At 57.1% G+C, this 135,755-nt stretch overlaps 33 protein-coding genes across 33 annotated transcripts in view; 3 read left to right on the top strand and 30 right to left on the bottom strand.

The window, feature by feature from the left end:
* Positions 1 to 541: 541 nt before the first annotated feature.
* On the bottom strand, positions 542 to 3,847 carry LMJF_29_2060 (conserved hypothetical protein; the record flags this gene model as incomplete). Its single annotated transcript, XM_003722241.1, has 1 exon — positions 542 to 3,847. The coding sequence occupies one exon, from the start codon at positions 3,845 to 3,847 to the stop codon at positions 542 to 544; it is 3,306 nt and encodes a 1,101-aa protein (XP_003722289.1).
* A 963-nt stretch (positions 3,848 to 4,810) lies between these two features.
* Positions 4,811 to 6,130, bottom strand: LMJF_29_2070 (hypothetical protein; the record flags this gene model as incomplete). The annotated part of the gene is made up of 1 exon (XM_003722242.1): positions 4,811 to 6,130. One exon carries the CDS (start codon positions 6,128 to 6,130, stop codon positions 4,811 to 4,813), a length of 1,320 nt encoding a protein of 439 aa, XP_003722290.1.
* Positions 6,131 to 7,027: 897 nt separating this feature from the next.
* On the bottom strand, positions 7,028 to 8,383 carry LMJF_29_2080 (conserved hypothetical protein; the record flags this gene model as incomplete). The annotated part of the gene is made up of 1 exon (XM_003722243.1): positions 7,028 to 8,383. The coding sequence occupies one exon, from the start codon at positions 8,381 to 8,383 to the stop codon at positions 7,028 to 7,030; it is 1,356 nt and encodes a 451-aa protein (XP_003722291.1).
* A 2,085-nt stretch (positions 8,384 to 10,468) lies between these two features.
* Positions 10,469 to 15,277, bottom strand: LMJF_29_2090 (conserved hypothetical protein; the record flags this gene model as incomplete). Its single annotated transcript, XM_003722244.1, has 1 exon — positions 10,469 to 15,277. One exon carries the CDS (start codon positions 15,275 to 15,277, stop codon positions 10,469 to 10,471), a length of 4,809 nt encoding a protein of 1,602 aa, XP_003722292.1.
* Positions 15,278 to 18,594: 3,317 nt separating this feature from the next.
* LMJF_29_2100 (conserved hypothetical protein) lies at positions 18,595 to 20,517 on the bottom strand (the record flags this gene model as incomplete). Its single annotated transcript, XM_003722245.1, has 1 exon — positions 18,595 to 20,517. One exon carries the CDS (start codon positions 20,515 to 20,517, stop codon positions 18,595 to 18,597), a length of 1,923 nt encoding a protein of 640 aa, XP_003722293.1.
* A 1,974-nt stretch (positions 20,518 to 22,491) lies between these two features.
* On the bottom strand, positions 22,492 to 27,765 carry LMJF_29_2110 (conserved hypothetical protein; the record flags this gene model as incomplete). Its single annotated transcript, XM_003722246.1, has 1 exon — positions 22,492 to 27,765. One exon carries the CDS (start codon positions 27,763 to 27,765, stop codon positions 22,492 to 22,494), a length of 5,274 nt encoding a protein of 1,757 aa, XP_003722294.1.
* Positions 27,766 to 31,165: 3,400 nt separating this feature from the next.
* LMJF_29_2120 (conserved hypothetical protein) lies at positions 31,166 to 32,059 on the bottom strand (the record flags this gene model as incomplete). The annotated part of the gene is made up of 1 exon (XM_003722247.1): positions 31,166 to 32,059. The coding sequence occupies one exon, from the start codon at positions 32,057 to 32,059 to the stop codon at positions 31,166 to 31,168; it is 894 nt and encodes a 297-aa protein (XP_003722295.1).
* A 2,182-nt stretch (positions 32,060 to 34,241) lies between these two features.
* LMJF_29_2130 (conserved hypothetical protein) lies at positions 34,242 to 35,672 on the bottom strand (the record flags this gene model as incomplete). Its single annotated transcript, XM_003722248.1, has 1 exon — positions 34,242 to 35,672. One exon carries the CDS (start codon positions 35,670 to 35,672, stop codon positions 34,242 to 34,244), a length of 1,431 nt encoding a protein of 476 aa, XP_003722296.1.
* A 2,938-nt stretch (positions 35,673 to 38,610) lies between these two features.
* On the bottom strand, positions 38,611 to 39,282 carry LMJF_29_2140 (C-8 sterol isomerase-like protein; the record flags this gene model as incomplete). The annotated part of the gene is made up of 1 exon (XM_003722249.1): positions 38,611 to 39,282. The coding sequence occupies one exon, from the start codon at positions 39,280 to 39,282 to the stop codon at positions 38,611 to 38,613; it is 672 nt and encodes a 223-aa protein (XP_003722297.1).
* Positions 39,283 to 47,205: 7,923 nt separating this feature from the next.
* On the bottom strand, positions 47,206 to 48,492 carry LMJF_29_2150 (putative protein kinase; the record flags this gene model as incomplete). The annotated part of the gene is made up of 1 exon (XM_003722250.1): positions 47,206 to 48,492. One exon carries the CDS (start codon positions 48,490 to 48,492, stop codon positions 47,206 to 47,208), a length of 1,287 nt encoding a protein of 428 aa, XP_003722298.1.
* Positions 48,493 to 53,628: 5,136 nt separating this feature from the next.
* LMJF_29_2160 (putative rab-GDP dissociation inhibitor) lies at positions 53,629 to 54,966 on the bottom strand (the record flags this gene model as incomplete). Its single annotated transcript, XM_003722251.1, has 1 exon — positions 53,629 to 54,966. The coding sequence occupies one exon, from the start codon at positions 54,964 to 54,966 to the stop codon at positions 53,629 to 53,631; it is 1,338 nt and encodes a 445-aa protein (XP_003722299.1).
* Positions 54,967 to 55,748: 782 nt separating this feature from the next.
* Positions 55,749 to 57,590, bottom strand: LMJF_29_2170 (conserved hypothetical protein; the record flags this gene model as incomplete). Its single annotated transcript, XM_003722252.1, has 1 exon — positions 55,749 to 57,590. One exon carries the CDS (start codon positions 57,588 to 57,590, stop codon positions 55,749 to 55,751), a length of 1,842 nt encoding a protein of 613 aa, XP_003722300.1.
* Positions 57,591 to 58,709: 1,119 nt separating this feature from the next.
* On the bottom strand, positions 58,710 to 60,104 carry LMJF_29_2180 (conserved hypothetical protein; the record flags this gene model as incomplete). The annotated part of the gene is made up of 1 exon (XM_003722253.1): positions 58,710 to 60,104. One exon carries the CDS (start codon positions 60,102 to 60,104, stop codon positions 58,710 to 58,712), a length of 1,395 nt encoding a protein of 464 aa, XP_003722301.1.
* Positions 60,105 to 63,972: 3,868 nt separating this feature from the next.
* Positions 63,973 to 68,283, bottom strand: LMJF_29_2190 (conserved hypothetical protein; the record flags this gene model as incomplete). The annotated part of the gene is made up of 1 exon (XM_003722254.1): positions 63,973 to 68,283. The coding sequence occupies one exon, from the start codon at positions 68,281 to 68,283 to the stop codon at positions 63,973 to 63,975; it is 4,311 nt and encodes a 1,436-aa protein (XP_003722302.1).
* A 4,007-nt stretch (positions 68,284 to 72,290) lies between these two features.
* Positions 72,291 to 74,381, bottom strand: LMJF_29_2200 (putative GTP-binding protein; the record flags this gene model as incomplete). The annotated part of the gene is made up of 1 exon (XM_003722255.1): positions 72,291 to 74,381. The coding sequence occupies one exon, from the start codon at positions 74,379 to 74,381 to the stop codon at positions 72,291 to 72,293; it is 2,091 nt and encodes a 696-aa protein (XP_003722303.1).
* Positions 74,382 to 76,177: 1,796 nt separating this feature from the next.
* Positions 76,178 to 77,644, bottom strand: LMJF_29_2210 (conserved hypothetical protein; the record flags this gene model as incomplete). Its single annotated transcript, XM_003722256.1, has 1 exon — positions 76,178 to 77,644. The coding sequence occupies one exon, from the start codon at positions 77,642 to 77,644 to the stop codon at positions 76,178 to 76,180; it is 1,467 nt and encodes a 488-aa protein (XP_003722304.1).
* Positions 77,645 to 80,533: 2,889 nt separating this feature from the next.
* On the bottom strand, positions 80,534 to 81,541 carry LMJF_29_2220 (hypothetical protein; the record flags this gene model as incomplete). The annotated part of the gene is made up of 1 exon (XM_003722257.1): positions 80,534 to 81,541. The coding sequence occupies one exon, from the start codon at positions 81,539 to 81,541 to the stop codon at positions 80,534 to 80,536; it is 1,008 nt and encodes a 335-aa protein (XP_003722305.1).
* Positions 81,542 to 82,833: 1,292 nt separating this feature from the next.
* On the bottom strand, positions 82,834 to 84,456 carry LMJF_29_2230 (conserved hypothetical protein; the record flags this gene model as incomplete). The annotated part of the gene is made up of 1 exon (XM_003722258.1): positions 82,834 to 84,456. One exon carries the CDS (start codon positions 84,454 to 84,456, stop codon positions 82,834 to 82,836), a length of 1,623 nt encoding a protein of 540 aa, XP_003722306.1.
* Positions 84,457 to 86,617: 2,161 nt separating this feature from the next.
* Positions 86,618 to 89,224, bottom strand: LMJF_29_2240 (putative aminopeptidase; the record flags this gene model as incomplete). Its single annotated transcript, XM_003722259.1, has 1 exon — positions 86,618 to 89,224. The coding sequence occupies one exon, from the start codon at positions 89,222 to 89,224 to the stop codon at positions 86,618 to 86,620; it is 2,607 nt and encodes an 868-aa protein (XP_003722307.1).
* Positions 89,225 to 91,671: 2,447 nt separating this feature from the next.
* Positions 91,672 to 93,795, bottom strand: LMJF_29_2250 (conserved hypothetical protein; the record flags this gene model as incomplete). Its single annotated transcript, XM_003722260.1, has 1 exon — positions 91,672 to 93,795. One exon carries the CDS (start codon positions 93,793 to 93,795, stop codon positions 91,672 to 91,674), a length of 2,124 nt encoding a protein of 707 aa, XP_003722308.1.
* A 1,059-nt stretch (positions 93,796 to 94,854) lies between these two features.
* On the bottom strand, positions 94,855 to 95,817 carry LMJF_29_2260 (conserved hypothetical protein; the record flags this gene model as incomplete). The annotated part of the gene is made up of 1 exon (XM_003722261.1): positions 94,855 to 95,817. One exon carries the CDS (start codon positions 95,815 to 95,817, stop codon positions 94,855 to 94,857), a length of 963 nt encoding a protein of 320 aa, XP_003722309.1.
* Positions 95,818 to 98,763: 2,946 nt separating this feature from the next.
* On the bottom strand, positions 98,764 to 99,720 carry LMJF_29_2270 (hypothetical protein; the record flags this gene model as incomplete). The annotated part of the gene is made up of 1 exon (XM_003722262.1): positions 98,764 to 99,720. One exon carries the CDS (start codon positions 99,718 to 99,720, stop codon positions 98,764 to 98,766), a length of 957 nt encoding a protein of 318 aa, XP_003722310.1.
* Positions 99,721 to 101,440: 1,720 nt separating this feature from the next.
* On the bottom strand, positions 101,441 to 102,364 carry LMJF_29_2280 (conserved hypothetical protein; the record flags this gene model as incomplete). Its single annotated transcript, XM_003722263.1, has 1 exon — positions 101,441 to 102,364. The coding sequence occupies one exon, from the start codon at positions 102,362 to 102,364 to the stop codon at positions 101,441 to 101,443; it is 924 nt and encodes a 307-aa protein (XP_003722311.1).
* Positions 102,365 to 111,836: 9,472 nt separating this feature from the next.
* LMJF_29_2290 (hypothetical protein) lies at positions 111,837 to 113,075 on the bottom strand (the record flags this gene model as incomplete). The annotated part of the gene is made up of 1 exon (XM_003722264.1): positions 111,837 to 113,075. The coding sequence occupies one exon, from the start codon at positions 113,073 to 113,075 to the stop codon at positions 111,837 to 111,839; it is 1,239 nt and encodes a 412-aa protein (XP_003722312.1).
* A 4,772-nt stretch (positions 113,076 to 117,847) lies between these two features.
* Positions 117,848 to 120,094, bottom strand: LMJF_29_2300 (putative ubiquitin hydrolase; the record flags this gene model as incomplete). The annotated part of the gene is made up of 1 exon (XM_003722265.1): positions 117,848 to 120,094. One exon carries the CDS (start codon positions 120,092 to 120,094, stop codon positions 117,848 to 117,850), a length of 2,247 nt encoding a protein of 748 aa, XP_003722313.1.
* Positions 120,095 to 123,006: 2,912 nt separating this feature from the next.
* LMJF_29_2310 (enoyl-CoA hydratase/isomerase-like protein) lies at positions 123,007 to 123,810 on the bottom strand (the record flags this gene model as incomplete). The annotated part of the gene is made up of 1 exon (XM_003722266.1): positions 123,007 to 123,810. One exon carries the CDS (start codon positions 123,808 to 123,810, stop codon positions 123,007 to 123,009), a length of 804 nt encoding a protein of 267 aa, XP_003722314.1.
* A 2,512-nt stretch (positions 123,811 to 126,322) lies between these two features.
* On the bottom strand, positions 126,323 to 127,441 carry MKK (putative mitogen activated protein kinase; the record flags this gene model as incomplete). The annotated part of the gene is made up of 1 exon (XM_003722267.1): positions 126,323 to 127,441. The coding sequence occupies one exon, from the start codon at positions 127,439 to 127,441 to the stop codon at positions 126,323 to 126,325; it is 1,119 nt and encodes a 372-aa protein (XP_003722315.1).
* Positions 127,442 to 128,030: 589 nt separating this feature from the next.
* LMJF_29_2330 (conserved hypothetical protein) lies at positions 128,031 to 129,272 on the bottom strand (the record flags this gene model as incomplete). Its single annotated transcript, XM_003722268.1, has 1 exon — positions 128,031 to 129,272. The coding sequence occupies one exon, from the start codon at positions 129,270 to 129,272 to the stop codon at positions 128,031 to 128,033; it is 1,242 nt and encodes a 413-aa protein (XP_003722316.1).
* Positions 129,273 to 129,537: 265 nt separating this feature from the next.
* Positions 129,538 to 130,092, bottom strand: LMJF_29_2340 (conserved hypothetical protein; the record flags this gene model as incomplete). Its single annotated transcript, XM_003722269.1, has 1 exon — positions 129,538 to 130,092. One exon carries the CDS (start codon positions 130,090 to 130,092, stop codon positions 129,538 to 129,540), a length of 555 nt encoding a protein of 184 aa, XP_003722317.1.
* Positions 130,093 to 130,492: 400 nt separating this feature from the next.
* Positions 130,493 to 131,335, bottom strand: LMJF_29_2350 (conserved hypothetical protein; the record flags this gene model as incomplete). Its single annotated transcript, XM_003722270.1, has 1 exon — positions 130,493 to 131,335. The coding sequence occupies one exon, from the start codon at positions 131,333 to 131,335 to the stop codon at positions 130,493 to 130,495; it is 843 nt and encodes a 280-aa protein (XP_003722318.1).
* A 1,330-nt stretch (positions 131,336 to 132,665) lies between these two features.
* On the top strand, positions 132,666 to 134,027 carry LMJF_29_2360 (aspartyl putative aminopeptidase; the record flags this gene model as incomplete). The annotated part of the gene is made up of 1 exon (XM_003722271.1): positions 132,666 to 134,027. One exon carries the CDS (start codon positions 132,666 to 132,668, stop codon positions 134,025 to 134,027), a length of 1,362 nt encoding a protein of 453 aa, XP_003722319.1.
* A 925-nt stretch (positions 134,028 to 134,952) lies between these two features.
* On the top strand, positions 134,953 to 135,108 carry LMJF_29_2370 (putative 60S ribosomal protein L39; the record flags this gene model as incomplete). Its single annotated transcript, XM_003722272.1, has 1 exon — positions 134,953 to 135,108. One exon carries the CDS (start codon positions 134,953 to 134,955, stop codon positions 135,106 to 135,108), a length of 156 nt encoding a protein of 51 aa, XP_003722320.1.
* Positions 135,109 to 135,597: 489 nt separating this feature from the next.
* LMJF_29_2380 (putative kinesin) overlaps positions 135,598 to 135,755 on the top strand; it is a gene marked incomplete at both ends in the record, with an annotated part of 1,773 nt that continues 1,615 nt past the window's right edge. The window contains one exon of the mRNA XM_003722273.1: positions 135,598 to 135,755. This exon is cut by the window's right edge and continues 1,615 nt beyond it. Coding sequence (XP_003722321.1) covers positions 135,598 to 135,755 — 158 coding nt within the window.

Raw genomic sequence — 135,755 nt, forward strand, 5'->3', positions numbered from 1 at the left:
TCCCCGCACTGCGCCCATCCGGCGTCGTCTTCAACCTCAACACACCGCCCACTGCACCACGGCGCACTGAAAGCACAGGCATGTTGGTGGCGGGGGAGGCACGCGTGGCACTGAAAGAGGCACTTGAGACGGTGGTAACAAGAGCCTGCGCCTTCCCTTTTGTTTTTTTTTTCGGTTCGTTTCTCTTTACATCTTGCGAGACAGGCGATCGGGGCCCTGACGACACAATCCACTTCACGCTTCCGCACCCCGACAGTTAGTTCGAGTGGAGGAGAGTGGGCGGGGCGCATGCGTCCATCACACAAGCAAAACAAACGACGGCGTGTCTGCGGAGGAGATAGCGTGTTTCCGAAAAGCGGTTATTGGCCTTGTGTTTACGCATCGTATGCACAAGTACATGTGCAGACTCAGACACATCGGGGAAGGTCTCACGGAGGGCGGAGAGCAGTGGGCAGCACGCGGATGCGTTCACGTCCTCTTAATTCTTCTTCCTTATTATTCGTTGTTAACAGATTCGCCGTCGCCCTGCCGGTGCGACTCGTCACTGCGCTTCCCCCTCCATGGACCATGCGGTCAGCTCCGCACGCTTCTGGAAGTCTTCCTTCATGGCTGCCTCCAGCTCCTTGCACAGCTGCCGATAGCGTCCAGCGGTGTGGGAGGCACGCACGTAGTCGCTTTCCGGGCGGAGCACGGCATGCGCCGCTGCTTGAGCGGCTGGGCTGAGCTGTGGCAGCAGGCGCACCCAGTCGAGAAAAAACTCTACCTCGTTGATGTCATCAATGGGGCTCTCATAGTCGTCACCCTCGTCCGGCTCGAGGCCCGCCTGCGCGGCTGCTAGATCGTCGTCCAAGTCCTCCAACGCGTCCTCGCAGGCCTCCATAGTGTCATCGCCGCCGTCCACGCCTAGTACTGCCTCGTCGCTGATCTCACAGTCCTCCATGTCGTCCTCGACGCCAAGCCTGATCTTCTCCAGATTTGCCTCCGACGTCGCACATCGGGGTGCGTAGGTTGCTTCGTTGGTAAAAATGCAGTACTGGACAAGGCGCGTCAGAGGATCCAGATAACGAAAAGCAAAGTCTGCCCGCTGCTCCTGCTGCGGCGGCGTGGTGAGGTGCAGGTCGGTGGCGAATGCGAGCAGCGAGGACAGGCCAAGGATGATCACCTTTCGCGTCAGCAGCGACAGGTTCTCGACCACCTCCCTTGCGTCGTCTTTCTTCACCTTCTTTGTGCGACGGCCGGCACTGCTAGCCCCAGACGCGGAGAAAGAGGCGCCGTCATCGATGCAACCTCGGAAGAGGAACAGGAGGCCATCGAAGAAGCTGGGGTAGGCGTTGACCTGCACAATGGCGTTAAAGGTGGCTGCGGCGTCGTAGTAGAAGCAGTCCAGCAGCGCTGCGATGATCCAGATGCGCACGCGCACGTCACCGCCCTGAATGTCAGGGTGAAGCAAGGACTGCAGCAGCAATCCCACAAACTGCGAAAGGTACGGGTCGAACAGCCCGGGGTGCTCCGTCTCTGCCTTGGCCGTGTGAAGCATGGCTTCGATGAGCTGCGCCGGTGCCATCTGGCACTCCGCTACGCACACCACACCCCCAATCAGCATTTTCTCGCACGTTTTGTAGGTGGCAGTCATCAAAGCTGTGTCGCCGAGGAACTCGACCGGGGCACGAGAAACGAAGTTGTCCAGCACCTCCTCGATCGAGTTAAAGAAGTCGACGCCGATACCGGAATCCACCAGTGCGTAGATGAGAGGCAACAGCTCCCAGCATTCCGGTGGGATCGGTTTGGAGAAATAGAGAACGTGCAGCAAGATCGACAGTGTCTTCTCCATCATTTCGAAGTTGTCAGGCTGCTGCAGTACATGCTTCACCAGACGCAGCGCGTCAACGCGCACGCTCGTGAACGCCGCGTCGCTTTCTCCGCAGCTTGTGACAACGGTCAGGACCGCGTCTAGCAGCGCATCCGCGCTGAACGCGGCCTGCTCGTACACGCTCACACCCACCTCGTCGTCGCCCAGGCCGCCACCCCCGTCTGCCTCCTGCAGCTCCATGTCATGCATGGTCGCCAAAAAATGTTGGACGAGGGTGTGGGCCAGCTTCCCCATTACCGGTGTCATCTCCGGCGCAAAGTGCGTGGTCAGGTGCAGGATCACCAGCGGCACAAATGTGGTCTGCACCTTGCTTAGAAACGCGAGACATTCCTCAACGAGCGGGACGACGATCGGCTTCAGGTACTGCCGCGCGCGCTTCAGCTCCAGCAACGTGCACATGGCATCAATGCCGGCCAGCCGCACTCGCATGTCGGCATCCTGAATGAGGCCACACATCATCTGAATAAAGGAGGCGAAGTCTGCCTCTGATGGCATGAGCACTTTGCTGTAGCGTTGACACACAACGATGGCCTTGCAGCGAACTCCGACACACGGAGTCGACGGTTGCAGGAACGGGGCGACGTAGCGCACGAGCACCTGCGCCATTTGCCCCTCCCAAATCGCGGGCACCTCCTTCAGAAACTTGCGCAGGATGGAGAGGAGGTGCAGAAAGCCAAACAGGCGCGCGTTGCCGGCCCCCGTCGTGAGGTCCGCGGACTCGAAGCCGGCCGTGAGAATGCCGAGCAGCGCCTGCAGCAGCGGCGCAGAATCGTGGAACTTCTTCTTGCTACCCAGAAGCGCCAAAATGGTGTTGGAGGCGGCCTGGCGCGTCGACAACTCAGTGTTGCCTACGCTCTCCTCCACCATATATTTGACGTAGTCGGCTAGGTCGCCTTCATCAGCGAAGACCGCCTCGTCCACCTCATTAAAGCATATATACGGGAAAAGCAGCTGCTCGACCAGCTCCATCGCGTGTGGACGCAGGTGCTGCGTGTAGAGAGTCTCATCCAAAGTGCACAACTTCACGTAGCGCAGCGCGAACATCTCCGACTTCTGATGCGTGCGCCGGTCCGTCGACGACACGCACAGTTGCAGCCACTGCCGCCACGTGGAGAGGAAGGCGGCGCTGTGGGCTTGCAAGAAACGTTTCGCCACCGGGGCCGGCTTTTTGCGTCGCGTCGCGTCGTTGATGATAGAGTACGAGACCATGGCAATGCGTTTGAGGCACTTGACGTACTCTCCGTACACCGTGCCGCCTGCCGCCAACGCGGCCTCGTAGTGCTGCTGAGGAAAGGCCAGCATGAGCTGAAAGAGTCCATCCAACGCGTCGCCGCTCATCTCCTTTGAGCTCGTCAGCTGCAGCCCACTCTCCACAATGCACTCGCCCAGCTTGAAGACCAAACGGTACACACGCATGTCGTCGTACCCAACGTACTCCGGCAGCTTGCGCACCAGCACCGCACACACCTGCACCTTCAGCGGCGTAGGCTCGAGCCCTGGTGTCTTGAAGCGCTTTGCGTACGCGTAAAGTAACTCCAGCGCACCCAGGGACTCATCCACGCCGATGGCGTTCAGGTCACGGTCAATCAGAGGCATCAGCTCTCCAAGGTAGTTCCACTCGAATCCGCTCGTTACATTCATGATGCACGCTCGCAGAACGCGGCGGTGCCTCTCCGACACGCGGAACATGCCAGCGAACAGCAGCGACTCTATCTCTGCCAAAAAGCCAGGCGTGTTTGTCACGACGTCGTCTCCGATGAGGTGGAGCATGGCGTTCTTGGCAAACAGCAGTGCGGAAAGACTCTGCTCTGCAGGCAACGACGGCTCAACACCGGTGCGCAGCAGTGTGAGGAGGCAGGTGGGCCCCGTCTCTGGAGACTGCATTACCGCCTCCAACTCCGTCGTCGCTTGCGTCCGCTCATCTTTGCTGCCGTGGTAGGCGAGCTGGAGCAGCTGGAGCACGTCCACAGAGGGCATGGGCGTCTGCGTTACACGTCGCTTTCCTTTTCTGTGGTGGTTCTCGGGTGCACCTTGTGGAATGCACTCCCATGCTGTCAGAGAAGCAGGGGCGAGGGGGGGGGGAGGAGGAGGAGGAGAACGAGGAGGGGGAATGGGGTGAAGGAAGTGGATGCACAATGATAAAGCACAACACACGTCCACGTAGCGGAAGGGGGCGTTGGATCAGAAGCAGTAGCAGCATTGAGCGACACAGAACAGAAAAAGACAGACAGCGACTCCCTGCCATCGACCCATGTGTTGTGTGAGAGAGAGAGAGACAGAGAGACATAGCACAGTATACACGAATACTCTGCCTTCGTTGAGGAGGCTCGAAAATGGGAGCTGTTGGAAAGAGCTGACGAGAAGGCAGTGATAACATTGGGCCATGCCCCCCCCCTCTTCCCCTCTTGCTCCGTTTGTTCCGCCTTCCTGATCAAGGCGTTTTTTTGTTGCTGTTGCTGTTTTTCTGGTGCGTTCCAGTATTCCGTCCATCGACTCTCCTTCTCGCACAACACAAGACGTGCTCCGCTGTTCGTCGCAAGCACACGCCTGCACGCATGTGAAGTAGGCGCCGTGAGAGAAGACTGGCGAAGAAAGAAAGAGAGGAGGAGAAAAAAAAGAGGCCTAAAGGGCTGTGTTCCATTGAAAGAGAAAGTACGCACACGCACACGCACACACACAAAAAAAAAAAACGCAGACAGGCAGACAAGTGGCTGCTGCTTCTGCGCCGAGTTCCATGGATAGTGTGTGTCGCATGAGGCATGCAAGCAAGTGTATAGAAAAGTGACGCTCTTTTTTCCCCGTTTCGCGCCGTTTCAAGGGGGTGCGCAAGAGGCACCTCAAGACGAAGGGCAGACCGGGAGGAGGGAGGGGGTAGTGGTCAGATGGCCCCCGTCCCCTGTCTCGCGTCCATGACCATATTGCCGATCCGTTCCTTCCATGTCACCGAGGCGCTTGAAAGGCGATGGCGGCATTGTACGTGACGGGGCGGTGCTGCGCGTTAAACGGTGTCGTGTCCTCGGGACAGCACGGGTTAAATACGACGGCATTGGTGCGGCTCTCGGTGACTATGTGACGAACCGCCGCCGTCTTACGGCTGCCTCGCCGCAGACTTGCCTTGCCCTTCGGCTTCCGCTGGCTGTGCGTAGTCGATGCGGCGCTTGCTCTACCGTTTGTCCCGCCCGCAAGAGTGATTGGAGACGACCAAGGCGACTTTTCGGCCGAACCGCTCGAGAAGGGTTCGACTTCGCCGACACCAGTGCCTGCTACGACGCCTTCAGCATCGCTGGGTGAAGGTGGGCCGCATGATGTGACGCCATCGACTCCGGTCGTTGATGCTCGCTCTTTGCAAGAGGCGGGTCGCCGGCGTCGACGACGCGCACTGCGCCTCTGCCTCTGCTTTATCTCTCGGACTTTGCACTTTTTCTTGTGGCCTTCGGCTCCCAGCGCTACACCGCAGAGAATGCGGCCTGATGTGCCGCTGAAGCGCACGTTCACAGTGCGCAGCGCGAGGACGCCTCTACAGCGCTGGACGCGAAGCACCAGACACGAGGAGTAGGTGCGTCTGGGAGCAGAGGCAGCGGCTGAGTTGCTTACCCGATGCCGGCGCTGGCGGGCGGCTAACGGAGTAAAGGTCGCCGCATGGAAGTCCGAGATGGTAAGCGGAATCGTCACGTTCACGGGCGGACTCGCTCGCGTTCCACTCTCCCCTCCCTCCTCGCCCGTGACGGCGGTCTCGAGCCCTTCAATGACGTCGATCGACACTTCAGACACACCAAGAGTTTGCCGAACGCATGCCTCGATGGCGTTCGCGAAGGCTCTGTCATCGTTTACGTCAACTGAGTGCGCCACACCGTTGAGCTGAGAAAGGAGTGCCTCTACGGCGTCCGATCCCCCTAGCGCCTCCACCGCTTCCGCTAGCGTCACTTCTTCTGGTGGCTGTGCCAGCTCTACCGATGCAGCAGGCACAGAGACGCGGAGCAGTTGGCTGAGAAGTGGGTGGGCTGTAGCAGCGTCTGCTGACCGAGACGCTGACGCTGCCGCGGTTACCGTGGTGGGTGCGGTGGCAGCAGCAGCAGCGGTCGTAGACTTCACTCGCGCAGGACGCAGAGAGGAGGCAGTCGTGACCGAGAGGCGCGGAAGGAGCGATGAGCGGTGCGCGGCCATTTTTCGATTCAGCGATTTCAACGGTGGTGCATGCACCGCGTCAAGCACCCTTCCCGCTGCTGCCTCTGTTGCGATCAATGCTGGCAGTAGAACCATCTTGACAGAGACAAAAAAAAAGCACAGAGGAAGAGACCGGAAGCGACACCAACAGCCTCAGATCCACTGCTGCCTGTCTTAGTGCTTCGGTGTGCACTTGCGCGGAGAGAAAAGGGGCGAGCATAGAAGAGGAGGAGGAGGAGGAGGGGTGTGCGGGAGGTGGACACAGCGGTGGCCCGGGGTAGGGCGAAACAACAAGCAAACACACACACACACACACACAAAGACAAGCAACAAGCGAGGGAAAGAAGTTCATCAGCTGCCTCCAGAAATGAGGAAGAGGGTGTTGGGGAGGCGGCGCCCCTTCGAGTGCAAGGACACGCCAATGCGCTCGAGTTGTTCAGCACAGCGTGGTCACGGCACCCCGTCTGCACGTGCGGACGTTACATGGGAGATACGCCCTCTGGATCAAAACCATGATATCTACGCTGCGAGCGGGATGGGGGCCGAGAGAGCGAAGAGCGGATGGGCCGAGCTCGTTTGTGCGTAATTCGTGGGTCAATCAGCATCTCTGTGAAGAGAGAGAGAGAGAACAAGCGAGGACATCAATAGTACGAAAAGGATCACAGACTGAGTTCCTCGGGCAAGGCGTGGGGGCGTCCCGCAATTCCCCCAAACGCGGCTCACACACTGGCAAGCCATCCCATGTCCCGCCTTCCTCCTCTCTCCCCCTGTCGCCTTGCCTCGCCGGCGATACTCGTTCAGGCGCGCCAGCGCTGTCGTGGACAGGTGAGAGGCGAGAAGCCTTGCCGTAGAACCCGCATCGGAGACGCAACCAAGAAACAAAGCAGCTGCAAGAAGCTGCTGGCGCAGCGTACGAGAGGTCGCCTACGCTCACTCGCACGCAAAAAAAGAGAAGAGGAGGAAAAGACCCTGCGCGACAACTCCAGAGGACACTCACGAGAGGGAGAAGAGGCGGGCGTCGATCAACTCTTTCGTCGCGAAGTAGTCCACCGTTTCCGTCCACATCCATTGCTGCTTCGCATGCGATAACGACACAGCGGGGCCCGGTATGCCAGGAAACAACGTGGTGTTCTTTAAACCGGAACGCTGGCGCGCGTCGTTCACCATGTCGCGGTAATAAATGGTCTGATCCTCTCCCATTCGAAAAAAGTGGCCGTTGGAGTGCTCGTGGCGACGCGAGATGGCGAGGTCGACTACGTACATAGAGGCAATCACCGGCGTCATGCGCAGCAGTGCTGCCGCCTCACCGTCGAGCAGCCATTGCAGCGGGAGTTGGCTGTTTGGTATGATTCGGCTGCGAATCGGCCCGGGGTGCAACGCGTTCACCGTGCAGGTCGCCGCCAAGATTCGGTGCCGTTCAACAAAACGAGCCAGCGAGAAGGCGAAAAGCAGCTCTGACATCTTCGCATTGCTGTACCCGTCGAAGCGGCTGAAATAGTGCTCCAGCTCCTCCTGGCTGCTCCATTCGTGGAAGGTGGACGCCGCCGTTGGGTTGGCCGTTGCCGCTGCCGCAGATGTCAACACGACCATCCGCCACGGGGGCAGCAGCGTCACGGCCATCGACTGCGAGCGAGAGCTCTGCAAGCGGCTTTGTAGCAGCCGGAGCATCAACAGACTGTGCCCAACATGATGCGTGGCGAACTGCTCTTCGAGATGCTGCTGCGACAGCCGCGGCGGGCTGCACATGGGGCCGGCGTTGCAGATGATGATGCGCAGCGCGGGGTCTGCCGCGACGGCGTCACTGAAGTTGCAGACAGCTGCCATGTCACTCATGTCGCACGCGTGAACAAACATACGCCCTACTCGCCCATTCCACTCCTTATGCAACATCAATTGCCGGTCGACAGCGCTCGCGAAGAGGTAGCGTGCTCGCTCAGCCTGCCGCCCATTGCGCGCCACTCCGTGCACGTTCACGCCGCTGAGGAGCAAGTTGAGCGCTGTGTAAAAGCCGATGCCGCCATACGACACGCCAGTGACGATCGCCGACGGGCCGGCGCCCACCTCGTTGAGGCCGGCCCACAGCCGGCGGTCAATGAAGGAGCGGTTCAGCTGAAGAAAGATCGTCTTCTCGTTGACCGTGCTGTGGCGTGGTGATGAGGCGGCCAGCTGCATGACCAAGTCACCGCGCATCAGTGACGGTGCCCGGTTCCGTTTGCCGAGCCAGACTCGTCCAGTGCGGATGTACATGATGTAGTGGTCCGCAATGGCGATGAGGACGCTGCGGAGGAGAAACAAGAAAAACTCCCACGCCCATGACACCCTGCAAAGGATGTCATGCAAGTGACACATCAGGGTACACAGGAGCGCACGGAATGCACGTCTGTGTGAGCGTGATGGCAGGCGAGGGAGAAAGGGGAAGGGGGTAGTCCTCTGCGATGCTAGGCACAGAAAGAAACAGGAAAGGTGGCACGGCGCCAAGATAAGAGAGACGCACTCCCAAAAGAATCGTTGCGCTGAGCACGGCAGCGTAAAGTCGGAGTGTCAACACGACGCACAACATGTAAACACCCTCCCCTCCTTCCCCCCCCCCACACACACAGACGCGCGCGAAGCGGTACACACAACGACGAAACGCGGCCGAGTATCTGAAGATGTCGCGCTACGTGATGGCAGAGGGGGAAGGGATGCAGTGGAGCCAATACAAGACAGAAAGCAATGAGAAAAGGGCCCACACAGGCGTAGCAACGCGTGCGTTCGCCGAAGATAAGGGGAGGGCTGGAGACGCTGCCAAGGCAACACAACACCCACGTGCACCGACTCTGGCAACCTCCTCCTCAACAAAAACACGCAGCACCCACAACCGACAACCGTTTCGTGAAGTGGAAGAGGCTGGGGAGTGAAAAAAGGCAAAAGAGAACAAACGATCAAAAAAGGGTCGACGCAATGTGATGATGAGGAGGGAGCAGGAGAGGGAGATGCGTGTAGGTCCGTATGTGTATGTATATATATATATATATATGTATACATACATATATGTATATGTCGGCTGTGCTGGGAGAACACCTGCACACCTCTGCTCGCTCGATGGGTGGTGATGATGGAGGGTGAAAACTGTCAGGCGGACAGGGTGCGGTTCCTCGTCACGGCACCCCCCGAGACTACGACAGCTACCGCCACCGCACTTTTGCGTTTTCCGTCGTCGATGGAGCAGTTAAGCACACGATCACCTACCGCGGCAGATGTGTCACGACATCTGTGTAAGAGGTGCTGATAAACTAGGCGACGTCTACGGCGAACAGGAGCGAGGAGAGGTGTACAGGCGCGGGTGCAAAGGGACGGCCAACGCACACATATAAGAGGAAAAGGCAGAGATACCAAAGCACCACCAAGACAAGAGCCTGAAGGAACTCGAGCACACACCAACGATACTGTAGCCGGAGAGATGTCGATTGGACTGGGCTGGGGTGGTTGGGGTGGTGGTGGTGAGGGGGAGGGGGTGAAAGGCACAGGCAGAGGGGGGGGGGACAAACTATACACGGTGGCAAAAACGAACCCGTAATGACACACACACACACACACACACACACACACACACGGGCACACAGAACGGAGATGGGGTGGGGGATAGCGGGTGTGAGTGGGGCGTGCTGGAGGAGGGAGGGAAGGCGAATATGTTGGCTCAGCGTGGGCTCCTGACGGATTTGATAGTTGTGGTGGCGCCAAGCAAGCGTGTTAGCGAAATAGTGATAGTCGTCGTGTGAAGGCGAATCTTGATGGAGGGGGTTGGGTGGGGGTTTTAGGAAAGGAGGGGGCACAGAATAGTGTGCGATGCGTTGAATTTCTGCCGTAAGAAAACAGCGGCCAGAATACGGAGAGGAAAGCAAGAAGAGAGGCGAGTGTACATCTGCAAACAAGTCATAAGCAGGTCGCCGGGGAACAACAGCGATAATAGTAGCGAAAACGAGAAGGGTGAGTGAAGGGCAACGCGAGGGCGCAGCTTCAGCGCCAGGCTGGCCGGGTTCCAGAGAACATGAATCACTGGCGGAGATGCAGGCACAGGACGGCTTTTCGTGTTCCAGTTGTTTCATGCCTCTCACCGCATCTGCCCCCGCACTAACTCACTTTGCTTTGTCTTCTTTTTTTCTGTGTGGGTTCTCCTTGCGCGCATGTGTGTCCAGTCGCGTCGCTTCCAGAGGGGTCTGTGATACGTCAGCGTGATCTCTACCGCCCCTGCAAGCAGACACAGCCTCCCGCCTTCTCGTGTCAGCTGCGGGTCCTCTTGTACAGCAGGTTGCTCGTACAGTTAGCGAGCGTACACGTGCTGGCTGGCACACTTGTCGACGCACATTCCTTACAGAGCCGCGAGGCTGCATTATCGCACCGTAGTTGTTTTGTTTTCTCTGTTCTCGGCTCCGTTACCGTTGTCCAGCCTGTTTAAGCATCGTCCTCCGCACCACTATCAGGGTCGGCGTCGCCGTCGGCCCCATCCTCAGCACCGCCGTTGTCGTTGATGTTAGCGCCGCCGCCTGCCGCGTCGGATCTAACACCCTCAGCGCCGTCAGCAGTGTCTGCTGCGGCGGGTGGACGGCGCTGATGCGTCTTGCGTTGCTGCTGCTGCTGCTGTGCCGTCAATTCTGCCTCCAGCGCCGCCGCTGAGACGGACCCCGCCACCGTCATATGCTCCACCTTTGACGGCTGGCCACGGTACGTTATGGGAAGGCTCTCACCAATGCACTGCTCAGCCTGTAGCTGGTTTAGCACCTGCTCCCAGTGACGGCACTGGCGCAGCAGCTCGTCGTTGCCGATCATCACCATGGCAAAGCGGGCACGAGAGCACGAGACGATCAAGCGGTTGCGTGTCCGAATAAAGTCCGTCAGCTTCTCGGTTCGCACCAGAGAAAGGATGATGACGTCGTTCTCGTCACCTTGATAGAGGTCGACGGTGCTGACGCGGACGTCCGCCAAGGAGCGCAGCCGCAGCACACCGCGCAGCATGCGGCGTTGCCCGAGATACGGTGTCACTACGGTGATCGACTTTTGCAGCACGCCCTGCGAGACAAGGTGGGCGACTGCCTGTTGCACCATACAAATCTCACGCGTGTTCACCTTACTGCGGCTGCCGGGGGCCTCCTCCTCCGGGTGGCGGTGGCGCCAGAAAAACACGCGCGTGGCAAGTCCCGGCACCCGATCCGCCCCGGCCACTCCCGACGCGGACGGGAACGGCCGCGTCAGCACTGACACGTGATCGATGAGAGGCTGCGGCGAGTAGAAGGGGCGAATCAGCCGAGAGATGTCCGGGTGCATGCGGCGTTGCTCCGTCAGCCGAATCGGCTGCATCTTCTGCGCCAGTCGCTCAAACAGGGACAGGTTCAGGTGGTTTATTTTCTCATATTGGAAGGTCTCCACCTTGGGCTGGAGCTGGTAGTGATCGCCGATGAGAATGATCTGCTTCAGCGAGTCCGTCATGCAGGCCAACAGCTGAGATTCCAGTACCTCGGCGGCCTCCTCCACTACCAGCACACTTGGGCGCAGCGAGCGCAGTAGGTTCTGATTCATAGCGCACCCCGTCGTCGTCAGCCCCACGACATCCGCGCCCTGCAGAAGCGATAGCTTCAGCTCATCCATGGCATGCCGGCGCACCCGAATAACGCTCTTCATCGTCTCCATGATCGTCAGGCAGTCGCGCGCCTTGGCGGCGATGGTGCTCGCGATGAGGTACGCGTAGTACTCGTGCCGCAGCCGTGGTGTCAAGCTCCAGAGGGAGAGGAGCTCCTCCGGCACCCCAGCCGGCCGCGACGGCGGTTGGCTGGCAAGAAGCAGCGCCTCGGCGGAGAGATAGGTCTGGTGCAACTGGTTGTTAAACTCGCGCCTCTCCTCCTCGCGCCGCATCTCCTGAAAGACACTCAACGACACGTCTTCTTCCTCTCCCGTCTCTGCCTCTGTGGCGCCTGTCGCCGGCCCCGCCTTCGCAGTCGCATCCGCGTGAGGCGACGACGCCTCAGTTCGCCGTGCGCCGAGCAGCTCTGCCATGCGCGTCTGCAGCAGGGATTGGTAGTGCGCGGGCAATACTACATCCTCCGCCTCGTCGAGGGTGCCAATGTACTTCTCCCCTGCCAGCCACGCCTCTCGATCATCGAAGGTGATGTGCCGGCGCTGCTCCGCGGTCAGCCACCGTTCAAAGTACACCCGCGGCACCCGGCCGTTCTCCAGGTAATGAATCTCCTTTGTCAGCCGCTCCAGCCGCTGGTTCAGCACAAGGAGTCGATTCTTGAGGCTGTTGATGGCGACGCGATCCATGCTGCCGTGCAGGAGGGCGCCGAGGTTGTAGCCGTCGAGGCGGGCCTCACGCGAGCGACCCCCGATGCGCACCACCCGCTTGCCGCCCGGGAACGTGCTGGCGCTGGACGACAGTGAGATCCCTGCCGCAGTAGCTGACATGGCGGCGGTGAGCTGCTGCCCAACACGGGGGCGGTTCATCTCCCACAGCCCGCAGTCAAGCAAGTCCAGCAGGAACTCGTCGAGTGCATGGTTCTTGTACGTGATGACGACCATGGGGCCGACTTGCGGCAGCAGGTCCTCCAGCCGGGTCGAGCGGAGCATGTCGATGCTGACCTTCTGTAGAATGTCGCCTGATGCAACGAGCTGCTTGTACCGCACGTACGCCTCCACCACACGGCAGCCAATGAAGGACTTCCCGGTTCCTGGTGGGCCCTGCACAAGAATCATCTTCGAGACCGAAAGCTGGCGCATGACCGCCTTTTGCCCCTCGTCGAGAGCGAACTGGCTGCGGATTTCCTCCGTCAGCTCCTGGAACGTCACCGCACAATGGGGCGGGATGTACTCCACTAGCTGATCCCCGTCGTTGCCCCACGCCGCGGCGCCTGCGGAGTGGTTCGCCATGATGTCCAATGCGGCAGTAGCTGTCATGGAGGCTGCGGCCTCTGGACTGACTAGTTGACGTACCAGTGGAAGCGGCATCGCCAGCGGGCCGCAGAAGGCCTCGAGTGCACGCATTATGCTCTCGTAGCCGGCCATGAAGATGGTGGTTTCCAGCAGGAAGGAGCGATCAAGCCGACCAGCGGCAGCGTTGCGGTCGAGGGCGGCGCGCATGAGCTCGAAGGATAGGCTGCCCTTGCACGGGGAGACAACGATGACCCCGACGTCCATGAGCGCGGCGTCGCACGAGGACACAACACCCCAGAAAAGCTCGTTGTTCCGCATGGTGGTCGGATCGAGGGCTGTGGAGATGCACACGGTCGTGCCCTCGTGCAGTTGCGCCCGCAGGTTCGCCTTGGGGCTGTGCGGGTGCACCTCCAATAGGTAGCTCTCGGGGTGGCTGTAGTCCCGGTCGGTGGTCATCACCTTGCCAAGGCACCGCACCCGCGAGTAGACGCGAGCGTGCTGCACATCGGATATCGTCTCCTGGCTTGGCTCATACGACGGCAGGGAGTAGCACACCGCCGGCAGCACCCGACTGACAGCCTCAAAGGTGTCCGCCCTCAGAAGCCTGCACTGGTCGCGAATGAACGCATCCCTGTCCGTGTACGTGGTGGCCCCGCTGACCGGCAAGTTGGCAGCCGCAAAGACGGAAGCCGGGCTCGGCGGGGGGACCGAGAACTCTTCCACTGTGGGAATGAGGGCAACCCCGGACGAGCCGCAGCCGGGAACAGCAGCGCCGGTGGTGGTATCCAGAGTTCGAGACGACGCCGGTGGCCGCACCTGCTGTGAAAGACGCGCCTGTACAAGCTGCAGGCGGCGCACGGCTGTTCCGCTCGCTCGCGTCAGCCGCTCGGCAAAGAAGGCTTGGAGCTGCCGCACCACCGCCGCTTCAGGGTCGGCGCCGGCATCCAAGTCAGTCACGACAGCCTCGCCAGTGCTGTCTTTTGCAGTGCTGCCTGCGTCAGAAAGCGGGTTGTAGCAGCGCACCAGAATCACGAACTGCGCCACTTCCACCCATCTGTCCTCAGCCAACCGGGTCTCGGCTGCCGTCGCAGCGGACGCAGATGCACCGAACTTATCTGTGGCGGTGTGCCGTTCGAGCGCATCCAGTACCATGTCGGGGTAGAAACGAGGTAGCCGTAGCGGCGGAGCCGCAGCAGTCGCTGTCGGCGCCGTGGATGTAGCAGGAGTGAAGGTGGCAGCGCCGCCCCCTGGTACAGTCGCCGCGGCTGCTGCTGGCGTACTCGGTGGCACAGTGCACAGTAGCGCCAAGAAGGCGCTGAGAACCGGCACGTGAATCGGCTCGTGGTTACCGACAAAGGTGGTTAGCTCGACCAGCGCGTGCACCGCCTCGACGTATAGCGATACATCCTGCTCGCGTAGCACGTGCAGCCAGCGTAGCAGCACAAACCACTCGTGTGTGTGCATGAGGAGGGTAGCCATAACCTTAATGGGGTGGCGGGCGGCACGGCAGCGGTGGAGAAACTTTCGGACGTCCTCCAGCGTAATCACCGGTCGCTCGTGGCGCACGTCGACGGCGATGGGGTAGTCGCGGCTGGAGTCCAGCTTGAAGGTGACGCTGTCACCAACGGCGATCGCCTTGACGCCGACGTCGACGCAGTCGACAAAGAACTTCAGCTCGCCCATGCTAGCCACGGTGATGAAGCCGATGTTGTTCGCCTCGTCGAGACGGCACACCGCCCCGCGACGGCGCTCGTCTGCTGTGAAGAGGTTCGTCGCGGCAGCTGCGGAAGCATGAGCGACAACCGCACCGCTTCGGTGCAGCGCCGTAGGCTCAGCCCGCGGCTTTTGCTTTTCTTCAAGGATACGGCGCAGCTCCACACGCTGCAGGTGCTCCAGGTATTTTTTCAGCACCGACGACCGCGGTGCATCGGATGACGACGCGGCAGGCGACGCTGCCGGGCCTGCGCCCCTAGTAGCAGTAAGGGTCGTTGGGCCCTCGGGCGCCGCCGCTGACGCGGAACGCAGACGCTGCGAGCAGTGTAGACGGGTGTGGCCGCTTTCACCGCAGAAGCGACACCACCGTTCCGACCGGAGGTAGAGCAGGTGCTGTGCATGCCACCGCGTCAGCCACGCCACCTTCTCCTCGCCAGACCCGAAAAGAAAAGTGTCTTTCACGGCGTAGCGCTCCGACTGCTTGTCCGCCGCCTCATAGTGCTGGCGCAGTCGTGGATGAGCGGCCAACAACTGCAGGAACGTGAAGCCATTGCACAAGACCTCTTCCGGATTCGCCCAATCCACGCATGCGTTCTTCTCCTCCGTCCACTCCGACAGCAGCGGCATCTGCACGCTGGAGAGGTGGGGAGGGGTGGGGCACCAATTATCACGAAGCAAAGCGAAGAAGGCTACGACGGTAGCGTCTGCTCCTGGTGGATGGGCAGGTCGCGTTGTGTGTTCGGAAACAGGCGCAGACGCAGAGGCAAATTTTCCGTCCCGCCGCCCTCCGACTCACGCAGCTTTGCCTCTCTCTCTCTCTCTTACACCGTGCCTCTCCAATAGCGTGCCTTCGTACAAGGGTGCACTTGAAGACGGGAGCGAGGACGGGATCTGGAGAGGATTGCGAAAGCGTTTGGTAGCTCGTGCTTGTGCCTATGAGCGCGCGCTGTGTTTTACTCGAAGCTACTTAAAAGGCAGCAAACAACAACAACAACACACACCAAAAAGGAGAGACGGAGAGAAGAGAAAGGTTCTGAGCTTCGATCGATACACGCCGACGCACAACACAAAATGCCAACACACACACGCGCGCAGAAAGAGGAAGACGCACTCACACACACATGTATATATATATATATATATGTATATATATATATATATATGCACCGAGAAAAGGATCTCGAGGAGCGCTGATAGTGCCACTGAAGCACTACGCACTTAGTTAGCGGCGCGTGGTGTACGTGTGTGTGTGTGGGGGGGGAGGGGGAGGGGGCTACACCGTGCGTGTGCAAGCCGGCGCCGGCGTGCGAGTGCAGAAAAAGAAAGGGCAGAGAGGCAGTGAAGGTTGGTTTGGGGGAGGGCCCAGTGAGGGCGAGGGGAAGCAACTTCGTGGTGGGGTTGGTCAGCTCTGAATGTCATCGCCTCGGTCGGCAGGAGCGTCCAGCGGAGATGCCACATGCACGTTGACGCTCTCGCTGGAACACTCAAGCGGGAGCACTTGAAAGCTCGAGCAGACATGTGCTCTTCGTTAACGGCACGCCGGAAGCCGAAGACGGGGGAGTTGTTCAGCCTTCCGAGTCCTCCGCGTTCCCCTTTTGCTGTGTGTCCGTCGGCGTGCCCCACCCCACGCTCGTTGGTTCACTTCGCCGGCGTCCATGCGAACCATGCTCCACGTTATCGAGAAGTGGCAGAGGACAGAAACGGCTGCCTGCGTGTCACGTGTAAGGAGGTCTGTGAATTTGGCACAATGCACGCCGCCACGATGATGGCGCGTTTTCCCATCCACCACATTTGCAGGCGATACCATGGCAAAATCTTCTCTCGAACTCATCGTAGAACACGCAAGCGCCCGCCACACGAATGGACGCCTCGTCCGAGATGTCCTAATGCGGCACGCGTCTTTTCGGTCAAGGTGTCCCCCACGCTCTCTGCCATGCGACATGAGTTGCACGCCACTCCACCCACCCCCGGCCTGCCACAGGCCCCATCGCGTGGTGCGACGCAGCCGTGGACACACGCGCTAGAGCGTGCGCCGACGCCATCATCGGAGCACGCACCCCCCCCTGCAGCAGACCCCACCCGTCACCGCCGCTCAGCAGGTCACCTCACAGCCGCGCCACCCATTGTGCCGGTCCCCATCTGGCGCATCCCTCGCGGTCGCGCACTCAGGCTCCCCACACCAGCAGGCAGTGGGAGGGCCGGGGGTGGGATGTGTTCGAGTCGCGCGAACACTTCGCGCACCACATGGACGGCACAAGCGTGTGCACGGTCGCTGGCCGCTCCAGCGCAACGATGTCCACCACCTGACCGCCGACATGCATAGCGGTCAAGCGGTCTGATATCGCCCGCCATGTCCAAGGTGCGTGAAGTTTTCACCACCTGATGTGGCTCGGCGTTGGCGGGGATAGGGGGTGGGGGCTGCGTAGCTTCCCCACACAGAGCGTGAGGCGAGGGGTGTACCGGGCCCTGCGATGCCACGCACGGAGAGGTGTGTATGTGTGTGGCCCCGGTCACCAGGGCGTACAGAAAGGCAAGCCCTGTCTGAAGACAACTGGAAACGACGAAAAAGAAGAGAGCAAACATAATTTCACGATAGGCACAGTGAAATTGACGGAGTTGAAGAGGGAGGCCCCCCCCCCTCCTTCGGTCACTCGCGGGCACACAAACACATATGTATATATATATATATATATATACATGTACCAGAGCACCTATGAAGAGCAGGATGGAACAAAATAAAAAAGCACAAACAGATGTCAAGAAAGGGAAGCACAACAAACAGAATCAAAGGCGAGTCTCTCCGAGGGAGCCGCGGGCAACGATCGGATGAGGGAGAGTAGGGTGGTGCGTGTGTGTGTGAGAGAGCGGGAATCGGTGAAAGAGAGCAAAGACACGTGCGATCAAGCGATCGCACAGGCGTACACAAGGACACACACACACACACTCACGCTCGCACACACGAATCACATGCTCCTTGGAATCCCTCTTCTATGCCTGCTGGTAGAGTCATGTGAACGTGCCAGTGTGTGTGTGTGCGTGTGTGCGTGCGTCTGTGGCGTGCGTCTTGTTGTCCATTACTCGCCCTTGCAAAAACCCTCTTCTCTCTCCTCTTCCTTTTTCGATTGTTGCTCTTGCACGTGAGGGGTGATGTACACTTGACACAGTCGCCCAAGAACGAAAAAAGTTAAACGCCTGTGCTGGACTGAGGTGGACGGGTGAAGGAGAAGAGAAAGGGAAAAGAAAACGGTGAGAAGGACGCACATGTGCACGTGGGGGCCATTCATGCGCCCAACAAGATGATATGTGCGTATGCATGTACGTATGTGTGTGTTTGGGGGGAGAGAGACGCCGGTACGGACAGAGGGCGGGGTATGAAGCGTCCTCCCCGCCCTCTACCGCAGGCGTCTGTACACACGCACACACGTGAGAGACAAGAGACACAAGAGATGGGAGGAACGAACGCAAAAAAAAAAACAAGACGAAGCGAACGGAGCTCCTGCCAACACACGCCGCTGCGACTCCTACGTGTCGCAGCAAGAGGAGAAACGGTTGTACGCACGAAGTGGGCAGGAAGGGCGAAACACCCGCCCGCACCCACCTCAGGTCGGTGGGAAAATGGGGTGTGCATTGCTCGGTATCAACGTCCGAAGAGCAAAGGAAATCGAGAACACGGCGCCGGCGACGTAGTTGAACCCCTTGCACATGCTCGAGTGTGCGTGTGCGGACGTTGTGTTCTCCCCAGCTACTGCGAGGAGTTCGAGCGAGTTCTACTACAGAAAGTCATCTCACTATGTCAACAAGCGGCTTGGCAGAGGCCAGAAGGATCTTGGCCGCCGCGGCGGTTTGTCTTGATTTTCACAGCCTATCTTTCTCCTCCGTATGCTAGGCCCCCGCGCATGTGTTTTACAGGCACGTAATCACTAAACTGCTAGAGAGGTCCTGACTCACAGCCCGTATATGGTGGCGTTGCTCGGTGCCTCCACCTCGAACGCGAAAACCAGCTCAACGCTCTCGCCAGCACGCACCCTGCGCTCGATCTCCACAATACCTTCGTTGTCGAGCAGCCGTGACTTGCGCCGTTCCTGTTCCACCCTGTCCTCCTCATCGTCGTAGATGCAGACGTCTTCGTGTGGCTTTGCTGGCGAAACGAGCCGCACCTGCAGTAGCTCTTCACTGCTGATCGGAATGTGCTCCACAAGTTTGATGCGCACGGCGCCGTCTACGGAGCCGGTGGCCCGTTTCTTGTTACGAATCGTAATCCTGTACGCGTACGTCTTCACCTGGCTCGTTTTTCCCTTCAAGTACGAGCTCCGCACCTTGTTTGCTTGACGCAGCAGCACCCGCGTCACCTCCACACTTGGGTCAGCGCCAAAATACATGTCCAACTTAGTCCCTGATGCGCACTGCTTGTCGATTTGCGACCGCAACACGTAGTTCCCATCCAGGAACACGGCTACCTCGCCGGGCAGTAACAAGAAGTCGCTCGTATTCTTGATCTTGGCGTGTGTGAAGGCGGCCAGCGACTTTTCGGGCACGCTCGTGTAGCTGATCGCCGCAGGCATCCGGAGCTCGGCCAAGGGAAGACGCGTCGTCTTGCCGTTCGCCATCACGGTTTGCAGGTTAGGTATGGAAAAGTTCATGATGGCCCCGGTACCGGCCTGCTCCACCTGCGCCATGGCACGCTTTATCATCGGCGCAGCACAACGGACAGGCGCCCTCTCCACCAAGGTAAAGCAGGCCTCATCGTCCGCGCAGTCGGCCATGGCGGCATTTGGGCTCATCATGAGCTGGGGCGTCGGCGGCGACGGCTGCACGACGCCGCAGCGCCAGATGGTCATGTTTGGCGGCAGCGCAGCATTCCGTCGCGGAACCGCAGAGGATAGCGTCAGCGACACATCTTTCAAGTCGTCACCGTAGTTCAGAACAACTTCGGCGTTGTAGTACAGCACCACTTCGTTCGTCACCGTGTTCAAGTGCGCCTCGTACGCGGCGTTCCACCGGCCGCTCGGAACCATGTACGACACGTATACCGCCGCCTCGGGTCCGGCTGGAACGGGATTCAGAACTTTGAGTGTCAGCACCACCACGTCCACCGTCGTCCCCGCTTCATCGCTGCGGCCACCCCGAGGGCTTTGCCCGCCGTTGGCTACGCACAGCTTCATCTCAAGCTCCGACTTCTCAGCCTCGAGCGCCGCCTTGGCGCGCAGCAGCTCCCGCTTTGCCTTCGCGTGCTCTCTCGTTGCGTTCTCCAACGCGTCGAGGTGCGCGCCCCACATTTCCGGGTCATGCAACGCGGCGGTGCACATCAGCGGCGCGGCCTTGCACGGCTCCACCGCACTCGTTACAAGATCCACAGTGTAATCGCGCACAGCGGCAGCCTCAGCTTGCGCAATTTCATTGAGTTGAAGCTTCTGCGCCACCGCACGCAGCTGCGACTCCAACTTGCGGCGCGCATTCGCCGATGACGTGTCGCCTGCCCTTTCGCCGTCCGCGTCTGAGTCGCTGGCACTCGCCACCTCCGCAACCCGCGTCGCCTCCACTGCCACCGTCCCGTCGCTGCGCAAGCAGTGGCGTTCCACCTCATCCACCAGCACGCCGGCGAGGATGACTTTGCCGTCAAACGAAGCCCCGAAATCCACCTGCACCGAGTCGCGGTCAAACCCGCGCTGCCCGTCGCATTTCTTTGGCATCGGCACCATTACCTGCACCTCGTTCACTGGTGTGCTGAACGACAGCGGCGCGCACCGGCGCTGCAGCGACTTGTTCTGGTATATGGTCGCCCGATCCACGCGCGGCGTCACGTGCAGCGTCAGCGGCAGTGCACCGGCGCCGGCAGGAAGAGAGGTTGCGGGGGCGGCGGCCTGCATGGCGCACAGTTTTGGGAGCTGCTGAAATCTCACACGGATGGAGAAGCGGGCAGCGAAATCGGGCTCAGCCAGATAAGAAGGATCACCTGCCGCACCCCCAGCCGCAAGTTGGCGCGGACGACCAGCAACGGGAAAAGCAAAAGACGGAGGAATGGAGGAGCACCGGAGTAAGACTTTGCTTCTTCAAAGGAAAAAATCGCGAGTGCCAGGGATCCCGAGCGCGCACGGCAGGCTGTGAGAATCCCACCACCACCAGGCAACACAGAGGTGATCAAGCGCCCAATCACACACGCACGCAATCACCGTGGAATGGCGCGAAAGACGGCGTTTACGCGTGTGCGAGGCGATCTAAACAGATCCACGTGGCAGACGACGATTTTCACAGGCTCGAGTGGGCGAGCAGCGAAGGCGATCGCAGCGAGAGCCAGAGTGGAAAGGATTCAAGGGACCAACAAAACCAGAAAAAGAAAGACAACGCATACGTGCCAAAGGATCTGGCGCGTGTGCCTGTGTCTGATAATGAGGAAGATATCGTACAGCCAGAGGACCTCTCGGGGGCGGGGAAGAGGGACAGAGAGAGGGGAAGGGGCAAACGACCAAGCTGTCCGGGGGGCCGCACAAGCTCGTGTAAATATGTACACGTTTGCGTTCGTTGCCGTGTAATCGTGGCGGCGTCATGTTCGGAGACCCGAGACCAATCGCCGCAGGTGTATGACGCACATGCACACACAAAGGAAGAAGATACGGAGAAGAAAACGGGAGAAAGTTGTGTTGGCTCGGCAAGCACTCGAGAGACCACATCGGCAGCGTATTTCTCTAATGGATCGACGCTCTCTGCCATGCGACATGAGTTGCACGCCACTCCACCCACCCCCGGCCTGCCACAGGCCCCATCGCGTGGTGCGACGCAGCCGTGGACACACGCGCTAGAGCGTGCGCCGACGCCATCATCGGAGCACGCACCCCCCCCCCTGCAGCAGACCCCACCCGTCACCGCCGCTCAGCAGGTCACCTCACAGCCGCGCCACCCATTGTGCCGGTCCCCATCTGGCGCATCCCTCGCGGTCGCGCACTCAGGCTCCCCACACCAGCAGGCAGTGGGAGGGCCGGGGGTGGGATGTGTTCGAGTCGCGCGAACACTTCGCGCACCACATGGACGGCACAAGCGTGTGCACGGTCGCTGGCCGCTCCAGCGCAACGATGTCCACCACCTGACCGCCGACATGCATAGCGGTCAAGCGGTCTGATATCGCCCGCCATGTCCAAGGTGCGTGAAGTTTTCACCACCTGATGTGGCTCGGCGTTGGCGGGGATAGGGGGTGGGGGCTGCGTAGCTTCCCCACACAGAGCGTGAGGCGAGGGGTGTACCGGGCCCTGCGATGCCACGCACGGAGAGGTGTGTCCGCCTCCCCGTCCGTCGTCAGGAGGCACAAAAGAGCTCCCCTTCTTAAAGAGAGAAGGAGGGTGAAGGGGCTGTGCAACACAGACACGCGGTGGAGCGTGTGGGCCGCCAGGTGTTGCTTCCATGCCGCGAGAACGGGGGAGAGTTGTGTGTATGTGTACCACGTGTTGCATGACCTGATCCAGCAGACGCCGACCTTGCATCTTCGCGGGCATTCCCCATTCTTTCGTGTGCGCATGAGCGTCCTACATCAGTGACACTACGATTGTGCAGTGAACGCGGTGGCGGTGTCTGAGAATAGAGGAGAACACACAAAAAAGGGGACACAGAAGGAAAAGGAAATAACGAGGGACATATGGGCTGGCTAACCCACACACGGGCCTACAGGAGATGACGCTGCGAGCATGAAAAGCAGACACACACGAAACGACGAAAAAAAAATAGTCATAATCGATCCTGGCGCCGTCCCACACACATCCGCACGCGAAACAAACAAAAAAATTCCTACGACCTAAAAGCTGCACGCAACAGCGTTCAAAGAGGATCCCCTCCCCACGTCATCGCCTCGGCACTCACAAGCTGGCGAGCACACTATCCGACAAGTTCTGCAGTTTGTTGTCCAGTTCCTCCCAGCCCGGAATGATCATCTTGGCGTTCTCCAGCTTTGGCATCTTCGTCCGCGGGTTGTTGCAGAGGTCGATCGTCTTGGCTTTTGATTTGCTTTTCTCGCTGCACCACGTCTCGCACCAGAGCCACTCTTCTGGCAAGGAGAAGATGGGAACGGAGGGCTGCAGGTAGTTGGGCAGATCCTGGTCGAGGTTCTGCAGGCTGTTCGGATCCCCTTCTAGGCTGGCGTAGGTGCCGCGGTACTGGTCGCCAGCAAGCATCGCGCGAAAGCGGCGAAGGTCGACGAGGAAGATAGCGCTGATGTGGTAGGGCTTGCCGCGCAGGTGGTCCTTCCAGAATCCCCGTTCCCAGAATCGGAACGACTTGGTCGCCTTGTTTTTGAACTTGAGGCAAAACGGGGTCATGGCGATCGGCTTGCCGTCAATCTCCATGTTGTACAACTCGTGCAGGTCCGCCTGAGCAGTCTGGTCAGCGTCGACGAAGATGATCCGGTCGACGTCGAGAGGGAACAGCACGTCCAAGAAGAGAATCTTGTAGGCCCAGATCTTGCGCTGCTTCTCTGTTTGCCGTGGCAGCCACCACGGCCAGCGGTACGTCACAAAGCCGACTTCGAACCCCAGCCGCTCCGCGAGGAGGGGGATGTACCGCTTGAACTGCGGGGAGAGAAAGTTCTCAATCACCCAGAACTTGATGCGCGTCGTGTTGGCGCCGTGCTGATCACTCGACGTTTTGTGAACGCTATACATCATCATTCGTAGAAAGCGCTCGTACAGGTGACCGGAGGCGACGGAGAAGATGTTGAGCGTCGGTTTCTCTGGCAGCGCAGGCGTTGCGTCACGCACCGAATGCGAGGGAGGCCACTCGAGCCGCACATCGGACGCCATTTGCTGCAGGATCGTGTGCAAATCGGCTGTCGCATCGGATGTAGGTGTGTGGCCCACCTGTAGCGAGAGATAACGGCCGCGGAAGGAGTCGATCACGAGCGGGATGCGCTGGCCCTGTGTCCAGTTCGTCAGCAACGACCCGTTCGCCCCCTCCGCGCAGCCGCGCACGGCGTGGCCTTCGATGGCCTTGATGCAGAAGGCCGCCGCCACCGGGCCTTCCTTGATGGAGAGGTACCAGAGTCCGGGGTTGGCCTGCAGCTGGTAGTATCCGCCTTGGTTCGCCATTACCTGCGTGTCGGTGGTGCGCGCTGCCGAGGCCACCTCTAGAGCGCCGCGTGCGCGAGACGAATGGAGCAAGGAGAGTGGAAGCCCGTCAGGGGCGACACCCGTCTGCACATCGGTCGTGCCACCCGTTACCAGCACTGAGTGAATGCGGTAGACGGCCGTCACGAAGAGAGTGCTGCGAGGCAGGCTCGACAGCATGATATTGTCCAAATCCACCTCGGCATCCTGCGAGAAGACGGTCCACGATGGCGGCTCGTCGACGCCCAGCGTGAGCAGCGTCGACGACGGCATTTGCGAGAAGGTGGCATGCGGCGCGACGACGCGGCCGGAGGTCTCCTCGAACGCCAACGCGGGGCTGCCAACATACTGGTAGAAGTTTCGAATCGGGAACTTGACATCCAGTGATGGATTCAACAGAAAAGTGAGGCGAATGTGCAGCGAGGATTGAACGAGGTAGTGCGCGAGCGAAACGATCACTTGAGCATCACGCGACGAAGGATCCACTACGACGGTCACATGGTGCAGCGGCTGCGCCACTGCCCCACTCGCTGTGCCTGCTTCTTCCCCAGCATTTCTGGCGACGTTGCTCACCGTGAACAGCACTGCCTGCAGCGGCTTCCAGTCATTTTCAGGCCCGAGGATGCTCTCCTCCCGCATCAGAGCGGGCGCAGAGGAGCTCTGCTTCGCCATGTGCTGCGAGATATCGTCTCCGAACACGCTGCTCAGGCAGGCGGCTTTGCTAGCGAAAAAGTTGTTGTCCAACTCATCTGCAGCGTAGCCGCCGTCGGCGGTGCTCATCTCGTCAAATCGCACACTCATTACCGCCCTCTGGACCGCTTTGGTGATGGGCGCCACGAGCCCAGCTGCCGAGAGAACGTCTGCAGCGCTAAAGCTGGCATCCATGGCAACGATGCGACCATTGGTGACCAGGGCGACGTTGCCGGCGCTTCCGTGATACGCGTCGGCGAAAACGGACCAAAACTGCACCTTTGCGCGAGCCCACTGCGGCGATGTATTGGCATCGGTGCTGCGGGAGACACCGACCAACGCCTGCAGGTCGGCAGGGAGTGGTGCCGCCGCCAGCGCTGCAGCCACCGTCTCTGTGCCCAGAACAGCGTTCACGCCAACATTCGCCGATGTCATGGCTTCCGCGATGTGGGACAGGTACCGTCGAAGTGTAGTGTACCGCGCTGCCTTCGGCGTGCTGCTGCGAGCCAGCTGCTGCTGAAGCGCTCCAATGTGGCGATGAAAGAGAGAGGTGGCCGCTGGACACGAAACCAGCGAAAGTCGCAGCGTGCCGCACACTTCATGGATCGCTCCTTGCGACTTCGCGGCAACGCCGCACTCCTCCAGCGCTTCCATAACCGTTTGCAACTGCTGCAGCATCGCAGTCGTGAATTTGCACGGCAACGTCACAAGCTGCGTGAGTGCCGGGACTTCCTCAGCGTACGAAGCACTATACACGTATGGCAGACTCTCAATGTAGGCGACCGTGGTCGGCGTGTCCGACCACCGCATCGTCACCGGGCCACGCACTAATGCGGGTTGCAGGTGGTCCGCAGCGCCTCGCTGTTTGAGAATGGCGCTGTACATGTCCTTCATCCCGTCTCGCAGGGCCCCGCTTGCTACCCACGCCCGCAGCAACGTCATCTCTCTCTGGAGCGCGGTTGACATGCCGGCCATGCTGTTCTTCAGCTGGACACCGTTAAGGAAGGTGGCCGGGTACTCGGGAACACGGAAGCGGCGCAGCGCCGCTTGCGTCTCGTGGTAGTGGCTCAGAAAATTCGCTTTGCTCGTCAGTTCACCGATATCGGAGTTGAGCTTCGCCCGTGCGGTCCTCGTGCACACGCGAGAAATCACCGCGTCAGGAATCGTGTCCGCTCGGGCCTGCTTGGCTTCCTCGAGCAGCTCCATCAGAAAGACCAGCACATTATTCGTCTTGCCCGTAGCGACGAGGTGATACACGAGAGCGAATACCTGAAGCGCAGCCTGTGACCCGGCAGACTCGCCCTTGAAGCCTCCGCCACCACCCTGCACCCCTGCCTCAAACACAGGCGACCATGTCTGGTCCGCCAGTGCAAGTCCGTAGCGAGCGATGAGGCCCTCCTGATGAAAGCGGAACATGTGGAATATCATCTGCAGACTCGACCTGGAGACTGGATTCCACAAGAACACGAAGTTCAGCACGTTGCGTCGCGGGAGCGGTGTTTTGACGTAGCCGCGGGCTAGGAGGATCGAGAGCACCGGTGGCAGCCTCTTGAACCGCGGGTCCGTCTCGACGTTGTTGATCCAGATGATGTGCTCTGAGGGAATCGCGTACGCAGCCTCCGTATCGGCGTTGTCCTCCAAGCTGACAATGGTGCGGTGAGTTGTCCGCTTCACGTAGTCGGCAACCTTCTCGAGCACTGCGGGCGCCAATGGCACCGTGCGCGCCTCGTGCACCGCGTCTTCTGCAGCAGAATCAGCGTCAGCGGCGGCAACTGCGCACGTGGTCAGCACCGTTTTCATGCGCCGAATGAGCCGCTCTTCCTCATGCAAGGCTTGCAGGACTCCAAAGAGGGTGAGTTCCTTCTCCTCCACTCGCCAGCCGTCCACGAAGAACGCTGACTGACCTGGTCTCATGCGCTGATGGAGAATGAGCAAAGTCTTCTGCACCTCCACGAGTCGGCCGGGCAGTGCCGCGATGCGGGAGAGGGCGGCGGCGTAGGTCGGGAATCGCATCACCATGTCAGTTAGCACGTGCAAGCGCCGACTGTGGTTCTCCACTTCGCTGATATACTGCGTCGCAGCAAGACCTATTTTCTGCAGCTCCCTCACATCAAAGTTCACCTTCACGTCGTCGCTGCCCATCTCCTCGTCAAGGAGGATGGCAAACTCGTCGAGGGAGGCCGCCAAGCCCGGGTAGCGTTCCTTCAGCCGGCCAACGTGAAAGCCGCCAGCGATGCGGCCCACCTGCGTCTCCGGTACCCGCTTCGCCGCAGCCGGAGCATCGGTGCCGTCATGCGACGACCCCTTATCCGCTGCCGTCGAGCTCTGCTCCTTGGATCGTTGCTGCGCGGCCGCCTTCTCATCCAGCACCTTGTACTCCATGTTTTTAATGTCCACGGTAACGCCATAGCCCTGTACAGCCAAAGGACTGTCCCACAGACTCGTCATCGCTGCTGCCAATGACTGCTCACGTACACCAGCAGCGGCGCAGAGACGTGACACCGACACTGGCAGATGCCGCCAGAAATAGGCCGGAGCACCAGAGACGGTGGCACTGGCGACGTCGGAGGGGTTCGACAGCTCCACGGCAACGCGGTGCAGCGCGTGGGCGGCAGGGGAGCCAGGCAGTCCATACAGAACCACCACAGCCGGTACCTCGCGAACAGCAGCCAGCAATGGTGCCGGGTGACGGTGGTCAAAGCTCGCGAAAGCGAGCTCGTCTATGGACACCACGGCGTCTCTGTGTTGCGGCCCCGCCCCACCCGCTGCACGCTTCAGGGCTGCAGGTGTTTTGACACGAAGCGCCCGTAGTGGGGCACCTGGTGCAGTGCGGGTGTAAACGACGGCGAAGGGGTCGCCACAGGTCAGCCTGTTGCCGCTGCCACGCTCACCTTGGTCGCTGTCGTCCCTCTCCGACAAGGATGGCGGCGGCGTCGTCTCGCGCAGAGCCTTATCCGCAAGGGCGTAGTGCGCCTCCACGGCCGGCGAGTAGACGCGAGCCGCCATCTCTGCTTCAAAGAGGGCTCTGTTGGCACCTCGCGTCTCAGGCAGGCGAAAGAGAACCTCGAGAAGTCTCATGTACTGCAGCTGCTGCGTGAGGAAGCGAGCGCTAGTCGCCTCGCGCGCCCCCTCAGAGTCAGCACTACTGCTTCCGCAGTCCTGCGACGGAGACGGCAGCCAGAGGGCATCAAGGCAACTGTAGAAGGCCTCGTCGCCGAAAGAACGCGCGACCCATTCGCAGCCCTCCTGATAGAGCGACGTCTCGTTCCACGATGCTTCCACAGCAGCCCAGATGCCCTTGCCAAGCGTCGTCTGCGCCGTGGGGCCTAGGATGAGTAGCATCAGCAGTGGCAGCAGTGCGAGAAAGGATATCAAAGATGACGGATTTGCACCTCCGCCCGTCCTGGACCTCGAGGACGTCGTCAAGCACGGCATCGCCCTCCTTGCCTACTCAGGCAGCTCACGTTGTGTGTGTATGTGCGTCCGCGTTTAGCGATGCGAGTAACCACTTCACCCCCGTTTTCCACTGCTTGGAGCGTCGAGAGGCGCGCGGTGCGTCACTGCTCGGAGGCAACAAATATAGAAATGGCTCCGCACGCGTGTGTTTCCTGATGAGTTTAAGCCGACAAACACATAAGCATATATATATATATGTATATATATATATAGGCAATAAAAAAAGGAAGGAAAGCAAAAGACAGCGGGGGGGGGGGAAGAGGGCGAACGGAGAATGCAGGCTGGAACGTGTTTGGTGCGATTTTTTTTGTGCTCTGTGATGTACAGAATGCGCTTGCGTAGGCTCTCCTTCCCCCTTTTTTGTCGTTTTTCTCTTGTTTTTTTTTTGTCTGAGCGATAACCATATATATATATATATATATACATATATACATGTATATGTATATGTATATATATATATGTATATTATGTGTGTATGTACGTGTGTGTGTGTGTATGTGTGTGTTGGTGAAACGATTTCTCTCGTTCTTTGTACGGTGGAGCGGCAGCAGAGCGCGTGCAAAAACAACAACAACAAAGCACTGGAAGGAAAGGGATACGAGAAGAGCAACACTGTGAGGGAAACCAAAAGCGAGCAAAAAAAGGATGCAAGGGGGATGTCTGCAAATGATGGGAAATGCACCAACCCCTTTTTATTTTCTCGATTTTTTTTCGTTTCATGCAAGCGGTCCCCCAACACAAACACACACACATATATATATATACTCCTCAGGCGATGCATGCGCGTGCGAGTAGGTCGGGTGTCGAAATCCGCAATAGCGAAGTCCCCCCGCCCCCAAAGCAAAAAAATATGTTTTAGTCATCATAGCAGATCAGGCGTGGGCGCGGTGGAGAAGGTTGGGGTCAAGAAGGGCAAGGGCGGCGGTAGAAGAAGAGGGCACAGAGAGAGAGAGAGAGAGATGGATATTGTGGCAATGCACCGCATGTTCGTTTATGCTTGTCTGAGAAGACGATTAGGCGACCATAAAAGGGAAAAAGGATAGGGAGGGCCTGCCGCTACTTGTCCCGTGCCTCCTAACCACCACCACCACCACGTCAAGAGTCGCATTTATCACGCCTGGTAAGACCGCTTGGTTTTGGGGGGCTGCTGTGAACTCGTAGACCGTGTAACGTCTCATCACAAGGAAGACAAGCTGAGGCACACACACACACTCAAAAAAAGAGGCGGGTAATCACATATGCCCCTCTTTTCGTATTTCCCGAAGCGCGTGCACCGCCGCACTCTCTCTGTTCCCGAACCACAACTTCCTTTCAGTTCCTTTTCTTCTCATAAGATGTCACGAGACGGCCAAAAAGCAGTCCCCCCCCCCTCGGTGCGCTGTCTTCATCACAAGTGGAGAACGGAAGTCGAACACCGCGCAGACGCTTCAGGGTATGTGTGTGTGTGTGTGTGTGCGTGTGCGTGCTTGCGCCTTGACACGCGAGCCAAGCGAACAGGCGCAGACAACAGCGAAGCAAGAACACATGTGTGTGTGTGTGTGTGTGTGTGTGTGTGTGTGTGTGCATAACCACGAAACGGGATAAGGGGCCAGCACGACGGAAGCAAAGAAAAGCACAGGCATCCGCTCTCTCCACTAGACCGAAATAAAGACTTGGTGAAGCGCGACAATGGGGTCGTAGGCACCGGGCGGAATAGAATAGGGGTACAACTAGCTGCAGGCATTTTCTGTGGCCTTCAGATTAGCCCCCTCCCCCAGCCTGCGAAAAAAAAAAACGTCGCTCGGCTAACCAGACCTCGCTCACTCGCCACCACCAACACATCCTGCTCGAAGCACCTCAGAGCAGCTCTCATCCAACCTTTTTCTCAATCCCTGCCGTTTCGCCACTCGTGCTTTCCGCATCTCTCGCCCCGCAAACAACTCTGCACAATGAGCAGCAACACGAAGAAAAAGAGGGCCATTGAAGGGCCTCGCATACAAAAGAAAACCCTCGACCACCACGACAACAACCCCACACACGAACATCATCAGAAAAGTCGCAACAGTTCAGCGACGGACACTCTCTTCCGCCTGCGTCTGAGTGGGCGACCCGCATCGGGCGCACAACGTGCGTGTTTCCCGCACACGCAGCGCCTTGCCTGGGATCCCATCCTCACCTTCCTCTTCCAGCCCTGTCTCACTGAACACGATATGGCGCACCCTCCGCCATGCACGACATACACGAGCATATACATACGCATCGCTCTTTCTCTCGCGCCAGCATGTCCTTCTATCGTGAGCAGCTCAGCGAATACGCGCATGCAGCCGCAGCCCGCCTGCCTCTGCTGCGCCGCCGCTGAATCCTCGTCGTCCAGCACGAGCCGGCTGCCGACAAGTCGGGTCATGCACCCTGCATTCTCGTCCTTCCCCGCATACGTGCCGCGCCACCAGCGCCGCAAGGACACTCGCGCCCGCTGCACGCCGATGCGCACACGTGTTGAGCCGTCGACACGATTCGTAGCGGGCGGGCCCCGACGCGATCATCGTGGCCGCACATCTCTTCGACACACCGCCAGCCCAGACCTGTCCGCCGACACCAAGAGTCCGAGGCCCACACACGAGGCGCTGGATCTGAGCTCTTGGCCTCCGCAGAGCGCTGCGTGCCGCACTCCGATACCGCGGTATCGGGGTGGCCGGCAGCCTCAGGGGATAAGCAATCGCTCATGATAATGAAAGTGATGGTGGTGCACAGCTCTAAAGGCAATCATATATTAGAACTTGCCCACTCGTACGCACACACGGACACGAAGAGAAAGAGAGCACACCACCCGGTGAAAACAAAAACGGCAGCATGCAGCGCGCATGCAGACCTTATCTTGGGGCTCGTGCAGAGAGAAGCACCATAACGGACCTCGCGTCGTCCCAAGGATACCTCGAGAGTGAAAAAGGAAGGTGGGGTAGTATGCCCTCGGTTACACGTACGACGGTGTGCTATGTACCGTCTTTACACGTGCTTGCTCTTTGTAGCCCGCTCTCCCGCTCTCGCTACTCTGATCCTCTCTTCATGCGCTGCGGTGTCACAGCGGCAGCGCGCATCACAGCAGTCCGCACAGTCCATACAGCGCGCTGGCTTCGTCGAAGGCGACGTGTTCCCTCGCGCCCAGCAATTGGTTCGATCCGTGCTTGTCGCTTCAACGCGTGTTGCACACCACCTTCACAGCCGCTCACTGCCTCTTCCGTTACCACCATCTCTAGCTGCCAAGTTGCGCGTTGCGCCATCGCACGCGGAGCACATGTCTGTTTCTCTCTCACGCCCAACGCGCCGCTACATAGCTGAGGCCGAACACGGAACCGATGCCGGCGGCGTTGGACACGGTGGTGTGAAGCAGCGCTGGCGCATGTGCGTAAGCGCCGAAAAAGACCTCCGTCTGCACGTAGCTCAACACTGCGGTACACATGCAAAAGATGCCCGCACCCAACAATTTTGCGTGCGTTGTTACCGCAGACTGACCACAGATCGCACCGCCGCCGGCAGCACTCATGCTGCTGCCTTGGCCGCAGGACCTTGCGCGCAGTGCACCCGCCAAGCACAGCAGCGGCGTCGCGACGCCGATCACGAAGCCCATTACGGCGGGTACGCCGACGTTTGTGACCGCCTCGCTTGTCGTAGGCGGCTCTAGTCGGGAGTAGCCGAGCTCCTCGACCATCATCAAGTTGGCGAACACCGTCTTCTGTCGCGCAAAGATACGGGTAACAATGAGTGCCTCCTCCTCCGTCAGCCCCTGGCTCTTGTAGATGGACAGCATCTCCTGAACTTCGCCGGACAAGTGATTCTCAATCTCCCACATCTCACGCCGAAATTCTAGGTCGTAGATGGCTCGCTCAAAGTAGAAGGAGCTAGTGGACACGTACGCCAAGCACAAACCGCCAGCCACCGTCCACAGAATCATGCACGGCGCGTCCCTCACGCCGCGCACACGACCCAGCATTTGTGGCGCGCCCACAGCCACGGCGACGGCCCCTGCCGCCGTGCACAGACCCGCGAGGCCGGAGAGCACCATGGCTCGATTGCGCATGGCGCCGTTCTTGCGGATATCCACGTTGAATGTCTCCATCTTGGCGCCGTGAATCTCGATCGATTTCTCGGGGTTGCCGTAGGCGCACCGCGCCTGGTACTGTCGGTCGTTACCATAGTCTATCATGGCTACGCAACAGCCGGAGGAGAGTGCCAGTCAAGTCGAAGAAAGGAGAAGGGGGCGGGGTGCGTGGCAGGGAAGGCTTCGAATCAAAGGACGCGATCACGACGCTGGTGGAAAGAGAAAGTCAGACACGAGATCACAATGCACGTCACTGCACGCCAATAACGATACAAGATGGCGAAAGGAGGCCGCCGGCACACGAGAAGAAGGCGAAAACCCGGTAGGAAAGAGAAGGAACACGCCGGCAAGACAACAGCGTTGCGAAGCGAAGAAGTGTCTGCGCCGTCCACCAGCTGCGCTCTCTGTGCGTGTGTGTGTGTGTGGGGGGGGCAATGAATGGGGGTTAGATGTAGGCGCCTGTGTGCGTGTACAGCACCCTTCGTGTACGTTCGTGAATTGTTCGAAAGAGAAACAAGACGAAGGCGGAGGCAGGTGTGTGCGTGTGTGTGTGTGTGTGTGTGTGTGTGCGCGCGCATGCACGTACCAGCGGGCGTTTGAAGAGGGAGGGGGAACCGGCAAACAGCGCTCGTGCAAGACGCATGTGAAAATCAAAAAGGGAAGTGATCGGGCGAAGGGGCGTTGGGAGGCGAGCGGCGAGTGAAGCGCTCCGCGCTCACAAGTGCGGCAAGCGCCAACTGTGGAGACAACCCGCGAACACCCACATATGTGGGAGAAAAGAGGTGGGAGCGGAGACGCATACAGACACTGCGGCTGTGGACCAGACCTTGCTGTAGATTCGCCCGGTCCAACTCGTCCAAAACGCGAAAGCGGAATGCAGCTCGAGTGTCTGCAACAACCAGCGCGAACGTAAGGAGCACATCTGTACACACAGGAAGCGCTACAAGAGCAGAAACGATGTAGGGAAGACATGCGCGAGAAAAAAATGTCCGACACACGGACGCCGTCGATAAACGAAGAAAAATAAGAACTGTGACGCCTTTTGAATGCGGCTGAGTGGGCGACCCGCATCGGGCGCACAACGTGCGTGTTTCCCGCACACGCAGCGCCTTGCCTGGGATCCCATCCTCACCTTCCTCTTCCAGCCCTGTCTCACTGAACACGATATGGCGCACCCTCCGCCATGCACGACATACACGAGCATATACATACGCATCGCTCTTTCTCTCGCGCCAGCATGTCCTTCTATCGTGAGCAGCTCAGCGAATACGCGCATGCAGCCGCAGCCCGCCTGCCTCTGCTGCGCCGCCGCTGAATCCTCGTCGTCCAGCACGAGCCGGCTGCCGACAAGTCGGGTCATGCACCCTGCATTCTCGTCCTTCCCCGCATACGTGCCGCGCCACCAGCGCCGCAAGGACACTCGCGCCCGCTGCACGCCGATGCGCACACGTGTTGAGCCGTCGACACGATTCGTAGCGGGCGGGCCCCGACGCGATCATCGTGGCCGCACATCTCTTCGACACACCGCCAGCCCAGACCTGTCCGCCGACACCAAGAGTCCGAGGCCCACACACGAGGCGCTGGATCTGAGCTCTTGGCCTCCGCAGAGCGCTGCGTGCCGCACTCCGATACCGCGGTATCGGGGTGGCCGGCAGCCTCAGGGCATTCGTTTTCGAACCGGAATAAAAAGTCACGTGCACATCCACATCCAACCATAGACAAACTTGTAGGCAGACGCACGCCGGCGGTGGTAGTGCCGTGCTCCATTGTGTGAGTCTCTTCTGAGTCAGCCCCGTTGTTTGCCATGATATTTCACATGTAGCGCGCATTCAAGCCGTGCCTCTCCCGCGCGACGACGCCTAAAAGCAGCGGAAGAAATAAAAAGTAGCAGAATGATGTCAGAAAAACAAAAGGGCGAGCACGAGGAGGAAGATGACATGGCGCACAAAACAATTGTCACACAAGAACGCGCTCGACATTACTCGCGTCAGCACGTGCTACAGGTGAAAGGTGCTCACTCCTCATAAACCAGGCACAAGGTCGCCTTGATGGCCACCACTCCACCGCCACCGCCTCGCCACGGCACCCCCGCGCTTACCCACCACCAAACGCAGATACGTAAGTGCACACTCGCAGGGGGAGAAAGAGAGAGACGAAGACGGAGGTGAGGGGCTCAAGTGCAGTGGGTGAGCGAGACAGAGAGCTGATGCTGCCACCTCCACCACCACATTAAGAACGCCGCCCCCCCCTCCCGCCGTCTTTTCGTCGTACATGGTACTGGGCCACCTCACGGGGCGGGCATGAGGTAGTCCCAGTTGTTGTGGTGGACCATGATAAAACGGATGCCGAGTGGGAGGTCGACGAGGTCAGCCGCGCCGGTGAAGTCGTTGTACTCCATATAAACAAACTTGACAGATTCGGGCAGCTGCGTGAGGTTCACCTTGCCGCTGAAGTGATTGTGGCCAATGTCGAGGTACTGCAACTGCTGCGGCAGTGCCGAAAGGTCGACCTCACCCGTGAAGTGGTTTTCAGAGATATCAAGGCGGCGCAGAGTGCGTGGGAGTTCGCTTGTGCGCAGGCCACCCTGTATCACGTTGCTGTTGAGATGCAGCAACTCTATATTCTCGGGGAGTTGAGTGAACACGGCGCCATCGAGGAGGTTGTGCGACAAATCGATCACCTTCAGTTTCGTGCAGTTACGAAGGTCAGGGAGGGTGCCTGTCAGGCTGCACCTGGCAAGGTACAGTTCTGCGAGGCTGAAGCCACTTTCGCTACACACACTTTGCAGCTGCGAGGCAGACAGAGGTGACACTGGCTTGCTGCTTTCCAGGCCGGACACATCCAGCGTCTTTAGCTGATTCCGTGCAGACAGCAGCATGTCGAGGGTCAGAGCGACACCGGTGAAGCTGATATTGAGCAGCGAGAGAAACGCCGGCGCAGTCTCCAATACCTCCCTGACCGTGGAGTGAGCCAGTTGTGTGTACGAGAGCTGCAGCGATTGGAGGTTGCGCGGCAGCTCGCGGAGATCGATGACCAAGTCTGGATTGCCGGAAAGGCTCAACACCTGCAGCTGCTCCAGCTGGGGCGTCGTCGCTGTCACCTCTGCCTTCACGAGAGCGCAGTTGTAACATTGCAAAACGCGAAGATGAGCCAAGGGCCCCTTCACAACTCCCCCCTCGCCACTCTGTGGGACCCGAAGAATCGAGTCGGACTCCCACTCCACGTTTGTCGCCACGAATTCCTCAAGGTTCGCAGGTAAGCTGGAGAGCACGAGTGGCTGCCTCAGCCTCGAGTCCCCGATGCGGATCCGCTTCACCGACTTGGGGTACTCGTCCCACTTCACAGTTCCGCCGCGCATGCCCTTGATGACCGCCTCCTCGAGAGCGCCGGTCACGCGGTTGCAGCGGTACAGCGCCGATCGGCACATGTCGAAGCCCCTCGTTGTGTCCTTGAGCGCGGACTCTACCTCCTTCTGCAGCTCAGGGTCGTCGATCGCGCGCTGCAGAGCCTGTAGCGCCTGAACAGATTCGTAACGATTCTTCGCGCTCATGTGCGCCTTGCCGGGAAAAAACTTGCCCACCTCCAGCGCGCTGACTTCACAACAAAGAGCACAAAACAGCGCGATTGCGATGGCACAGCAGAGCGCGCTGGTGCAGCCACTAAGGCGGCGGTGTGGGGTGACCGGGCCGCGCGCCATCCTCACAGCTGCCGGGTTCATCCGACTTGAAGAAAGCACAGCTTTGCAGACCCCGGCGAGGCTCTTGTGGGGATATTGTCTCTCTCGCTTCTGTCACCTGTGACCGATCGCTGTAGATGTCAGACGCCGCTCGTCGATGCACAGCGTTTCGCGCCGACGATAAAACGATTCGCACAACCAAGAATATTATATAAACACATACAAGTGTGTGTATATATATATGTATATGTATATATATCTTTATATATGTATAGTACGCACATATATACTATATACCGTGAGGCACGCAGCAAAAGACGGAAACAGAGAAGTCTGAGCACGCCAAAACGCACGTGCGTGAACGCGTGTACAACCGCACGTCGCGCATAAAGAGGATGAGGCGAATGATCAGCGAAGAGCACCAAAACACACAATACATACACGCAAAACGTAGGCGCACTTCAACGGAGGATGTAAGTGCCTTACAAGCAATGACAAAAAAAAAGAAAAAGGTGAGAGAGGCGAACACTACAGCAGCAGAAGCACACGCTAATGTGTAAGCGATGAGCAATAAGCGTGAAGGTCGCACCTTGCACCGAAGGATGGGTGGAGAGAAACAAACGGAACGCGAGCGTGGCTTTCGGGTGCGAATGCTCGTCGATGGGGAAGAGGGAGAGGGAGGGGGGAGGGGAGGCTGGAAACGGCAGCAACGAGTGCGCAAGAGAGAAAGAGAGGGAGGGAGGTGAGAGTGTTTGACGCCAAGTTGCTGCAAGGAGGAGGGAGGCTGGTCCCTACACTGCGCAATACAAAAAAAAACAGACTGGCGCGCACAGAGGAAAGAAAAGGTGATAAAGGAGAGGACCTTCTCCGAAGCATGCGAACACTGCCTGACGACGCCACATCTTTTCAGTCAATCCTCGCGGGAGAAACAAAGTGAGGGCGGGGGAGGGGGGAGCAACGCAACGTGCTCCACCACGAGAAGGCCGACACTCACGTGGGCGGCGCAGGTGCCTTTCGCGAATACATTTGCACATGACAACCAGAATTGTACGGCGCCACTCGGAATAGCGCGCCGAGCCCGGTTTCGGGCAGCCATAAAAGCGAGGAGAACATCACCTCTTACCAACATCTTTCACGAAACCCAACAAGCTCGTGAGTTGGCGTTTCTGGTTGCTTTGGTTCTCTCTTTGGTTGCGACACCACTCGTCTCTCACCGCCCCACAAATACAGAATCGAGGCCTCCCTGCAGCTTCCGGAAGCTGAATAAAAAAAGTGGGTAAAGACTTACATGAACGAAAACTACCAAAGAGGGAGGAGGATACAGACATGCATACACGAATAGCTGCCCTCGCAGTACACAGAAACTCCAAAAGCAGTGCACACTTTTGCCGCAGCAGGCAACGTCTAGCTCATTCCCCCACATGTACAGCACAGAACCAGCCGATGCACAACCGCCATCCAGAACCTCTGTGCATATGCAGTACCCCCCGCACAACCACAAGCGCTCACCACTGCAGCCATAGCCCGCCAAAAAATCCAAGTATTGAGTCACAGCACACAATTGTAGACCCCTTCCCTTCATTGCATCAAATCGTACCGCCAGCAGCTCAGCGAATACGCGCATGCAGCCGCAGCCCGCCTGCCTCTGCTGCGCCGCCGCTGAATCCTCGTCGTCCAGCACGAGCCGGCTGCCGACAAGTCGGGTCATGCACCCTGCATTCTCGTCCTTCCCCGCATACGTGCCGCGCCACCAGCGCCGCAAGGACACTCGCGCCCGCTGCACGCCGATGCGCACACGTGTTGAGCCGTCGACACGATTCGTAGCGGGCGGGCCCCGACGCGATCATCGTGGCCGCACATCTCTTCGACACACCGCCAGCCCAGACCTGTCCGCCGACACCAAGAGTCCGAGGCCCACACACGAGGCGCTGGATCTGAGCTCTTGGCCTCCGCAGAGCGCTGCGTGCCGCACTCCGATACCGCGGTATCGGGGTGGCCAACAGCAGACAAGCAAGCCAAAGAAAAAGAGCAGTGGGAACAGCGGAAGCCACAACTTTTTTTCATGGCTCTTTTTGTCTGTGCTTTAACCCTCTTCTGCTTTACGGTGGCCTAATTGGTGACGGGGGGGGAGTAGGGTGGACACACCTCTCCGTGCGTGGCATCGCAGGGCCCAGTACACCCCTCGCCTCACGCTCTGTGTGGGGAAGCTACGCAGCCCCCACCCCCTATCCCCGCCAACGCCGAGCCACATCAGGTGGTGAAAACTTCACGCACCTTGGACATGGCGGGCGATATCAGACCGCTTGACCGCTATGCATGTCGGCGGTCAGGTGGTGGACATCGTTGCGCTGGAGCGGCCAGCGACCGTGCACACGCTTGTGCCGTCCATGTGGTGCGCGAAGTGTTCGCGCGACTCGAACACATCCCACCCCCGGCCCTCCCACTGCCTGCTGGTGTGGGGAGCCTGAGTGCGCGACCGCGAGGGATGCGCCAGATGGGGACCGGCACAATGGGTGGCGCGGCTGTGAGGTGACCTGCTGAGCGGCGGTGACGGGTGGGGTCTGCTGCAGGGGGGGGTGCGTGCTCCGATGATGGCGTCGGCGCACGCTCTAGCGCGTGTGTCCACGGCTGCGTCGCACCACGCGATGGGGCCTGTGGCAGGCCGGGGGTGGGTGGAGTGGCGTGCAACTCATGTCGCATGGCAGAGAGCGTGGGGGACACCTTGACGGGGAGGAAATGTCTGTGTCCTTTGTAAGGAGGGGAGGGGAGGGGACGGGGAGTGCTCTGATGCTCTATGTAGTTTTTTTTGGTTTTGCTCATCCGCTGCTCCGTTTGCGACTGCGGAGTCGTCCACTGCCCATGTGCGGGCGCCTGTGTCGTTGTGTGGCCACTGCTTTAGCGAGCCGTCACCGTCAGCAGTGCGCAGCCCGTCCGTTTTCGCCGTTCGTGACTCTCCGTCGCGGGGGGAAGGCGTCGTGGGTCAAATTTTGCCCATCAATGTATTCGCGATCATGTTGCCGGCGCTTTCCATCACCGTCTGGTAGATGGTCACCACATCCAGCGTGGAGCTGAACATGTCAGCGAAGCCGAAAAACAGCATCGATACGATATTGCCGCGGGCGTACTCGAGCGCCCAGCACTCGTCGGGCATGCGGTACTGCTTCGCCGCGCCGCGTGGCAAGATGTGCTGATCTCCTGGGCGGTAAACCTCCCTCTCTTCCACCCCAGGCAGCGCTGCCCACTGCTCGCCAACGAGGATGTTGAAGAAGTCGTCAGCCCAGAAGAAGCGACCCGTGTGCCCCTCCGTGCCGACAGAGGAGCCAAAGATAATCAGGTACTCTGAGAAGGAGCAGTGCAGCACCGTCATGGACCCCATAGCCCCGCCTGCGTTGTTCCAGAGCCAGCGGCCCGTGTATCGCGTCGTTTTCGGGTAGTTCTCCAGGATCAGACGAATGGTCTCACCTGTTACCTGTTTTGCCGTCGCATTGCCCCCGTTTGCCGCATTGGCGGTGGCAATACTCTGCTGCACAATCTGCTGCAGGCGCACGGGGTCGTACACCCAATGCGATGGTTGATCCACGTACGCGAAAAAGGCTATGACAACCGCGACGACACCGATCAAGAAAAGGGTGGTGCACTTGAACGACGTCATTTGCTTGGATATCGCGTTGGGGCCTTCTTTTTCCGCTTCCTCGCTGCGTCAGCGTATGTTTTGTTGGGGTGCGCGCCTGCCAGCGACTCTGCACGTGGGGATCCACGTTTGAGCTGCGGCGACAACGGCGCGTAGTCCTCTAGCGGACAGCAAGCAATAGCGAGAACGAAAGAAGCGCTCGACGAGGGCGTGAAAGTTGCCAGACCAATTCCTTCAAAAAACAAAAGGCGTGAGAGTGCGGACGTCGCCAGAGGGCAGAAGAAAGAGAGGGAGGGAGGGGGGTGCAGTGAGACGTGTCAGAGATGAGCGGCCGATCGGGGACGGGTAAAAGGAGCTGACGACAACAAGAGCAAGACAGCGGAAAGAAACTACAAGGAGGCGCGGTGCGCCGAAGTGATCGAGAGAATTCCTCGCCGTGTTGTCTCCCCCCCCCCGCATGTTAATGGCATTGTACGCAGTGCGTTGCACATCCAAGTGACGCGAGGCGCGCACCACATTCGAAGCCATCGTCAGCACGTGCGAAAGAGGAGGAGAGAGCGACAGACAAGAATGAGATCGAAGAGGACGGAGAAAACACGTTGAGGCGTGTAAGGTGGTGGGCTGATTGCCCAGGAGACGGGAGGGGTGCAAAGACGTGTGCGCCGATACGACTCCCCACGCATCATGCGGAGGAGAGCACTGCACAAGCACCTACACCCAGGCACAAAAAGCGCTCCCCCGGACGAGGAGCGGATCGACAGCCTGTCATGGCCCTCATAAAATGAGGGGCGTACCGCTCTGTTCGGTTGCCTCTCGCCACTGGCATCGGCAAGGAGGGGAGTGACAGTGGCTGCGCGTGAGAGGTGCGCGGGTGGGTGTGCGGGCTCCTCCGAAAGGAGGCGCTTGCACAAGGGAAGAAGGGGGAAGAGAGAGGTATGGTTTTGCTCGCCCTCACCTCTCCACCGCTTCGCATGTCTCTGTTTAGTACGCCTCAGTTACTCAGTCAACACACACGCGCACCCGCACACACGCACTCAGGCGCCATCACACGCAGAAACAGAAACCGAAGCAGAAAAGGGAAGGGGAAAAATAAGCAGAACGGAGGGCCATCGCTCTCAGCATCGAACACCGACACCGGCATATGCGGATGCGCCAGTGCATGCTTTACCAACAATAGTGGTAATAAAAGGACACAAGACAACGCAGACACAAACTGCCTCCATTTCGTTGCCCAAAAACGTGGTGGGCAGGAATTGGGGCAGACAACACGTTCAGACACAGAAACGAAAACCTGACAACAACAACAAAAAGCGAGCGAACCAACAATGGGATGACGAAAGGAAAGGGAAAGAGCGAAGGTGAGCCACACGCACATCGGTAGGTGACTGAGAAAGTCTTAAAGAGGTACAAGAACACAGGCTTTGCAGGCGTACACGAAACAGACATCGGACATCACATAACAGCGGACACTCCACATCAGAAAAGGAGCGGAAAGGAAGTCGGAGGCGGAGAACAATAAAGAACGGCGGAGCTTGCTAGGGCACATAGGAGCGCAAAGAACACGCGAGCAGCTAGCAAAAAAAAAGGAGAGCAACGGCACAAACACATACACACACACACGCATGCACACCACACCGCAGAGGAATACAGAGTAAACAGAATGAAGATGGAAAAAGAAGGAAGAAACACACACACACACACACACAGGATGGGAGGGAGGTAGGGGCGGGATCAGGATGAAGCAGCTGGCATTTAGGTCGTTGGGTGTCTTCCTCTTCGGTATTTTTTTCTTTGCTTGGCTTTCCCGACGCCACCAGATCCCCTTCTCCTCTAAGGCAGGAGCATGCACACGCACGTCTCTCGATCCGGTACTTCCTTTTTCACTGAATGGATAGGAGGGGGGGGAACGAGGAACCCATTGAAACGAGGCGGGGGCACGTCGGCCAATGTATGAGACAAAACGATGGGGTTGCCTCAGCCTATTTTTTCCCTCTGCGGTGTCCATGTGTTCTAGAGCGTCGTACACAAAGCTGTCGAGAAGAATAAGGGAAGGGGGAGGGGCAGACGGGGTACCGGAGGAGAAGCGAGACACGACGTACGCACTTGAGAGGTGACGCACACGCATATCCGCATCAACAATGAAGATCAACACAGACACACACACACACACACACACACACACACACACACCGAGACACGCGAAAGAAAAACGGAGAAGGGAAGAAGTGTCGAGCGTCCATACCGGAGTGCGAGTGAGCAAGGACATGTGCAGAGACGCAGGAGGGGCGGCAAAAAAAAAGGAAACGGCAAGCGGAGGAGTCAGCGTTCTGCTGGTGCTGCTGCCTTCTTCAGAAACGAAAACTTTGGAAGGACAAATAAATCCGACAAAAGAGAAGCAGGGGAGAAGAAGGGGCGGCGAATGACGTGACCCGCGCAAAATCAGCGCGCACTCGCACCGAAGAAAAACGAAGAGAGAGAGAGAGAGAAACCACACGCCAACACAAAAAGAGGAAGCACAAGATAAGGAAAATCAATAAAGGAGGAGGAGAAGGGGGGCTGCTGATCAATGCACATACACAGCAGGTAGCAGGAGAGTCGCACGCGCCGAGAGATGAAGGGAGGGCAATGGGAGAGTGGAGGAGATAAGACGGAGGGGGAGGGGGTGAAAAGACTGCCACAAAGGTGAAAGAAAAAAAAAGGTCTCAGTAGGCCGGCAAAGTGGTGGACGTTGTCATGAATGTGGGACGGGAGAGAGTAACGGAGAAAAGCGTGCTACCCGCAGTTGGAACACGGACTACTGGACACTCACAAAACACACACACACACATTCACGCGCATGATTCCTTAACCACAACTATGCGGAATTCACAGAAGAGCGAAAAAAAGGGAGAGACATTGTTCGTTGAACTGCAGGGACAAGAGAACCAGCAAGCCTGCAGTCCCCCTTTCCTCGCCTCTCGCTCTGTTCTTCCCCTTGAGACCACAGCATGCATGTGTAAGAAGCTGACAGCACTGCCTTAATTCTGTTCCGCCTCTCTCCTCCAGTTGCATGCCTCGTTCATCTCCCCACCCTCCCTCTCCCTTCTCCCTTACCCCACTCCTTACTCACTGCTCAGTCGTACTTCCGACCGTCTCGCTCTGAGTAGCGCTCTCTTTTTCCCGCTTTCTCGGCTCGTTGCCACGGCCCCCAGCACACACACACACACACACACTCAAGGCCAACGAAAATGAAGAAACACGCAACGGACTTTGCACAACACACACACACACACACACACACACACACACACTCAAGGCCAACGAAAATGAAGAAACACGCAACGGACTTTGCACAACACACACACACACACACACACACACACAAGACACGAGCACATGTACACAGAGTGAAAATTCCTTGACGCATTCCGATTGGTGGCCAAAGAGTGCGAAAAAAAAAAGAGAGAGACCGAGAGGGAAGGAGGAGGTCTCGGCGCGCAAGGGAGAGCGTCGAGACCGCCGAAGACCAAGCAAAGGACTGGAGCGGGGAAAAAAAAATGTGATAGACACGGTGTGCAGCAGCAAGGCTCGGAATGGCACGCACGTGCCTCCCAGGAAACGGATGAGAGAAACTGAGAGCCAACAGAGGTGAAATGATAATAGCAATAACGGTAGAGAACGAAAAACAACCAAAAAAAAAAGGTGTGCCGTCCAGCACCAACACGCCGCCGCTCTCCTCAATCATGTGAGGCGGGGTAAAGAGGAAAGGGGGGACGAAGGGGGCACACTCGAAGGACGAGGCAGCAGTGCTACGATACCCGGCGACACACACATACACACGCACGGACTCACGCAAGACGTAAACAAAAAAAAAGAGAAGAGCAAAACCTTTAAGAGGCATAAATAGGCAAATGCAGCGCTTGGCACTTATTCGTGTCCGAGACAGAAGGAAACAATGCAGTAAAGAGGCAACTGGAGTGTGTAAAGACACGTGGAGACGCAGAGGCAGACACACACGCAGACACGCGAAACAAAAAAAAAAGAACGACATCAACAGAAAGACCTCTAAAAAGCAGGTCTCAGATTCCTCTGTTCGCTTGTGTGTGTGTGTGTGTATATATTGGGGGAGGGGGCTCGTGGTATACGTGCGTGTGTTCTTGCCTGGCTGTGTCTACATCATCTGTGATACCGTCGCGTCTTCCTTGACGGTGCAAGCATCGAACCATGAAATCAATCGCATGGCATAGATGAAAGCGGCAGGCACAAAGAAAGTGAACCCGAGTAAAAGATGATTTTCACAGTTGTGCACCGGATCACCCGTTGATACTGCGGCAGCCCGTTGCACCACCACCACCACCACCACCGCCGCGCCAACGATCGGACCCCCTCCTCATACGGAGAAAGTGCGAAGAGGCTGGAGAGCAGACGACGGGTCGCAGCAGAAAAAAACTGAGAAAAACGCTCAAGCACCCAATCCGTGAAAACGCACACCACCGCTGACAACCCTCCATTTCACTTAAAGCACTGGTGCACCGCAACCACGCACAAGGGAAAGATAAACCAACACCTTCGGCTGACGGCCCCTACCGTGGACGCCTTGTTCACATCCGCCACGCCTTCCCTTTATTTCACGTGTGCGTTTGTGTGTATTATTACTGCGTTGGTTTGCCGTTCCTTCTGGGAGGGTGGGGATCGATGCTGGAAACCAACGCATACCTACACAGGCCAACACACAAACATAACCAAGTCTATGGTGTGCGAAGCCTGAGCCGGAGAAGCATTAGTAGAGGATAGTTTTTACAACACGTCCTCCATGTTTGCCACACGACAAGAGTGAAACCACACCGATCCCCGGCCTGCCACAGGCCCCATCGCGTGGTGCGACGCAGCCGTGGACACACGCGCTAGAGCGTGCGCCGACGCCATCATCGGAGCACGCACCCCCCCCCTGCAGCAGACCCCACCCGTCACCGCCGCTCAGCAGGTCACCTCACAGCCGCGCCACCCATTGTGCCGGTCCCCATCTGGCGCATCCCTCGCGGTCGCGCACTCAGGCTCCCCACACCAGCAGGCAGTGGGAGGGCCGGGGGTGGGATGTGTTCGAGTCGCGCGAACACTTCGCGCACCACATGGACGGCACAAGCGTGTGCACGGTCGCTGGCCGCTCCAGCGCAACGATGTCCACCACCTGACCGCCGACATGCATAGCGGTCAAGCGGTCTGATATCTCCACACACAGAGAGTGGGAGGGGGGGGGTACCTGGATCCATGACAGCGCACGCGCGAAGGTATTCCCCCGCCACCAAAAGAAGAGCACAAAGGGAGTAGTGGGTCTACCGAACAAAGAGGTGAATATTCTCCCCCAGAGAAACAGACAGAAAAGAAAACAGCAGCGACGCATGGAAGGGGAGGAAGGGCACTACGGAGGCGCTCCGACAGCTGTTAGGAGACAGGTCAGCAGATGGGGTGGGGGGTGGGGGGACGAGGCGAGACGGAGACGTGATGAGAAACACAGGAAAGAAACCAGCCCCGTTCACCTGGCACATTGAAATGAAGAGCGAAAAGATAGACGAAAGGGGGATGTTTAAATCTATGACAAAACGCAGCATAAACCAACAAACAAGAGGAAAGAGAGCGGGCGTGGATGCGCCTCACAACAGACGTTGCAGAAAGGCGAGAAAGGAAGGGCGGCAAGGGAAAGAGTGGCAGATCCGGCTGCCCCCCCCCAAAAAAAAAGGGGCTTGAGAGGCGGAGAGGAGAGAGAGGAGGGTGGTGAGAGACAGAGAGGGAATGCAGGGATGAGAACCAAAAAAAAAAGTCAAGCAGAGAGAGGCGATCGAGAAGACGGGCGAAGAGGGTGGGGAGAGAAAGAAAAAGAGAGGGGCGAAGATATGGGAATCGAAGGCGTATGCGTGTGCGTGCGTGTGTTCCGGTGTCTGTGAGCACGATCGTATGCTTGATAATCACCGATGAGGAAAGGAGGAAGCAGCTGGCTGGGAGGTGGGGGTGGCGGGGGTGAACGAGCACCTCGAACCCAGTCACTGCGCTTACCCTTTCCCGGTGAGATGGAGGGAGACAAGTACTTCCGGTAAAGAGGGAGGGCGCGGCCAGGAGGGAGAACGGGAAAAACCACGCATACTCACCCATATGTCTGTGAAAGGAGACGAGAGGAACGGGGTGGGAGAGATAAAAACGTTGAAAGAAGGTACATAGAAAAGAAACGGCAAGATAAAATAAAACACCGAAAACAACAATGACCGCGCGGAAATCCAAACGTGTGAGATGACAGAGGAGACCAAAGAGGAGGGGAGGGGAGAGAAGAGTGCGCGCACACGGAGACGCAAACGCGAGATTCAGAAGAAACCCACGGTGAAAATGTTTGACAATGATGATAAGGCAGGCAGATATAAAAGAGATGTGATGGGTGACAGAGGGCGGCGAGGTGCTGTCAGCAAGAGAACACACCTCCCCCTGGAAAAAGAAAGGAAAAGGTGCGAGCACAAAAATGTCAACCCACGTGTACAAACTAACAGGTGAGAGTTGCGGTGGATAGTGAAGGAGAAGGCTAGCAACACCTCAAGCGGATCGGCCATAATACATTCTCCGCAAACCCCCTTACCCACACCATTCAGCAGCCTTTCCACCGCCATACGCATCGATATACACACGCGCAAAAGGCGCGCAGCCGAAGGCACGCGAACACAGCAAAGAGCAGCTAAAACAAGACGAAACAGAGAACGAGGCGAGGGTGGGAGGGAAGGAGGGGATCAAAAACCTGAACAGTGAGCTCTGCAGAGCAGCGAGAAGGATAAAAGCAAAGAGTGATCCCATACACCATGAGCACCCTCCCCATAGCCGCAAGACACACAGACACAAGCGCTGGCAGACATCCGCGCACACACGCGCCCCTCCTTCCCGCCCTACCTCCTTCCACCCGCTGCGAAAGACACGAGCAGAGAGGGTGAGGAGAGCGCTCCAGCATGAACACGCACATACGCAAACAAACAAACAAACAAAAAACAGAAAGGGATACGTAAACGAGAAACCAGAAAAAAAAGGCACTGGATGACACGGAATGTGGAACACATCCTACTTCGATGGCTCCATCCCACCGGCACACACACACACACACATACACACACACACCATCACATCCGCGCACTTTAGCAAGAAAAAAAAACGCTCACTTTCTCTCTTCCTGTTGACATTTTTTTTTTGCTTCAAGAAAAAGGGGCATAGCAAGACAGAGGGAAGTAGAAGGGAGGAAGACAGTTCAAGAGGAACAATCGTGGCGCGACAATCAGCGGGAGAGACGCTACTGGGATTCGACCATCAAGCACGACGTCCTTTCTCCTTCACTGCCTCCCTGCCCAGTAGCTCACGCATGCGCCTCTCCAAATGGCACAGGGGCACGCCTCCCTTCCCATAGACCCCTTCGAGCATCGAGTGCCTGCTTTGCTGTTGACCGCCTTCACTTTTCATCTCTACGCCAACACTGCTATCGATGTTCTAGCCCTGTTTTGCATTGTAGCCTCGTTACTTTCCGCCTTTCGTGTCTGTGAGTCGGTCATCCCTTCCTCCCCCTCCCCTCGTCTGCTCGTCATGTTGCGGCAGCGGCCCTTCTCTCGCTGCATCGCTGCGCACTCCTTTTATCCATTCATTCCTCCCTCCGCCTCTCCACGTCTTCTGCTTGCACTTCCTCCACTACTGAAGTCTCACCATTCTTTTTCGTGTGTGTGGGCGGGGGGCGTTCCTTCGCTCCTCCCTCCGTATGGTGCGGCCGCGTGGGTTCATTGCAGCTGGCGTCGGGTGATGGCTGCGCAGGTAGTGGCGGCGGTGCCGAGTCGAAGGGCTCTTGCCGGGCCACATCGCTGGAGCGGTCGAGCACCTGAGGGGGTGGGAAAGGGGCGAAAGGAAGGAGAGCGAGGGAGGAGCGGCGCGCCCCTGAAGCGGGGCTACCCGGGACTATCCATCCGCGCCATAGACCTCAGCATACGCGTTCGTAAAGAAGCGGTGGTTCATCGCGTCCAGAACGGTAAGGCGATGCTCCGGATCGAGAATCAGCAGCCGGGCAACCAGGTCAACCCCTGCATCGCCAAGCAGCTCCAGGGCGTGACGGTCGCGCAAAAACGCGCGCAGGTGGCGGCTGATGCGCTCCAGCTGCATCTGCATGAGCTCCTCCGAGGTCATGTTCTCGGTGTCCGCCTCCTGATACCGGTTCAGTACCTCCGCGTATCGCTCGCAGTAATGGTAGTCCCGCATTCGTGGAAAGATCGAGGGGGACGGGCGGCAGCCGCGCGTGAAGATGTGCCGCAGCTCGTCTGCCTCGTCCTTGCCCTTGAAGAGGACACTGCCCGAGGCCATTTCTACTAGAATGCACCCCAGCGACCAGGCGTCTGCGGAGTAGGTGTAGTTTGTGTTCCCGAGCAGTACATCTGGGCTGCGGTACCAAAGCGTGACTGCCTCGTGCACGTACTTCTTGTACGGGATCCCCTCCAGCCGCGAGAGGCCAAAGTCGCCAACCTTCAACGTGTACAGCTCCCCGGCCGGCGCACCCGCGATATCACACAGCTCGCTGCTGTTGGCGCTGTCAACTGCAAAGAATGAGGAGAGTATCGCATCTGTGCGCTTGGCGAGCATCAAATTCTGCGGCTTCAGATCGCGATGGGCGATGTTGTGCGAGTGCAGAAAGCCCAGCGCCAAGATCAGCTCCACCGACCAGCGCCGAAACACCCGCGTCGACATTATATCACCGAACTTTCCCGAAGAGGACCGCATGGAGACTTTTAAATCTCGCATGAAATGCCATAGGTCACCGCCCTCGCAGTAATCCATCACCACGTAGGCGAGCTGCTCGCGCGGCCGCAGTATTGCATCCCGAAGCCCAATGAGATGTTGCCGCCCGCGGCTGATGCGCCGTCTCTGCTGAGCGGACAGTGCGTCAAAGGCACCTTTGCGCAGCGGCCCGGACGAAGATGAAGCCGCGTCATCCCACTCATCGTCTGCAGCGCCGCTGGAGAAGTAACGGTTTTGGTCCACAAACGAGGAAGGAAGACTCTCCTGCACGTGCGTGTTGGATTGCGCCGCCGTGGTTGGCCGAAACACGGCTCGGCCGCAGCGAAACGCGTCCCGCTCCACACGATCCCGGTTGGAAGTCCCGGCGCTCACCTCGTCCAGCACCATAATTTCTCGTAGCGTGGCGGCCTGCAACCCGTCCTCGATACTGGTGTTGTCCATGCGCTTTAAAACCATGCGACTAGGCCGACCGCCGGTGTTTCGCGGTTCGCTGCGCCCTTTCGACCCCAGCCCCACAACCACCCCGCTTGTAGGGGACGGCAAGAAGGATGCTGACTGAGAGTGTTGCAGGGGAGGCTGCGGTTGAAGTTGATGGGGTGTTGCGTCTGCTAAGAACACACAACCGTACTCGCCTCGCCCAATCTCTTCCCGAAGGTTGTACGTGCACGACGCACTTTCGACTCTGGTGCACCCGCGCTGCTGCGCCGATGGCAAAGGCGGCGATCGGGACCTTGTCCCCGCTGCGCGGCAGGGTGGGGCATCAGCCGCACCGTCTGCGTCCTTCTCATGTGGAGAGGGCCGGTGTTGACCGCCCGTGGCGACAGATTGTGCTCTTGCGTGGACCATCCTATCTTTGTTGCTCTCCGGCTGGATGCTATCTTCCTCATTCTGGTTCATCTGTACCATAGATCTCCCTCCGGGGCGAGGTTCAATGACCGCAGAGAAATCGAGAGAGTACACACCACACGAAACCCGCGGCAAAACTCAGCTATACCCCAACAGCGATCGAAGGAAGGCGGAGAAAGAGATGAGAAACACAGGTAAAAAATGAAGGGTGTGCAGGACCGATACTGAGAAGTGAAAGCGAGAAGGGCAACGGAAGATACCGGGGCAAACACAAAACAAGATCAAGGCGGCGTGGCGCGGAAGGCGAGCGTAGAGTCACCGCTGCTACGAAGAGCCGCAAGCCGCTGTTGTTGTTGTTCGCTTTGCGCTTGCGTGCTTCCTCCTCCTTTCGAAAAGACTTCAGGGCGTGTGTTTTCTTTTTTCTTCTGCCGGTTTTCCGCGTTGATTCGACGTTGTTCGCCGGTATGGCACCCTCGTTGCTGTCGCTGTTGGAGGGGTTTTTCTGTGTGTGTGAGGGGGGAGGGAGAGCGCGACAGTGAGTGCTGCAGCTCTTCTTCGGGTCCCTTTTCTTTCTGGTGCTGCCTTGCCTTGTTTGCCTCGTCGTGTGGGATGCTGCAGGGACGGCTTTGGTGTATGTGAACAAACAGATGTTTATGTGCGCGTATGTGTCTTTCTGTGGCTCTGCGCACTCGCACGAGTGTGCGGGGTCTGTGCGTCGGATGAGGGGCAGGTAAGAGGAGGATTGGGTGGACGAGTACGGGGTAGCGGGAAGAGAGAGCCAAAAAAAAAAAGAAACAAAACAAGAGGGAGGAGTAGGGGAAGGAGTATAAGAGGGCTCAGCTGGAGGAACAAAGACCGGCCGAGAAACAAAAACGAAAAGACGGACGCGACAATATTCTTTGTTAAAATCACGTAAAACAGTAAGGAGGAGCGAAGCCACTGAGAAGAAGCGACACAAGTGGACGCACGAGCGAGCCCACAGCAACAGTGAGCCGGATGACAACAGCAGCAACAATATTAGATGACGATGACGGCAATCGAAATGGTTCGTGTGCCCGAGATGGAGACCCTACATACACGCAAACATGAACAAGCCACGTACACGTGCACGACAGCAACGGGGGGGGGGCAGAACAAAAACAAGCTCCAAACACTCAAAGGAAAGAGTGTGAGAGTGCGGACAACGCCAAGTCGAGGAAAGAGGAAAGAGGCTCAACACGACAACACAAGAACGCGGGGAGGAGACGGGAACACAAAGAAAAGGGAGAAGTGAGCGGGGTCGAGGGTGGGTCGGGGAGAACACAAAGCAGAACGCACACACAGAGAGGCGAGGAGGAGATCGATTAACACCGCGAGGGAATTCAGGGAAGAGGCGCTCTGGGCGGAGCGAATACGGCAGCGTGGGAGGCAAAGGGAAAGGGAGGAGGAGGAGGAAGATAAAAAGACCAAGACGACGAACAACAAAAAAAAACGATGGTTGGCGGAAAGGCAGAGAGTGGGCTATAGCAGTCCGACGGTACCGGCAAAACGCATACAACAAAGAGGGGACACAGACGCCGTGTCGAGATCAAGAAAAATGGAGAAGACGAGTGTGAAGAGGGTAGATGCGGGATGGTGAGCTCCCACACTCAAACACACACACACACACACACACACAGCCGCGGCAGCGACAAGCAACCACAACACGCCACTACACCAGCACTAAATATTGAATCACGTGATGAGCCAGCACCTCCACAAATGAAGAGCTGTGCTTTCAGTGAGAGTGACAGAGCAGCACCCAGAAAGGCACCTGAGATCGAGAAAGCGGAACCGTCTTTGTTGGATGCGTTTTGTTGTTGTTGTTGTTGTTGTTGTTGTCTTTCGCTCCGCTTGCGCCTCTGAGGCCCACCGTTTTAGGGGCGTGCGTGTGTATGCGGATTCACAGGGTCCCACCTGCCTCTCGGCCAAAGGAGAAGACAGCAGAAAACAAAGTACACAGAGGATGGCGGGAAGAGAAGGACCCAGTGACTCGAGCAAGCCCCAGATTGTACACAAAAAGAGGTGCTCTACGTTTTTTCTCGCACACACACAGACACAGCAAGACGATAAGCGTGTCTGCGTCCGTTTCCGCTCCGATTATCACGACTCGCTATTTCGAGCTCAGCCCCTCTACCTCTCTCACGCTCTGACCGTAGATTCGCTGACGGAGAGGGGGAAAGAAAGAGACAAGGATGAACTACAACAACGACCAATTAAAACAACTGCGGAAACACAACGGAAGAAGTGTGTGCCGCTAGTGCCTCCCTCGGCACACCCTCTTCGTGTGTCTGCACACTTGGTAGCCTTGGAACTGCACACAGAGAGAGAGACCGGGGAAGCAGACGATAACAGACAGGATGAGCAGAGGAGGAAAACCGTGAGAGAAAAAAAGGGAAGAGAGTGAGAAAGAACTGATGACTGACTGCGCAGAGGCGTGAACGACATCGACGCACACGCATGAACAGACGTGCGCAAGACAAGCACGAACGAGAGCAAGATAAACGTAACAAGCGAGTTTTAAGCTGGCCCTTTCGTTATTCGTCGTTTTCCCTCCCATCCACTAAAAGTGAGCGAACAGGTACAACGAACAGAGAACACTGTGAACGCGTGTATGTGTGACCTACGACAGCGCGAGATGGCAGAGGAGGGGAGGAGGCCAAATGATTGTGTGTATGTGTGTGTGGTGTGCCAAGGCGGTGAGGGATGTGGCTCAGGAAAGAAAAAAAAAAGATGCGCATGATGGAGAGTGTGAAAGTCATGGGACAAAGAATGGAAAAAGGCCGAGTATCTGCAGTTGTTTGTTGACTGAGCATGCAGGCATGCGCACTTGTGCGACTGCGCGGGCATACGCGACGAAGGATGCCGTGAGTACTGACAGACCTGAGTAAATACACTACCGCTCCGCCTCTGTCTGTGTCTCCATCCTCACGCCAGCTTGCTGCAGTGGTGGTGCGAGAGAAAGGGAGTTCACTCTCCCTTTTCGCGCGTCTTCGTACGTCTTTTGGCTTTGCTTCGGCCCTCGACCTCGCGCTTTCGCAGAGCATACCCGCTGCCCTGACACAGTGTAGGGGTGGGGGGTGGGGGGCATTCACGCCCATGCTTCGAGCGTTGCGTCCCTCTTGAAAGGATACTGGCATGAACGCAGCTAAAGGGCAACCGAATCACTGTTGATGGTTTCCGGAGGTCTTTGTAGTTTTTTTTTTTGCTTGAAACATGAACACGTGCGCGTACACATCCGGGCGAGGTCAGAGGGATGGTGGTGAGGGAGGGGGGGGCGGCCGGTGAGGGCGCGAGGGTCACAGTTCGTTTTCTCATGTGCAGCCTCCTCGCTCCATTCACCCGCACCTTTGTGTACCCCCCCCCCCCACACACACACGCACCACTATTCCTCCGCCAAGTGTACGCATGACTTTGTTTGAACATAACCACCGCCGATCGGAAAAGCAAAAGGACAGAGACCAGAACAACTAAAAAAAAAAGAACACAAGCGAGTTCGAGTCGTCCCCCTCCTCCGCTGTGAAGGAAGAGAGCACCACTGAGGCACGTAAAGCAACAGTAAAGGGCCTCCTCCTTGCGCATTGAAGAGGAGCGGGATGCCAAAGTCGCCCATAGTGAAAAGGCGCGAAGGAGAATAATAAAGCCAGCGGGCAGGAGAAACGATGGAAAGGGCAGCGGGGGGGGGGGCTTCGACTGCGCACATCGTCTATCCGTGTGCCGCTCCGGTGGCCGTGGGTGGGGGAAGGGGGGTATTTCACCCTTCTCCATGAGCATCGTAACTAAATCTGCGCAGAAAACACATGGCAACAGGCGTTGTGGAGACGCGAGGGGGAGTGAAGTGGTGGTGTAACCCATGCAAGAGTGTGAAGACGGCGCCGTCGCCTACTTGTCTGCACGGCGTATCCGCTCGTGTTTGCCACCAACTCAGTTTCATACACTACATCTCTTCTTCGAACGCACACGCACACACGCACACACTCACACAAACACGGAGTGCAGCAGCAGCAGCTGACACATAAACCAAACGCAGTCGCGCACCAGCAAAGAAGCACTCGTGAAGCGAATCAGCAAAGGGAGGGAGGAGACGGCCAAACAACAACAACAATGACAGACAACAAAAAAGAGTCGCAATGACAAGTGCGTAGGCGCGCTCACAGAGACGCACAAAACGCGACACTCCAGGTCAGCTACCATAGCGAGAAAACCCCGCCATCCCACACTGTTGCCACCAGCACTCACCACCACCACCACCACCACCACCCTGTCCGCCAACATACACTGGAACATTCTCAGCCCACCTAACAAAGGGAAAGCGGTGGTGGGAGGGAGGGGGCGGCTTAGAGAAGAGGACCGGAAGATGGGGAGAGAGTGGGAGACACCGCACAAAATCAAACACAACCAGCCTGAAGAAGGGGCCATACGGTGCAGCGAGACAGAGCATGTGTGTTTGTTTTCCTGCGCGTATCATCATTGAGAGACTCTCCGAAACCCGCGACAGAGGCGCACGCTCGATGCTCGCGCGCTGGCAGAACATGTTGCGCCACTTGCCGCACACACAGCATGGCTTGGGAGGGATATCATCGAGCCAGACACGTTCTCGTGCGCGTAAACTTCGTGAAAGGAGCCGCATCTTACACCCTCCTTTCGCTTCTCTGCCGCCGCAAAAACAAGAGCGCCGCCACGTTCGTCATGATGCCATAACGCACAAAAGCGCAGCGACAACGGTGCCTACGCATGTACTTCCTCACCTGCGCGCTTGATGGCCTCGAAACTGTACGGCTTGCCGTGGATGCGCTCGAAGAGGTTGAGGATGTCCTCCGCGGCGCTCTCGAAGTGCGTGGCGGCATCGTAGCTCTTGCTGATGAAGCAGCGACTCGTGCTTCCGTCCTCGAGTGGCTCATACAAGTCAGAGACTGAAATGAAAGTCTCCAAGGTGGGGCCGATCAGCTTGAGGCCGGCCTCCAGGTCAGCCTTGGGGTTCCCCGGGTGCTCGACCACGGTGCCGATCATCACAATGAACTTGCCCTCCGGGCACACCTTGTCTTCTTCACACAGCTGCAGGATGTACACGTCGTTCTTGCGGCGCAGCTCCGACTGTGGGATAATGATCTGGCACGCGTTGGCGGCCACCTTTAGGTTGGGGATAGGGTGGTCCATGATCGCGATGCAGCGCACCACCTGACCACACGACCTGACACGGTCCGGAAAGTACGACGGATCGCCCAGCACCAGCTTCGCGAACGCCTTTTTGCCACCGCTCTCGATGGACTCGAAGGCACCGTTCGCGTCAAAGTTCACCTTATCCACAGGCGTCTGAAGCATGTAGGTGCCGCCGTACACGGCCGACAGGCGCGAGAAGGCCTGCGGAAGCTCGCCGCTACCATAGAGCGGGTACACGTATGGGGAGCGGTTGTACATCAAGAAGGAGTTCTCGTACAACTTGCACCGCATCACGGTGTCGATGGCTGGCTTGTGCAGGTAGTCTTCGTTGTTCTGCAGCGCCATGGCGTGCCCAACAAAGCTGATAGTGTCGTTGCCAAGGTCGAACTCCTTGAAGAGCTGCTGCATCGACATGGTTTGCAGGTTGTAGCCCTTGTAGGTTCGGCTGTCCTTCACGTTGTAGCTGGACACATACTGGAGGAAGTTGCGCAGGCGGCGCTTCTCGAAGAAGCCCATCAGCGATGACGACAGTGCCTCCATCTCCGTCGCCGGCACCTTGGCGATCTTGCCGTCCTTCATCACAAAGGAGCAGTCGAGCAACATGAACTCCATGTTGTAGCGGTCCACGACGGTGGCGCGCAGGATCTTGACCAGCTCACCGGCGCACATGAGCACCTTCGGGATCAGATCGATGTTGTAGAGATGGCTGCGGCCCATGGAAGCCGGCGGCGTGCCCTTGTTGAACTTCTGGTAGAGCTGTTCCAAGTTCAACGAGGCGCTCTCACCGCCGTAGTACGCGTTGCGGTCCACGTGCAGCACCTTGTAGCCGTTCACGGACAGCAGGCCGGACAGCACGCACTCCACTAGTCCCGTCCCGCACACAATCGCATCGTATGTCTCCTCCATGGCGGTGAGTGGTTTCTTGTTGTGTGCGCAGTTTATGTTGTGAAGACAAGCAGAATAACCGGCGCTGCAGCGCTGCGGTGGTCGGGCTTTTCGCTAATATCTAGTGTGCTGGAGTTGGGACGAGAGGGAGAGAGAGAGGAGGGGGGAGGAGGGGGGGGGGGGCAGAGACGCGCTGCAGAGGCGGAGGGAAAGTAAAGGAGAACGGTGAGCAACAAAGAAAGACAGCGCAATTCTGTATATATATATATATGTGTGTGTGAGTGTATGTGTGTGTGTGTGTATAGGTACGCAGTGACGACCAGCTGCAGTAGATCACATGGAGGCCACGGAAAAAGAGAGAATCAGAAGAAAGGGGAGGGGGAACACGTTGGCAGCGGATGAGGTAGACAGGGAGCAAGAAGAGCATCAGCTTCAAAGGAAGCGATGCTGCATGTGTGCACGGATACACCACACACACACACACACACAAAGATCGAGGGGAACGTGGCAAATTGCCTTCCAGCATTGCTTACCAGATGAGAGGGGCTTCCGCGCCCTTCGTGCCGTCCTGTGAACTGCGCGCTGTGTGTTGGGGGAGCGGGCGGGTGGCGGGAAGGGGGAGGGGCACAGAGAGAAGGCGAGGAGGACAGCGCCTGTGTGGTATTGGTGAGAACAACTAGGGATAGAGAGAGCCGGGTCAGTGAAACAAGCAGAATTACACGAGGGAAACTCTGCCGAAAAGTGGGTGTAGACTTGGTCGCCTCTCTATCTGTCTCTTGCGCCGTTCCTCGTGGAGTGCTTAGTCAGAGCCTGGGGTGCTGAGTAAGCTCGACAGGCAGGTGCTCGCCTGCTGCTTCTGCGCCGCTGAATCGAGGCGCAGTTGCGGTGCCTTTCGTGTTCTCCGCAGGGCGTCGTGGGCGAGAAAAGTCCGGCACCACGACCCTTCGAGATGCGGCAGAGGGGGTGCACGAGGGGTTGTGCTCGAGCGCCGTGCGATGGCTGCTGCCCATCACGTGCTCTGCCATGCGATGCCACCCAATCACGCAGTCGCAGACGTAGCAGTAGTTCAAGACGGGCGGGAGGCGCAGGCGCCGAGCACTCTCGTCCGCTTGCATCTGGGCGGCAAGGACTTCCTGACGACGGGCGGCATCCCTACGACGCGCATCGTCGCGCCGGTTGCAGAACGCGTCAAGGGCGTCGCCGCTTGTCGAGAATTGCGCGTTAGCGTACTTTAGAAGGCATCGGGCGTCCACAAACTTCTTCATGGCGTCCGAGAGCGTCTTTGAGGTGCATGCAGCCTCGGCGGCGTAGCCCATGGCCCGCACACACTGCGCTACTGCCATGCTGGTCGCCTCCAACGTGCTCACACAGGTCTCGCGGGTGCGCTTGCGCAGCGCCTCAAAGAGAGACTCGTAGTCATCGGCGATCTCTAGAGAAACGCGAGGGATTGAACGAGTGATGTGACGGTTCAAGGAGAGCGCCTGGTTCCACGTGCTGTCGAGAAGGATGAGGTGCACCTTGCGTAGCGAATGTGAGCCGCTTCCTCCGACGGTCAGCGGTGGCACGGGGTACACTGCTACGCCCTCACTGCTGCTCTCCGTTGCCGGTGCGGGTGCGCGTGGCATCGTGTTGGCCGTGTTAGCACAAGCGCCACTATCACCACCATCGCTGTCGACCTCTTCCTCCGGAGTGCTGCCCTCGCCCCTTCCCCTGTCCTTGCTGCTTCCGTGGTCCCTCTGAGAGGGGTAGAGATGCGCATTTCGGATGTGGTGGTGGATGCTGACCGCGTCCGAAGACGGATAAAGGGAGACGTGATAGACGACCGCCGGCCTTTCGGCTGCGCACGCGGCCTGACGGTGCTCCACCGGCGGCAGCTGTTGCAGATATGTGTCATCCTTGACAAGTCCCCAGACGCGCAAAGGCGCGCCTAGGAGATAGGCAGCGATGTGACCCGAGTTTGTGCTGCGCATCAGCTCCTCACTGTGCAGCAGCATGGTCACCTCCACATGCTCATCCAGCACGGCGGCCGGCAGTGTGCCACGGTAGGCATCGAGCTCGGCGCACATGCACACCTCGCGAGGAAACCAGCACCATAAGCAAAGATCGCGCTGATGCGCGCGCCAAAGCGCGACAGAAAGCCGGCGCAGCACCGTCACGGCGTGGCGATCCTCGGGCACCACGCTGGCAAGAAACGCCTTCCATTCCACCGATTCCTCAAGGCTGAGGTAGATCGTGGGCATCTCTGCGAGCCTGCCGCTGGCGCCTGCCGCTGCATCACTGCTCACAGTGGAGCACGCGCCATCAGACTCCGTTGCACCGGAGGCGGCTACAGCACACCGCATAGCACGCACCACTTCACTGTTCAGCTTGCGTTTGTTGATGCGTATGTTGCGGCGTCGCACGCTCTCCTGGTGGCGAGCTACTGCCTCCTTCACCTCGTCCAAGTGCTGAGCAATACGCGCTGCCTCCTCGCTCGTGCGAGGCGGCATTGTGGCGCGCGGGGTGCCGTAATGCTGCAGCCCCACGTACTCAAGCAAGCGCAGCATCGAGCGCTTGTACGGGTTCGAGGTGGCCCTACATGACGAGACGAGCGACTCGTCAATCTGCTGCACATGAGCGGATGCGGTGGGCAACGAATCGATCATTTATGCGTTAGTGGAGCAGCGCGTTCCTCGAGTGGGTGCGTTTGTACTGGGCGTCGCAGATGACAGCAACAAGCGGGCTTCATGCTCAGACCCGCCTCAAGTACTTTTCGAGGCCTTAATGTGCCAAGAGTTCTCTGTGCGTACGTCGTTGCTTCCTCGCGCGCGTGAGTCCGCGTACGGGGGGGGGGGGCGGGTGCGAAGGGAGACGTGGGACGATCGACGAAACGGGCGGGAAAGCGCTAACGTTGGTCGTCGCGCGAGATGGCAGAGGACGCGGGTCGAGCACACAGACAGCCCGACAGCTGCCCAGCCAGCAGCGACACCACATCGCAACACACGTGTACTGTCACGTGGACAACGCTATTCGGGAATTCGTCACGGCGCTCGCATACGAACGCAGGAAAAAGCCTCATCACCGCTGGGACTGGCGCCTTGTCCGAGTGCAGGCGTGAAGAACACTCGTTCGGCGTCACAGATGCCGAGCCGGCGTCTAAGTACCTGCTTGTACGCTGAGGTGCTTCAGCGAGGAGGTCACGGCGCCATCGCCGAGCCTTCTCACGGCAGATGCCGGTGTGTTGCCGCATACGTCTGTTGGCGTGTGTCATCTTCTCGTTCTTTTTTTTGGTTTTTGATTCGGCTTCTGGGCTTCGCTGCTCCTTGTATGGCCTTGGCGACACTCTGGCGAACACACGCACACACACGCAAGAAGGGAAAGCAGGTGTATGAGGGAGGGAGGTGAGGAGAGGGTGGGGACGGGAAAGACTCCACGTAAGGCGAGCAACAATTCTCTTTCTCTGTTGAAGCAATGCAAGACCAACCACAAACAAAACACACACACGCGCGGAAACGCTTGAGAGCGGTGAGAGCACACAAAACACAAAAACGAGCAAAGGATGAAGGGAAGGGGTGGTGGCCGAGAAGGACCACACCAACGCCGGCCACCGCTGCTTCCCTTCAGGAGGAAGGAACAAACCAAGAAAGTCGGCAAACAAATTTGTGAAGAAAAGCCAAGCGGCCGCCGCCATTATCCCACACAAAAAAAAACGCGCAGAGGCGTGTGTGCGGTGTTGGCACCACCGCGCCTCCATCTCCTGCTACCGCCTCTCCCCCTGTGTCTCTTCACTGCACGAGGTCTGTCACACCTTTTCCGTGGCACACGGGGCAAAGACTTCTCCTGCTACGCCGCCAGCGTGCGAGACGAGCGGCAAGCGAGGCTTCCCACTCATGTCCGCACCCGGCGCACAGCCACCACACCTTTGTCTTCGTGTCCGTCGGCGACAGCTGCTCAATGTGGAGATCGCCGTTCTTTAGTGGATGCCACTCCTGCAGCACAACGCTCTCCTCCGCGGCCAGCACACCAGCTGACTGAGAACGCAGCAGCGCGCACGATGGGCACCTGACCTTGTCGAGAGCCCGGTCCTTCACGCGAGCGGCATAGCTCTCGCGACACATTGGACAGTTCCAAAAAACACTCTCCTTGCTGTCCGCGGCGATCTCCTCAGGCTTGAGAAACGGGTTGTTGCGGTTGTAGTCCCACAGCTGAAGCAGATCAGGCCGCGCCTTCGCCAGCGTTGAGGTCCTGTTTGCAGTGCACTGCGGGCATCCGTTCTTGAGGATGCACCGCACGAACACACCGCTACGCCAGACGTGGTCGCACTTGACGCAGCGCCACGCCGCAACCACCGCCGAGTCCGTCATGACGTCGTTCACAGGGATAGCGTTGGCACCGTCGCCTGCAGCGGCGTACTCGGCCGCCAATTCGGGGAACGCAAGGGCCAAGTAACGGTTTGCCATTTCCTCGTCAACAGCAGCCGTGTCCGCCGCACATTCTTCGCTGTCTTCTGGCAAAGAAGACGTGCCGGTTGCATCGGCCTCGCCAGCGGCCGCGTCCACGGTCGACGCCTTGAGATTACGGCGTCGCGCTCGCCGAGTCACAGCCGTACCGTCACCTTCCTCCGCCTGGGTAATGCCGTCCAGGCGTGTCTCGGTGCCCCTGCCACTACATCGCTCGCCGCTCTCCCTCTCGGGCTCATCATTTCCACCAAACGCCTCCTCCAAAGTGGCACCCACGGGGTCCTCTGTGGGTGGCTCTGAAAACACGTCGCTGTCGCCGCCGATAACGGCGTCCGTTTCGTCCGCGGCATCGCGCGCCTCCGTTGCTTCAAGTCGTCGAGCGCTGCCGCGGAAACGTGCTGCGCGGAGACTCGCGCGCTTACGTTGCGCTGACGGGGAAGGGCACAGATCGCCGCCGTCTCTTTTGCCCTCGTTCTCCACTGACTCAGCTGCTTCCTCTTGCGAAGAGCTGCCTCGAACAAAGAACGCCACACTCTCCTTGAGCTGTTCGTCCGCGTTTACAGAGGTGGGTAACGATGAGGCTGACTTCTGCTGAACAGACGCGGCGGTCGGCTGTACTCGCCGCGACAAGGATGCCGCGGCCTTACCGTCAGCCGCGCCCGCCTCCTTGTTTGTCTTGGTGGCTTCTCTGGTGCCTCTCGCCTGGCCGACGCGGCCCATCGCCGACCCGCAGCGGCGCGTTTGCAAAAGCGCAGTCACGCCACCGTCCGCGATGAGCGTCGGAGACCCGCACAGCGTCGAGGAGCTGCCGCACCTCCACGACAGAGATACGGGGGAAGGGGTGACAATAACGCATGCCAAGAATGGCGCGGGTAGGTGGTGCGCGACGCACGATCCCGTGACGGCTCGTGCGACACGTGAAGGGCGCCACATGGCTGGCGTGCGAGGAAGTGCCAAACTCGTTACGTATAGCTGTGGTTCAAGCACTTCTACGTAGCCATGCGAAGGGCACACGCTTCTCTGAAACAGCCAAAAAGGTGAAGGTAGAGGGGCAGCGCGCAGCTCGCCGTTTACGTGGTCTTCTCCTCCGAGGGGTCAACGACACAGCAATAACAACAACAGGAGCCGGATGGTGAGACCACAGTAGAAGCACCCCTAGCGACAGCACTCCCTTTCCTTCCTTCGTGTTTGCCTTATGGTAACCATTGCATGCACGCGTTTGTGCCCACGTAAGGAAGTTTGCATGCATGCATGCGTGCGTGCGTGTGTGTGTGTGGGGGGGGGGGTAAATCATTCGATGATGCGCGGAGGAAGAGGAAAGAGCGTGCAATATAGTCCACGGGGAGGGCGAGGGGTTAATGGTGCGTTCGTTTGTGAAGCGGAAGCACAGCAGCGGCATAAACAAGAGAAACACGGAGGAGACAGAAGGCAGAAGCGCTAGAAGACCACTCAACACCGCCTGAGAAGAATGGAGTATGACCCGCAGGAAAAACCCCTTCAACCTTTCTTCCATCCTCTCCACCCTCCCGCCACCGCAGCCACCACCATCAGACGCAGCTGATGTAGCACCCCGGGGCCCAAATAGATGACAGAGGTAGGGTCCACAAAAAGAGGGCTTCGGGATCCCCCCGTGCAGAGCACACCAGCAGAAACCCGAAGAGGATCGTCAGGTCGAAAAAAAAACGGTGGCACCATGGTGTACGTCTGGGGAGGGGCGGGAGACAGGAGGTTGGTGTGGTAACAGGCACTTTTGTGTAAGCACGAGTATCATAGACATCCACGCACCTTCCCAATGGGGGTGCGGGGCGTGGGTGTACATGGGTGCCACAGGTGCACTCGACTCGGTGAGCGTTGTGTTTGTCTTCTCTACCCCGACACCGAAAGAAAGGAGACACGCTATGCACACATGATTCAGTCAGACATGGGAAGCGGGCGCGGTGAAGAAGAGAAGGGGGTGCGCGAAGACGCAACAATGACGCCCAATACCGTACACAGAGGCGCAACAGCGCCTGGAGAGGTGGGGATGAAGAAGAGAAGCTAGGCGCGCGCGCCACATCAGAGCACACCAAAGCCGTGAAGAGCTCCAGCACAAGCACACGCGCACCTCCAAGCCACACAGACACACACTTCCGCATGGCGGGCAGCTCGCCGCAGCAGCACGCGACAAAACATACAAGGATAATGATGCATTACATGTACCCCAAGAAAATCACACAGAAAACCGCGGTCGCAAGAACGACAACCAAGACCAGCGGATGAAGACAGCAGATAATCCTAGATAAATACACCCACAATACACATGAAAAGAGGGAGAGGTCTCACACCAGAGTCACGAAAACACGAGAAACCAAGAGAAGCGAAGGGAAGCAGGGAAGGAAGGAGGGGCATCGGGTATAAAGTTTACACACAAACCATCAAAGTACAAACATACGTGCAGCATTCGAGAAACGACCTACATTCTACACGGACTTCGGCGCGCGTCACTGCCGCGAGAGAGGCGAGAGAGAGAGACAACGAGGAATAGAGGACAAGGAAGAGGCGTGGGGGGAGTAGGGTGGACACACCTCTCCGTGCGTGGCATCGCAGGGCCCAGTACACCCCTCGCCTCACGCTCTGTGTGGGGAAGCTACGCAGCCCCCACCCCCTATCCCCGCCAACGCCGAGCCACATCAGGTGGTGAAAACTTCACGCACCTTGGACATGGCGGGCGATATCAGACCGCTTGACCGCTATGCATGTCGGCGGTCAGGTGGTGGACATCGTTGCGCTGGAGCGGCCAGCGACCGTGCACACGCTTGTGCCGTCCATGTGGTGCGCGAAGTGTTCGCGCGACTCGAACACATCCCACCCCCGGCCCTCCCACTGCCTGCTGGTGTGGGGAGCCTGAGTGCGCGACCGCGAGGGATGCGCCAGATGGGGACCGGCACAATGGGTGGCGCGGCTGTGAGGTGGAAGGAGGGGGGGGGGTAGAGTGGATGACGGAGCTGATACAAAAAATGTCATGTCTGCTTCACCTTAGCGATTGTGGCGGTGAAAAAGCGTGCGAGGAGGCTGGCGAGAATGCACCCGCACAAGAGCGCCAACCGATCGATGGAAGAGTGCCTCCCATGCCCGAAAAACCGATCGAGAGCACCGCAAAGAGCAGCGAGAGGGAGAATGATCAACAAAGTCCGATGCCAGCACGGCAGACAAAGTCCACGAAAAAAAAAGAGGCGATAGCTGCTGTGCGCAGTATACGTCAGATGTATCTACCACCCAGACAGGGGACATACATGCGAGAGAGGGGGAGGGGGCAGGTAGACAAGCGTCGCCTATGAACCGCGGAAGAAGTGAGAGCGAGAATGTGTCACGAAAGGTGAAAAGGCGAAGAGAGGAGGGGAGAAGGGCAACGAAAGAGTGGATGAGGCAGCAGTCAGGTATGACGATCGGTGTGTTGTCAGTCACGGGTCGCAGTGGACGACGTCTACGCGGCACGCGGCGCAATCAACAAAAAAGCGGTCGTGCCCACCATTAATTCGGGTATTGCAGTCGTTGCACGGCAGTACGTTTCGCGCAATGGCACCACTCTGGACGCATCGCCGTGGCCTCGGCACCCGCTAGTGCGCAGAGGAGAAGTGGAGATGTGTACGCTCTCCAAGCGTTCTGTAGGTCTCTCACACAGGCGCACACACGCACGCACACACTGCCGTATACATTAGGATTCCCCCTCAACATGCTGTGATTAGTGCGGCATCGTCTTACTCTGGTATTTTGCTCTCTCTCTCGCTCGCTCGCTCTCTTTCTCCCCCTTAACCTCCTTCGCTCGGCGCTTCGCCGATCATCACTTTTTTGTTGTCGGCTCGCGTGCGCCTTCTTGTTGGTGCCTTCATCGCTTTATGGATAGCTCCGTAATACGCACACAGGACTCACACACGTACACACAACGGCCTAAAAAAAAAAAAAACAGAGAGAGAGAGAGAGAGAAAGAGGGAGATGGGCATGCAAAGTGCGCCTGGTCTAACGAAGGCGCGCGTTGTTGTCGGCTCGATCCTCGAGAGATACACGCACACACGCACACATAAACGATGGAGGCAACGGCCACTAAGAAAATGTCAAACACCTCTCCTTTCCAAAGGCACGGGGGATGGGGGCGTGAGGCAATGAGAGAAAGAGAGGGGCGTGAGATACACACAAGCACACAGGGAGAGAAGGCGAGCCACCTCCGCGATTGCCCTGCTGCAGCGCTCGTAACGCGCGAGTATAGTCACTCGCAGCCTTCCCAAAAACAAGCACACACACACACACACACACACATCACTCACTCTCGATGTACTACACACCATCAAATCTCAAAGAAGCCGATACAAAGGGAGGCAATCAGATGCCGCACGCCTTTTCTCCGCTCTGTTGCTGCACTTTCTCTCCCCCCACTTCATTCCCACCCATGATCGCTGCTACACCAGTCGCCGCGGCCGCGATCCATGAGCCCACTCCGCTAGCAGCTGCAAGGGGCTGTGTGCACACTGCCTGCTCGCCGCAATCAGCTACCCCACGCACCTTCCAGCGTCGTACGCGCGTGAGCACTTACGTCTCGTTCTTTCGCTCACTTTCAGTACGCGCCGGAGCTCATGGCGTCGTACATGTCCTTGTGAACCGTGCGCTTCGGCTTTTTCTTCCCACGCAAGCCAGCCGGCAGCAGCGACAGCACCGTCTCCTTGATGAGTTTGCCGCGCGGCACCCACTTGGGCAAAGGGCGGCTGTTGTCCGCTAACATGAAGAAGATGGCAGTCACCACCAGGACGACAGCCACACCGGCGGTGGCGCCCCTGGCGTAAAAGTCCGTCTTGTTCTGCTCACGCTTCGACGAGGAATGCGGTGACGGCGGGCCCTGGCGGCTGAGCTGCGTCAGCAGCGGGTCGATGTGCAACATACGGCGGAACTCTGTCGTGCTTTCCGCCGCCATACTAGACTGGATGAGGGCCTCGACCACCACCTCGATGTCTGTGTCCACCCCTAGCGCGCCAGGGATGAAGGTAAAGGCATACACAACATCCGCCGCCGCCGCGGACGACGCCATAAGCGCGCTGTAGGTGATGCTGTTGTTCTTCACGTGGGCCGCCAAGTCACGGAAGGCGAGGAAGGGGTACTTGTACTGCCACCAGTCACCGTCAGCGTCGCTGTCCGGGATAGAAACCACACCAGTTCTCGGGTCCTTGTAGATGAGATAGATACGCGAGTTGTTGTGCTGCACGTACACGCTGCGCACCGTCACCTCGCTCGGCTCAACACCGGGCATGTTGACGGCAAAGAGGGCCCAATCGTTCGGACCGTACGAGGAGCTGAGGTCGTCAATGCACAACGGCGTCGCTGCTGCGACGCTCAGGGGAAACGGGCTCGACGCCAGCGACGAGCCGAGCGGGTCGAGCACCGGCCAGTAGCTGCCGCTGCGGCACGTGCTGAGCCCACCCTTCATGCGCGGAGAATCCTTTGAGAGACGGGAGACGTACATGGACAGATGCAGGTTCAGCCGCTTGTAACTGTGGTCGTCCATGAGCAGCACAAGCTGCACCGTGCCCTCGTAGTGGAAGGCGCGCGAGAGGGTCTCGTTGAGGCCGCTGCTGCCCGGCACGATGCCGCGCAGCGTCACGTTCTGGTACGCCGTATTGCAGTTCCGCGTCGGGGAGAACCCGGTGTGGTTGAAGACGTGCATCTTGCTATTTGGGCAGTCGCCCGGCATCGTGGCAGGCCCCTTGAATAGGTGCACACGGCCCTCGCCATTGGCGCAGTTCCCCTCCGGGAAGCTAGGCCCCGTGTAGGAGTCGTCCGCCCCCTGCAGCGGCGCCACACACTTCATCTTCGAACCGGTGCACGTCGGGCAGTGCTCGTCGCTGGGCGATATCCAGTCCTGTAATATCCACTTGAACCCTTTCACGTGGCGGTCGCGGGCGTAGCTGGTGGTCATGTACGAGTCCACGAAGGGGTAGATGAGCATGTTGATGCCGAACGCCTGGTCCTGCGTCTCGTTGTCCAGGTACGTGAAGAACTCGGCGTCAACGGAGATGAGGGGCTCCTGCATACTCGTCTTGCTCACGGCGACGATTTGATGCAGGTTGATGAGGATGTTGTGGCTACTGCAGAGCGCGTCGAACTGGCCGGGCTCGAGCCACGACCTCGCCTGCACAGCCTCGGAGTAGAGCGTGCCCTGCAGCTGGAGGTTCCCGACAAACGACCACACCGGAGACCCATCATATTTCACCATTTTCCCCATCGAGCTGTACGCGAATACGCCTGTCCACGTGGCATCGCAGTCGTCCACGTCGACCGTCCAGCGGCCAAGGGAAGTGTTCGTGTGGTTCGCCGGCGTCAGCAGCGGCGCGTAGCGGCATGGATCGGTGAAGATGTCGCAGTTCACGTGCTTGCCGCCAAACTTCTGGTACCAGGACTGGCCGGAGTTGTAGTAGGCGCCAACGCCGCCGGTGCCGGAGTCGAGAGACAGACTAAACCACTTCCACACATCCTCGCCCATGCCGGTGCGACCTTGGTTGGCCAGGCAGCTCATCTCAAAACCAGGGGAGCCGGGGGCAACGCTGCCGGCAAAGTCCTTTGGCTCCATGTACGCCCTCTGGGTCGTTGTGATAGGCTCGAAGGTGGGGAAGCGCACGCCGAGGTTTCCAATCAGACTGTAGACGAGGACGACGAGCGATTTGTTGCGCCACGTTACTGTCATGCCGTCGACTGGGCGGCCATCCTTGCGCGCGTAACCGGTGCCAGGTGTGGTGTCCCACACCTTCCTGTTTGGGTACGTCTTCCAGGCGCTCGCGTTACACGTGCCGCGGCAGGTGATCTGCTCGTTGGTGATGCTGGCATTTCTGTCCGGGTCGACTGGGGAATCTGTCGGCCCCGGGACCAGCGTCCATTCATTCGACACAAGGAAGTAGGCCGTGCCAGTGCAGTATTGCTGGCTCATGCAGTGCATGGTGAACGTGAAGGAAAACTGGCCCTCGTATGTCGGTGGTACGTACACAAAGTCTCCAATCAGCGACACATTGACGCTCCCCGCCTGCGGGGAGGTGTTGAGTGTAAAGTAGCGGCCGTGCGCACACATATCTTGTCCGGGCATGTTGTTCAGAGACGCGCTGATGGCCACGCCGGGGGTTGTTTGGTAGTAGTACACATTCGCGCACGGCGGCAGCGGCGGCATCGTCGTGGAGGTGGTGGGAAGTCGGGTGTAGGCGATGAACACCAGCTGTGTACGGCACACAAACACCTTGGCGCAGTACACGTCTACGGCGGCGTAGTCTACTGCCTGCGACATGGGCGCCTCGTAGTAGAACTCCCCTAGCAGGTTCAGCAGCAGAGAGCCGCTGATGTCGCTGCTGCTGTTCACAAGCAAGCACGTGGTGATATTGCACGAGGAGGTGGGGACGGGGTCGATGGTGTCGCTTATCGCCTGCCCAGTCGGCACTTCGTACCGGAAAAGCTTGGGGCACATCACGATCGGCGCCGCGGTCGTTGTCGTCGACGTCGTCGGGGGCGCCGTGGTTGTGTGGGCAACGAGAAACATGACCTTCATCTGGCACAGAACCTCCTCACTGCACTTCATCAGCACCATCGCCACCACCTCCATCTCAGCATCGGGGGCCTGGAAGACGAAATTGCCATCCGCATCGAGGGAGAGCCCCGGCACGGGAGACAGGATGGAGGGCGATGGGGTTGCACCGGAGCTGCACACGGCGCCGCTGCTTATCGTACCCGTCACGGAGCCGCCGGGCTCCAAAAGGAAGGCGGCGACGCTGTTCGGGCAGGCTGGGGGGTCGTACGTCAAGTGAATTGCTACTAAACCGCGGCAGATGTTCACGCCGTTGCACGCGATGGTGTACGGAATGCTCGTGTTCTGTGGCACTATGTCGTCACTGGTGGAGTAAACATAGCCCAGGGGGTCGGACGGCTCCGCGACGACGGCCGCGCCTACAGACGGATCCTCGATAGTTGCCGTGTACCTGCACTCAGTGTCCTTCACGTCCAGCAGCAGATCACCAAAGTACACTTCGCCAATGCGGTAGGTTTGGACGTAGGTTTGGTGCGAGCACCAAGGCAGCGTTTCTGGCGGCGCCGGTGTTGGGGCAGGGGTCGATGTCGGTGGAGCTGTCGTGACCGACGCAGGCCCTAGCACCACGTCCACCGTGTCAGCACACACAGTAATGCCATTGCACTGCACGGTGTAGCCCAGCGAGATGTGGTAGCCGACCGCGGCGGTTTGGGGAGTGGAGTAGGTGTAAGAAAGCCCCGACGTGGCCACCACCACGGTGCCGACAGTCGGCTCACCGGTGATGCGTGTCGTGTAGACGCAGCCTCCCTCCTGTATATCCATCGGGAATATGCCATGGTATACCTCGCCAACTGAGTAGCTGCACGACTTGGATGCGTGCGAGCACAATGGATACGTGGGGCTGGGCAGCACACTATCGGTGGAGCTGGAAGACAGCGATGTCAGCGGTAACTCATCTGAGGAGGAAGACGACGCCATCGGTTGCGGCAGAGCGTAGGTGACGTTCGACTGGCACTTGACCGTGTCGCCGCACATCGCATACAGTGTAAACGTTGCCGGTGCGCGGTCGTTGACGCTCACCAGGTAGCTCCACCCACTCAAAGCCACCACGGCGTTAGGGGACGCAGGATCTTTCGCGACCGTGATGAAGGTGGCCTCGTTGGAGGCGCACGAGATGACACCCTCGTATAGGAGGATGCCAAGCGCTGTGCCGTCGGAGCTGGTGGTGTAAAAGGCGGCATTGTCGTCACAGAGAAGAGGGGTAGCTGAGTCAGCGCCATGCCCGCGCGCCGTGGAGGTCATCAAAAGCAGTGCCACAGCCATCACTGCCATGATGGCTGAATGGCGCAGCGATGTCGAGTGGCGCAGCATTTTCGGTTGTATCCTTTTCGGTAGGCACCTCAAATGAAAACGGGCGGCCCTTCAAGGGGCGGGAGTGTGGAGGGAGGAGGAGGAGGAGGAGGAGGTGAAAGATGGTGCACGAGAAGACGAGGGGGAGGGGGGGGGGCTGGCCGATTCCTTTTAGGCATTTATACGCGCGCGCGCACACACGAGAAAAAGAAAACAACCGACAGTAAAGAAAGAGCAGGCACCAATGCGCTACCAACAAACCCACAAAGGAAAGAATAAAGGTGCCAAGACAGACGCCTCACCCAAACCCTACGAAACAACCAAAGTACAGAGAGAGAACCCGAGTATCTGGCTGGCCTGAGCAGGCACACCGGCTCGCAACACGCAAGGAAGGAGGGGAGCGACTACGTGGAATCAAAGAGAAAAAAACAAAAGAGGACAACGACACAACTACCAACAATACAGCACGGACATCCAAATAAGAATCATACCCCCCAAAAAAGGTGCCCCGCTCATACAACGCGCTCAGACAGGGACAGCAAAACGACAGCCGCACTGAGCGCCTTCTGCGTGCTCTTCTGCCCTTCGATTTACGTTTTTCTTTTCCTCTGCGTTCAACGCGAATGGCGGGAGAGAGATGTGAAAGCGAGAGAGAGAGAGAGAGACAGCACACAGACACACACAAGCACAGACACAGAGGTAGACACAATCACAGACCATAAATGTGAGGATGCCTCGCGGGCACACCAGCACGGAGAGGAGCCAGAGAGAGAGAGAGAGTCACAACAGAAAAACCTTCACACCGAACAAACAAACGCGTGCCAAAAGGTGCCCAGACAAGGCGAGTGAAGGTGGGGATGTGAGAAGACCGAGAAGTCTGCCGTCTCCTTCCGTTAGATATGTTCCTAGCTCAACTCGCAAAGCTGCGCACAGACAACGAGCCGAGCACAAGCCGGTGCACAGGGAGAACACTTGCGATATGCAAGGTGCCTCTTACATAGGGTAAACCTTAACCGTTGAGCGCCGGTGCGTCACTCGTTCGTTGGTTTTATGCTCGGATGCGGTCGTGCGTGCCGGTTGTTGATTTCTTCGCACCACACGCAGACACCGTAGGCTAGCTGAGAGTCGCGCGCTTGAAGACGGATCAAAAAGAAAAAATAAATAAGCGTTAGTGATTTCGCGGAAGTGATGGCACGGTAGTGAGCGTGTGCGATACAGCTTCAGTGAAAATCCGGCGTGTCGCGTCTGTTTTGCAGGCAAAGACGCAACAGGTGCAAATATATATGTGTGCGTGTCTCGCTACTTTCCGCTGGCGCTAAGAGAGATGAGCAGCTCGAGACACGCCCCTCAACACACGCGCCGCGAGTGCAACCCCTCTGCTCCGCTGTGAAGATGGTGCGTGGAATAAGGTGGAGAAGCAAGAGCGAGTGTGTCACACAGGTTGCCATCAAGAACACCGCGGAGGCACCAGCAACACAAAAACCGCCAAGACGATAGAAGAGCACTACAGCTAACAGCTGAAAACAAAAACGCAGAACAGTACGCAGCTGTTCGACACTGTGTGTGTGTGTGTGTGTGTAAGTGTGAGTCGTGTGGTGGCGAGCACGTGAGCATGAAGAAAAGAGAGAGAAAAGGCGCGCGAGGAAACGGTAAGATGCGATAAAAGCAGAAGACCGTGTGGTCCATGGAAACGAAAATAGAGGCTTCAGACGGGACACACAACGGCGCCAGTTGGCGCGTAGCGAGTCGTTCGCTCGGGCACTCGAGGCTGAAGCTGGCGACGGCCATAGTCGGTCCCCAGCGAGCGAGGCGCGAGTAGGGGAATGGCGAAGAGGTCAGATCCGCCTCTCGACTAAGCTAAGGTCCGGAAAGACAGGGACAAAGATGAAGTTGGGGGGAGTTGCGTTGCCCTTCTAAGCCAACGACAAACCTGCCCCTCGTCCATGTTGTGCGCTGCGCAAACTGCCGCGGGACATCACACGTCCCCCGTATAAGCTCGCAGTGCTTCTTCAGCGTTTTGTTCTGTTCTCCTCTCCTTGCTGTTTTCTTTTCTCCTCAAGTTACATTCATCATTGGCCGTAAAAGCACTTGTGCACCGTGCGTGAGCGGATGGGGAGGACGGGGAGGGAAGACGCGAAAACAAAAAGGAGGGGGAGTCACCCTGCAGGGCAAAACAACAGAAAAGGCACAACAAACAGAGGATACCGCTAACGAAGCCGCCACAACAAGCATCATCACCATCACCACCTCCCTTCCGTTTACAACTACATTCCACCTTCTTTTCTTGTTTGGCGCATCGCCTTTCACTCTTCTCGGTTTTTTTTCTTTTTTGTTGTTGTTTCGTCTTCTTTCGCGGACGAGGCGCTCTGCCTCCCCTCCTTCCCTTCCCTCCCCTTCCCTCACTCACTCGCTCAGCGAGCCGAGCATCCATAACCGTAGTGACAACGACAGCGAAAAAACAGATAAAAAGACACGACACGACAAGGGAGAAAGCAAGAGGAACCGAAAACAGAGGCGGCACCGCAGCACAGCAATGCTGCGAGAAAAGCAAATACAAGCCATAATGGGAGAACTCGAGAACAAGGGGAAAATCATTGCGGTGCGGACTACACAACTGAGAAGTAAACATCAACCAGAGACAGAGGTACAGGAACACCCGAAGCGTTCCCCCTCCCCTCCCTCATATCCAAACGCGGACAGAGAACAGCATCCACTCCTCCCACACCTTTCGACGCCAGGCTGCTCCGCCTTTGACTGAACACACACACTGATACGGCGACCTCACCCTTGTATCGGTGTGTCTCCTCCCTCCTCGTCGGCTACACGCGCCGTGCTCTCCTTTTTCTGTGTCCTCTGTCCTCCTCTCCATACGCTCACATGTGCAGAATGTACATCTACATCGATGCCGGCAAACGTGTCTCTCCCCCTGTCCGCGCGAACATACGAAGCGAGGGAACGTCGGGTGCCCACAGCAAGCAAGCGCGCGCGAAAACTAACAAAATTCGGATGGAGTATCTACATCACCATCACCACCACACACCCATTCCAAGAGGAAGACGAAGAGGACGAGAGAGACCAGCCCAAGGGGTGCTAGCATACAAGCAGCTAAAGGCAAGAGCATCTGCATGTGGTGTCCCTGGGTGCGTGGGTAGAAGACGGAGGCGCAGACTGCGGCAACAAGGGCATCACTTAGTCAGAGAGAAGCGGAAGGGAAAAAGAGAGCAAAAACAAAAAAGGAAACAAGACGGGAAATGAGGTAACAAGAACGAGCAGGTGCTCACAACCACCACCGCATCGGTGCATCACAAGCCTTTGCCGTCCTTCCATCTCTCTTTCGGTGTCTCTCTCTCTTTCTCTCCTTCTCGATCATCCAGCTGCCGTGCGATGTGTGCGCACGCTCCGTGTGAACGATTCGTTGTTTCCTTTCTTCCCCTCCTGCCCTTCACCCGATCCCCATTTTAGGCGTGATGTGAGCAACACCAACACAAAAGGGACGAAAAAAGGGGGCACAGTGCACAGAAGTTGGGAGATCGCCAGCACATCATCTGGCATGCATGCAAATCGAGATATATGAGCAGCACAGCAGCTGCAGCGATGGCATGGGAGAAAGAGAGAGGGGGGGGAGGAGGAAAGGCGAGGAGGGGAGGGGCGCACATGTGCAACAGCAGAGTGACAACAAGTCGCATCACACCAAAAAGGTTATCGAGTAGAAGGAGAGGGGGTCCAATACAATCCGAACAAAAGACAAAGGAGCGAAGAGAGCAACGAGAAGCGCAACAACAGCAAAGAAGAAAAGTCAGAAAACTACAGAGAAAAGTTATGGATCACGAGTAGCATGCACATAGTCATGTGCATGCACGCAAAGTGATTGCCATGCGCGTGCGTGTGTGCATGTGTGTGCGGGACGGGTACGTGTGCACGCGTGTCTTTCCCGCACTCACCAAAGCTCACCGGAACAGCGACTCTATCCGTCATTTTTTCACAAAGACAACGGGGCGACTCGCGAGGGGGAGGCTCTGTAGAGGAAATTAGGTGCCAGCTTGCATGGACGAGGCCGGTTCCTTGGTGAGCTGGTAGTCGCGCACGCTGTTGAGCGCATTCTGTGCCTTGGTGAGGGCCTCCAGCATCTCCTTGGCCGCCTTGCGCTGCGTCGCAATGCCTGGGGGCTCGGAGAGCAGTGCCTTCGCTGTCTTGTCCGAGTACAACTCACTCACCAGGCGCGCATAGACCTCTTCCCGCAGGCGAGTGATCATAAGCAGTGTGATGGCCTTGGGTACCTGATCGGCGACGTTGCCCTTCACAATCGAAAAATAGCCCTCCACCATCTCGCGAATGGCGCTGTTCATGAACTGCTCGTGCATCGTCATGGTTTTGCCTAGCATAATGCGCGATGGTACATCGTTCATGTCGGACTTGTTTCCGGGGCTTATGGCACTGTCGGTATTGCCCTGCTCCTTCGGCTTCTCCGGCCTCTTTTCATCCCTGACGCCCCTCTTGTCGTCCTTCTTAATGTCCTTGCCGCTCTGCTTCGGATCCGCCTGTGTACCCCCAGCCGCTGAGGCGTTCGGGCCACTCGAATTCCGCGGCGGCGAGGATGATTCTCCGCTCGTGGTGCCGTAGATATTCGAGAGCGCGCGCTGCGCCAACTCGTCCATCATAGGATGCTTCACGTTAATGAAGCCGCGCTCGGCTTTGATGATGGTGCGCACGTGCGTTGAGGTCGGCAGGCGGTAGTCAAACAGCATCTTCTTGCAGATCGCAATGACGGCCTCCTTCAGGTTCGGATAGCGGTCCACCTTTCCAGCGCAGATTTCGACGATCTTGCCCAGCTCCTCGTAGACGAACGTGACGCACTTGATGCACGGCTCCTCAAGACGGTTGATCTGCTGCTTCGACAAGGCGACAAACACCTGGTCGGAGGGGAACAGAGTGGCATGCATACCGGCCATGTTACGCGTATTGATGCGGATGTAGTCGTCTGTGAGATCCTTCGTGGCGCTCAGGCTGGTCACGTAGGTGGCGAAGCACTCGTGGAAGATGTAGTCCAGACGCGCCCCACCAAGCAGCTCCTTCGTGGCATCCGTGATACCACCATCAATCGTCTGATTAAGCGCGTCACTGAAAACCTTGATGAGGTACAGCAGCTGTGCAGTGGGCTCGGTGATATCCTGCTCAAACATGCCCAGCTTCTCCATCTGCTTCTTGGTGGCTTCCATCAGCTGGTCCACGTGGTGCTTCAGGTCTGGAATGACGGCTTTGATGTGCTCCAGCAGCAAGAAGTTCAGCTTCTTGCTAAGGTAGGCGGTGCCGGCCTCCTCCGCGATGGGGGAGTAGATGGGCGAGTTTGCAAAGAACTCGTACTCGCTCCGCCGGGCATCCTCCATCGACTTGCAATCGTTGATATCCTGCTGACTACGGCACACAACGCCAACGAAGCCGTGGCGGAGTTGTAGGACTCTGTTCTGCAGTACGTCAAAGCAGTCTGTGCCCTTGTCCATCAAGTCAATCTTGGTGAGCACACCGACCGTGCGCACACCCTCGGGGTCCAGCTGCTTCGCCAGGCGCAGCGACTGGCTCGTGGCAAGATCGGTGTTGGCAGGAGAAATAGCCAGAATGATCGTGTTCTTGGGCAACACGTAGCGCGTCACCATATCCTTGATCTGGCGGTCAATGTCCTTTGGCTGATCGCCAACGGCGTTCATGACCAGACCGGGTAAGTCCACGAGAGTCAGGTTCAGCACCGCGCTCGAATAAACCTTGAGGTTAATCGGCTTATCCGTGATCGCAGACGGGCCGGCTATTTCGATCGTGCGGCGTGTGATTTCGTTTTGGATCTCGTTGAAGTCATAGAACTTCTTGTTGGGAATGTGCAGGAACTCGCCCCACTCCTCCTCGTTTGACTTGGGCAGCTGCACGAGCTGCAGCACGAGAGGGCAGCGTGTGACAATGCCGGATCCGCGCGGCAAAAAGTCCTTGCCGACGATCGACTCCAGCACAGAGCTCTTGCCACAGCTCTGACTACCGACGACAGCGATCTGGGGGAGGTTGAGTTTGATGTTCATCTTGACGCCGGCGAAGGCGTCGTGAAGCTCATTGATCACGCTGATCAACTGGTTCATGGCTGTGAGTCTTTGCTGCGCTGGTATGTGAGAGGGAGGGAAAGGGTCGATGTGTGGCGAGCAACAAGGAGAGGAGACGGTGGGGTATGAAGCGTCAACAGCAGAAAGGTACAAATAAAACAACGAAAAGGAGGCGGGTTGCACACACGCCAGCGAAAATAAAATAAAAACAGTGCAGTGTGGCCGTTCACGGTGCTCTTGAATGTGCGAGTGCGGTAAGCTCTGCGTTCGACTGGGGGCTGGAGGTGGACCCGCCTAGTTCGCTCGCACACCCATGCAAAGGGCGCGAACGAGGCGCGTAAAGGTAAAGTGAAGCGGGAAAGGGGGAGGAGACAACGGAAAAGGCAACGAGGGCGCCAAGCGACAGTCCAACCGTGGGGACGAAACCGCAACAACAAACTCGAAAAAAGGGGAAATACAGAGGAGATGCTATCAAGCACGCACACACACTCGCAATCAGGCAAAATACGAAAAAAACGAGAGCCGCACTGGAAACGGTTGCCTTCCGAGAATGTGAGTGCAGCGCGAACCAGCTACAACGATGTATATATATATATATATATATATATATGTATAATAATAATAAAGAATCGGCAGAACAACGCCGGCACAGAGAGAGAGTGAGAGAGAGCAAGTGCGAGAGCGAGTGCGCAATACGCGAAGCGTGTAGATGGGCAAACACGGCGCACACAAGCGGGAGAGGGCGAGGCCGAGTGGAAAGTGGGAAATGGTTGAGAGAAGAAATCAACGCCGGGCGCCAAAGGATTGTGAATAGACGTTGAAAGAAGGAGCTGAAGCGCAATCTCAGTTAGTTTTGGAGACCCTGTGATGTGAATGAAAATGTTTCGGTAAAGAGAGGCGGAGGAAGGAAGAGATGCAGAGGGAGTCACGCGGGTACACAGACGCTACCAAGAGCTATGGCAGACAACCGAAGAGAAGAAATGAAGAGGGAAGCGCACCAGCGGAGATGACGGTGGAGAGAATGAGGCAAGGGCAACGGAGTGTGGAACCGAACGCGGGAGAGAGGTGAAGGGGAAGGGGCAGTGGTGCCAAGGCGTGAGGAAGAGAGTAGTGCGGTGCGGTGAGGCGAAAGAGGAAAGCACGCAGGAAATAGCGCGCCATCTGTTGAGCGACGACAAGGACGCATTTTGCCAGCCATGTAACACGACAATATGTCCGGAGTGCAGCGTCCGATGAGCATCGCCTACCCCTCCCTACGTACGCAGGCATGCACAAGCATACACACGCGCAGCAGGAGGGATTGCTCTCGAGGCTTCAATGCGCCGCAGAGAAGTGAAGAAGTGATGGCACATGCAGACAAGCTAAAGAGACATGCGTCGTGGATTCGAAGAGCGATGCCAGCTCTTCAAGTAAGACAGAGCAAGAACGAGTCGGCGACAAAGAACGCAAAAAAAAAACTATCGGGCACCAGTTCCCCTTCTCGTACGAGACGTCGCCACGCATGGCATCACGGCCGACACGAAAAAAAAGTCCGCAGAGGATGCGAAGGTCTCTCGCCCATTATCGATGTCCTACTCTGCACTGCTACGACAAGCACACATAGACACACGCAACGCGATGTACCGTGGGTGGCCCACGCACGCCACGCTCCCTACATCCTTTGCGTTGCATTCTTGGACCACGCCACAAAACACTATGTACATCCTCAGTAGCAGCAGGGCTAAGAGCACAACAGTGCCCAGAAGTACGCCAGTCTCTATGGGTTCGGGGGAGGCCCGGTGAATTCGCGTCTTTGCCGCCCTCAGTGTTGCGGGAGTTTCTTGACCCAAGTCGCTTCAGTGACTCGATGCCGCAGTGGTCGGAGTTAGCACTGCGGTCATGGACTGAGACGCCAATGTAGCCGCATCTGCGGAAACCTTCATGGTAGACGGCACAGGCGAGATGTCCTTCACAGATTTTACGATGCCACTGCTCGCCGTGGTGGTGTTCTTGCCACTGCTGCTGAGTGTGCCTGTTGTCCCCGGCTGATTGATCGATAGGGATGGTGATGAGCTACCGCGCATGCGACCCTCGATCTCCAGGAGTGTGGAGCGAGTGGGTGGTTCAGCCACCTTTGGAGGAGAAGCTGTAGGCGGTGGGGTTGTACTCGCCGCACTCGTCCCGGTTGCGCTGGAAGCCTTTTCGGTCACCTCGCGTAGCCCTCTGAGACGCGCACGCGCGCCGCCCCGTCGTTCCTGCACCTCCGGTGCGTACGGCACCATCACCTTTAGCTGCCCGGTCGTGGTAGAGCGCTGCACCTGCGCCGCGTCCGCCGCTAGCTCGTCCTCAACCGGCACCTGGAGTAGCTTCCCCTTGATGAAAACCCGCACCACATCAACCTCTACCTGCACAGAGAGCAGCGTGGTGGAGATGAACTTGCCAGGATCCACAGTGAGCACGAACTCCGCAGCGTCGTCCTGGTTCATGTGGAAAGGCACGCGGGGTTCGTTGCGCAGCAGCAGACGACCAAACTTGCTGCGCTCCTCCTCGGCGGTCAGGCGCTGCGACGGCTGTTGCTGCCTCTTCAGTTCCTGATGGAGAGCAGCGATGCTGCCGGGCTGCGGGGTCGACTGCTCTTCCCTTTTCTTCCGCTCCATCTCCTGCTGCTCGTGCAAGATCTGCAAACGCTCCTCCGGTGTGTGTCCGTACACACGCTCGCCCTTATCGTTGTACTTCGGCGGAAACGGGTCTATTCCCTTTGCTAGCATCTCTTGCTTGATGCGCTCCGCCTCGCGCACCCTCACCGCCTCCTCCTCGGCCACCTCAATCACCACATCCTCCGCCTGCCGCGCCGTGATGCGCTCCGCTCTGATGATCTCATCGCCGTCCAGCTCCTTCAGCTGAGGCAATGAATGAATGACATAGGCGCGGTAACCCTCCGTCTTCGTGCATGGGTTGCCTGTCAGGTGCAGCGACTCCAGAAACGGATTCGCGAGCAGTGTCTGCACCGACGTCGGCTCCGCAATGAAGTTCAGCGTGAGGTCCAGCCGTTCCAGCGCCTCGCACCCTTGAAGCCCGTCAATTACTGTAATATTGTTTACGGCGAGGTTGAGGTACTTCAGCCACTTCAGGTGCCGTAGTCCTTCGATGCGGCTGATGTAATTGTTGCAGAGGTAGATAATCTCCAGCTGGCGGCATGCATCGCCGATGAGATCAATCTTTTCAATGTCCTGCTGATGAAGAGCAATCTCTTTCAGATTCGAGAGGCAGCCCTCGTTGTGCTCCGCGCGGCGACGCAGCAGCTCCACCGTAATCCGGGCCATGTATATACATATACATATATATGTGTGTGTGTGCTAGACTGTATGCTCGGGTAGAGAGGCAGAGAGGGACGGCGTGGTCTGTGATATCCTGGCGCGAGAGAGCTACTACAGAAAGGGACAGGGCAGCACACGTGAAATAGGATGGAGAGACACGGATTGTGTATGCGTGTGTGAGGGATGGCGCAATCCAAAACAAAAAAACGGCGCGTACGAGGGTGTAGGCGCCGTCGACACATGCGCTAGCCGCCTCGCAGTGTGGCGCACATCACTGCCTGGGGCCACCGTCTGCTTGATGCCAAAAGCACTGTCTATTTCCCTGCCTCCCCCATCCTGCGCTCACGTCGGTGAGAGAGACAGGAGGTCCATCGGCCCATCGCGCCCCCCCCTCTCCCACCGCTCTCACCACTTCAAGTGGAGGACAGCAGGCAAAGTAACAGAGCACTAAGCTGCCGCGATGAGTCTCTAGGCGCTACACACACACACACAAGCGACCTCCATTTCTGCTCCACACATGCCGCGGCCCTTCCACTTTTTTTTTTGTTTCGAACCTTGGCACAGCACCCACGCATTCGGTGCGGTAATCCATCACGGCATCTCCATTCTTGCCTCGGTTGTCTTTCTCTCTGCATTGCGCGCGCTTGCTTGTCCCCTCCACACACATGCACGCACGTGCACACGTGCATCGCATCGATGCTCACCTTCTTGCTCGGTCGCTCTGTTGTGCACTCGTCCCTTCCATCCTCCTCGCCTCCCACTCTGGTCGGTGGTGACGGCGATGAACCCTCTTCGCCAACCAGCGAGACGCATGCATCAGCACACAAGAAGGGTGGGACAGAAAGAGCATGGAGAGAGAGAAAGTCCGACAGGGTGCGTATAGTTATGCAAGCCGCAAGCAAGACAACAACGAAAGAGGAAAAAAAATTTATATAAGCTATTCCTTTAACGTGTCCACCCTTTCGGTCATGCAAGATCAGTTGCCCGCCACTCCACCCGGCCTGTCCCAGGCCCCGTTCGTGTGGTGCCGAGCAGCGCTAGTCACATGCCTTACAGCCATGCGCCGACCCAGTCGGCTGAGCGCGGCCCCCGCCTCGAACCCTGCCCACCCACCCGCACCGCGGGTCGCCTCACAGCCGCGCCACCCATTGTGCTCGTCACCACCCAGTGCACCTCCGCGCGGTCGCGCACTCAGGCGCCCCACACCAGTGGGGCAGTGTGAGGCCCGGGGGTGGGATACGTACGAGTCGCGCTGACACGTCGCCCATCACATGGATGGCACCAGCGCATTCGCCGTCGCAGGTCGCGCCGACGCAACGCCGTATACGACCTGGCCGCCGACATCCGCAGCGGCAAACCGCTCTGGCCTCCCTCCACGTCGTAGGCACTTGGCCCTGTCACCACCAGAGGTGGCTCGGCATCGGCAGGGGGATAGGGAGAGGCTGCTTGGCTTCCCCACGCAGAGTCGGGTGCACTGGCCCTGAGGTACCACGCACGGAGAGATGTCCGCCCATCGTCCGGGTTCCACAAAGACTCAAGACAACAAACACAAAAAGGGGCCGGCTAAGAGAGAAAAGGAACGCGAAGAGATGCTGCAGACATACCAGAGCACAGCTCGCTGCCAGGATCACCGGTGTCAACATCATCACCACCGTGATCTAGCCGCGAACAGCAATGAGAATGCAAAAAGAAAAATACATACAGAAGAAGTTTACCACAAAAGGCAGCCACACACACACACACACACGCACGCACGCACGTATACGTACGTTCATAGACACACATACAGAGAGAGAATGAGATACAAGCGCATTGAAAAGTTAATAAGAATGTAAAAATATGCATAAGAGAAGCAGGAGGAAAGAAGGGCCGCGGAGCACAGCCCCCCTCCCCTTCCCCTCTCTCGCCGGAGAGGGGGTAAAACGGAAGGGAAAAGAAGAAGAAAGCATATAAAAGAACAGCGCACCATGGCTAGAGGAGGGGAGGGGCTATGGCACACCTATCGTCGGTAGATAGGGGGAGGGGGAGAGGCTGACGAACGACTGCCCTTACAGCATTTCTCGCGTTCTGTACGGGCAATCGCATGAGAGCAGCCACGAAGCCACGAAGAGAGGGAAGAGAAAAGAAAACGCGGAAAGTCAACGCTGCGCTGGTCAGGGCCGCCTTCACCCGGTCGTCCTGGAGCTGAAGCCGAAAGTGGGCGATCTCATCTTGGTTGCGACCCCAATCATCCACGAAGGCATCAATTTGCTCACGGGGGACGGTAATGGAGGCGTCCGTGCGCGTCGGCGATTGCGCTCGAGCACGCTCGCGCAGATCGAGCTGATGCTGAACGCGGCGCAGCACCCGCTCCGTCGAAAGGTGTGGTTAGTGGATCTGCGACACTGACACGCGCTCAGCTGTCTCAGCAGCTTTCCAGCTGCTCCTCCTAATAGGCCCACACCGTTTCCTCGGGCTGCCAGTGGCACCGCGGCGCATCACGGAGCTGCAGCACTGTCTATCGAGATGCGGCTGCTACCTGTCTGACGATCTGTCGCTCCCCGCCGAGAGTCCAGCCGCCGCTGGGAGAGGAAGAGAAGCTCCATGTATTTCCGGCGCCGTTCATCAGGCGACAGCTGTCGCCAACTGGTGAAAAGGAGCCCAGGTGACGCATGGGGCCTTCCAGCTCACGCTTCTTCGAGAGCGGGGGAAAGTACTGCGTCGCGCAGCTGCTGCTTCTTGACCCTCGCTTCGAAGCGCCTCATTGTCGCTCTGCTCCTCGCCGCTGCCACAGTCAGACACTCCAGGCTGCCAGAGGTGAAAAGTACAAAAGCCTAGCTCGCAGACTCCGCCGCGGCGGCCTTGTCACGGCTTGGTCAAGGCTGCACCCTCGTTGCGACCCTGCTTTTTGTTCTTTCACGACGCATTGGGGGCCTTTCTGTCAGCCTTCAGCAGCGGGTTGACACCACGCCGCGTTGCAGAGGTCGGCACGGCCTCTATATCTCTTGAGAACTCGACTAGCGGAGGCGCCGGCGATGGGCTGAGGCTGAACGGCGACAATCCCAGCGCTGTCCGATGACCGCCAACGCCAGAGGGAGTGAAAGAAGAGCTGGCACCCAACGAGGACCAGTGTCGCAGCTTCGGCGCTGTGGCAGACACATCCGGTCCACTCGTGAAGCGTGATGCTGAGTCACCTGCGGAGAGGAGGGCAACTTGCCTCGGTGCACGAACAGCCGATAGGCTTGCACTTGTCTCCTGCGATCGAGTAGCACTTAACGTGGCGGCGTCAGTGCTCCTCTCCGACGGGGTCACGGGTATGGCATAGTACTGCACTGCCTTCTTCACACGCGACCCGTCAGGCGCCAAAACCAGTGATGCCTTCCACGTCTCGTACTGCTTGAGCGAGCGGCACAGCAGCGCCTCGTGGGTGGAGGTATGATGCACAAAGCTCAACACGTTTATGAGTGCCTCATACTGCGCCGCAGATGTCGCGTGCAGCAAGAGGTCAACCGGCATCTCGTGGAAGCAGTTCCAGCGAGAGAAGTCCTTGGGTACAATGGCGAAGGGGCGACTTCGCATGCGGACGCCAAGGGCACGCGTCTGAGCATCGCAGATAAGTTCCGAAATGTCCTCGACTTTGGCGCACCGCGAGACGTGCCCCCGCTTCGAGGCTACACCAATCGTGTAGTCTGTGACAAAGACGACACGCTTGTTGCGGGCACCGATACGGTTGAGCTTACTCACCACGTCAAAGAAAAAAAGTCGAGCACCTCGTAGGTAAGGAAAGGCACTGCTGTACTTGTCCGGGAGGTCCATGAGAGCGCACTCCGCGAATCGTTTACCCGTCCGCGTCACGGGGGAGATGCCCTTCCCTTCCTTCTCCACATCACACGAGGCCTCGTCGGGTGAAGAAGTGGTGCTCATGGAATGGTGCAATGACACGTGGTTGCTTTGGGGTCGATGCAGTGCTGATCGGCTCTACGCATGCACGCAAATAGACAACCCCCCCCCCAGTTCCGTCACATGGACACAAAAGGAGAGAGACCTAGAGAGCACGTCTGCACACCCTGGCATGCATCATCGTTCAAAGGAGGTTCTACCACGTTCTGTCACGAGCCCTGCAACCCCCCCCCTTTTCCCTGAGGATGCTCTGCTCGTTCCCTTTTCTGTATATATATATATATGTATATATATATATATATATCGTATCTTCTCTCGGTCGGATGTGTCGGTAGGAAGAAGGAGCGCGGTGGCGTACTGGCGTGATGTGGCGTCAAGTAGGGAGCACAAAGAGCGAAAAGAGACCACAGAACGGTGCAGGCGGTGAAGTTAGAGAGAGGGGAGGTCAGAGATAGTCAGTGCCTGTTTCGACGACATTTAAATGGCAGAACGCGCATCCTCATCAACCCAGAAAACGACTGCGCTGAAGACGAGGCGGTCACGCCACGCTCGCGCGCCGCAGACCACATACGAAGAGCTTCTTTTCCGCCAAGGTGTCCACCATCTCTGACGCACAACATACGTGAAACTCCACTCAGCTCTACCCACCGGGCCTGTCGCAGGCCCCATCCGCGTGGGGCGAAGCAGCGCTGGACACACACGTGCTACAGCAATGCGCCGACGCAGTTATCCCAACACCGCCCCTGTGCGAGACTCTACTCGCCCTCCCAACCCACGCATCGCGGGTCGCCACCCAGTGCATCTCCGCGCGGTCGCGCACTCAGGCGCCCCACACCAGCAGGCAGTGTGAGGGCCGGGGGTGGGATGTGTTCGAGTCGCGCTAACGCTTTGCGCACCACATGGACGGCACAAGCGTGTGCACGGTCGCTGGCCGCTCCAGCGCAACGATGTCCATCACCTGACCGCCGACATGCATAGCGGTCAAGCGGTCTGATATCGCCCGCCATGTCCAAGGTGCGTGAAGTTTTCACCACCTGATGTGGCTCGGCGTTGGCGGGGATAGGGGGTGGGGGCTGCGTAGCTTCCCCACACAGAGCGTGACGCGAGGGGTGTACTGGGCCCTGCGATGCCACGCACGGAGAGGTGTGTCCACCCTACTCCCCCCCCTACCCTTTCGCCATCGAGCGGAATATATGCGGATCGATGGAATGGAGAAAAACGCACGATGCCGCCTCTCCAGCGATTCATGCGGCCTCCGTTTTCCTGCTCCTTCTTGCCCCGCTCTCGCGCCTCCCATGGCACTTAGCCAAACCTGCTCAAAAGGTCGAGCCGGCGAATGCCTTCATTATGCGCTCCTTGGCTTCTGTGAAGCGCGCCTCGTCGCCGGAGAGCATTGCCTGATCCACGCGCGTCACCTGCCCCAGCAGCTCGCCACTTTCCTCACCAAGGGTATCGCGATAGCCGTAGTAGCCCTCCTTCACCAGCCCCTCGCCTGTCCGTGACGCGCGAATCATGGTGTTGTAGGTGTCCATAAGCACCTCGTAGAAAGGGCTGGCGACCCCACTAGCCTGCATACGTTCGTGAAGACCGTCGACTGTCGCAGCAAAGAGGTGGTGCTCGTGGCCACGGAAGATCGCCTCAGCGGCATCCTGCTTGCGGAAGTAGAAGTCCAGCTTGCGGCCAAGAGCAAATTCGCGCGATACAAGACACGTGCAGGCACACCAGAGCGTAGACACGGCTGGCAGCGGCAGCGGCGTGCCAGCTGCACGACCCAAGAGCTTGTTCACCAGTTGCTCTGTGGCCGCGACGGCGTGCTGGGCGTAGGCGGCCAGGGACGTCACGCTCGTGCCCGTGTACACGCTACTCACCAAGCCAGCTCCGAAAGAGCAGAGCGGCACGCAGCCGTTCACAATGGCCAGGATGGCGGCTGCGTCAGGGGCGGTCAAGTAGGTGACGGACTCGCGAGGAAAAAAGAGGCGGAGCTGCTCTGCCAGCGCCTCTTGCCGGCCGGTGTCAGCGGCGATGGAAGGTGTCCATGAGGCGAATGTGAGCGCCACGCCGGAAAAAGCATGAGGCAGCTCCCTGCCTGACGCCGACGGAAGTGCCGCCTTCGTTCCGATTTCGCTGGCACCACCGTCTGCGCCGGTGGCCGCCGACAGTGCGCTTGGGGGCCGGGATGGAATGGGCGAAGAAAGAGTCGCAGATGCCCCGCTCGACGCCAGCGGTGTCGACTGCAGAGACCACTCCTTCGCCAGCACCGGGCCTGACGCCACCAACACCGGCGTCTCGATTTCGGATAGTGAGCCCGGCGCCGCTGAACTGGCATGTTCTACGAGGGGACCGTTTAGAAGTGCATCCGCAAGCTGCGCTGGCACCGCTCCATTAGCGGCGAAGCCTCGTGTGAACACCGCGACAAACCCATTGAAAGGCGCTGGTTCTGATTGCAACGACGCAATCGCAGCCGGCGCGGAGCGCCACCGGGTGAGCACATCATGAGTCGCTGGGCAGTGCTCGTTGCCGAACGCGGCGCGCGCCCATGCATCATGCCCCGGCAGGTACGACGCACAAGGAGTGCACAAGAACAGAGGGTGCTGGGCCCGCTTGCGGTTTATCGCGGATGCGGCGTCGCGGCAGAATTGCTTCAAGTCCTGCATGTGAACGACAGACGGCCATGGAGTTGCGGTAATGCTTGAGGGTGCAGCGGGTGACGAAGAGGCACCGGCAGAGCTGCCCTCTGCACCCGAAAAGTTCGCTAGACCGCCGCTGTACATCGAAGGCAATGTCGCCGTCGCTTTCTCCGGTGCCGCCATAGCAGCGTCCCGCGTCAGAAGGGTGACGAAGTCGACGCTGCGGTTTGCTGCGAGGGCGCAGGCGCACGCCTTACCCAGCTCTCCGGCACCAAGGACGGTGGCCGTTCTCATGTCGACTGGCCGTCTCATTGAACAAAAAGGCAAAGACGGCGGGATGAGACAAGCGTGGCCGCTGGGGGAAAAGGGGGAGGGGGAGGGGGAGGGGAGGTGGGCAAACATGCACGCACCGGAGCCGTGCACGTACAGCCGTGAAGGGCACACGGACACGGTTGCCCGTGCGCATGCGAGAGAAGGAGAGGGAGCGAGAGAAGGCAGTTGGTGCCACCGTTGGTTGAAACGCAACAAATGATGCGGTTCGAAGAGTGCCATGAATCGCAGACAGACGGACATGCGCACACGGGTCTCCTCTTTGTCGCGTCCTCGCTGATTATCTTCGTCGTCATCGTTCCCTTTTCCTCTCCTGCCGGCCTCACATAAGCTCTCGCCGCTGCGATACGCAGCGACCCGGCGGGAGGGCCGCTCTTTTCATCAGCACGGCGGGGGAGAAGGAGGGAGGAGAGGTCAAGGCGGGATGCAATGAAGCGGGGGCAGAACGGACAAGCGACAAGGAATGGTGGTGGGAAGCCGGCCTCTTTCCTAATCGCGCCAACACAGTTCAATGAACCTCCTCGCAGTACGAAGAAGGCTGACCTGCTTCAGCGCGCCGGCATGTCTTCTCCCTAGCTCTCGCTTGCTCCCTCCTCTTTACTTTCTTGCAGCTCTAACATTCAGGTCCTGCAGGCGGTATTTCTCTTCGTTTCTTGGAGTCTGGAAGCACGTTCTTTGAGGTGTGTCTTCGCCGCGCAGCTTCCGCAGCTCTCCCGCTTTCAGAAAAGAAGAACCGTAGAGGAGGCGGTAGCGACGGTTTACATAAGCACACGAATACGCGAAGAGGCACGCCTTTTCAGCATGATGGTGACGCCGTACAAGCCACAATAGGGCAAACAACCACAAATCAAGATGATGTGCGAAAAAAAAAAAGGAACGGGAGAGAGCGAGCGAGCGAGAGCACACCTCAGCTGAAAAACTGCAACAAATGCGCGGACGCCCACGCCACGCCACGTGTGTGCCGCCGTTGTCAGACCTTGATATACGGGGTCGATCCTGATACGCGGAGAACAGCGTGAAGAAAACGCCAACGACAACAAATAAATAATAAAGGACACGGACTCCGGTCATCCACGCGAGTGGCAGCGACACGCACACGAAAATGCGCGCATGCACTAGCGGTCCTGTTCCTTTAACGTGTCCGCCCTTTCGGCCATGCAAGATCAGTTGCCCGCCACTCCACCCGGCCTGTCCCAGGCCCCGTTCGTGTGGTGCCGAGCAGCGCTAGTCACATGCCTTACAGCCATGCGCCGACCCAGTCGGCTGAGCGCGGCCCCCGCCTCGAACCCTGCCCACCCACCCGCACCGCGGGTCGCCTCACAGCCGCGCCACCCATTGTGCTCGTCACCACCCAGTGCACCTCCGCGCGGTCGCGCACTCAGGCGCCCCACACCAGTGGGGCAGTGTGAGGCCCGGGGGTGGGATACGTACGAGTCGCGCTGACACGTCGCCCATCACATGGATGGCACCAGCGCATTCGCCGTCGCAGGTCGCGCCGACGCAACGCCGTATACGACCTGGCCGCCGACATCCGCAGCGGCAAACCGCTCTGGCCTCCCTCCACGTCGTAGGCACTTGGCCCTGTCACCACCAGAGGTGGCTCGGCATCGGCAGGGGGATAGGGAGAGGCTGCTTGGCTTCCCCACGCAGAGTCGGGTGCACTGGCCCTGAGGTACCACGCACGGAGAGATGTTCCCCCACCATCGGGGTTGAACGAAGGCAGGCAGGGAAGCAAAAATAAATCGTGAAATGCTTCGATGATCAGAGTGCTGTGTGAGGCGCTGAAATGGTGCGAGGAGACATGAGGGAAGCACACATGCGAGCGCGGCGGAGACGTGCACGCGAGAGGGCAAGCCCACAAAGCGAGAACGACATGGAGAATTCCGTGTCACAGTGCAGCTACATGACTGCCCCGGCGTGTGTGCGGACGTGTTCACGCACGCAGGAGAAATCAACGAGGGATACCCTCATCTGCGAGGAGGCAGCTCAAAGGCGCTGGCACGCACGTACGTCTGCTCACTACTCCTCCAGCTCACAGCCCGCCCCTCCCCCTCTGCCCCCTCCTCTCCCTCATCATTCTCTCACTCTGTCCAGTCACACCCTCGCCCCTCCCCTCCCTGTGGGGCTCATGAGTGCATATGAGCTAGTGACAGCAGAATACGTGAGGCAGGGAAGCCTTCCACTTTTTGTTCAGCCACGAGCGAATGCGCAGCTCCTCAGCGGCGCGGCCGATGGCGAGGCGGGCATTAGGAAGTGGATGCGTCTCGAAGAAGGTCTCGAACTCGTCCGCCGCAGCATCGCCAGAGAGCGCCTCACCCAGGAAACTCACAATAGCCTGGATGCGGAACTGGCCGCCACCCCACTGCGCCTTCACGGCGTCGAAGTTGTTCTGAAAAGCCTGCCACACCTCCGCGCCGGAGATCGCTGGATTCGACGCGAGGCTCCAGAAGACTTGTCCGCCGTATTGGCTGCGGACGCCATCGTTCTCGATGCATTTTTTCATGATGCCCAGTGCAAAGTCAACTGAGGCGCCACTCGTCATGGCCACGACCAGCGAACGACACAGCTCCTCGTTGCCGTCCACCTCCTGCAGTTTCGCGTACAGCTGCGCGTTGCGCGCTGGAAGGTCGGCGGGATCGGTCATGCGAACCCAGGCACGCAGGCAGGAGCTGAGCGTGCCAGCGTTGAAACCTTCCCCGGAGAGGAAGCCCTGTGCCTGCTGCAGCGCCCACTGGATCACCGGGTGCGCAGAGACCTCCGCCGGCTCCCAGCTGTTCAGCAAAGTGGAGATACTGGCGTCGAGGTAAAAGTTGCGGCGCAGCGACGCGTTGTCGTCCTGCGGGCTGACTCCTATAAAGGACTCGGCGACAGGGGTGAGGAAGCCATGCAGCTCCTTGTTCAGGCTCTTTGTCAGAGAAGTATCATCGAAAGAGCGGAGGAAGGTACCCATGGTCTGCATGTACTCTCGCAGCACATAGATATCCTTCTCAAACGCCGAAACGGCCTTCGCGATCCTCGCCAGCCGCGGAATGTCATCGTAACCTATCCGAATCGCGGCCAGCGTGTCGGAAAAGAGGGAGCGGCGATCGGCAGGAGAAAGCTGGCTGTAGTTGGCGAGCCATGCATCGAAGATGGCGTTGTCGTATCGGCAGCGGTAGAAGCCGGTACGACGCGGGTTGGCGTTGGCAAAGGCCCCCTTCGCAATACCGGCCGGCAGGGTCACCTCCATGGGCTTGTCACCGCGCAGCATCGGTGTCGCACGCCCAGCGGCGGCGTCGATGCCCTCCACGACAAGCGGCACACACCACGTCCGCATACTCTTCTCCGACGCCGTCACGAAGCGGCACGCTTCTTGCGTCACCACAATGGTGTTCTCGTCCTTTCTGGCCACGTGGATGATTGGGTAGCCCATCTGCGTGGTAAAGCTGGTGAGGGCCTCGGTGATGGGCAGCTGCGACGACTCCTCGAGCGCCTCCCACAGTTGCGCCGTTTTAGTGTCCCCGAATTGGTGCTTTCTGATGTAGTGTGCGACGGCAGATTCCCACCTGTCGCCAAGAAACGCCTGCAGCATGAAAACCAGGCCCATGCCCTTGTTGTAGCTGATACTGTCGAAGATCTGGGTAATATCTCCGGGATCGTGGATGGGCACCTCAACGGGGTGACTGTGCTCGTATATGTCGTCGTTCAGCGCCGACACCACCTGCAGCGCCGCAGCGTCCAAAGCGTTCCACTGTGGCGCGTACGCGTGCGTCGCGTGGTAGCCGCACCACGACGCAAAGCCCTCCTTGAGCCACAGACCCTCCCACCAGTTGATGGCAACAAGGTTACCAAACCAGTTGTGCGAGACTTCGTGGCATACCAGGTTCGACGTGCCGCGCTTCGCCTCCACGCTCGACTGCTGCGGGTCCACCAGTATGGCCTCAGCGCACGTGATGCAGCCCCAGTTCTCCATCCCACCGATCGGAAAGTCGGGAACGGCAACGACGTCCAGCTTAGGTAGTGGGTACTTGCACTGGAAGAACTTCTCAAAGAACTCGAGAGCGAACACGGTGATGCTGAGGGCAAACTGCGCCCGTCCCACCTTGCCCAGCGTCGCGTACACGCTGACCGGGATGCCCTTGACGACGGTGCTGATGTGCTCCAGCTCACCAACAACGCAGGCTGTCAGATACGGCGGGCACCTGGGCACCGTTTGGAAGGCGTGCACCACGGTGTCCCCTTCCACCGTCTTCGACTTCAGAGGACCGTTAGAAAGGACGACGTAGTGCTCCTCCGACTTGGGGAGCGTCACGGTCAGCGTGAAATCCGCGCGCTGCGCGGGTTCGTCGTGGCAGATGTAGAAGAGTCGCGCTGACACGGGCTCGAAGTGTGTGGAGGCCATGCGGTGCTGCTTCCCGTTATGCTTGAAGTTCACCTGGTAGAAGCCGCGCAGCTCCTTTTGGATTACATGCGTGAACTCGAAGTGCAGCGTCGGGTCTGCCAACGCCATCGTCTCCGCGTCCAGCTTCAGCACAAGCGTGTGCGCCGTGTCGTCGCGCCGTTCCAAAGTGGCGCCCTTCACTGACGTCACCTCGATCGACGGGGCTGCATGCAGCTGGATCGTGTCGCCGTCTGGGAAGGCAGGACAGCGCTGCAGGTGCACCGTCTCCACCGCTGTGTAGCTCCACGTGGAAAGATCCACCGCGACGCGCAGGTGATACCCGGAGGGCACATACGGGTTCTCCAGTTTGACGCTCTTTGTCATCGACATAGTTGCCAGCCGAGAAGAGGAACCTGGGAAGAGACTGGGGCCGGGGTGGACGAGGTAAGAGATGCGAAAAGGAAAATAGGAAAGGCAGCAGAGACACACACGAAGCCAGCAGAGCGGCCGGTACGAAACACACACACACACATACACAAATTTAAGCGAAGAAACGAGCGAAAAGACAGACGTGTTGCCCTTCTCCCTCCGCACCAAGAACAGCGTACGTGGGTTGCTCACGAGGAATATGCGATAGATTCTGAACAGCAACGGGCATATGTGTGCACGTTTTTTTTTGTTGTTTGTTACGTCGCAAACATGCGCGAGTGCAGAGGATGGAAGTAGAAGCAGCGAAAAAAAAAGTATCAAAGGACAGCAGGAGGCTAACGGCACACGATGCAGAGCAGAGCATCCACAAAAGAGGATGTGCAGCGCTGTAGAGAGAGCCGTGATGAAAGAGATTTTTGTTTCCCACGCATCGCTCGACAACGAGCAAGCCGGTGAAGACACGCATAAGACTGCAGCTCACCTACGTCTGCTGCGCTACAGCGAAACCCTGGTCAACCAGGGCGAACCGCCCTGCCGACGGATGGGGCCATGCGCCTTGCGGGCTCTTCTCGTCCTTCCTCGCCCCTTCTTCGCACACGTGCTGCGCCATCGACGCCACACGGAGACTCGCGTGGGCTGCATGCCTTGATGCACGCGGCCCGTGCCGGTGCTCCTGCTCGAGGGCGCGAGCGGTGGCGCCCGCCGTGCGGGTGATGAGGGCGTGGTCGAGGTGCATGCCGGGGGAGTTCAAGGAGGGGGCAGGCCAGCCTCAGGTCATGGTCCTCTGAAACCCGGCACAACCTGCCTGTATGCCATGCTTCTCCCTCTCAGCCGCCTCAAGCCGCGGCGCCCCATAGCATGGCGTGGTGACTCTCCACACGGGAGCCTGGAGGGCTCGATGGTGCCCGTTCGGGGGTGTTCTCGTCCTGCTTCCGGCATCCGTGCCCCATCAGCCCGCCCGGCCGGATGGAGGAGGTGCCGCCTGCTTGCGCGCGCGTGCGCCTCGGCGTTGATCGGTATGGGTCTCTTCGCGCCGCTTTCGCCCATCACTCCTGCTCTGCTGGCCCCCGCATGCCGTGACTGGATGTGACACACCATGTCAGCGCTGTGGTTGGCAGCGCGTGCGCACCGTGCTCGCACTTTCCGACCTCGGGATCTGCTTCAGCACGACGTTGCTGTCCAGGGAGGAGGTTCGCGACACTCGCACGCCCTTTCCGTCGATGCCACAGGGAGGGGGGCGTGGCTGGTTGGCCTGCCCGCATGCACCGCAACAGGTCGGGTGCTGCCGTGAGTGTGAGGCAGCAAGGGGCGCTCCACCTTTTCCCGAAACCGCGCGCCTTCCACAGGAGGGGCGGAGGCTCTGGCGGGCGTCGAAGCACCACAACGCTAGCGCGCTAGTAGGCGGCACGCCCTCGGCACTCTATGCTGTCGCCACCGCTCACCCGCCGCTGCAGGAATCCAGAGTACGGTCAAGGTGCCCGTGCGCAGGTGGGCGAGCATCGCCTCCTATCGTCGCGTGAGTGCGGCTTCGGGGGATGTCGGGCTGGCGTCGAAGACCGGCAGCCGGGTCCTTAATCAATATCGTTGGAGTCGACTCATTAGCGCATGTCTGCTTGGCGCGCGTATCCGTTATTTTCCTGCGCCTCGTTAGTCGCAGACAAGCGGAAGTGACGGACGCTCGCGGCGGGCGAGTGGCGCGCGTATGGGCTTTTCGAACCACTGACAGAGTTCTCACTGATTTGGTCCAAGCGTGATCACGGCCGCCAGTCTCCTCAGCACAGCACCAGCTCAGACCTGTTCGCCCGCACGAAGAGTCCACAACGAATGACTGGAATCAGGCTGCAGGCCCTTGGCTTCCGCACAGAGTTAGGTATTGCACCCTGATACCACTCCGAGGTCTCCCCCATCGGCGGGCGCGCGATACGATGGGCATACGATACAATAGGAAACGGCTGTGGAGTGGAGCCAGGAGATCTGAAAGATGTCCTTGCGTGGGAAGGAGTGTTAGGTGCGAGGTGGGGTAGAGGGGGTGGGTATGGAGGCAGTCTGTCAATGGTTAGTGACAGAGAGGGAGGGGGATTGCGGAGCCCAAGGACAAGGGGGGAGGGTTCCTCACTCATTCGTTTCCAGTCGGGAGGCAAGCCGAGAGAGAGCGGAGCAGTGGGGCCAAGAGCACGGGAAACGTGGGGAGGGGCAGGAGGGGGTGAGACGGTGGGGAGCGTTTCTCCAATCCCTCGCTGTAGGTGTGCCTGCTGTTTACTGTTGGAGACGCAATCAAACGACGGAACGCGAAAATGGAAAGGTCAAGGAGCAGAAGTGAGCGCCGTGTCCTCACGTCATCAAGGCGAAAAAGGAAAGTGATGGCTGAGTAACTTTTCATGGGATGGCGAGTGCCGAGAGCCGTCCCACTACTGCGGTGTCTGTGCGGCCGGTGCACCAGCCATTTCGACCAGCTGCGTCGACAGTAAGCTGATTTGGCTCTGTAGGGCTTGGCGCGTGTGTTTCGCCTCCGCGCGTTCTGCTACGATGAGTTGCTGCAGATGCGCAACGGCCTCCAGCGCTGTCTGCAGAGCATCCTCTTTCTCAGCCATCTCCACGTACAAGTAGTTCATTTGGGTGTAATAGCTAGCTGCTGCACGATCGGCAGCCGATAGCGCCACGAGAAGCTCTTCGTATTTGTCAGCGTAGGCGGTGTCGCGCACGCCCTCCGCCGTTAGTGTTGACGACGTGGCGATGGCAGTTCTGGGACGAAGCGCCCACGACGACGCTTCACTCGGTGGTGCATGGGCAGGTGTTCGAGGAGCAAGAGCGTCAGGCACCAACGCGGCGATGGCCGCATCCGCATCGGCTGGCGCCAATCGAGGTGAGCCGTACATCTCCTCCGAAGCTGCCGCTATAGCCTCCAGGCACTTGCAAAGGTAGTTCAGAGCGTCGCGGATCTCGCTCTTGTTGCAGGCCTCCGCCACATTAACTAAGCCGCTGTTGAGCGCCAGAATCGACGCGCGCAAAGAACGTACCGACGTGCAGCCCTCCCACCAGAACTGCTGCAGCGCCAGCAGCGAGGAAAGATCCATAGGCGGCTGCGTGGCCTCCAACGAGGAGGTGAAGTTGAGCGTTTCCTTCGTGGTGGGCGGTTCTGGTAGTGCACCTCCTCGGTTGCCATTATTGTAGCAGCGGTAGTACGCGGTGGGTGAGCGCTCGACGAGCATGCGCATCGCTGTAAGCGACCCTTCAATGGACGCCAGGGTGGCATAGCCGTGTCTTGTGACCTCCTCGACGAATTCGCCGCGCTCCGTCGTCGTCTTTCGTGGCTCAGCAGCGCCGTCGCCGGTGCCGGCGCTGACGTGTGCGGTGTACATAGTGTAGGAGTTGCCATGCGGCAGGATTGCGACACAGCTCTCTACGAGGAGCGGGAGCTGTGTCCGCAGAAGACCGACCCACTCCAACACGAGCTGCACAATATTGCCCTGAGCCTCGACAAAGGCGTCAGCCGAGACAGGGGCGGAGCCACCTTCCTCATCGGCGTGCTGCACCGCTGACAGCTGACTGTCCAGCTGCTCGAGGAGATACATAAGGCTGTCCTTCTTCGCCGTGTGCGCCTCCAGAAATACGGAGAGCCGATCACGCAGACACTCCAAGTCCCCCACGGTTGCCCGCTCCCGGGACGGCAGCTGTTCCTGCAGCACCACTGCAAGCACCGAGACGCCGCGCAGAAGCGTCTTGACGGTACCGGCAGCACTCTGCAGGGCGAGGGTAACACGCTCGCTCACCACTGCCGGTAGAGAGTCCGAAAAGGCGGCGGCCGCCGAATTCGATGACGGCCCTTTGGCAGGCCACCGCACCTCTACCGTGGTACCTGTCAGGAACGATTCTCGTTCCTGCTGCGGTCGGAGCAGCGTGGCCACAAAGAAGTGTCGGCAGAAGTCGCCCAAAGCCCGCTCAGTGAGGTAGTCAGCGCGAAGACGGTCGCCGGTGGCGGTGTTTGCTTCAAGGGAGCGGCGCAGCTCCTGCGTCTCGCGCTGCAGACGTGCAACCTCGCTCTTCAGCCTCTCCGTATCCTTCGCGCTGGAGTGTTGCACGTCTTCGAGTTTCGTCTTGAAAGCGTATATCTGCCGGTGCAACTGCTCATTCTCGCTGATGAGTCGCTCTACATCCTCCGGGGACAAAGACAACCGGTCACCAGCTGAACCGCGCTCACCGCGAGCGCCACCACGGTTGGCGCTGTCACTGTTGCCCATGATTGAGGACAAGCCCTTCAACATGTTCTGGCCGAACGCTGACCCACTACTACGCTCTTGCTCTTGCTGCGCTTCAAGAGACTTCACTTTGCGCTGTAGGGCGGCGTTCGCCCGCTGCGCCTCTGCCAGCTGCTGGGTCGCGGTGCTCAGCTCCCCCTGCAGCTGGGTTTGACGGGCCTCAACCTCTTTCTTCTGCTTTGTGACCGTGACAACCGCCTTCTTGAGCAACGAGATCTTCTTCTCGAAGTCACCGTCGGACGCCATCAAGGCAGCCAGCTCCTCCTTGCTCGACATCGCTGATCACCAGGCCTCGCGTGTTCGTGTGGGGTAAGGACGCACACGGCGCAAGAAGCATGTCCTTCACAACCCGTTCCGTGACCCCAGATAGAAGGGGGACAACGAGGAGCGTGTAGAGAATAGGGGAGGATGTAGCGTGTGGGTTGATAAAGGCGAAATGCCAGGAGAACCACGGTGGTGGCAATACGATGCTCGAGGCGACAGGCGCAACACGCACGCCCAGACTGGCGCGATCGGAAGGGGAAGAAGGTTGGCGCAAGGGCTAAGCCGCAGGGTTCTCGATACTTTCAGTGATGCCGACTCGGCAGACAGAAAACGCAAGCAGCAAAACGAGCACACACATAAACACGCACACAGCCGCCAAGTGCGTGCAGGGAAACGAGACAGCAGAGAGAGGCCAAAAGACAAGCTGCTCAGTGGCTAACCGATGCGCACGTCAGGGCAAGCAAGAGAGAGAGAGAGGCAAGGGAGTGAGGGAACGTAGAAGTACGACAGAAAGCGGAGAGAGAGAGAGAGAGAAGGTGGGAAGGGAGGAAGGGACACTGATGCGAGCCTCATTTTCTTCACCTCGCTTTGGCTGTCGAACCACAAGACTTGTTGCACGCGCGACTGCGCTACATGGGCTGCGTGACAACAACGATCGCTTTTCTCGTAACGAGCCGGCAGTTGCCGAGGGGGCCGCGCAGGAGCACCAGAGGGTGGAAACATGCGACAAGTGTGCAAATCTTGTTCATTCTTTGTCTCGCTTGTTTAGTGTACGTCTGTGGGACTTCTATGTCGGTGTATGTGCGCTGACGCGTGTCGCGCTTGGGTAAGTGTTGATAGGAATACGCGAGGGGCTGGCCGGGGGCACGGCAGCAAGAACAGTACTGCTTCTCCACCGACCCTGCATCGCCTTTTTGTTGCCTGATGATATCAGGCACGGTGAAAATCTTCGGGCCCTTGATATCCCGCTGGGTTACTGCACACACGCACCTCCCTGTCCCCTTCTTCTGCCCCCCCCCCCTCACAGACATACACGCAGAGGAAGAGTAAGCTGGTCCCTTTTTGTGCATGTCACACCAGCCGCACTTGCCCTGACATAACATACGGGCGAAAATTGTGGTAGGGAGTGAGGAACAATTCGCCGGCGTTTATGGCACGCGAAGCGTCTTGGCCACCCTCGCCGAGATTCACAACACCCAAATCTTCGAGAGCCACACCAAAGACGTAAGCCCCAAGGTCCGGCTCCGGTAGTATCTCCAGCCCCTCCGCCTCGGAAGGATAGGGAACAAGATACTGCAGCGCAGCCGGCATCGATTGCAGGCCCGACGCCATCAAGGCCGCGTGCGCACTTTTAGCCAGTCGATCCGCCACCCATTTCTCCTTCAGCGACAAGTTTTGTCGCTGCGGTACACGCACTTCTGGTAGAGCAGCGGCAGCAGAGGCAGAGGAGAAAGCTTCAGTCTCATCTGCCTGTCCTAGCCCCGACTGCGGCATAGAAGACTGCCCAGCTCTCAGCCCTTCGTAGTAAATGGACGTGGCGAGATGTTCGATCTTGCGCAGTCGACATCGCAGCAGCTCACACAAGAAAAACTGAATGCGCTGCATCTCCAAGCCCATGATGTCGGACGGGCGGAAAGGCAAGAGCGAGCGCGCGGCTCCTTCACGCTTCTCCTCCGCCACCATCGCCTCCACCCGCTCCTGTGTTCGCTGAATCAAGTGGACAACGGTGCTGATGGTGGTCGCGGGGTAGGGCAGCACTTCGGGGCTGAAGCGTTCATTTGCGGTGGCTTCAATCAGCAGCTGAATCGCCGCCGCGGACGCGCTTTGCGTTTTAGCCGCCGCCCCACCGCCTGACTCAGTTGGCTCCAACGGGAGACCGTCCACTCCGAAGGTGGCGCTGATGCCGCTCATAGAGGGTGCGCCTGAAGAGGCGCCGCCGTCGCTGACCTGCGACAGGGGCCGCATCGGCGCACCGCCAGCGTGCAGGAGCGACTCATACTCCACCGTGTCGTTAAGGTTCTCTTCGAAGAACATGGCAATGCTTTTTCTCTTCTGCTGCTTCTCGCAACGATGCGTGAATCGACTGGGCACGTGAGGGCGGCTGCACTCGCTGGCAGGATGAGGGGAGGGAGGGAGGATGAAAGCGTGTGAAGGACCCCCCTCAATTGCTCTAATCTTCTGTGGAGCGCCGCAGGGTCTAGTGGTGCAGCACGGAGCAGGACCGCAGAGTTGAATTCTAACCGAAAACAATACACTGATATTAACCGGAAATGAGGGACCACGCGAAGAGAAGTGCGGACGATGAGGTGGCGGTGGCGTAAGGTGAAGCAGAAGCCGTTGCGCTACAGTTGCAACGAAGCACGATGCAAGCAGCCCACATATAAAACGGATTGGAAACGAAAAAATTGCTGTTCTCGCCTCCAACGTGTCATTCGACCACAAACACGTGAGTAAATATACGCATACGACTACAGCCCACCTACCTCTGCGGCGCGAGAGCTAAATCCTGCCCAGCCAGAACGAGCGCTCTGCGAAAGGCAGGCACATAAAGGGTCCACGGTGTTTGTGGGGAAAGGATGCGGGGGGGGGGGATGAAAGCTGTGGAGGTGGCAGAGCAAAAGCAAGGAGAGCAAAGAGGGATAACGAGTGTGCAACAGTGCGCATGTATGTGAGTGTGGAGGGTTTACAGGCGTACGGGCCTGGCGCCAGCCAAACAAGCGAGAAATCTTACAGCGGTGCCTCGACAAGGAGGGGGGTCCGTGTAAAGAGAGGACAAGAGCGAAATGGAGAGGAGGCCGGCCTTTCTCTTAGGAAGAGCGGCAACACTCCGTGGCACCGTCACAGAAACTTTTTCCCTCTCATCATTCTTCGGAACACGAGAACAGTCACGGCACGTGAGAGAGCAGTTGTCAACTCAGCCTGTTCGCTCCTGCGCGTGAGATGACTCGCTTTCCCATGTTCTCTGCCATGACAGATTTCCCTTTTTGGTTTTCTTACGCCTTGCCATGTGTGTACGCGCTGGTGTGCAATCGTCGGTGACTTTCCGTTTCGCAGGCTCTCGAGCTGCATTCGAATCCACCGGCCTCCTCCCCGGACAGACTTGCGCCGCCGCCTTCTGCAGTCCAATTCGCACTCGCCGCTCGCCCACAAAGACAGCACACGGAGAATAAGCGAGGGAGGGAGAGCGCCGTCGGGGAGAGGCCGTGACGTCGGCAGCAGAACCAAGCTCCTTGCTCCTGCCGAAGAACGAGGAGAGCAACACCCGCGCAGAAGCGCACCGCCCACATCGAGGGGGGCGGTGCATTGAAGCCGGCACTGCAACAGCAACGGCCGCTCTGTGCAGTTGTGCAGCGTCCTTCCAGAGGCATCTGTGAGAGACACACATGCGCACACACTAGCGCAGCCTTCAAGAGGCACACGTGCAGCGTCACGTACTTTTCGACCAGCAGTCGCTTCGTTCTTTACCTCCCCCCCCCTCCACCTCCCGTCGCCGCCTCTGCTCTCTCGGGTCAGTGAGACATGCATGGTGCGGCATGACTCCACATAAAGGCTGTGATGGAGAGAAGGAAACGAAGCTGAAAGCACCACACCGAGCATGCGCCCTCTTGTGCAGGGGTGAGCCTTTGTTACTCTTCTCGCGACTCAGGGCAAACACGGGCGCAATCGCATGGGCGATGATAAGGCGACGCTGGTCGTACAAATTCACACGCCGCACCCACCACCCCGGTGACACGCACATCGAAGATGCAGCGGTCAACGAAAGCGGCAGCAAGGGACACAGAAAAGGGCATGAAGCCAGGCAGAAACGACACAAGGAAGGACCGATGAAAGCACACATTCACGTCCATGCACGGTGAAAAAGATATGCAAATCAAGAAGCTCCCACATCCAGGCGCACGTCGTCGAGTGGGTGCAGGCGCGTCCGCTTGCTTACATGTGACTGGGTTGCCGCGAGTGTGCAACACTCCTCATGGAGAGAGTCGCAGAAATCCCAGGCGACGGCGGTGTCAGCAACGGCCACACGTAGGATATGGGAAACAAAGAAAGAAGTGAAAAGGGGCGCATGAGGCAGAAAAAAAGTTGGGCTAGAGGTGCACCGTAACACCTGTGAGGTGGCGGGTCAAGGCTGATCGCGCGTCGATACCGAATAGCGAACCTCAGTGGGAGGAGGGATGAGAAGAATGAAAAGCCCTCTAACGCGGGACGCATCAGAGCAGAGAAAGAAGAGGGCCAGAACACACAGCGTGACGGCACAAAACAAATCGGGCGAGGCAGTGGTTGAAACAAAGGGGCGAAAGGCGAAGAAGTCAGAAACAAATTTTTGAGCAACTCGCCTGCCGTGCCTGTGCCAATGCGCAACCTTGACGTGTTCTTACCTTGCCTCCTCCTCGCAGCCTTGACGATGTCAGCCGTGACACGCTTGTGTGTGTGTGTGTGTGTGTGTGTGTGCACTGTTTTACTTTTTTTCATCATCCCTATCACATGCACACGCGGAGACGAGCGAGTCAGCGAAAAAAAAAGAGAGAAACAGAGATAGGCGAAACGGAACATAAAAGAGGGCGCAAAGGGGTGTTCAGACGAAGAGCGCGCGTCACCTGCCGGCACCGCACCGGCGTCTTGTCGAAACACCTAACGCACGAGGAGGTGTATATCCTAAACGAGAATAAAAAGTGAGGATGAGAGAGAGAGAGAGAGTAAAGAACGAGAGACGAGAGAGGAGACAAGGTGGCTGGTGCGAGAGTTTCGAAAGGGTGAGGCACATACATGTACACATCGATGGATACAATTCGCAACATCGCTCAGCCGCCTCGCACGCATACGCGCATGACGCTTGGAGGCGCGCGCAGGTGTGTGTGTGTGTGTAGTAGTGCACACACCGTAAAAATACCAAGGCGGTATTCAAACAAGGAAAAAAAGGAGGGCGTGCAAAGGAGACTTCTCCAAAAGAGCGTCGCCACTGAATCAGTGCTCGCCAGCGTGTCACTCAATGATCACCCGCCTCCCTCTCTCCCCTCCGTGGCCTGCATGCCGAGCAACGTGCCGCGGCTTGCATTCAAGCCTCTTGCCCTTCAACACCATCTCGTCCAGGTGCTTCTGCATCTCCTCGCGCAGCCCCGTCGCGAGTGCCAGCGCGTCCACCTTGTCCGCGCAGTACTGGTACTTGCCGATGTACACGTACACATCCGCCGGGTAACCCGGCAAGCCCTTCAAGGACGGCGGCCATACCTCGTGGTTGCCGTAGGTGACGCAGTAATACAAGGGCATCTTGTGCGCCAGGATCGTTTTGAAGCTGCCGAGTCGGAAGTCCTTGAGCACCTCCGGTGTGCGGTTCACCATGCCCTCTGGGTAGAAGCAAAGGCTCTTACCCTGCTTCACCCAGTTCTCGACGTCAGCGGCGACGGCAGCCTGCTTGTCCTTGTCGACCGAAAAGGAGGCGCTGTTCTCATCCGAGAAGTACACCGGGAAGTGCGCAGCGCACCGCAGCGCGTACCCGAACAGCGGAAGGTTCAGAAGCGAGTTCTTCAAGAAGGTGCGGCCGTTCCACAAGACCGAGTACGGAATGACAGACATGGAAAAGAAGGGGTCAAAGAAGCTGCAGTGACACGAGCAGATGGCGCCTCGCTGCATGACGCTGTAGGGCAGCGATCCGGGCATCTGTACGGTGTGCACGTGTGGCACGTTTGCCGAAAAATACACCTTGAAGGCAACGTGCTTGCAGAAGCGCGAGAGGGCCTGAGCGGTGGAGGCGGGAATGATGTGTAGCGTGTACGCGAAAAAGGAGATGATGCGGCAGGCAATATGAGTCGCAATGACGGCAATGGCGAGATGTAATGAGAACCAAACACGCATCAGCAGCACAGAAAGCATGCGCTGGTGCAGCAGCCACAGAAAGCACCCGTAGAGGGGCATAAAGACGGTCAACAGCAGCAGCAGCATGACATGAATCTGCCTACCTACGTATGTGGATGGATGCGGGGGTTCATATGTGTGATTACAATGGAGAGGGAAGGTGCGACGGACACGGAAGTGCAGCACTGAGAAACATGGACTACTGAGAAGCGGGGAGCCGGTCGTTGTCAAGTGTCAACCGCTGAGCACCGAGAGAGCATGTGTGTGTGTGTGTGTGTGTGCTTGTGTACGTGTAACGTGGAAGTGCCTGAATAAGGAGGAGGATGTGGTTAGAGGAGGACAGCGAAGCCTACACAATACGAGCGGGGCGTCTGTACCCGCGATGCTAGAGTGAGAATGAGAGGTGGTGTGGAGAAAAATGATACGTGCGTGAGCTCCAGTCGAGACGCTTAGATATAAGGAATAGAAGCGAGAGCAATACATGCATGTATCAACATGGACACTTCAGTGTGCCTTGAGGTGCCTGCAAGAGAGGATTGCCACGCGGTAACGCACATGTGTGGCAGTCCAGTGGACGTGTAGAAGGTGAATAGCAAGAATAGCGGAAAGTACAGAGAGAGGGGGAGAGGGAGGGAGGGAAGGGAGGGGGCAAAGAGAGGAGATAGCGCGAGCGAGAGACCGGCACACAAGTGCACGCGCGCCAGCAAGGAGAGAGGCACATCGACGGGCACGCTTCCATACGCCATTTTGGCACGAGACGTCAGCAAAAAAAAAATGTGACGCCTCTGCCTCTTCTCCCCCGTGCCGCGCCCTTCGCGGCTTCGAAGCAACCTTTTTCCGTGAAGTGTGCGCGCCTGAGCCCAAGAGAAAGAGAAGAGAGAGGAAGGAGCTTCTTGCAGTTGCTGCGCGCTCTCTCCATCTCATGTCGCCCTCTCTTCAAAGACATTGTGAGTGCCACGCAGTCGATGCTGATGATTTTGATAACGCTACCACGGCGAAAGCAGGAGGTGACGGTGCGTTGCGTATTGATCCAGTCTCCAAAAATCTAGCTAGGGCGTCATGTACGCCATTCTCTTCGCTCTCTTCCCAAGCTCGCTGCTCAAAGCCTTCCCCCCCCCCTGAGCTGTCATAAACCGTTCTCTGCCATAGCATAACGACAAGAAAAACAAGTTAGGGGGGAGGGAGGAGGAGGAGACCAAGAAAATAAGGAAGGAGGAAGACAAGTACAGCAAGCACGAGTTGCGCCGGCGAGATGATCACAATCCCTGCGAATGATGATTATAAATGCAACACTGGAAACCGAAAGGGCGCAAGAAGACCTTCACTCACGCAGTGCAGTGAGGTACCAAGACGGGTTAGAAGCGCCCCCTCCCCCACTGGTAGATGTGAGTGGGCAGTAGACATCGTGAAGTGGCAAAGCAGAGAGAAGGCATTCGATGGAAGGCTCGCGTTCGCTCTTGACGGCAACGACAGACCACCTCATTCTACCGCAGTCACCAGCGCGCGCGCTTATATATATATATATGTGTGTGTGTGTGTGTGTGTGTGTGTGTGTGTGTGTTACCCTTCACAGCCTTCCAGTTCGATGATCTCTAATTGCGGGTATGTGCACGCGCCCCTTGCGGACAACCCGCGCTGAGCACCTGAGAGTGGGTGCGTGTATGTTTACATCTGTGTGAGTAAGCGCCACCGAGCTGCGTCTGTCTGCCCTGACACATCGTCGTGAACGACTCACATAGGTGCTCCTATCGTTGCCTTGGACACTTTTGTGTTCTCGGTCTGCTATGTGCGCGCACACACGCTGCGCCTAGGCTTTTGCGGCGAACCGCTTCCACCAGGGTTTGTACCCCCGCTTCTCCCGCAGCGCCAACATCTCGTCCAGGTGCTTCTGCATCTCCTCGCGCAGCCCCGTCGCGAGTGCCAGCGCGTCCACCTTGTCCGCGCAGTACTGGTACTTGCCGATGTACACGTACACATCCGCCGGGTAACCCGGCAAGCCCTTCAAGGACGGCGGCCATACCTCGTGGTTGCCGTAGGTGACGCAGTAATACAAGGGCATCTTGTGCGCCAGGATCGTTTTGAAGCTGCCGAGTCGGAAGTCCTTGAGCACCTCCGGTGTGCGGTTCACCATGCCCTCTGGGTAGAAGCAAAGGCTCTTACCCTGCTTCACCCAGTTCTCGACGTCAGCGGCGACGGCAGCCTGCTTGTCCTTGTCGACTGAGAACGAGTTCGCGTCCGTGGAGCTGAAGTAGACAGGGAAGTGGCCGCACAGAACAATCACGGTGCCAAACAGGGGAAGATTGCACAGGCTCGCTTTGAAAAAGGTCTTCACCTTGTCGACGTAGCGGTACGGAACATACCACAAGAACAGAATTGTGTCGAAGAGACTCGAGTGGCACAAGCACATGTTATGCTGCTCCGTGATCGACGAAAACGACAGAGAGCCGGGCAAGTGCTCCACACGGATGTGCGGACTGTTGAAGCGCAGCCAGTACCCGAACGTGGTGGCGCACACACACTTCACCAGCGACTGCGATGTTACCGTATCCAAGAGCTGTACCTTCCCCAGCAGGCTGAGTGCCACACCGCAAAGCCAGCTTATGATCACACACAGCACCAGGTGAAATGTATACCACACCCGCATCACAATGAGAGGCACCTTACGCTCGCGCAGCAGGCAAAGAAAACCGCCGTAGAGGGCGGCGAAGATGATCCACGAGAGGAGACTCATTCTTTCGTGCTGCAGTCGTGGCGGGCTAATCGCTCAGCAAGGAAAAAAAAAGAAAAAGGAAGGGGTGGCAATGTAAAAGAAGGGACGACACAGCGGGAAAAGACTGCGGAATGGAAGCGCTTGTAGAACACTAACAGCATCAACAGCCAAAAAAAAAAATAATAATAACACTATACCCCTTTCCTCGTTTCGTTTTGTATGTTGGTGTTGTGGGGGGGGGGGGTGAGGCGAGCACGCTCGTGCGAAGGCGCCAACAAAGCACCGTGGGACCTGAGGCAAACGATATGTGCGCTGAGGAACGCGTGCGTGTGGGCGGGTGTGGACGGGTGAAAAAAGGGGGGAGGGAGAAAGAGCGGTGGATAGAAAGGAGCAGGGATTTGGAGGAACCAGTGACAGAGCGTGAGTCTTATCGCGGGAAGGAGGAAGACGTCTTGCGCAGATGCACTGACAAGGCGAGCGGGAGATGGAAAGTGAGGTCAACAGCAGGGGGGGGGGGGCAAACTCAGGCTATCTGCTCGTGTTTGCTTCACTCCTCTCTCCTCTTCCACTTTGCTCGCTTGCTTTTGTATTTGTTTGTTGTCGTCTGTTTTTCCGTGGTAGCAGCCCGCACATGTACCCAAGCAGCTTCTGTTTCCTTTCATGTGTTCTACTTCTGTCATATCGCGTGTGCCCGTCCCCTACGCAACAAGGACAGCCCGGCGACGCTGCGTTAATCCAGTCCCACTTTCTGCCGCCTCCACTTACCCTCTCTCCACCATTCCCACTTTGATAGAGATAGGGGCAATCGCAAAACGAGAAAACAAGAGGGAATACAAGAGGAAAAGGGAAAAGGGGGTGCGGGATCAACGCTAGGTGAAAGGACACCACCTAAGCGTGCAATCCGCATGCATGCTCGCTGGCACCGTGGCCGCGCCGTATTCATCCCCGCCTTGTGACACGCACGTCGGCTGGCACGATTTCTCGGCCTCGATCCTCCCCATGTCACACAAACACACACATACATCCACCCCTTGACCCTCAGGGTAGCACCACCCCCTCAGCGGGAAGCTTTTGTTGCTTCCTAGACTCGTCATGTGGCAGTCCGCCCATCCAGGGAAAAGCATGCTTAGGCGTGCTACACAAGGACAGAGAAGGACGCCGGAACACGCACGCATGGCAAGCCATATCGACAACGAGAACCACAAGTGATGATTCAACGTGAATGCGCCTATTCATCCGCACCCAATACACACGTACCCATACACAAACGACAAGCCTTTTCACCTGTGCGGGAAGATAATTATCAAACAGACACCTTAATACACTTTTTTTTCAAGGTGTCCACCATCTCTGACGCACAACATACGTGAAACTCCACTCAGCTCTACCCACCGGGCCTGCCGCAGGCCCCATCCGCGTGGGGCGAAGCAGCGCTAGACACACACGTGCTACAGCAATGCGCCGACGCAGTCATCCCAACACCGCCCCTGTGCGAGACTCTACTCGCCCCCCCCCCCAACCCACGCATCGCGGGTCGCTACCCAGTGCATCTCCTCGCGGTCGCGCACTCAGGCGCCCCACACCAGTGGGGCAGTGTGAGGCCCGGGGGTGGGATACGTACGAGTCGCGCTGACACGTCGCCCATCACATGGATGGCACCAGCGCATTCGCTGTCGCAGGTCGCGCCGACGCAACGCCGTATACGACCTGGCCGCCGACATCCGCAGCGGCAAACCGCTCTGGCCTCCCTCCACGTCGTAGGCACTTGGCCCTGCCACCACCAGAGGCGGCTCGGCATCGGCAGGGGAATAGGGAGAGGCTGCTTGGCTTCCCCACGCAGAGTGGGAGGGGGGGGTGCACTGGCCCTGAGGTACCGCGCATGGAGGGGTGTGTCCCCCCCTGTCATCAGGGAATGCCCTAGGACACCAGAGAGAAAAGAGGAGCGCAATGAGAAAAACATACACACGTGACAGAGAAAGGAGGGGGTAAACCGCAACGGCAGCCAAGCGAAGCAGAACACACATAAGCACACACACACACACACAGAGAAAAGAAAAGAAGACCGTCTGGAGAGAGGGAAGGGGCAAAGATCGAGACAAATGAGGACCGGGGCAAGCACAGGACAAAAAGGGAACAGGGGAGAGGAGAAGAATTCAAATAAAAACAGATGAGAACAGAAATAATAAAAAGCAAAGGAGGGGAGGAGGCCAATAAAGCAGGGGGGGAAGGCAACGCCCAGACGCATTACACCATCAACCTGAAAATATATACCATCTCCCTCGCGCTCTCTCTATATATATATCGAGAGAAAAGACGCTAAAAGGAACCCGTTTGTGCGTGTATATATATATATACATATATATATATATATATACATATATACATACACGTGCGTGTGGGTGTGTGTGCGCGTATGCCTTAGCGAGCAGCACAGGGAGAGGAAGGTAGGGGAAGGGGCGGCAGCGTGAAATAAAAGGGGCGTGGGAAAGGAACGAAAGAAAAGAGGGGGCACACTCCATAAGCGTGAAGCACGCACACGCAGACGCGAAAACAAAAACGAAACGCGAAAATGATAGCGCCATACAAATGATGAGCGACAGAGACAAAAAAGGGAAGGGAAGCACATCCACGACCGTGCGAGAGGCTTGACAACGCAAAGAGAGAGTAGAGGTATGAAGAGCGACGATGCGGCGCGACAGATGCATCCCACACGCACAAACACAAGCACACATATGTAAATCCTACATATGCGCTCAGAGAACAGCACCTGAATCCTCTCGGCCAAAAGAAGAGTCAGTACCGGGAGAGCAAAAAAAAAAACAGGGCGCACGAGAGCCAGCAGACCAGACAAGGTGGAAAAAGAAGGGCGGAGAAAATCATACAGATGAACTCACTTGTGGAAAAGAACACTGAAAACAAGGCACACACAGGCACACCCGCGGTGGTGAAGACATGCGTGTAGATGATGGCGGTGACCACCGCTGTGTGATGGTGATCGAGATCTAGGGTAGGCGAACACTGACGGAGTGCTGTAGAAAGGGAAGGCCATGTGTGCGGGAGAGCAAAGAGACACGTGCAGGAAGTGGAATGAGGAGACAAGGAACAAGATGGAAAAAGACGCGGCTCGGCTGCAACCTAAGAGACCCGCCACGCGACCGGAGATCAAACAACGAAGGAAAAAAATGGCAGAATGAAAGCATCGGTAGGCACGAATGGAATCGGAGGTGTCGGGGGATATTTGCTTCAAATGTCCACACGTTTTGGCTACCGCACTCGCTAACTCTCTTCCTCCTCCTCCACACGCGCGGGCGTTGGACACGCTTTCCTCCGACTGCAACACCACTCCATGTCCCTCGGAAATCGCGCATCCTTCTGTCATCTCCTACAATGCAACCACACACACACACACACACACACACAACATGCATACACACCACATGCATACACACATACACACACACACACACCACATGCATACACAGAGACAAGTACACAATCGATCTCCGTATGCTGCACTAACTACGAGCAGCAACAGCAGCAACGCACATCATCGCCGTAAAGAGAGCGAAAACGAAGAAACGAGCAAGTAAAATGTATCGATATGAATGTACAACAGAGGCAGCTGAATCCATTGAAACAGTGAGAGGCGATGGCACGCAGACAGATGAAAAAATGACCGATAGGTGGTTTAGAAGGGAACATGCCAAACAAACGAAAAAAAGCAAAAACAAAAGAAAAACGACGCACCGACGAGAGAGGGGTGAGGGAGGGGGTGTAAGAGGGCTCACAACGAGCAGCAGATGCAGCAACACCGCACACAAGGGAAAAAGGCGAGAAAGAGAGAAGGTAAGCGAGAACACGAGTCACGAGGACGGAAGACTCCCTTTTTTGTCTTCTCATCTGTAACTATGTGCATATGTATGGTCTTCTGCTCTCCGCTGTATGCGCAGTGTAGCACCTCCAACAGCCCCCTCCCCCTTCTAAGACAAGAATCAAAGGAAGTGTGTGTGTGTATGTGTGTGTATGTGTGTGTGTGTGTGTGTGTGTGTGTGTGTGACAAGAGACAGAGAAGACAAGAAAGAACAAAAACCAAAAGAGAACAGACCCCAGTGAACGGAACCGCCTGTGCTCTCGCGTGTGCGTGAGATGCAAAGGCGGTAATACTGGCAAGAAAAAGGTGCGTGAGAACAAATAGATGACCGAGCCAAGACTATATATAGGCGAGCGTTAGAGAAAAAGGGCATCCGGGTAAGAGAGAGAGAGAGACCGGGGGGGGGGGGTTGAGAAAAGAAACGAAGGCGAGAGACGGAGGTGAAAGACGAGAGCAGCGACACATCATTAGCAGCGAGAGGCGCACGCATACAAATCAAAGAGGGAAGGGGGTGCGGCGAAAGATGAGGAAGCGGTGGTGCAGAGAAGGGCTTCTTTTTTTTTTCGTTGACTTCTCGAAACGCGATCACTCGCCCCCATGCCCACACGCCCACACGAGCACGAGAAGAAATAAGCGTCGATCGGTCATCGGTTTAAGGCTCATTAGAGGAAAACAAGCAAAGAGCTCGACCACACCACGCCAACCAACGACAAAAACAGAGACAAATACGGAAGCCAACGAAACAAGGACATAGAGCACATACAAAACGAGGAAGGAAACCACACTGTCAGCCGCTCCAGTAGTCTATGACTGCCGTAAAGCGAGAAAGAAAGGAACGCAGCGGGTGATTAAGGGGCAGAGAGAGGGGAGAGTGTAACAGGTGAATGAGCCGTCAGGTGACCTTTAGCACAAAGACAAGTTGCCGGTGGGTACTTACAACCCCTCTCTTCACATCCACAGAAACTCAGACACACACACACACATACACACCGTGCCGCACTATCATTCATATGGATGTTCTCTCTCCTCGATGTGCATGCGCGGGCGACAAACGTGTGGGTGCACGTGCATGCTTCCGAATATGCCGAGAAGTAAATCCCGGTGCACGACTTCGCCACAGGAACCATCAAGCAGTGCACGTTGAAGAAGGAAAGGAGTGAGAGCGAAAAAGAGAAGAGGGTTGGGTGAAATAGCCGGTACGGCGGCGTGCATCGACCGCCGTGGAGACACGAAAAAAAAAGAAAAAATGAAGCAGAGACACTGGTTAATAGATAAGCTGGAAAGCGAAAATAAGAGGGGGATAGAGGCGAAGAAACAGAACAGCGTCGCCCTTGCTTTCATAGGCTCAGCTTCTCCTTTCTGTTTTTCCTCTTCGGTTGCACAACTGAATATGCGCAGGACAGCAGTGAGGCAGCAAACATCAAACGTAACACAAAGGAGAAACAAGAGCACACACACACACACACGCACACGCGAGAACAGACGAAACAGACATATCGTGAGGAGTACACACGCACTTACAAAAAGCATCATGTCTTACCTACGTGCTCGCAGCACTCGTGCAAGCGAACGAGGGGGGCCACGCTGTATCAGTGAAGCTTAGGAGGGTGGGAAGGTTTAGAGACCCTCTTCCGGTGGATATATGTGTGTTGTCGTGTCTTGTCAGCGGTGGATGACTCTCCCCCCGCCCGCAGAGTCACAGAATCATAAGAAGGTAGGAACAGAAAGAGCCTTGTCAGCACAACGCTGTCCACAGACATGCATAAGCACACACAAAAACACACGCAGCCTTTTGACCGGCAGTCTCATGAGCGAATGCGACGCTCACACAGAGACAACAAAGCGGCCCAGCTTACTGAGAGGCGAAGACAGAGAGATCAGAGGAAGACATTCAACGCACAAAACGATGTGCAGAGGTGAAAGATACAGCAGAGGAATAAGGTACAAGGTCGATTCGGCTGAGGGAGCGAAACGAAAAAAAGAGAACAAAATGGAGAAATCCATGAGTGAGCAGAGCCACACATGTTCACCAGAAGGCTCCATCGGTGATGGGCGCGGCACACAGGCCTACAGAGAGAGAGGCAGACAAGAAAGCAAGGGAGCAGAACAAAAGGAAAACAAAATGAGGGAGGGAAGGATATCCCCTCGCAAAGATCACCGAGAGGGAGGAGAGGGGAGGGGAGGGACAACACAAAACAAAAGAAGCAAAGAAAAAAAGAGCAGTGTTCCGAAACGCAAACGTGCCTAAACACAGACACAAAATAAAGCACACGCACACGCACACACAAAAAAAAGCAGAGCAGCTGCTTTAGTCCTCCTCTTCCTTCGCAAGATCTCTCCCTCCTCGTGATTGACACGACAATGTGCTCTCGTGTTATTGTCCTCCTGTTTTGCCACCTCGACTTCTTGCCCATCATTGTGATGCTTGGTTCACCGATGCAGAAGCGCGCATATGTATGTGTGGTGTGTGTATGGGGGTGGTGGAGGGGTGTCTTTGTATAGTGGAAGAAAGAGGACCTTCCTGTCACACAGCACAACCACCAAGAAAGAAAAGGCCAGGTGCCTGGAAGAGAGGTGAAGGGCTCCTGTCACGCAGCAGCGCAATGGACATGTGAACGTTTTGGCTTAAGTGGTGGTTCTAGTGACATGCGGCGGTGCGGAAGACACCCAACGACCCAAGAATAAAACAAAGGAGGGATGCTAGAAAGCGGGGAAGAAAAAAAAAGAGCAACGAAAATAGTGATAGACATCGTAGCAAAGAGCTGCGCTTGCATTAGCTAAGCGGCTGCACGCCGGTGGAGCAAAAAAAAAAACGAACTTAGAAAGGAGGTGATTGTCAGCCAAAGCAGCAGCATCAGCCTTGTACTCGAAATGTGACACGAAAAGGTTCGAGTCGACAGCCGTACACGTTTTTCCTTGCTGACACCTTTTATACAGAACTCGCCTCATTACCGCTTCTCTCATAGTCGGACCCAGCTACCCACCCCTTGCTCGTCCAAACGTGGTTTCCGCCAGCTGTTCTGCGCCCTCTCGCGCACTGACGGATGCCAGTCAAGGACGACGACGAACGAGTGTACATCCCTTCCTGTATCTAAAGAACACACACACGCCTCTTGTTATCGCAACAACAATACAAAAAGGAAAAAACAACAACAAAACCAAAAGAAACTGTGAAGAAGGGAAAACAAGCAATCACAAATTCGATCACTTTTTTACCTCTTACCCCCAACGTGTCCATCTCTCTCTCTCTGCCGTACAACATGAGTGAAACTCCACTCAACCCACCCTACCGCTTGTCACAGGCCCCATCGTGTGGTGCAATGCAGCGGTAGACACTCGCGTTACAACAATGCAGACCCAGTCATCGCTGCAACGAATACTACTCGCTCCGCACCGAAGATCGCCGCGCAGCAGCCCCCATCATGCAGGTCGCCACCTGGTGCATCTCCTGCGCGGTCGCACGGGCTGCCTCAGCCATCAGGCAGTGAGGCTCGGGCAAGATACGGTCCAGTCACGCGGACACGTCGCCTATCACGTGAATGGTACAAGCGTGGTCATTGTCGCGGGTGGCCCCAACGCAAAGTCGCCCAGGATTTCACCGGCAATATTTGCAGCGATGCATCTCCCTAATCTCCCCCCACACGTCGCAGGTACATGATTCTGCCACCACTGGAAGTGGTCATGCATTGACCGGGATAGGGGGGCTGCTTGGCTTCTCCACACAGAGTGGGTACTGGGCCCTGATACCACGCTGAGGTATCCCCCCGCCATCAGGGGGTTGGTCATGTAGAGGAGAGCAACGAACGAGCAATCCATCATCGAGTATAAGAAATGAAAACAGACGAAAAAGAGACGAGAGTCCTGCAGTGCGTGAGGAGACAACCGTGCACGAAGAAAAGTGAAAATTCTGCTTATGGTGTGATGTCATTCTGGTAAGTACATCGTGATGTAAAATAGAAGACAGCAAAACAGTGATTAACGACCAAAGCACTTAGGTGCCTCTCTGCGTGCGCTGCCTTGCCTGTGTCTGTGAGAGAGTGGGTGAGTGAAGGAGTCAGTAGGTACTTGTTGAGAGGGTGCACGCGCCAAAGAAAACGTTGGGCGGCGTAGCGGACAACGGATGAGCGGTTGGCAGCGTAGGCGTCGCATCGTGGGGAAAGATAGCGTGCTTCGGGGTGGGATGGAGGGGGGGCTGTACATCTTCGCCTCTTCCCTCTTGCCCCCTTCGTCGCCCCTCTGTAGCCCCTCGACGTCCAAAACTGCCACCCTACAGAAAAGAAGACGATCAGCAGCGAAGCAGTAGGACAGCACAAACAAAAAAGGGAAAGAGACGGTAGTGACACGAGCAAAGAAAGAGGGTGCAAGGTGAAGCACCAAAAGAAACAGCCCAACACACACACACACACACACACACATGTAACAAAAGGCATGCACCATAACCCTGACAGGAGGCAGAGGCGATACAGCGCAGCGAAATCACCATGTGGAACCAACGGCAAACGGTATCGAAGGAAAAATGAGGGGGGAGGAGAAAGGTCAAAGAAAACGGAGACGAATCCGCGGAATGCCCTGTGAAAAGACGGGAGTGGGAGAGTGGCAGAAGAGGAATGCGGACGCAACGTGAAAAGAAGCTAAAAAAGATCTTGTTAGCGTAGGGGAAAGGGGGGAAGAGAAGGAGAGAGAGAGAGAGAGAGTGGTGGACAAGAGTGTACGACGACATGGCATACAAAGCAGAGAGGAGGGGTAGGAGAAGGAAGGAAGGGGTGGCAAGGGCTTCCCCCTCCCCTTCCACCCCTCCCCCGAAGCGAACATGAAACATAGTTCAACGAGACACCAAAAGAGGATGTGACGCAGCGCGAGGCAGTGAAACTAAAACAAACAGCGCCCACACACGCACACAAACGAAAACCCAAACAGACAAAAAAAGTATGCAAGAGAGGGGGACGGAGCTCTCACGGGGAGGAGGGGGGTAGTGCAATCGAAAAGGAGAAAGAAAACGCACAGGCACACATATATGTATACATCTACACAGCAGCATAACGAGAGGAAAGGGGAAAGGTGCTAAAAGAAGAAGGTACACCAGAGAAAGGAAAAAGGAGAGAGAAACAGGTGGGGAGCATATCTCAGCACAAAGGGTGCGCGCTAACCTGCACTCATGCTTACATGAGCCGCCGCTCGCCATATTATGCGAAAAGGGGGGAGGGAGAAAAACAAACAAAAACAAAGCAGCGAATGGGCGAGCAAGTGGGGGGAGGGGAAGAGTAGGGGGGAGAGCGGCAGGCGGTACAACTGTGGCGAAGAAACGCAGCACGCACACAAACTCAGACGAGCATACGGCCGACACAGCAAACGCAGAAAGGAAGAAAAACAAAAATCCCTGTCAACGCAAAAAAGAGGTGGGGGAGTACAGACAGAGGGGGGGTGCGTGGGTTCCTCTAAAACGTAAGGTTCAGCGCAACACGCGCACACAACCACCGGACTCCTTCCCTTCTGCAGACGAGTACAAGCCGAGAACCTTGCCGAAAGGAGAAGAGGGATAACCAGCAACGTTTCGGCCCCTGCGGAAAGCACTAGTTCACCACCCCCGCTGCAGTGGCGTGGCGCACGTCACGTCACGTCCGACTACGAACGCGGAAGCTTGCCCCACCGCGGACAAGGCAGAGCTAGTGGTGGGATGATGGGGTCGAGGGGCACGTTCGGTAACAGGCAGCTTCCTACAGGCTCTGGTGCAGAGAAATTTCGTACACCAAGGGCCGCAGGCTGCATGCCGTCTGGCGAGCCGCCCGCTGCTGCCGTCGTGCCCCCGGCGCGCGCGGGAGACGTGCTGGTTGGGCCCGCTTCCGGGGAGGCAAGAAAAGAGCCGGGGCAGTGACTCTGTGACCCCATAGCGGCCGATGTGGCAAACGGCTGTTGCGTTGGAGACTGTAGCGAGGCCGCGTCGACGCCCAAGGTGCTCTCACGCGGTGCCATCGTCGGCGTTCCCGAGGCGCTCGATAGCATGGGCACGGCTGCGGCAGGCGGCCAGGGCTGGCTGGCGACGCGGACAAAGGACGGCTGAGACACCGAATACGCGAGAAGCGGAGCAGGTGAGCCGGACTCCACCACGTATGCGAAGTTTCCACTCCCGGAGTGTCCTTGTGAGGTGGGCGAGGTGAGTGGCAGAGGTGAAATAAGCTGAGTAGTCGTCGAGGGCGGCTGATGGGAAGAGCCGCTCTGCATAGCCGCGGTAGTGCCTGCCGCGGCCTGATACGGGTAGAAGGGGTTCATCGACGTCGCCGGGGCGGGACCAGAGATGAGCATGAGCCTCTGCCTCGCCGGCGGGGTGGCTGCGGCGCTCGATGCGGTAAAGGGTTGCGAGGGAGAGTGGGCCTGCAGCACGAATGGTTGCTGCAGCATCTGTGGCTGCGTGGCCTGCATGGGTGTGTTGGGCTGCGAGAACCCTGGCTGCGTTGCGGGGTATCGTGAGAAAGGCGTCGCTGTGCTACTGCTCATCCGAGCAGGATCGTACGAGACGTTAGACGGCGGCTGTGGGGGCTGCATTAAGTTCACAAGGGAAACGGACGCGGCGTTGGTGGCTGGGGTGCCAATGGTAGCCGCGGTGGATGTCTCGCCGGTCTTGTGCTTCGCCGAGTGAATCCCCAGCAGCTGCGAATTGGAGAACTCTGTTATGCTGTTGGAAGCCGATGGGGTCCTGGACACCTGTGAGGGATAAGGCGGCGTCAGATACAAAATGTTGCCCTCAGGCAGGGGCCCATGTGGCACCTGGGCAGAGTCTGTGGCAGAAGCGTACGGAAAAGAGATAGAGGCGCTACTCGGGTTCGGATCGATGAAGACCCTTCGTGGATCGTATGGATTAAACATGGACAGGGGGGGGGGATGACACGGTGAAGAGAGACGCGCTGCACACGCTTACCAACACTCACAGCACCCACGCGAGGAGGAGTGCTGAAAGCGTGCACGCACGCAAACACAAAAGACAACGAAGGCGACCACTTACAACAACAATGAAAAAGGCACAAATCCCCAGACGCACACACTCACGGGGGGGGGGAAACGGCACAGAAGACACGAAGAAGAAGAAAAAGGAAAAAAAAAACAAAAACAAAGAGAGACGCCGCGGCTGCAGTAGCAGCACCCCTCTCTAACACTTTTCAGCCTGGCCTGCTCTATTTAGAAGAAGCCTTTCTGCAGGGATCCGATGCGGAGAGGTTGGCAGAGAACAACAGAGAGCAATAGCGAATGAGGAAGGAAACGGGAGCAGGGAAAAGAAAATGAAGAAAACGAAGAAGAAGAGAGAGAGAGAGAGCAGCCACCACAAGGTGAAAAGACAAGCTACCACGATGGCACGCAAAGGAGCTACCGCGTGATTGGGAATCTTCGTGGGATCAGGGTCTCTGTGTGTAGAAGCCGCCGGTGTGCGCACCTCTTTCTCAAAGTGACTCACTACTTCTTTTCGTTCCTTGCTCTCCCGCTTGTCTATCGCAGATTTGTATTTTGGCCTGTTCGATATCGTTCCCCGCTACCTAAACGCTAGAAAACACATATATACAAACAAAAAAAGACAATATGGAGAGGCGGCGAAAGGCGAGATAAAAGGGGAGGGAGGGGGAGGGGGACACAGCATCATATCAATGACAGCGCAGAGAGATGGCGTGTGCGTGTGGACACTTCCTTTCCTTCGCCAGCGTTTGTGTGAGAAGAGAGAGATGGACAAACGGGGGAGAGAGAGTGACACCGAGTCTGTGAGTGAGCCAGCATACTCATGTCCATCGATCCGACTTCTGGGGGTGTGTGCGATCGCGCCGCTTACATCGAGGCCGTAGCGGTAGGAACAGAATGCGTCTTTTACACAAGACCATCGATAACCGTATATGTTGTGTTGATGTCCTAACAAGAATGTGGTACAATCTCTCCTCCCAGCTTCCTGTCTCATCGGGCAAAAACATGAAAGGGGTCGGATGAGCGGGACTTACTTTGAAGGCACGAACAGCGGAAATAGCGAGGGAGAAGGGACCCATAAGGCCACTGTGGTCCCCTCTCAAAGAAAATGAAAACCAGACGTAGCCGTGACAGGTAGTAGAGAAATCCTGCTTCCACGGGAGGAAGAAAAGACTAGTCGATCGTGCCCCAATCTCGTCGCACCGCGATGTCCACAGAAAAGAGCACTACGAACAAAGAGAGGAAAGCCATAGTCCTTCCGCAGGGACTTGTGCGCCTGCCTGCTGGATGAAGAGGAGAAACAAAGAAAACAAGAAGGAGAGTGCGCGCGGGAGTTCGACGTCGGCATTCAGTGCCCCAGGCAACGCCTTCGCCACGGTGAAGTAACGGTGTACTGTACACGAGGAGTCCGCCAAGGCCGACAAAGGTGAGGTGAGGTGAGGTGAAGAGAAAAAACAGCAACCCACAAAGACACACAGAGGGGGTGGCCCAGTTGGGCACGATATAAGAAAAGACAAGGGAGTGAAAGAGGTACACGGCAAAGAGAGACACACACACAGCAAGCGTTGCACACGCATACACACACGCACGCACCCCTGCACACGAACAGGTGGACACTCACACTCGTGGCACCAGAAGAGGAAGAAAACTCAGAGGCAAACAAAATTAGCCAAGCCAGCGTAGCAGGGGGCGGACCCAAAGCACACACACGCACACGGAAGGTTATAGGGCGCATACATGGGGAGCTGGAGCACAGAGGAAAAACGAGGTCGAAAAAACAGCAGAGAGGAAGCACACGCTAAATGGAAAAAATCGCGCGCACGAGCACAACAAGTGCGCGAAGAAAGTGGTGCAGCAAAAACTGTAGAGAAGTGAGCTTTTCTACATAAGCACAGGTACAGAAAAGACACGGGCATCGCCTTGTTTTCTGTGACACTTTCACGAGTGAGCAACACCGGATTGAGAAGAGGGAGGACGATGAGCCGCAACGAGTCCAATACACACGTACCGATCACAAAGGTACCGTAAGCAGCAGCAGCAAAGCAACACTCAAAACAGGAGAGGTCATGACTTCTTCCTTCAAAGTGCCCACCATCTCTGACGCACAACATACGTGAAACTCCACTCAGCTCTACCCACCAAGTCTGTCGCAGGCCCCATCCACGTGGGGCGAAGCAGCGCTGGACACACACGTGCTACAGCAATGCGCCGACGCAGTCATCCCAACACCGCCCCTCTGCGAGACTCTACTCGCCCCCCCCCAACCCACGCATCGCGGGTCGCTACCCAGTGCGTCTCCGCGCGGTCGCGCACTCAGGCGCCCCACACCAGTGGGGCAGTGTGAGGCCCGGGGGTGGGATACGTACGAGTCGCGCTGACACGTCGCCCATCACATGGATGGCACCAGCGCATTCGCTGTCGCAGGTCGCGCCGACGCAACGCCGTATACGACCTGGCCGCCGACATCCGCAGCGGCAAACCGCTCTGGCCTCCCTCCACGTCGTAGGCACCTGGCCCTGCCACCACCAGAGGCGGCTCGGCATCGGCAGGGGAATAGGGAGAGGCTGCTTGGCTTCCCCACGCAGAGTGGGAGGGGGGGGGGGTGCACTGGCCCTGAGGTACCGCGCATGGAGGGGTGTGTCCCCCCCCCTGTCATCACGGTTGAAGACTTCAAGAGGGGAGAAAAAGGAGTCCAAAGTCAAGGGCACCGCAAGAGGCACATACGGACGCACAGGTGCTCGAGGATAGCGAGAGAAAGAGGCATACAAGGCTGCGGAGAGGGAGGGTTGCATGGGTCGGCAACTACAGAAACAAGCGGCAGACGGCTCTTTCAAAGGAGAAGCAAAACACGTTGATAACAATGAGGATGAGAGGGAGAGGGGCAAGAGGAGAAGCAAGACCAAGAGAGAATGACGCGCAAAACACAAACTTAAAAGTTCGCTTTCGAAAACGTGCACGCACACTCAAGACGCGGAAGGGCGGCGATGTAGCCCGCCGTCATCGAGGAAGAGGTACGCAAAGGAGTAGGTATAGGGGCACACTCGTCGAAACTACCATCACAGCGCTGATGGCAGCCCGGCCCCCTTTCTGTCAAGCCGGTTGAAATAAAGGGAGATGAAGAGCGCAGCACAAACTACAAACGATGAGCTTCTTCCTCTCACGGAAGAATGGAATGAGAGCAGTGTCCCCTCCCCCATCGAACTAGGCGCCGCGGGCAATGATGACAAGCTTCTCCTGCCTGTGTGGACTTCCCGGGTTGCGGTTCGACCTCCGTCATAGACACACACACACACACACACACCTGTTGCGTAAGCACTGTAGCGCTGCGTGCACTGTTATTGTTTGCGTTTCTTCTGTCCTTCGCTCTTTGCGCACGCGCCTGTTTGTCTTGCTACGCTCCAGGTCCCCCTTCCCCCTGTGGATACTCAGCTACGATCGGAATGCGTGGGTATCACAGATTCGTGTATGTGTGTGTGCTTGGGGAAGCAACCAAGAGAGGAAGCGAGGGCAGTTGGACTGTAGGCAAGGCAAAAAGACGAACAATAGCAGTGAAAGAGACGATAGCAAACCAACTTGATGACGCCAGAAACGAACGAAAAGGAGCGAGGAGCTGCGCCCACAGTGGTAGTCAGCGGACGGAAAACCGAGTGAGTGTGGGATGCAGGCTTGTTTTCATAGCTTGTTGGAGTCTGACAAGTGGGAGAGAAGAAAAACATATGCTCAAGGAATAGAGAGGCGTGTACACGGGTGTGCAGAAGTGTCTGCTTGTTTGCTGGTGTGGACGTTGCACGTTCTTGCTGGAATGCCCAAGTCAGTGTGCGTATGTGTGCGCGTGTGAGAGAGAGAGAGGAGTTTGTGCGATGAGAAAGAGAAATGTCGGGGGTGAGGGTGGCGATGATGCACGGCACGCACCAATAGGAGGAGCGAGAGCGAGAGCGAGAGTGAGCAAAGCGCGTCTGAAAGGGCACTTCAAAGCACAGAAGGACGGGTAAGCCGCGCTACCCTTCCTCTGACTGCTGACAGTGGTGTCGGTGTGTGTGTGGGGGGGGGGGGGCATATACTTCAACCTACCAGGCCCTTAAAGGTGTGTTTAACTGTCTGTGGTCTTCGCACCGGAGGTGAATACGTCAGTACAAATGGAGGTGAGAGAGGCGCAAAAGAGTTGGCGGCGTCACTCACGGAACTCATGGGCTCTGGCGCAGAGTCCGCGCCTGCTCTCCCGAGTCATCTCTGCTGACGCTAGCGCGTTTTCGGTGCCTCTGCTAGTCCCGAAGATATGGATGCCATTGTCTTCCCCCGCTGGAGGGGAAAAAAGGGGGGAACAATAGATGGCGGAGACTCTCTGCGGAGCCTGGAAAACGCGTGGAGACGCAGACGACGAAAATGAAGCCACCGCAATCAGCGAAAATGCACCAAAACAGGAGGAAAAAAGACAAGAAACGTGAGAGGCACAAAGCACCACATGATGGACGAAAGGGAGGAGGAGCGACACGGAGAGTGACGGTGGAGGAGGCTGTAATCGAGAGCATCACCGCGCGATGTCTGGGAACAAGCTCTCTTGCCGTGCACACACACACACACACACACACACACCGACGCAACACTCCGGACGATTAATTTCACCCACGCACGTGCCCATGGAGGATTGTACTCGTCGAACAGGTAAAAGAGAAGGACGTCAGAGTCAAAATGTCTTACGCCTTGCGTTGGAAAAAGTACAGCGACGCCAGGGAGAAGGGCGGGTTCTGCGACTCACCCACCTTTTCATCATTAAATAGGAGCCACTTGCCCGTCGCGCCATCCTTGATGTGGCAAACGTAATGCCCCGTCCGCGCACTCGCACCCATGTGACTGATCATCGCTGTGAGCTCGTACGAGGCGGCCCCATCGGTAGCCGGCTGTGGAGCGCGCACTGAAGTAGCGTTGTGGGTCGGCGCCAAACGCTGCTGCTGCTCCTCGGCGTGCAGCGGTGGCACGGACTTGATCTCGTCCGCGATGTGCGGATGGCTGAATATGTAGTCGATAGCGCGCTCAACGTTCATGTTCGTCTGTAAGAGGGCGTAGCGCGCGACGTCCATCTCGATCCCCATGCTAACCACCGACACCAGTGCCACCTCATCTACTTCCTGCTGCGGAGCGCCCGCGAGGGCATCTACCGTAGGCTGTCGTGCAGGGGAGACCGACGAAGCAGGCATCAGCACCTCACCTGGCTGCAGCCCAGTGCCGCGGTAAGCCTCCAAATCGAGCTTCTGCGGCACCTCCACATATGCATCCATTTTCTTTGTGTTGTGGGCAGTCATGTCGAAGTACGTGCGGCGAATGTACACTGGCAGAACATCTGGGAAGCTGGCGAGACGGGTGACGGTGTAGTACACGGCCGATTCAAGGCATGCTTCGCACCGGCACTCGATGCCGCTCGGCGAGGTGGCTGCTTGCAGGCAGTCCTCCAGCGAGCACCGAGGCCGTGTCGCGTCCATCTCTGCCTCGCTTGCAGCAGCCGCAGCAGACGAGGCCGGCACTGGATCGATCGGGATCGGCAAGGATAGGCATTTGTCCGTCTCGTACGTGTAGCGCACTCGCTGGCACTTGCTGCACTGCATACGCTGTTCAATCACCATCTCCATGACACCAGACGGGTGAATCTGCTGCGGCACATGGCCGGCACTGGTGCTGCCGCTGCTGTTGAGGCGCACGTGCCGATGCATCTCTTCCAGCAGGTAGAGCAGGTACTCCTGAGCATCCTGCTGAGCGCCGGTAGAGAACTCAGGGTGCTGGTGGGCGTACACCTTCTTAAAGAGGCGGGGGCAGATGCCGTTGGTGAGCTCGTGGCCTTCCCGGCTGAACTCACCGGAGAGCAAGCCGGCCGCCACACGCTCCGTCTGGCAGTGGTGGCAGTTGTACGGATCCGCGGTGCACTGCGCCTGATGCGGGGTCGACTTAGCCGGAAAGAAGGAGCGCTGGAACGGGCCCAGCGACATAAGGCACTGCACAACGGATGCGAGGTAGCAGCTGTTGCCAATATTCTCGATGCCAGTGTGGCCTGGGCCGTAGGATGGCACCAAGGACACGCCGGCCTCCGTGATCTTGTTGAAGTCAAACTGCGAGGAGTAGTCGTACTCGAGCTCGCCCATCGTCTTGGCGGTCTTCTTGGCAGTTTGTACGTCAATGCCAAAGTGTGCCATGTGGGCTGCGAAGTGTACGTCATCAACGTCATCGTCGCAGGCGTAGCAATAGTAGTCGGCGCCCTGCGCGGTGATGGTACCAAGCTTGACACATGCCGGGTGTCCTGTCAGCTTATAGTGCTGCAGTGCATGGCCCTGGCCCCCTGCCTCGGGACGAGGGCAACCGATTGCACCGCACGTGACGCACATCCAGTTGTTCACGTTGCATCCGCACATCTCCACAGAGCAGATGTCGTCGGAAGTGGGCGGGCAAACAGCAAAGGGGCTCGCCAGCTGTTCGAGGCACACCAGGTGAGGGCATTGCGGCTTCTGCAGGCGGCCCACACCGCCATCAGCTGCGCTATCCTGCGCGCCTGGCTCCGGCGCGTTGATGATGCCGCTGTACGCCTCCACAGCTAGGTCCGGTACTTGCGCAAACTGCACCTGGCAATCCGCGCAGCACACCGCCGTCTCGTACTCCGCGGGGGCCACTACACCAAGGTAATTCACGTCCTTCACCTCATCCGTTTCCTTTGCGGCGAGCTTCTTGACGGTTGTGTACATGGCGTGCTCCCCGTGCACCCTCATGTGCTTCTCCAGGTGCTCGCAACACAGACCCGTGTGGCATGCCATACATACATAGACTCCGTCGCCTTGACGGCACGTGCGGCAGCAGTACGCGCACTCGTCGCGGTGCACTGTCTTTCCGGGGAACGGGGTCACTATGGCAGAGTCACTCCACGCGTGAGGACACGCCTCCTGCGTCACAGGGAACGGCATTGTGCGCGTGCGATCCGGGAGGCCGCTGGTAACACACAAAGATGCGAAGACAGGGATGCGCACAGACAGATATGTAAAGGGATTTGGCTGCAAAGGTGGAAGAAGGGTGGAGGGGAAAGGGCACGAATGCAGCAAGTAAAGAGAGAATGTGTTTCGACAGCACACACGAACGCGAGAGAAGAAACGAAAACAGAGCGCTAATGTTGTAATGCAGCCACGTGCGACGCACACGCCGAGGGACAGAGAGGGTAACAGAACGATCAACAGCGCCGCAACGGCGAAGGCGGCATGGAGGAATCACGTGACGTGGGGAAGGAGGCAGAGCCGCCCTGCACCACTATGGGGAGAGGGAGCATGAAGGTGTGAATGCGAGAGGGTTTGCTGATGCCCGAAAAGGGTAGAGCACATACATACTCAGCAGGTATACGGACACGAGATGGGGAGCTCTAGCGCCTGTATAACTGGAGGAACAGTCGATCCCGCCGCCGTCTCCCTGCAGTATATTCTTCTGTATTTGCACTTCCTTTAATCAGCTGTGTGGTCGCAAATAAACATGCGAGCAACCAAAAAGGGGGAGGAAATTTTGCTTTTCTCACCGTCTCCGTCATTCTCTGCCGTAAAGCATGAATCCAAACTCCGCTCTACCCGCCAGGTCTGTCGCAGGCCCCATCCGCGTGGGGCGAAGCAGCGCTAGACACACACGTGCTACAGCAATGCGCCGACGCAGTCATCCCAACACCGCCCCTGTGCGAGACTCTACTCGCCCCCCCCCCAACCCACGCATCGCGGGTCGCTACCCAGTGCGTCTCCGCGCGGTCGCGCACTCAGGCGCCCCACACCAGTGGGGCAGTGTGAGGCCCGGGGGTGGGATACGTACGAGTCGCGCTGACACGTCGCCCATCACATGGATGGCACCAGCGCATTCGCCGTCGCGGGTCGCGCCGACGCAACGCCGTATACGACCTGGCCGCCGACATCCGCAGCGGCAAACCGCTCTGGCCTCCCTCCACGTCGTAGGCACTCGGCCCTGCCACCACCAGAGGCGGCTCGGCATCGGCAGGGGGATAGGGAGAGGCTGCTTGGCTTCCCCACGCAGAGTGGGAGGGGGGGGGTGCACTGGCCCTGAGGTACCACGCACGGAGGGGTGTGTCCCCTCTCCGCTTCACCGGGTGGAGAGAGGAGAAAGAGAGCAACAAAAAAGGAACGCAGTGCGCATATACTTGAAGCAGCAAGCGATGAGTGACTACAGGACGTGCGAGTACGTGAGTCATCGAGAGAGAAAAGACGAAAAGCACTTCAGGGCAATGGTATGCGAAGCGAGAGAGCAGACAAGAGAAAACATCTGGTTGCGAAGTCAGGTGAAAGGGGAAGGGGAGTAGAGGAAAGGAAACGAGGCGGGAAGGGGTAAAACAGCAAACGACAACAATAGAGAGAGAGAGAACGTTCGAACGTGTGCAGGAGGAAAGGGGGAATGCAGCGAAAAGGTGTACGAAAAGAGATAAAGAGAGTCGAGGCCGGGGCCCGGGGGAGGCCATGAATAGACACCACGGTCACAACCGGCACTTTCTATGCTGTTTGTTTCGCTAACAAAGTGCGCAAAACAGAGGGGAACAAAAGAGAATCGGCGTGAGAGCACAGAGCGAAAAAGGGTGCCAGTTGTGAGAAGTGAAAGGAGCAGCCGTGGAGCGCGGCACAGAAAGGAGGAGGAGCAGGAGGGGGTGGAAAGGGCTTCCTGATGGGAGTCACCGTGATGCTACACTAAACGCACAAACAGATGACGTGAAGATGATGAAATAGGACGTTGGGAGGAAGGCAGCGTGTACATGTATGCACTCCCTTCTCCCGTACTCCCAAACTTCATCCCGCGTTTCTCGCTGTGCCCCCTTTCAGCTCCGTTTGGCACCTCTCCCTCCTCAGGCTGTGCGACAGAAGAGAAACAAACGCGTCTTGGAGAATGTGGTTGGCGCAATACGGGAGGGGGTGCCTAAGAAGTTTTGGGATACACATTCTTGAGCATGGGAAGGAGAAGAGGTACACGTAGCTTGCCCCGGTCAGAAAGGAACCCTGAGAAACAGGCGTACGCGCACATGGAGGCAGTAGTCAAGGTACGTCCCCCTCTGCCCCTCCTATTCCTCTTTTCTTTTTTTTCACACGCGACTACAAACCAACACAAGAAGACATCACGATCGGTGAGCGAGCAAGAGGTGAGCTTGTGTGCAGGTGAGTGAGAAGGATTTAATCGACCCAAACAATGAAGTAACAAATCGATGTCAGAAGATCGCAGAAAACAAGACAGCCCCAGCACATCAGTCAAACAAGGGGGATGAGAGACGCTCTTTACTGTGTATGGAGTGGGGGATGGCGAGTGCGGTGCAGACAAAAAGCAGCGAGCAACAACGTTAACGCTTTGGGCAAACAGGCGGCGCACCAAACTGAGAAACCAGAAAGCAAAACAAAAGGCTAAAGGAGAAGGTGCTGAGCGACACATCCAACACGCAAAGGGATAGCACAACAACAACGGAAAGAAAATAAATTTCATAATAATAAATAAATGAATAAAATAAATGAGCAAAAGCAACAGCAAGGAAGCAGGCAGGGGAGCGGCGCGATTAAACGCTCACATTCTCCTGATGCCTTTCTCTCACTGTTCATCTCTGTGAGGCGGGGCCAACAAAGAGGGGAATGCTAAACGTCCAAAATCCCTATCGTCTCTCCTTGTCTGCTGCACGTCGTGATAGATTCTCCCCCTTCTTTCTTCTGCTTCTCATTTCCATTGACGAACCCCCTCGCTCACCGCTCTGTTCGCTACAATCGAGGAAAGTGAAGTTGGGTACGCTTGCCGCCCTCACCCCGATCTACCTGAAGGAAGCAAGGAGGATAGAGTGCGCACGAGTGCAAAACGGGGAAGCACTTCACTTGTTTTGAAACTGAGGTGCGCGCTTTTCGACAAACGCGGTCATGCCCTCCTTCCTGTCGTGAGTAGAGAAGGTGGAGTTGAAAATCATAGACTCGTACGCCAAACCAGCCGCGAGCAACGTCTCCTGCGACTCGTTCACAGCCATTTTGGCCAGTTTCACGGCAATCTGGCTGTAGCTTGCGATCTTCTCCGCCATGAGCATGGCCGTCGGCATCAGCTCCTCGTGTTTCACCACGCGCGACACGATCCCTGCGCGCTCCGCTTCGGCCGCCGTGTACGTGTTGCCCAAGAGAACCCACTCCATCGCACGAGCCTTGCCAATCATGCGCGTCAGACGCTGCGTGCCGCCCAGTCCTGGAATGGTGGCCAGCTTAATCTCGGGCTGTCCAAACTTCGCCTCTTCGCTTGCGACAATGATGTCGCAGGACATGGCCAGCTCACACCCACCGCCGAGAGCGAAACCATTGACCGCCGCAATGATCGGCTTGCCGATGGTACGGATGCGGGTCAATGCTTGGAAGTCGCTTGACAGGACGCTTTCGGAAAAGGTGCGATCCTTCATAGACTTAATATCAGCCCCCGCGACGAATGCGCGACCCGCGCCTGTGATGATGAACGCGGAGCACGAGGGGTCCTTGTCGTACTTTTCCAAGTTTTCCATGAGGCTCTCCGACACGGCCCTGTTGAGAGCATTAAGCTGGGTGGGGCGGTTGATAGTTAACGTGACCACGGGGCCCACCTGACACGCCTTCACCACAGGCTGCGCGGCGCAGCGAATCATGTGAGAGTAGCGGAACATCACCGGCGGGATTAGGAAGTGAAAGACACTCGATTAAGCGTATCGGAATGCGGAGGAGGGAGCGAAGGGAGCTGAAGCAGGCTTAGGCGGACTTGCTGAAAAAGCAGCTTCGCACGTGCGTCAGTCTTCGGTAGGTGTGGAAGTTAAGAAGGGAAATAGTGTGGGCAAAAAGAGAGAGGGACGAGAAAATTTAGGGGGGAAGAAGGGCAAGCGTGTCAACGGCAGGTGCTAAAGGGAGAAAAGAGACAGAAGCGCAAGCAAGAATTCGAGTGAGTACAGCAGCAGCGAGGAGACGCAGGGGGTAAAGAAGATGGATGTAGAAGGGTGGACAGATGTCCCGTTGGACGTGCGCGGGATCACAGATGCAAGCATCGCACGAACGTGGAGCACGTGTAACAGACCGCATGGAGCGCAGGCCCTATTGACCTCTTCGCTGCGGCCAAGGTCATCTCCGTTGGGCGAAGGCGACTGGCGAGGGGAAAACAAGGTTCCCGCAAGGTACAAGGTGTGGGCCCACATCCTCTCTTCCCTTCAAATGCGCACACACTCGCGGCCAACAACTCGCAGTGGAGGGTCGGGAAACAGAACGGTGAGCAGGGTGGGGGAGAGGCGATGAGGAAGAAGGGATTTGCTCATATTATGCGTGTGTGTGTGTGTGTGTGCCTTGCATGTTGGATGTTGTGTTTTCTGAGCTATTCAGAGCGAGATAAGAACAAAACGAAAGCGAAAACACACAGACATAAACAGACACACGCGTCAACGCACAACGACAATCACGAAAGAAAAATAACGAAACAGCTACGCAAATAGAACAAAATTCAAATGGAGAAGGCAAGAGGCACAGCGAGAGAGACACCCACACGCACACAGACGTACCATAGACCGAAAAGAGCGAAGGGAAGAAAACCTTATATATATATATATATATATATATATGCTTGTCTCTATGTGAGGAAGGGGGAGGGAGGGAGGAGGGAGGGGCAAAGGAGAAGAGGAGGAGACCCAAAGATAAGAGAGGCCAACAAGGGGGAAGAAGAACAAGAGAGACAGGAGACACATGTTCCACGAAGTGAAAGTGTAAGGGCCTTGACATCTTTTTTTTTCGTTTGTTCGCTATTGTCTCTTTCGGAGAGGAGGGGAAGAAGACAAAACACGGAAGAAACGGGGGCCGCGTCAGAACAGGCAGAAAGAGGGCGGAAAAGAAGATGAAGGAGAAACGGAGGGAGGGAGGGAAAAGCAGAAGAAACAAAAGAGACCGGTTCATACATCCAATCTGAACGAGAGGAGAGGGAAGGGGAGAGAGTGTGAGCTGGTTCAAACCACCAGCTCAGCAAGACCTCGCCGCGCATTCACTGCGCTGCTCCATAAAACACAAAAAAGGGGAGGAGACTACGGCGGTCACGTCCTTTTGTGTTCACTTGGCATCCTACAAGGAACGCGCTTGTAGGAGTGCGTGTAGGGTTTCTGTTTGTTAGTGCTGCTTCTGCCTTCACGTCATGTGTTTCCCAACCTTGATCTTCTCCCGGTCTTCCGTCATCCGTTTGATACGTGCTGTAGTATACACAGAGACGGCCCCATGCTGTGCCAGGAACCCGATGTAGGTGAAGGAGAAGCGGAGGGGGAGCGACCAATACAAGGACAACAGCAAAGATGTAGAGAACGATACTGCGTGGTGCGCCTACATAATTCGTCGGCGAACGCACCGTGCGTTAAACTCGACACAACGCACCTTTCCTCTTCGTATGTACATATGTGTTCCTGTGCTTCAACGCCCCAAAAAGGAAAAGGGATGCATGAGTGTTTATAGCCTCGAAGGTTTGCTTGTGAGAGATCGAGAGAAAAGGGAAGAAGGTAAAGCCGAGACAAAATCACAAGGAAAAGGCTAAAAAACGCATCGTCATCATGCTGTAACAACAGACACACTCGCGCACGTCACCCCCTTCCCCTTTTCCTCTCCCCAGTCACGCAAGGGTATAGAAAGGGTAGGCAGGAAGGGAGGAAAGTGAAAGGTGGAACCTGCACGCCAATATTAGTAAACAAAAACGTAAAGCAGAACGAAAACAACCTCCGGGAAGCACAAAAATCTTACTCCGGTATCCTGCACACATGCACGCAGTGGAGTGTGACAGTATCGCGAGAAACAACACGGAGGGGATGAGTGGTAGCATTGGAAGAGAGGTGCGCTTCATGTGAGCACACACGTGGCAGAGAGTGTATGTCATACCTTTGTGAATCCTGCTGCCTTGTACATGACATTGCCACAGCGGCCCTTCGCAGTAAAGGCCAACAAAAAAAAATAATAATGAAAAGACGACAGTCATAAATAGCAGACTAGAACACAACCTAGGAGTAGGGCAAGTCCATACAAAAGAGAACGAAGAAGAAAAGGAAAGCAGGTGAAGAATAAAAAAAAAAGCAGCCAACAGTGGACAAAAGCGCTGCACACCACCTTTCCTTGTAAGGGAAAAGCAGATACGAGGCAGAAGTCAAGAAGCTACATCACTCTCCGCCACTACAACACCATCTTATCAAGCTGTGCCTTTACATCCTTCTCCAGAGACTCCTGTGATCGAGCCACTTCCGTCTCCTTCTGTGCGTTGTTATTGATGAGGCGAGTCATCTGCTCCACTGCCATCTTGACCATCGCCACAGCACTTTCGGTGGTTACCCCATCAAAGAATTGGTGCTGAAGCAGCTCTGCGCACGTTGGGCGGGTGTCCGGGTCACGCTCGAGGCACTGCTTCACAAAGTCTTTCACGTCGTCGGAAAACGCGCCGGACTCAGGAAGCGTCGGTGTGCTTCCGTTAGCCATCTTACCGAGCAGCTGGTAGAGATTCATCTCCTCCGGCGGCGCCCAGGGGTTCTTGCCGGTGACAGCACCGATCATAGTGAGTCCCAGTGACCAGACATCGCTGCTAAAACCGTACATGCCTTGCTCCAACCTCTCTGGGGCCATGAAGCACATGGTGCCAACGTACGTTGACGACACAGCAAGCGTTTGAATCAGCTTCGACACACCAAAGTCAGCAATCTTTACGTGGCCAGTTTCGCTGATGAGCAGGTTGCTCGGCTTCAGGTCACGGTGCAGCACACGCTTCACATCATGCAGGTAAACCAGGCCAGACACCACCTGAAAGAAGACTGCCTTCAAGAGTGCCTCGTTGAGTCCGCCCCAAAACAGTCCGAGGTCCTTCACTGTGTACGGCATCCACTCCATCGGGATCACAATCGCATCGTCCTCGGCATCCCAAAAGGCGCCGTAGTTATTCATCACATACGGGGAATCGCCGCGGGCCATGAAAACCTGCAGCTCACGGTCCACCTCGTCTCTATGCGCCTTGGACGAGATGGGAATACGCTTCAAGGCAATCGATGTGCCCTTTTTGAGGCGCGCGAAAAAAACGTCGCCGCTCGCTCCAGCGCCGACGTTGCGCTTCGATGAGTAGTCAATGTCATCCTTCTTCACAGTACTCGGCAGCTCGCGGCCGTCTTTTGTGTACATACCGGCCTCATTGAAGAGGAACGCACGGAACTGCAGAGAGTTGTTGCTGTTGATTTGATAAGACTTCGAGTCCTGCTGGAACTTCTCCACAACTGCCGCATCCAGCGCGAGAGCGGGTCGATTCTTCATTGCTCTTAAAATGAAGCTATTATAGTTCCTTCTTGTAGTCGCCAATGTAGTGATTAGAAACCCTGTTTATTTTGCAGCCGTTATTATTGTTATTTTTACGGAGAGACAGAGAAAAGAAAGTCTGAGAGAAGCAGCGATAACACAACAACACAATCGTGCGCTGTGGTGAAGAGAGGAGCTGTCGTTTCTCGTCGGAGCTGCGCGTGATATGTAGGTTCAGCCTGCGTCCTCGGCACTTGCCCGACTGCTTCACGCGAAGCGCAGAAAAACAAAGAGTAGCACAGGCGTCTCAATCAACATCCCCAAAAGTCAAGAGGGACCTTGCGTTCGAACGCATACCGTGGAAGACACAAGTAAAGGGACAACCTCCCCAAGTGCTTTATGTTGGGGAACGGCTGTGGCTTCGCACACGGCGTCAAAAGGCAGACAAGCAGAGCGTTTTCATTTTCGCAACGAGTGGGACGCAAGCAAGCACGTAGCGATAGGGTGATAAGTCAGTACAGACAAACTAAGGGAGAGCACAAGGACTGCACACAAAACAATAAGCAATAAACGCGGCAGAGTCGAGTCATGACCATCAGGACCTTCCTCAGTGAAACAAATCGTCAAGATTCACGGATCCGCGCCCCGGTCCTTCAGTCGGTGAGCTTACCCTAGCAGATAGGCCCGCTGGCGATGGAGTGGCAAGAGGAGATGACGCCCCTGGTGAGACACCTCCACCTCCATTAAAAAGATATGTCACATTGCTGGTCGCCACACCTGCCGCGGCAGCTGCTGCTCTCTGCTCTCGCAAAATCCTTCGTTTCTCCTCTGACAACTGATGAGACACTTTCTGCGAGTTCTTTATGGACAGCAAGTTCGCTGCGATCGCCTTACCTATTGCCGATAGCTCGCTAAAAAGCTGACCGAGCTGCACAAAGAAGACGTTGGACGACGCCCAGCCGGTCATCGACGACTGTTCAAGAGCAAAATGAGTTGCCGTCATGGCATTTCCCAGAGAATCAATGTACTTCCGACCAAGACTCTCTAGCGCCTCCGATTCCTTCACGTAGTTGAGTTCTGCGTATCGTACAGCCGGGTTTTCCCCCGACGTGGCGCGAGACATGGCGTGCATCAGTTCGTTCTCCTTCATCTGAAGGCGACGACGCTGACGGTCGAAGTCTGTGAGTGCAGCCGCGACATTGCACGACATGTCTGCATTCACTTTCTCGATCTCCCTTATGGCAGTGCGTGTCACATCCACGCACGTGATTTTCGAGGCGCTGAAGTCATCAAGAAACCCTTTCAACCGACTACTGGCCTCGCGAATCTGTCGAAAATATTGTCCCAGTGGCGGGGCATCTGAGTCGCCGACATTGGAGCGATCGTCAACTTCCATGTCACAACAGCGATGAAACTGCTCGAGCGTACCCAGCAGCCGGTCTATTTTTCGCACCAAATTCTCGGTCGACTCAGTAATTCCTTCGAAATCGTCGACAAACTGCAGTAAACAGCGGCGAGTCTCATTTACAGCGGCGGACCGCTTCTTGTATTCTTCATCTCTAGTGCGCTCGAACACGCCAAAAAGTGACAGAAGGGATAGTTTTCCCGTGGTTAGCAGATGCTGCAAGCCATTCGCACCCCTGAACCTCTCCAGTGATGTACCAAGTGTGTAAAGCAGGTCTTGTATGCCACGTGTAGTTTGCTGAAGATTCATCGTTTCGAATTGTGGTGCGTTTAGCAAGATATACTGAAAAGATGCAAGCGGTTCTACTCCACTTTGCAGATGTATTTGTTTTCGATTTTCCTTGTCCAGCGAGAAGCAGCAGCAGATGTAAAAAGTGCAGAGCATTTGCAACAGTTGAGATGAAAAGCTAAACGAGCCCAAACACAGAGAAAGACAAGGTGATCAAGAGCAGCTGCTGACCGCTACCTGCTCGCAAAGTGCTGTCGAACAAGTTGCTTGTACACTCGTGGCCAACAAACATCTAAGGTGATAGTGTTCCAGACATTTTAGCATATCGTCGCTGAGACACCAAAAGGAAAACTTGCCTTTTGTTTTTTACCGTTCTTGCGTTAACCTTCCTCTCACGACGTTTAGCGCCGTATCGCAGCGTTTAGTCCGCCTCGACCGCCAGGAACGGGTTCTGATAAATGGTGTCGAGAGCCTCAGTGACCTCCATCACATCTTCTGGATCCGAAGAAAAGTTCTCTGTGAAGAAGGCGAAAAACGAGTCAGTGCGCGCGCGCTCGGTGCCAGACTTCCACTTGACTGGATGCAGAGAGGTTGTTTCCATGTCCGTGTCAACCTCTCGCGAGATCTCGCCCTCCTCGACAAACATGTTCTGACGGAAGGTAAAGATGATCTTCCGGTAGAGCTTATTCTCGCTGATACGGGTCACCACTTGAAAATCTGTGACAGCGCGAATAATCTTAGGATCAATGGTGCCATTCAGCAGCGCTGCGATCGGTGTCTCAGGAGACGAAAGCACACCGGACCAAAAGTTGGTGACACCCTTGAGAAGCTCACGGCGCTCCATCAGGAGCGGCTCCATCTTGCTGCGGTACTCGAGGCGCAGGGCAGTTGTCTCTTCCTCACACTTGCGATCAATGCTCTCCAAGTCGTCAGTGAACTTTGAGATCGCCTGCGTGGCACATTGCGAAAGCTCCATTGCGGCCAAACGAGAAAGAAGAGGGGGCTCGATATCAGGTCGTTTTCAGCTTTGGGTTAAGTAAGAAGTGAACGGATGGCGGCACCGAAAAGTAATGCGCACGCAAAGTGCGGCAGGAAGCACAAGCAGCATAACCAGTAGACGAAAGCACATGCGATCATCAGTTTCTTTTCTCCGGGTCTCACCTCATCAATCGCAGTCACATATCGAGCCCATAGCTGCCATTCTCGCTGATTTCATCTCGTGAGCTAAATACGCTTTCGACGATAGTCATTTGACCTAGTTTCCAAGACTAATCAACCAAGGGCATCTTTCCTTTTGCTTTGTTTCTGTTAGTGCACTTGAAGACGTTGGAAATGACACTCGAAGGGTAAGAGTTCAAACAAGCTCGAGGAGCAGCTCAGATACGCTTGGCGCACGCAACGCCAACTTTGCAGGCAAGTCGAATGCCATTGTAGAGAAGCGGATAGACAGGAGCTTGATCAGCACCGTTCTGTTCCCCTAGCTCTTGGTGATGCTTCTCCTCATCTCTAAACTTCACAATGTAGTTTTTAACATCCGCCCAGGCCGTCTTCTCGGCCTCGCTCTCTTTGATATCGGAGCACTTGTCCTCGAGCACCTGGAGCTCGCGGAGCTGATCATTATAGTGTTCAAAAATGGTGGCTTCAACAGCCGCATGGCAGCACATCATCGCGCATTTGCCTAGCGCCGCCGTCCCGGCACCCAAGGCAAATGCTCCGAGTTTGAAAAGGGGATCAAGCGAAGTGGTCCGCACACCGTGCCGCTCGGCAAGCTCAGACATCACTCGCTGGTGGACAAGTTCGTCGTCCAGGATTTCTTGCGTGATTGGGAACGCATCGTCCAGTGGCGACATCCACTCAAGCTGGTGCCTCGCAATACGCACAGCGGCCACCTCACCTGCATGATCGACGCGGACAACTTCATCAATCTTCTGTTGCTTTAAAGGGATCGCAAACACCGGCCCGAGGACCGCCAGCGACGGGTGGAAAAGAGATTTCATTGATGATGACTGTGCATTGTTGCTAAAAGAAAAAGACGAGGATAAAATGGCAGAGAGTAGTAATGAGTGAAAGCGGCACCACAGCTGGGGAAAGAAGGAGTGTGACACTGAATAGAGGCGAGTAGCTCTTTCACCGCAGGTCAGAGTCAGCGTGTAACGAGAGGGCGAGCATTTCAAAGCCTTGCTGCCGTGCCGCAGCAAAGCAGTACCTGTGCAGCGCATGGCAACAGCTGCCACTGCCTGTGACACTTTTTCCAAGGAGAACCGCACGGAAGCATCACTTCCAGTAAAGACAGAGGGTCCACACTGTCATCACAAACATCAATCAAAATGTGTGTATTAAGAGAGGTAAGGTCACTCTGCCACCTCACTCGCCTCCCCCCTCTCTTTTGAAGTGAGAAGGTACGCAACGCGAAGGGGAGGCAAGAGCTTCTGCTTCTTGCTGGTCCCCAGTTTCCGCAATCGCAAACAAGGCAGGTGTTAAGCGAATGCACACGGGAGCGGGGAGAGGGGCTAGTAGCGATGGGAACGCAAGTCTGTTCAACGGTGTTCGCAGTCTTTTTCAACGCCACACAAACTGACCTATGTGCCCCCCCCCCTAGTGCTTCATTTGCATGTTCAACTGAGAAGCAAGTGTATCTGTTTCTTCAGAAAAGCTGGAATAAGAGTGGACAAAAGGTGTTACGCGGGTCCAGTTTTTGACGTGGGTAGTGGCAGGTTCTGTCAGCCGCTTTTCCCTTTTCATCAAGAGACTCTTTACCGACGAAGACAGTGGAATACTAGTAAAGAGACCCATACATTGTTGTTGACAAAAGTGGATGGCAACTTTGAAGGTCACGACCAGCCATCTCCGTGGAAAGCCTTTTTGTTTTGAGCGCAGGAAGACGGATGTCACGCCTGTGACTCCAACTGTTGATACCTATTGGCGGCTTCCATTGTGAGACTTTGTAGCTCTGTGCTCTTCTCGTCAGAGTGGTGTTAGTAGTTCCAAGTTCAAGAGCCCTGTGGGGCTTGCCTTGCTGATCAGCATGGCTTTCCTTCACCTCAGCTCATCTGTTCGGCAATTTTCGGTTGAACAGCATGCTCCTCACCAGTGAAAAAAATGCAAAACACAACACTATCATCTACAGTGAAGCAGGCCTGCTGTTTGCTCGTGGTAGCTACGGAGCCTTGTTTTCGGTTCCAAGAAAAATATCTCATCCACACGGCAGTGTGCTCAAAAAAAAAACTGTTATGACATCCTTTCCCCTGTGAATGAGATGTTGGCGCACTTCGACGAAGGCACACCGTCTCACCGGTTGTCTGCGAGTTACACACGCACCCACCCACCCACTCACACACGCACACACACACACACATATGCAGCTGAGCGTGTAAAAAATCTCTACCCCCCGAGTCCTATGCGTATAGAATTGGTAATTCTCTTTGTGTCTCCTTCACACTATCTCTCGTCTGTTCCTGTTGTATTTTGTCTGCCCCGTCCCGCTGCGCACCGTAGCAGATTTTTTTGCCCGCTACTCTCCCCGCAGTCTATTTTTCTCCTCGTGGCAAAATGGCGACCATTATGTCTGAGCACGTTGTGAAGATGGCGAAGGAATTTGTCAACTTTATGAATCAAGCCATCACCCCATTTCACGCTGTGCAAACAGTTGCCAAAATGCTGAAGGACGCCGGGTACACGCAGCTTCATGAAGAAAAGGTTTGGCCAGAACTAACTCCCGGCGGCAAGTACTACTTGATGCGCAATGGCACCAGCATCATTGCGTTTTCAGTCGGAGGAAAATTTGACCCGATGAACGGTGTAAAAATTGTTGGCGCTCACACGGATTCCCCTAATTTTTTGCTGAAGCCGCGCACAAAATCAACCGCCGCTGATTACGAGCGCGTTGCAGTCCAGTGCTACGGTGGCGGTCTGTGGCACTCGTGGTTTGATCGCGATTTGACAGTTGCCGGCCGCGTTATGATTTCGCGAGAACGCTTGGAGCAGAAAATCATTAAGATCGACAAACCAATCATGCGTATCCCAAATCTCGCTATTCATTTGACCTCTGCTAAGGATCGTGAATCGTTTTCGCCCAACAAGGAGTCTCATCTGATCCCTATCATATCGACGCAGATAGCCGCGAGGATTGCGGAGTGTGACGACAAGGATGCATCCAATCCGAATCACTGCGTTTCCTTGATAAAGGCGATCGCGAGCGTTGCTGAATGCAACCCGGATGAAATTGTTGATTTCGATTTGAGCGTGATTGACACTCAACCAGCAGTGATTGGAGGAATTCATGATGAGTTCATCTTCTCGCCGCGCCTCGACAATCTCATCTCGTGCTATTGTGCTGTGAAGGCAATTATCGAGGCTGACGCATTGGAAAATGATACGATGATGCGCATGGTGTGCTTGTTCGATCACGAAGAGTGTGGTTCCAGCTCATCCCAGGGTGCTGCTGGCTCACTGGTTCCTGATGTTATTGAACACATTGTAAGCAACAAAACCCTTCGTGCAACATTGGTCGCCAATTCATTTCTTCTCTCCGTCGATGGCGCACATGGATGTCATCCGAATTACGCCGACAAGCACGAAAATGCTCACCGACCAGCTCTTCACGGAGGACCTGTTATCAAATACAATGCAAACGCCCGTTATGCAACCAACGGATTGACAGCAGCCGTAGTGAAGGATGTGGCAAAGAAGGCTGCCATACCCATCCAAGAGTTTGTGGTGCGAAATGACTCTCCCTGCGGATCCACCATCGGGCCCATTCTGTCTTCTCTGTCCGGTATAAAAACTGCTGATATTGGCAACCCCATGATTAGCATGCACAGTATCCGGGAGATGTGCGGTACTGTCGATGTCTACTACATGACAAAGCTGATTGAATCCTTTTTCATCAATTACCAAAATCCGCATGAGTAGTTGGCCGCAAATGCTACCAAATCGTCGACTTAGTCTTCTTGACTCTCTGACACATTCATCTTTATGTAGTGTTGACAAATTGCTAGGTCCCGGGGTTGAGTTTAGTGAATTATTTCCTCTCTTTGGCGAGAACATACTGGCTGCCTGCGAAGGTGTCAACTTCTGTTTACTTGTGGCAAGGGTCGACAGCTTCCAAAGCGGTAGATACCGTTGGAATGTTGCTACTGCAGCCCTTTTCAGTCGTCTCCCTCTCTTTCTCTTCTGCGATTCGGGCTCGCTTTCAGTTGAGAAAACTGAGGGATTGACGGAAAATGTGTATGCAGTGAAAGGCTTTCCTTTTCACGTTCGGAAAAGCTGTTGAGGAATTTTCCCTGTCTTTTTTTTTTTCTCTTGTCGTTGTTCTTTGGTCGTTTCGGCGAGTTTCCTTTGCTTCTCTCCAAAAAGAAACTTCCAGATTCACGCGTTGAGGATCGGCAGCCACTGTCATGACACTACAGATTCGTATCCAAAGATAACTCAAGTAAGCGTGTCGAGTGCAGTGGAGGGGATCGCTGCACTGTCACCATGTTTTCGAGTCCAAAGGCCTCGATTTTACGCCACAGGGGAGTTTCCAGTATAGTGAGAGGTGCTTCTTTTCTATGGGACAACCTTTTTGTCTGCATGAGGCAACAGCCACTGGTGAACTATAAGTTACAGGCGCAGCATTTCCCTACTCGTCTTGAGCGGTTCGCACGCCGTCGTTCGAGCGTGCTGTTCGTGGCTTACTATTTTGCGCTCGCCTACTTTCTCCACTCGTCTCTATGCTTCTTTGCAACGAAATGCACTTTTGCGAATTTAACAAATGCCCCCACACAATGCTCACATGTAACGACCTCAAACTTAACACTGCCAATCCCACAATCACAGTTCCTAGAAGTTTGACAAGATGGGTCGCTTCAAGCCTCTCGCCGTTAAGAAGAAGTACGCGAAGAAGATGAACCAGAACAAGCCGGTTCCCTACTGGATTCGTCTTCGCACTGGCAACCGCATCAAGTGGAACGAGAAGCGCCGCCATTGGCGCCGCACGAAGCTGAACTACTAAGGTTTACTACCTCCAGGAGCGAATGTACTTTTATTTTTATTAGTTCGTGTCATGTAATTGACTCTATTAAAACCAAGCAAAGCAACCCACTACCAAGGAAGCCCACAAAGCTTTCTTTTCTCGAAGCAGCTTCGCAGCTTTCCCACCTATGGGCGAGCAGTCTCCTTCCCACTGCGGTTCGAATGAAGGAAAACAACGTCTTTAGAGTAGAAAAGGGCAGATGCGGCGCATTGCGTGCTTTTCGCTTATACCCGCCACAGATCGCATTTCGACTGCGTAGAAGTAGTGGAAAAATGCTCTTCACCAAGACGGTCTCTGCTGTTCTGCTCTCAATTCTCGTACCGTTATACTATCCCTTTCACTTTTAAAAAAACTTCGGTGCCTCTGCAGCACTTCTGGTACCCAAGCTTATTCCCCTCGGTAGGGAAGAAACGACAGCTACTTCTCGTTGTCATTTGTACGAAATAGACAACGCATTTGAAACAGGAAATGAGCGCTGCAGCGGACCCTACATCGCGCGTGCAGGTGTCTGTTCGTGTCCGCCCTTTGGGAAAAGGGGATCAGAAAAGTGGTAAAATTGTAGTGCGCGGTGCCGAGGGCGGCAGTGTCGTCGTGGATGACGAGCAAAGGACGAAGCGTGCGTACCA

The sequence above is a fragment of the Leishmania major genome, chromosome 29 (genome assembly GCF_000002725.2).
Source record: "Leishmania major strain Friedlin complete genome, chromosome 29".
NCBI classification, from domain to species: Eukaryota; Euglenozoa; class Kinetoplastea; order Trypanosomatida; family Trypanosomatidae; genus Leishmania; species Leishmania major.